We start from the raw sequence: 122,710 nt of genomic DNA, 5'->3' as shown, positions 1-122,710 counted from the left end.
CGCCACCACAGGTCAGGCCCCTTACTCTTTTTTAACGTTCACCTGCACAACAGCATATTCTAACCACCACAGGTGAAAAAAATTGCAAGTGAGGACACTAATCAAGAAGCAATACAGAAATATCTTAAAAAACAGTTTTATTGTTTTTGTCAGGTATTAATATTTTTTCATTAATATTTTAAAGCTTTATTATAACATGATCTAGTTTTGTGTATCTCTTTTATTGTTCTTATTTAAGTATTAAATGCATGAAATAAACTGTCTTTCATTATATCGGTTTTTTATACTTAAAATAGTCATTAGGGCAGAAAAACGGTTGTTAAATTATTTGAATCCCACCACTGGAGATAGGGAATTGCAAATGGAAATAGCAAGTGCAGAGGGCATCAGATAAGAGCCTGGTTGACATATTTGAAGAACATTTCAGTCAAATCAAGCACCATAGTCACCATGATTCTGTATTGCTAAAAGGATACTGCAATTTCATTCAAATACCAAATGACTAGAACTGCTCTAGTGTGAAATTATGGGATCTCAAAGTTGGCTTAGAGACCCTGATAGGTCCAGCACCTCCCAGAATTACAGTTATCTCTCAGATGAGAGGATCTAGATCAAATGTGTGTGTTCTCATAGGATGGCTTCCTTTTTCTAAGGGCTATCCATTCCAAAGACCTTTCCACTTAACATACCTGCAAGATTTGGGAGATTCTAGGGGTCCATAATCTTGCTTCCAGTAGCATTTCTCCAGCTGGAATCTTCAGAGAGCTTTATATTTTCTTGGCAAAGTAGGAGTCAGTATTCATTGGCATTAAACAACTGTACCCTCTCAACTGATACTAATGTGTCAGGCATTCTAGTTAGCAAAAAGGACCTAGCCAGAAACCTCAATCACAGCCAGAAATCAGAACCCTAGATTATAAGATTCATATAAAAACTAACTAAAAAATATAACAATATCAGAGAAGTAAGAGAAAACAAGGTGAACTTTCTTGGTTTGGGCTCCAGACTACTATATTAATGGCTTATATAATAGCTATTTAAATAATGTTCTGAATATTATATTCACAAGTACATACATACATCTTAAGAAAGCTATGAATGTTACAGGTTTTGATTCTAAAACCACTTCCTAACATGCTTACAAAACCATGAATTAGAATATATTTTATTTATTACATGAAAAATAAAAGACTGAGGAAACTGTCAAAATAACACAATTTTAGAAGCTGAAAGTCCCATCCCAAACTGTACTTAAAACATGAATTAGATATTTTTTGTTTAATTTACATATACCTGACCATATTTAATTTTACATAAACATTTAAGTTTTACAATATCATACATTTTAGTGCAATTTTTTGTTTCTTTTTCCTTTTGATTTGGCTCTTTCATGGAAAGCAATCATTGTGAGGAGGAATATTGCTTGCTCCTTATTGCATTATTATTATTATTATTTGTATTTTTCTGAAGTGAGAAGCGGGAAGACAGAGAGACAGAATCCCACATACACCCGACCGGGATCCATCCGGCAAACCTGCTAGGGGGCAACGCTCTGCCCATCTGGGGCATTGCTCTGTTGCAACCGGAGCCATTCCAGAACATGAGGCAGAGACCATAGGGTCATCCTCAGCGCCCGGGCCAACTTTGCTCCAATGGAACCTTGGCTGCGGGATGGGAAGAGAGAGATAGAGAGAAAGGAGAGAGGGAAGGGTGGAGCCCTGGGAGGGAACTGAAACCAGGACTTCTACACGCTGGGCCAATGCTCTACCACTGAGCCAACTGGCCAGGGTCTTATTGCATTATTCTTTTTTAAGAATTTTTTATCAATTTTAATTTATTGTGTTAATATGGATTCAAGTGTCCCACTGAATATAACACCCCCCAACCCCTGCCCCCACCCCCTTGTCCCTATTTACACCCCTTTTGCCCCCCTCCACCTAACTCCCTGCCTTCTTCCCTCTGGAATTTGCTGTCCTGTTATCTGTATCTCTGTGTGATGTATATATAATTTTACTTATCCCTTCACTTTCCCTGATCCCATCCCCTCATCCCCCTTCCCTCTGACAGCTGTCCCTCTGGTTCCTATGACCCCACCTCTGCCTTTATTTCATTCTTCAGTTCACTTTGTTCCTTAGATTCCACATATAAGTGAGATCATATGATATTTGTCTTTCTCTGCCTGGCTTATTTCACTTAGCATATTAGTCTCCAGGTCCATCCATGCTGTTGCAAAAGCTAAGATTTCCTTCTTTTACATGGCTGCATAGTATTCTATTGTGTATATGTACCACTGCTTTTTAATCCATTCATCCACTGCTGGACACTTGGGCAATTTCCAGATCTCGGCTATTGTAAACAATGCTTTACTGCATTATTCTTAAAGAAAATTGTTTTGTCTCTTCTCTATTATTTTTGTGAAAAGTTAACTTTTTAGACTTTTTTCACAAAATGCTAAATAATAACATGGGAAACACAAGTCTTTTAAATTAACAGGTACTAGCAAAAAAGTACTCAAAAAATTTAAAGATATCTCCTCATAAAATTAAACTAGTAGGTTATGAAGTTAATAAGGGCGATTAAAAGTACATTCATCAGGTGACAATGAGGATTGCATAGCTCATAATTACCTTTCATCAATTTTTTATGCACAGAAAAATGTGTCCTCTATTCTCAGGATATATGTTTCTGCGTACCTCTTTAATCAAGATTTTTAATTATACTATTCGATTTCTGTGTGGCCTTATTTTTTGTCATCTATACCTATTCTGACATAAATGTATTGAATTTTTCCACAGAACTGAATTTTTTATCAAGCTCTCAAATTTATACATTTTTGCTGTATGTATTTAGCAGGTTTTATACTATTATACTTCTTCATCAGTTCTGTTTTTATTAATATATAAAGTCCATTTCTGTCTTGATTCTTAAATTCTTTCGATTTTTTCTTTAATATTGAAATTCCTGCTTTTTATTTGCCTTGTAGGTTTTAATGACCTCACAGTCTCTGCCTTTAAATAATAAAATTCAGTCTATTCACCTTTAGTGCAATGACTATTGCATTACTTTATGTTTCTTATTTATCTTACATCATGGCTTCTTATTTCCTTTTCCAAAATTTTTCTGAGTAATTTCTGTTTTTAGTTTATTTCCTATTTATTTAGAGTCCTTTCTGAAATTGTTTCTTCAGATGGGACAGACTTATATGATGCAGACTGAATTTTTGCAAATCCTCAAATATTCATTTCACCGGGACAGGTGGCTATATTTTGGCTGACAGATTGCTGCCTCTTTATTTTACTAGTCTATAGCTGTTATTGAACTGTTTTCTAGCTTCCGATATTAACTTTATTTATAATTACTTGCCTTTTCTCCCTGAAAGTTTATGGGTTTTCTCTTCATCCTTAGTATGTAGGAATTATTCTGTATATGCCTAGTGTGAGTCTTTACTAATCAGTCCAGGCTGAAATGTCAGGATTTCTTTATATTTGTAGATTTGGGCTTTAAACTATTTTTTTCAACCTAGAGAAAGTTCTATTTTGTTTTTCATTTATTTCTTCACGTCTATCCCATCCTTTCTTTCTTCCTTCTGGAACTTTTGTGTTTGCCTATTAGGTCTCATTATTTTTTTCCTTCATGATCTCCTTTCTATCTTTCCCCCCTGTGCTTTGGGGCATTTTTTAAAAAATCATCTAGTTTTTGGGTCTCAAAAGTGACCATCTCCAATTCAATTGCTAAATTGCTTAATTAAAGGATACATGTAGATATAAATATAGATATCTTTTCAAATTTAAAGTTTTATTTAAATGTATAAATATATTTTTAAATTCCAAAATGTCTTTGTGCTATGTACTTGATGCTCTTTTTTGTTATTAATACTATAATCTGCTGTTCTAGCAGTTATATTTCCCTAGATGCACATTGTGTTTGTTTCTATCATCATTTTCAGTCTGGCAACTGAATCCCATAGTTGCTTTGTTTTTGTTAGGTCATTGAGGTTTATGTTGCTTAATGGAATGTTTTGTTTTGTTTTTTTAAATATTTTATTTATTGATTTTTTAGAGAGAGAGGAGTGAAAGAGAGAGACAGAGAGAGAGAGAGAAGGGGGAGGAGCAGGAAGCATCAACTCCCATATGTGCCTTGATCAGGCAAGCCCAAGGTTTCGAACCGGCGACCTCAGTGTTCCAGGTCGACGCTTTATCCCACTGCGCCACCACAGGTCAAGCTTAATGGAATGTTTTAAGTGGCAGCCGTCTCACAGTTAGGGGAAGACAAAGAGGCAAGGGGTCTTTACCACTGCTGGCTACTGAATAGAAGCACGAAACCTGCCATTTTCCAAATGAGGCACCTGAATGAAATTGTCTTCCTCCCTGGTCTCCTTATAATATCTCAGACTCAGCACAGAGAACAGTCAGCCTACATGTGCATCATCTTCTCAGCCTCTTGAGAGTCAAAGACACCCAATAAATGTATATAAATCTCCTAAGCATCCACAGACCTGAGAGCTAGGCTCTTTTCAAAAAGGCATTTCTTGAAGTAGCAACTTTCAAGTCCTCACACATAGGCTCTGATCAGCCCATAAGGATGGAGAGAGATCCAACATCAAGTCTCTAAAACAGTGCCCTAAGCTCAAATTTTCTCTTCATAAGCCCTAGTTTTCAGTTTGGGAGAAACAGACAGCTAGAGCAGGAAATAGGGCTCATTAGGCAGCCCTTTCTGAGAATTCCCTCATGATCCATATCTAACTTTAACAGAGAGCTACTACCCTCCTCTGTAATGACCTTATAAAATGGGAGACTGTGGGGAAAACGGCTGTTAGGCTTGCTGGCTTGTACTTTGCCTGATTAATGTGTGAGCACATGGCAGCACCACATGTGTATAGTCTATGTAAGGCTATGGGTGCTTGCCCTCAGGGTGGATGGTGGATTGCAGATAGCTTGCCAGCCACTCTGAGGGGCCGTTTTGGCTGTTCCTTCACCTGCTGCAGTGAGAAGTGTTTTTTTCCCCTGGCTGTTTACTCATCCGTTGTTGCAAGACTCTATTAAAGGGGAATGGTCCAATGCTTTCTGGCTCCACCGTTTCTCTACCATCTGCCAAAATCCAATGTGAACCTGCCTGACCTCGGCCACGGGCATTACAGAGACCCATTCATTTTCTTTTACAGGAAGAAGCCCCATTTTTTCCCAATATATCCCAACCTTGGCATGAAAACATCATGTCTGGGGTGAAAGTTCTCAAGGATTAGTGTTCTTAATTAATTAGCAAACAAACAGTTATTTGGAAAAAAAAAAAAAAAAAACACCCTGGGTTCCACTTCCATCTCAAAATAAGTTCACAAAAGCTCAAAGTCCAGGAGACTCAGTTATACCTCTGAGATCCTGATACACAACAGTTTAGTCTCAAAGCACACTTTTAAAATGAGACTATAAGGTAATTAATGACATCAACAGCTTAATATTCGATGTTTTTATATGCCAGGAATGCAGCAAAAGCAAATTACATGGATTATCTCACTTATTCTTTTAAAATCAGGACTGATATTCTACTGGTTGGTAGCAGCACGACAGTGCAGTTCTCCTCCAGTGCTTTTTCTTACTGGTCACTGTCTGTTGTGCATTAAAGGTTTTCTCAATTATAACTATTTAACCACATCGTACAAATGAGAAAACTATGGACAAAAGATTAAAAAACTTACCCAACATCACTTACTGGGTAACCATGATGGGTTTTAAAGTAAGTTCCCTTTGATAATAAAATCCAAACTCTTAAAAATAGCCTTGAACATTTAAGCCAGGTATGGGTCCGAGCAAGATGATTTTCAAATTGTGGTCTTGGAACTCATAAGAAATGTAGGGGTCTCATTTCGTGATGAGAGTGAGAAGGGAGGGCGCTGGACCATTGACTACCGCTACACATTGAACTGTAAATATAATTAATATTTATAGAGTACTTCCTGTGTGCCAGGGACTAGAGGAAGCATTTTGACTTCACTAACTCAGACTCAGTTAAATATAACAGCAAGCCTGTGAAATGATTATTATTGTTATTCCTCTTTTAAAGATGGGGCTGCTGACACCAAAAGGTTGTCATTCAGCCAAGATCACATCACTAGTGTGGTCAGATTCGAGTCCAAGAAGCCTCTCGTTTTTAAAGACTCACAAAATAAAGTTTCCTTGCCTACTATATCATTCATTACTATGGATCCAGCCCAAGTTTGAAGGCAAATACTTAAGGAAATGAAAACATTTTCCTGAGATAACACACTCAACCAGATAATAGAAGAGCAGACGCTTTGATCTCTTTCTGTGGTTCTCAGGACACGAGAAAGGGCTCTTTCCCGAGACTCCACCTCAGTCCCACCTTGCCCATCGTGTCTCTTCCCAGGGTCACCAGAGGAGACCCAGAATCGGCAGGAGGAGGGGAGGAAGGAAAGCTCCACGAGCACTGGAGTGAGGGGCTCCAGCGACCATAGACTGGAGCTTCGAAGGTCCTCTCGGGTGTTGCCAGAAAGCGGGGGAGGGAGAATATGGGCAGTGGTGGAATTAAAATAATTCAACAACCAGTTTTCTGTCCTAATGACTGTTTTAAGTATAAAAAAAGATGTACCGAAAGGTAGTTTATTATTTCATGCATTTAATACTTAAATAAGGACAATAAAAGAGTTATACAAAACTAGATTATATTATAAGAGTTTTAAAATATGAATGAGGCCCTGTCCTGTTGGCTCAGTGGTAGAGCATAGGCCAAGCATGTGGATGTCCTGGATTTGATTCCCTGTCAGGGCACACAGAAGAAGCACCCATCTGCTTCTTCACCCCTCCTCTCACTTCTCTCTCTTTCTCTCTCTTCTCTCCCCTCCTGCAGCTATGGCTCAATTAGAGCGAGTTGGCCCTGGAAGCTGAGGATGGCACCGTGGCCTCCATCTCAGGTGCTTAAAAAAAAAAAAAAAAGCTTCCCATTGCAACAGAGCAATGGCCCCAGATGGGTCAAGCATTGCCCTCTAGTGGACTTGCCCTGTGGATCCCAGTCAGAGCGCATATGGGAGCCTGTCTCTGCCTCCCCTTCTCTCAAGTAAAAAAATAAAAATAAAATATTAATTAAAAAACATTAAATAATACCTGACCAAAAACCAATAAAACTGTTATTTAAGATATTTCCAATGACAGCTTGTCACCTCCTGGTTGTTTGGAATGTTTTCTCTTTACATTATATGTTTGTTTTCTGAAGTAACAGACATGGGGGAATTAAAATGTAGTATTTTATCAAAGGTATGAGTTTTATGAAATGAATAAATAAATATTACAAGTATAGTTCTGTCAATTTTTTTTAACCTATGGACAGAATGAACATTACTATGGTGCTTAGAACACACTGTTGTGCAGATGAACGTTAAAAAAAAGAGTAAGAAATGTAAATTTGTAATTTCTACATTGGGCAGCTGCCCAGGTGCTCACCTTAGAGAACCCTGATCACAAGTGCCATTTAACAACCGGTTAATCGAACTCAACAAAAAATTAGATCTTGGTTCTGTTGAACCCGTGTAAACCAGCTGAATTCCGCCACTGGGTACCCGTCATGATGCATCTGTAGATGGTGTTATACTGAGTTGTACACTTGAAACATGCATGGTTTGGCAAACCATGTCAACCCATTAAAAAAGAAAAAGAAAAAAGAAAGATCCTCTTCATAGTTGCGTGACTCCAACCTCAAGTTTAGGGGTGTTGCTAGGGCCAGAGTTAATGGGGTGTCCATTTCCGCAAACACTAGACAGCGGGAGTTACCACCTCTCCGCCCCAAAAGCAACCTAACAAGGGTTTCCCTACGTTCCTGATGGGGGTTCCGCACTTGCGGGTTTTGAGGGTCTCACAATTCCCTGAGGCGGACCACATGTCCTACTTCCCAGGGATCCCAAAATCACCTAGCATAATCCTGCATTTTTACAATCTGAGGTGGTCAGACCCCAAACTGGGCTCAGAGCACCCGACTGCGCTCCTCCCCCCCCCCCCATCTTTCTGGCTAATCAGGAGGCACGTCTTGCTTTTCTCGCCCGCTCCCCGTTTCCATGGAAACGCCTTGGGTGTTTACTCCAAGGCAGGCGGCTTGGGTTCTGCTTAGCGGGGCTGCAGCCATTGTTTGTGTACTCGGAGTGATTTGGTCTGTCATCGTCCTTCTCAGACGTTTCGTAAGTGACTCTCGAGAGCATCGAGCCGGACGCGGACAAGGGCAGGGAGAGCCGTGGCTGGAGAACGAGTGGCAGAAAAGGGAGGATTCGGGCCGAGAGACAGCCCGGAGACACTTGAAGGTGGGGTCTTCATAGCCGCCCGCCCCGTGTTAAAACTGCATAAGGCTTAGGAGAGAGGAGGGCAGAGTCAGCTTGGGCCCTGGCCTGGGGTGCTCTGGGTTTAGGGATGTTGGGGCGCAGCTCGGGTCTGGACCCGGAACGGAGAGCACGCACGTCTTCACTGCGGGCGCTGAGGCCGCGTGGGTCGCGGCCCTGGGACAGGCAGACTTCGCTCTTGGAGAACCATTTGTGCGTCTGAATCCGAACCCTCGGGCAGCCAGGGGCGCGTAGGGGAGCCCAAACCTGCCCTGCTTTTAGGACACCCACAACTCGTTTTTCTCACCAAAGGAAGAGGACTCATAACTGTTTATCATTTTCCCCAGGGACCCGTGATCAGCAAGGCAGGACTGGGGTGGCGAGCAAGGCTCATGCCTCCATTTTACAGGTGAGGCCTTGGGAGGACCACCAGTTTGGTCCTTTGCAAAGTTCCACAAGACGTTGGTGCCAAGAGTTGAGACTATGATCAGGATCTGAGCTCTTTCTCTAAGACTCTGGTAGTAAAGCCAGTGTTTCTGTTGTAACAAGTAGGGGAAAGAAATGGAATAATCTATTTAACTGATGAACAAAATAAAAATAAAAAATAGAAACTATTTGACTACACTGCTATTATTTCTCTTACTTTTATCGTTCTTGTTAATAAACCAGGAAAGCCTTGAGGCTCAAGAGGTTAAATTAGATAGGGAGGATCTGCATCCCTGGAGGGACTAAACTGAGATCAAATTCTGTGTTTTCATGTTCAAACTAGAATTGTACCTTTGAAGTTTCTAGAGGGTTAGAAATAAGGTCCAGGGTGCTGACTGTCATAATTCTCCTGGTCCTTGAAACGTTCTTGGGTTGTTTCTGATTTCTTTGTAGGGGATTTGGGGAGTGTAGTGAAATTGGGAATTTCAAGTCATGCCTACTCTTTCATTTCTCCTTTCTTCTCGGCTCAGCCTTCTCACTCCACTCCTACACAAAAGAGGAACACAAAATAGGAATTAATGTTCACAATTTTCCTCATTGTCTGATCCCAGGTGAGTTGGATTGCCTCTTCTCATTTATAAAATGCCCCTGAATTCACCACGGATAGTGGGAGTAGTGGAAGTGGTCCATGGGAATGGATGGACCAGACAAAATAGAATGTTGTATGTTCCTTGTTTGCCTGGGAAGTCTCCTATGCCACAGCTCCTGCCTCCCACCCACTATCTTTTCCCAACATTTCCTTAGTCATTCAAGTTCATATTGTTCTTGCTGCTCTAATATAAATACGGGAATGTTTTTCCTTAACATTGGGAAATAAACTATATGAACTTAATAATTTCTAAAGTTATTGCACATTAAACAGTGCCAGAATGAGTGACACTTAAAAGACAGAAGTAGCAACTCAGATTTGGATAATCATTATATATAGGAAGATATCATTCCAGAAAGGAAGACTTTCATTTAATCTCAGGCAGAATTTGAGGGGCAACTAAGCAGTAGAGGTAAGTGTGAATGTATAAGGTGAGGCCATATTGTTGAGGGTTATTAATATTTAGTTGATTACTTATTCTTGTGGATCACTTAAGAGTCCTCTGAACATCAGCCAGAGGAAACCATTATTGATTTATAGTCATTTATCTGATATTTATTATACATACATACTAATCTGTACAAAAACTAAAATGTATGCACACATAGACATACACATATGTACAAATACATATACACATAGATTTTATCTAATATAAATGCACGAAGAGAAATTAGTATACATATATAATAATTTTGAAATTTAAACAATTTACATAAAGTGAAATCATTATTTTTATTTATATAGGTTAGCTTTGAAAGCTCTTCTTCATCCCCAAATTGAATATATAATCACTTTCATTTATTTCTATTTTTTTTTATAGTTTTGAGTACTTTAAAAGTTTAACTCAAACTTGAGCATTCTTTTTTCTTCCCACTTTTTTTTTCTTTGAAACATTTCCTTTCTCCATTGGTTGTGATTGCTACCTTTTCATATCCAAATTACTACATTCTTAACACAAACATACACATAACACAGATTACTTTTGAGACTGTGCTGTTACATGGACCCATTTATTAGTTCTTATACTGGTATCGCAATGTGTTTAATCTTGTTCCTGGATGTGTATTGCATTTACTGGATAATGAAGAGAAATTTTGCCTTTGTTTTTCACTGAGTTGGGGTAAGAAAAAGAAATGAAAATAGCTTACATATTGGCAATATTCCACAGAATAACATTATGATGATTTCTATTTTGAGTAGAAAGGAAGTAATAACTTTTAGATATTGAATATATTAACCTTTCAGTATGTTTTATTAGTATAGCATATTAGACAAACTATAGGTGCTGGACTCACTACCTAAACTTATTTCACACCTCCACAACTTTTTGATTACACAAACTAGATTCAGTTACTCAGTTTCTCATCTGAAGTGGGAAAATAGAACCTACTAAATAGAGTCATTAAGAAGGTTAAATGAGGTCATACATGTAAGAAAACAGTACAGTGCTTGACAAATACAACTAACAATTGGTTGCTATTATTATTATTGTTATTATTATTATTTGTATTTTTATGAAGTGAGAAGTGGGATGCAGAAAGACTCCTGCATGCCCCCCGACCAGGATTCACCTGGCAATGCCCACTAGGGGGCGATGCTCTGCCCATCTGGGGCATTGCTCTGTTGCAACTGAAGGCACTGTAGTGCCTGAGGCAGAGGCCATGGAGCAAGCCTCAGAGCTGGGGCCAACTTTGCTCCGGTGGAGACTTGGCTGCGGGAGGGGAAGAGAGAGACAGAGAGAAAGGAAAGGGGGAAGGGTGTAGAAGCGGATGGGCACTTCTCCTGTGTGCCCTGACTGAGAATGGAACCCGGGACATCCACACGCCAGGCCAATGCTCTACCACAGCCAATCGACCAGGGTGGTTGCTATTATTTTATTATTTAAAATATAATGTATATCTGATACAACTCTTTCTAGTCATTAAGACAGAGAATTGAGGCAGGGAATCTAGCTTAAATTATTTTTTGCCAGAGGGCTAATCAGTTGTCCCAGCATCATTAATTAAATAAACCATCTTTTCCCCCGTGCATTTGATATTACCTTTATCATGTTTAGAATTCATTGCTATATTTGAGTCCATTTCCAGCTCTTTAGTCTTTTTCATTGATCTTCTCTATTCTCATGGCAACCCCATGGTGTTATATAAAGGCCTTATTAATGTTTTAATATACCATTGCCTTAGTCCCCACCACCATTGTTCCTTTTTCAAATTTTTTCTCTTTTTTATGAAAGCATTTGAAATCAGTTTGTCAAATACCTCTTCACACTGCACCCAAACTTGTTAGTATCTTGATTGGGAGCCCATTAAAAATGCAGATAGGTTTATTGAGAACAACATTATATTTATTTCTCCTACCAAAGATTATAGAGTATTTCTAAATTCTGAAGCTACCTTTGCATAGATTTTAAGTGTTTTTGTTGGCCCTGGCTGGTTATCTCAGTGGTAGAGCGTTGGCCCAGTGTGTGGATGTCCTGGTTTCAATTCCCAGTCAGGGCACACAGGAGAAGCACCCATCTGTCGCTCTACCCCTTTCCCTCGCACTTTTCTCTCTCTTTCTCTTCTCCTCTTGTAGCCATGGCTCAATTAGAGTGAATTGGTCCCGGGCGCTGAGGATGGCTCCATGACCTCTGCCTCAGGTGCTAAGAAAAGCTTAGTTGCCGATCAATGGAGCTATGGCCCCAGATGGGCAGAGCATCGTCCCCTTGAGTGCTTGCTGGGTGGATCCTGGTCAGGGCATATGTGGAAGTCTGTCTCTTTGCCTCCCCTCCTCTCACTGAATAAAAAAAAAAAAAAAGAAAAAAACAAAGGTATTTGTTAAGCAATTTTTAAATATTTATATTTTTGAATTACTGTTATGAATGTTATTTTAAAAATAACTTTCAATGATTATTTATATACCTAAACTCTTTTCTCTAAATTATGTAATTGGATTTTAGATATTAATTTGAACTTTTACTGTGATGTATTATACAATACAAAATATATTAAAATGCATATGTACAATATAAAATACAGTAACATGGACACCCACCATCTAGATCAACAAATACTTTTAAAGATCCCATGATGACCCCACTATTTCATTCTCTCTCTCAAAGAGGCAACTGCTCTCTTAAATCTTATGTTCATTTTTTCTTAGCTTATTTTTTGTTGTGTTAACTACCTATATCTGCATCTCTAAACAAAATTGTTTAGTCTATTTTTGAACTATGGAATCAATGGCTTCTTTAGCATGATATTATATTTTTATTTTTCCATATCTTTACAAAGTACAGTAACTTACTGAAGGACTAGTAAATTCATTTGTTTTCTGCACTGACACCAGTTTTCAGTCTTGTAGTCTGGGTTTCTCAGCATCCCAATTTTCTTCTTTTATTTATATATATATATTGATGTTAAAGTAGACTTATCATATTTAAAAATTTTATCATTTAATAAAAATAAAGAGCACTGAATTTTCTCATTTTTGTGTTATTTGTTATTAATGTTTCATTGTTGAGGCATGGATCTTGGGAATTTACTTAAATCGTTTATAACCATTGTTTACTAATTTGTAAAATGGAGGTAATAATAGTAGCTATAAGATATGATCACTGTGAGGATTACTTGAAATATATGTGAAATACTTAGTAGACAAATGCTATATAAGTGTTTCTTAAGATGGTGATAGGCTTCAGTGACTAGATACATCATTTAGCCATTTGACTACTGTTATTATGTCTCCTCTTACCTTGCTTGTTTTACTTCATTATTGAAGTATTTTTCTATTTGATTTGCCACTTGTTATATGATATCTTTTTCTTTGTCCATCTTCTCATTTAGAATTTATCTTCGTGGAAAACCTGATTTTTGACCAGATGGCAGTAACATTTGAAGATGTGACTGTTATTTTTACTTGGGAAGAGTGGAAATGCCTGGATTTTTCTCAAAAAAATCTCTACAGAGAAGTCATGTGGGACAACTACACAAATGTCCTGTCAGTAGGTAAAGATCCCAGCTCTTAGGGAATAGTTTCTTCTGGGATCAGTTTTGTTGAGTATTTTGGTTATCTAAGTGTACTGTGTTGAGGTAGAAGAAATAGTCTTAAAATGGGTCTTAAATCAGATGACAACTAGAAGATAAAGCAAGACATCTTCCAAGACACCTAGGCTGTGTAATTAATAGGTACTTTTGATTGTTATTCTGATTTTCTGATCTCCCCATACAATCAGTTTCGTGTGGTCCTAAATTTGTTCTCATTTCATATTATTTGTATAAGTTAGCTCTTGCTGTATAACAAACTACCCCAAACTTAGTGACTTAGCAAAGTATTATTTTTTAATTTTTTATCTAAGTTTTTAGAGTGAGAGGAAGGGAGAGAGGAGGGAGAAAGGAAAGAAAGAAAGAGAGAAAGAAAGAAAAGAAAGAAAGATAGATTTATTATTCCACTTATTTATGCATTCATTGGTTGATTCTTGTATGTCCCTTGACTGGGGATGGAACCTGCAACCTTGCTGGGGATGATGCTCTAATCAAATGAGCTACCCAGGCAGGGCCACAGACTTATTTTTTATAATTCTAATCAGTTAGATGGCTCTCCTATCATAGAGTGACTTGGTTAAAGACAGATGGTCTAAGATTAGGTTACCTAGCCTGACTCACATGTCTGGCAGTAGGTCAGCATCAGTGGGGAGAGTGGGAATGGGTGGAACATATGTCCTTCATCATGCAGGCTAGCCCAAGCTCATTTACATTGTGGTGGTCACAGTATTTTCAAAACCAGCAAGATAGTGGGCAAGTGGCAATGCACAAACACTTTTCAAGTCTGCATATATCACTTTTGCTATTGTCCCAAGGACCAAAGGCAATTATATAGCCAAGCCTAAGTCAGTGTAGAAGGGAAACACCAAAAGCTCTAGTTAATGCAGCCTTTTATTTCTTTTAATACAATCTATGACACTATTCAAGAACAAAAGTAGAAACAGTACAGTGGCCCCTTGTCAATCATGCGGTTAGGTTCTAGAACCACCCGCGATAGGTGAAAATCCACGAAGTAGCAACCTTGTATTTATTTTATTATTTATATATATATTAAGGCTTTATAAACCCTCTCCACACTCTTATAAACCTTTCCCACACTATTATTAACCTTTCCCACACTCTTATAAACACTTCCTATGCTCTTAAATACTTTCTACACTCTTAAACCTATGTAATTTTAACAACATATAAAATTCTATATGGGTACTCACCAGTGAATATACGCTATGTATTTTATTTTAATTAATATTCTTTTAATATGTTTTAATTAATTTTATATTATTTTCACTATTTTAGGCTAGAAAATGCTTATTTTACCTCAAAAATAATTAAAATAACAAATATATAAAAATATGTATATACCGCAAAATCCCTTGATATAGTGAAAAATCCATGTTACAAAATTAGATATATACAATTTAAAAATCCATGGTACAGTGAGACCGTGAAAAGTGAACCGTGATATGGCAAGGGACGACTGTATTTCATTTCTTAAAATAATGCCCAAATAGAATAATCTATTAGGTCTCATCGTAAAGGCTATTTTCATGAAGCAGTTGACCTTACTCTCTTATTTCTAAGAGTGCCTGGTAAGTACTATATGATCAATATACATTTGTGAAATGAATAAGGAAGTGAATATGGTAATACATACATGAATGAACAAGCAAATTAATTTTTTTTGTTCAGTGAGAGGAGGGGAGGCAGAGAGATAGACTCCTGCATGCACCCTGACCAGGATCCACCGGCAAGCTCACTAGGGGATGATGCTCTGCCCATCTTGGGTGTCGCTCTATTGCTCAGCAACTGAGCTCTTAATGCCTGAGTCAGAGACCATGGAGCCATCCTCAATGCCCAGGGCCAACTCGCTCTAGTCAAGCCATGGCTTCAGGAGAGGAAGAGAGAGAGATAGAGAAGTGAGAGGGGGATGGGTGGAGAAGCAGATGGGTGTCTCTCCTGTGTGCCTTGATGGGGAATTGAACCCAGGATATCCACATGCTGGGCTGATGCTCTACCACTAAGCCAACCAGCCAGGGCTACAAATGAATTTTAAACCCAAATATGGAGTAGCCTATACTTCTTTCCCATTCTCACCCACACATGTATTCCCATAATTCTGAAGATCATTGAGATACTTAGAAATTTTAAAAAACAGCCTTCATCTCACTACTAAATTATTTATTTTTCTAGGAAACTGGAAAGAGAGCTGCAACCTTCCAGAAGAAAGATTCAGATTTTTGGAACTTGAAAATTTTTCCTGCTGGCAAAAATGGAGGAATACTAGCCCTCAGCCATATGAGAACAGAAACTATGTGGACACTATTCAAGGGATAGATTTCAAAGACCTAAAGCAACAAGACCTTTCCCAATACCAAGAATGGTTAATATTTTCCGCAAAAGTACCAGGTTATGGGAACTATGAACTGACTTTTGAAGGCAAAAGTTCCAGGAACTTAAAATATACAAAGTTAATACCGTGGCAGTCCTTAGAAACAAAGCACACTCAAGACGGTAGAGAAGTCTATGTGAGTGGTTCACATGGTTTTCAAGGACGCAGATACCACATTGGCATATCCAGGAAAAAGCTCTCCATTGAAAAAGAACAGAAGCTCATAGTTCAACATTCTTATGTCCCCATAGAGGAAAATCTTCCAGAGTCCATTGAGGACCTAGATCAAAATGACCTACTAAAAGAGAAATTCTGTGGATGTAATAAATGTAAGGAAATTTATCATTGGAACTCACAGTGTGTTCTTCACAAGAAAAATCAACTTGGAGAAAAGTTTTATCAGTGCTCCATCAGCACAGCATGTTTCTTTCAGAGAGCAGACCTTTACAGACATTCAAGAATACACATAGGTAAGAGGCTGTACAAATGTGGTGAAGTTGACATTAACTTCAGTCAGAGCCTAGGTGTTCAGTTTCTTCAGAGAGTCCACACAGGGAAGGTTCTTTATACATGTAATGTGTGTGATAAGAGCTTCAGTCGGACCTCTAGTCTTCACAATCATCGAAGAGTCCATAAAGAAGAGAAACTCTATAAACTTGACTGTGGTAAGGACCTCCGTAGAAATTCATTACTTCACATTCATCAGAGACTTCACATAGGAGAAAAGGTTTTTAAGTGTGATCAGTGCGGCAAGAGTTTTAGTCGGAGTTCAGTACTTCATGTTCATCAAAGAGTTCACACAGGAGAAAAACCATATAAATGTGATGAGTGTGGTAAGGCCTTCAGTCAGAGCTCAAATCTTCGAATTCACCAGTTAGTTCACACAGGAGAGAAGTCCTATAAATGTGATGACTGTGGTAAGGACTTTACCCAGCGCTCAAACCTTCAAATTCACCAGAGAGTGCATACAGGAGAAAAGCCTTATAAATGTGATGACTGTGGGAAGGATTTTAGTCACAGCTCAGATCTTCGCATTCATCAGAGGGTCCATACAGGGGAGAAACCCTATACTTGTCATGAATGTGGTAAAGGCTTCAGCAAAAGTTCAAAGCTTCACACTCATCAAAGAGTACACACTGGAGAGAAACCCTATAAATGTGAACAGTGTGGTAAGGGATTTAGTCAGCGTTCACATCTTCTCATTCATCAGAGAGTCCACACAGGAGAAAAACCCTATAAATGTGATGATTGTGGAAAGGGCTTTAGTCACAGGTCTAATCTGCACATTCATCATCGAGTCCACACAGGAGAGAAGCCTTATCAATGTGCTAAGTGTTCTAAGGGTTTCAGACATAGTTCAGCTCTTCGAATTCATCAAAAAGTCCACACAGGAGAGAAACCTCATAAATGCCATGAGTATTATAGGACATTTGATCAGAGCTCATATCTTCACAATAATCACAGAAAAGAAAACTTAAAATTCTGCTCATCCAGTTAACAGTTTTAATCAAAGCTTTAAGCTCAATAAATGCTGCTGGGAAGAGATTTCTATAAATAACCCAAGTAATTCCAAGCAACATTTATGGTATCTCTTAACACCCACTAAGAATCATTTGCTTCAAGAGATCCTTAGGAGGATTCCTATATATACATATTTTTTTCTACTATAAATATATACATAGTCATGAAATATATAAAAGATTGAAGGTGAAAAACATTCTGTTCCTTGTATTTTTTCTGCATTTTCTTGTGCATGAAACCATACTGTATGTTCAACTTTGTGTTTTTACTGACTTTAAAACACTTATATTTTGGTTTGAACTGAAATTGGCTAGCTAGCTAGCTATGAGATAGCATTTTGACTCTTGTAAAGTCCCTAGGAAGCCACAGAAAAAAATGAAAACACATAAAACTTGAAACTCAAACTGGTAGACAGCCTTTTTCTCAAATGTGGAAGAATTATAGTAATATAGGGTAAGTAAAATTCAACTGCTTATGACAACAGCTATGAAAATACTATATGACCCTTGATCTGAGAGAGGATGTGTTAGTGATGTTATTATCTGTCAACCTGGAAAGTCAGGAACCATCATTTTGTTGAAGGGATTTGCACAATGTACTCTTACCCATTACTTCCTCTGTTTTCCACACTTATTATAATAGGTTAAGACACTATGTAACAAATACAAGATTTAGACCTCTAAGGTGTGAAAGATGCAGACTAAAGCTGATAGAAGTGAATGTTTGAAACTGAAGATACTCCCATTGGTTCAGAATTAAGAGATCCAAGCAGTACAATTTGACTTAATCTCAGTAAAATAGTAAAAAATACCTGCTAGAAATGAAATGGAACTCAGAGCTATGGGGAAATAGGAACTCAAGCTAATTACATAAGAAGAGAGAATTTGGCCATTATAAAAATGGAGTAAACAGGAATACAAAAGTCCTAACAATATATATATATATATGTTTCAGTATTATTTCTCAAGAAAAAAATTAAGTATAACTGTTTAGGGGAATAAGAGAAAATTGCATTATCAAAGAAAGGAATACAATTGTAAAACTTAGAATCCCATTGCTTTAAAAATGAGCTATTTTGGTCCCTTAAAGAAATTTTCAAAAAGAGTCAGTAGCATGACAAAGACCCTGAAATCCAAACTAGAGCAGAAATCCATAAATACAGAACCTCTAAGATAAGAAGATATAAATTTGAAGGACTACAGAAAAATTTAAAATACTATATTAAAGTAAAGGCAATAAGGAGCACATATGACACTGCAGAAAATCAAATACTGTAATAAATGAGATGATCTTAAATATATAAATGATAATAAAATGGGAACAATGAGAGAAAAGATAAAGCACAGAGAATGGAGACTCCAATGTAAGAATTAAAGATGTTTCTAAGGAAGATAAAAGAACATTTGGAATGGAATCAATGATTAAAAAAATTGTTCCTGAGCTAAAAGTATATGAACACTAGATTTCTAGAGAAAACAAGTGTAAAAGCCATGCTTAGAAACAGCTTAGGGGAAAAAGGACAATGCAGAAAGAAAAATTTGGGTTACCTACAAAATCACAAAGGGAGGATGGAGAAAGGTCTGGCAGTAGTAAACATCAAAAGACAAGGAAACAACACCTTTGGAATTGAGATTAAATCTGTTATCACCTACAGTTTTTCTTTGTAAATCAACCTCATTGTTATTTATATGTGCAGGTAATCAGATAAGCAAGGAAACAGAAAACGGGCCAATTTAAAAGAGCTCAAGAATTTGAAGTCATGGTGTAAAAGGACTGGTGATGAGTACTAAAATTAGCTAAACATCACTAAGTCTGAATAATTGTTCATTTGTTTACAAAACTTCAAAAATATTAAATAGTTGTGCAAAACTAAAAACAATTTTTTATTCATTTTAGAGAAGGGAGGGAGAGAGAAAGAGAGAGAAGGGGGGGGAGGATCAGGAATCATCAACTCCCATATGTACCTTGAATGGGCAAGACCAGGGTTTCAAACTGGCGGACCGCAGTGTTCCAGGTCAACAGTTTATCCACTGTGCCACCACAGGTCAGGTGCAAAAAATAAACACACACACACACACACACACACACACACACACACGGTAAGTATAAAAGCAGATTATATAAAGTTTGGGTGGGAAAATAGACTGAAATAAACAGTTAAGTGACTTTCAGGTATACATGAATAGTTTTTTCTTTAATAAGTATGTTGCAAATATTGCGTGGAATTTAGAAATTACTTGTTTGTATGAAATTCGAATCTATTTAGGTATCCTGTGTTTTTACTTGCTAAATCTAGCTCTTATGAGGAAAGGGCAGCAAAAGAATATGTGCTAATATTTCTGATCTTAAATCACAGGGACTGATCACATTTTCTTCTTGACTTTCATAATTCAAGAAATAAAGGTATAATGTATGTATTTTTTACAACGTTAGAAATTGCAGCTAATAAAACTAAAAACAAATATACCCCAAAACAGAATAAAACAAAATCAAAGAATATTCAGTTCCTGCCTGATGGATAGAGCGTCGGACTGGGACGCGGAGGACCCAGGTTCAAAGCCCCGAGGTTGCTGGCTTAAGCACAGGCTCATCTGGTTTGAACACAGTTCTTCACCTTGAACCTACGGTCACTGGCTTGAGCAAGGGGTTGCTCGGTCTTCTGTAGACCCCCCCACCGCCCAGTCAGGGCCTGTGTGGGGAAGCAATCGGTGAACCACTGAGGTGCTGTAGCAAAGGGTTGATGCTTCTCATCTCTCTTCCTTCTTGTCTGTCTGTCCCTATCTGTCCCTCTGTCTCTCTCCCTGTCACAGAAAAAGAATATTCAGTTCCTATAGCAAATGACAGAAAAAGAAATTCCAAAAAACACAAGAAGATGGCCTAAAAAATTAAGAGAACGTGGATCAAGAGAGAGAAAACCAAATTTATTGAGATAAGTTAAATGCTCTATTAAAAAGTTTTGAAACCCTTGACTGGGTTAAAATTTTTATTTATATGCTATTACAAATGAAAAGATTAAAGCAAAATATCAATTATTGATCAATTGCTCAGTATTGATTTATTAGTATAATATAAAAGAACAGTCTAAGGTTCATCAGGCAAATGTAAAGGAGTGCCTACAATATGTCTTTATAAGTTAAACTAATTAAACCCATTGATGTAGGTAAAAATACAAAACCCAATAGTTTTAACTCTTGCAATCAAAATATAATGGCGGAAGAATTATGGTTTGTGGAAACACTAAAATGTCTTAACAAGAAACAGATAAAATGTAGAATGTAAATAATGAACAAAAACCACTAATTGAAATTAAGAAGACTTGAATATTGAAATCTTATTTTTTAAAGAGGGAATGTTTCTAAGTAAAGTTATAGATATATTTCGGAGTTCATCAATATTTCAATGGCATTTGCAATAAAACAAAGATTCTAAAATCTTTAAATAGACATTGGAAAATAGGAAGATTAATGAGATTGCCTTCATATATAAAAATAATGTATTGAAGTTAAAATAATGAGAACTTGGGCTGACCTGTGGTGGCGCAGTGGATAAAGCGTCGACCTGGAAATGCTGAGGTTGCCAGTTTGAAACCCTGGGCTTGCCTGGTCAAGGCACATACGGGAGTTGATGCTTCCAGCTCCTCCCCCCTTCTCTCTCTCTGTCTCTTTCTCTCCTCTCTCTCCCTCTCTCTCTTCTCTCTAAAAATGAATAAATTAAAAAAAATGAGAACTTGATTGTACATTTGAAAAAATGTTCAGTCACTAAATAAATTAGAAATAGACCAGTGTCTTGCATATGTATAGATAAAATATTTAGTACATATGCTTATATACTATATATATATGATAAAGATAAATGACTAAGAAAAGGGTTATTTGGTAAATAAAGCAGAGATAGTTATTTCGTGAAATATTAGGCTTTCATCTTATGACTTACATCACACACAGACACGCAGGTTTTCAAGCTGTGTTCCAAAAACCTCCATATGGTATCATGAAGGCTGGTGTATCAGAAACAAGAACCAGAAATTTAACCCCATTTTTATGATTCATATACAAGATTAGCACAAAATTTTATTTTTTTAAAAAAAAGTTTCTACCACTTTAGACAAAATGTTTAAAATTCCCCAAAGTTGGGTTTTTTATAATTGAAAATATACACACCTGCATTTTTTGAGATAGGTAAAATAAATGAACCCAGAAACAATACCTAGGAATTTGGCCATATAAATTTTTTAAACTGTAGGTTAAGAACATAAGGAAGTGAGACAACAGTTGGAAAAATATTTGTCTTGATAATGACAGTTACATATTTTTATAATTAAAATGGACATCTAGTAAAAAAAATATCAACAGATTAAAGCAATGAAATACCACTTTTATTAAAAATTGTAATAGCTGTTTTCTGTGAGTACAGAATGATGGATATTTAGACACCACTTATATTGAGGGTAAATTGATACAAACTTTTTTTGGTAAAGCTATTTGGCAAATCATGAGCCTTAAAATTGCTGATACTCTTTCTTACAGTGAGTTATCTCTACATATATCCTATAGAAATTGTTACATACTATTAGGGAACTTATATTTGCAAAGAACAGAGATCCACTTAGGTTATCTCATTATAAGATACATAGTTATGTAACATTGTTTTAAAATCACACACACACACACACACACACACACACACACACACTCCAAGGTCAGAAGCTTCAATATGGGGACTTGTTCTACAATAAGGCTACTCTTTCAAGACTTTTTTCTCTTTGAGTATTCTTTTTTCTCTCTTCAGATTGACCTCCTGTTTACTTACTCTATGTATGCTTGTAATTGCCATCACATGCCTGGATATCGTTTTTCAATCCTGTTGCCCACTGTTAACTTGTAACTTCCTTCTGGGTTGCTATCAGATGTCTGAATGGGAGGATAATTGACTTAATTACTATATCTGCACAAGCCTTTGAGGTCAGGCTAAACCACAGGTTACCAGTAAGCCTTTGGGTTGGTTATCTTTATATCAGATTGTTGCTCTGGTCCCTTAAGACATGCTCAGGGATGGAGTAATAAGACCTATAACATGGTAATTAAGGACTGATGTTCAAATAAGTTTTCTCACAAAGTTGTAGGTTTGGGCCAAGCACTCAACCATATTAGAATACACACAAAGATAAATGTTTGAGATATTTATTGTAGTGTTATCTTTTTATTTTATCTTATTTTATTCAGTGAGAGAAAGGGAGGCAGAGACAGACTGTCACATGTACCCCAACTGGGATCCACCCGGCAAGCCCACTAGGGGGCAATGCTCTGCCCATCTGGGGCTTTGCTTCATTGCTTAGCAACCAAGCTCTTCTTAACCTGAGGTGGAGGCCACGGAGCCATTATTAGCGCCTGGGGCCAACTCACTCCAATCAAGCCATGGCTACAGGAGGAGAAGAGAGAGAGAGAGAGAGAGAGAAGCGAGAGCAGGAGGGGTGGAGAAGCAGATGGGTGCTTTTCCTGTGTGCCCTGACTAGGACTCAAACCTGGGGCATCTGCATGTCAGGCCAATGCTCTACCATTGAGTCAACTGGTCAGGGCCTATTGCAGTATTTTTTATGTTTTCCTCTTCCCAAAATAGGAGAAAGGTCAAATTATGATGCATCTATGTGATGGTATGTTATGTAGTCATTAAAACATATTTTCCAAGAATAATGTAGTAATGGTTAAGACTGATGAGACTTACTTATGGTGTTAAAAGTACAAAATGCAGAACTGCATATGGGGTAATATTCTATTTATAGCACTTTATATATATTTATATGGCTATTTCTATGAGGAAAATATGTATATTAAAAATGTTAGTCTATCTCTTTAATAAGATGGATTGTGGTTATGTTTATTTTCCTAAAACTTTTCTGCTTTTTACATTTTTATTGGTGTCTTATTTTCATAAAAAACAATCACCTTTTAAAATATAAGTTGTTTAAAACATAATATTGCATTGTGTGGCTATACTATAATTATCTCTATTAGGGATTTAGACTTTCATTTTATATCATGGGTTGAACTGCCATAGTGTCATTATGTATGGAGTTTTCTATTAGGTAATTTTTATAATAATTTTCTATATGCAATTATTAGGTTAAAAGATAGGCAGAAGGTGTGACTTGAGCACAGAAATGGAATAATGAAAGTACATGATGTATACAGCTAGCTACAAGTAGCTTGACACTGTTGGAGTGTAAAATGTAAAAATACAATAGGAGAGGTTAGAGGATGGACAGATCACCAAGGACTGCCTAAAAATTTCTCTTGGTTATGGAGAAACATTAATGAAGCTTAAACGAAGGAGGAACACTATCACTTTAAAAAGATGACTAAAAACAATATAGACTGGATATGTTGGACAGTGAGGGGAAGAGAATGAGCAAGAGGAGATCACCAGACCATTTAGTACACAACTAACATGGTGTCAGTGGTAGGAATCTGCCAGTTCGCACTGCTTGGGCAGAAGGGATACCTCATTTTTGTTGAGTTCAGCAAACTGGTTGTTAAAATGGTGCTTGTAATCAGGGTTCTCTCTAAGGTGGGTGCCTGGGCAGCCGCCTAATGTGGAAATCACAAATTTACATTCCTTACTCTTTTTTAATGTTTACCTGTGCACAGTGTATTCTAAGCGCCCGTAGTAATGTTCACTCCATCCATAGGTGAAAAAAATCAAATGAAACCATGCTTGTAATATTTAGTCATGTCATAAAACTCATTATACCTTTGATGAAATACTACATTTTAATTCCTTCATGTTTGTTACTTCAGTGAACAAACATATAATGTAAAGAGAAAAAGTGCCAAACAACCAGAGGGTGACAAGCTGTCATTAAAATATCTTAAATAACAGTTTTATTGTTTTTTATCAGATATTATTTAATATTTTTTCATTACTATTTTAAAACTTGTAACATGATCTAGTTTTGTGTAGTTTTTTCAAGTATTAAATGACTAAAATAATAAACTAACTTTTGGTATAGCATTTTTCTATACTTAAAATGGTCATTAGGGCAGAGAACCTGTTGTTAAATTATTTGAATCCCATCACTGACCAAGTGGCAAGTGTTTTTTACAGTGCTAGGGACTAGAGGTCATGGTACACTTTCAACATCAACTGAGGAGAAGCCCCACAGACAGAAGGGTTACCCAATTGTCCTGGGAGAAACTTGTGCATTCCGGGTTCTGCAGAGCCCTCTGAAAGTTAGAATCCACAAAGCTACTTTGCTGGCGAACCCCACTGCGCTTGTGCATGAAGACAGTCTTAATTCAATACTACCACAGACTCCAAGGCACTCCACTTCAGGTAGCCAGGCCCGCCCCACCCCACGTGGGCGGTGATTTCCAGCGGGATGAAACTGGTGGAGTTCCTTAGGGGTGGACTCCAGGATTGTTCTTGCAATGGCAATCTTCCAGCCTGGCTTGCCCTCTCAGATTGAAGGGGCTCCCGAAGGTGATTGTAGGTGCACATCCTGATGATCTCTCTCCAGATTAGGAAAGAGACTGCCTCTAGACTCAGTCTTCCTTTCTCTTGCATTTTACCCTGCCCCAGGAGAGGCCTACGGAAGGGAGGGATAAACAAGGAGCCCCTCAAAGACAGCGCTTAGGTTTATAGGCGATTTTTCTCTATCCTGAAATGCAGTTACATAGTCATCTTGGATATTTTTAAACAAATTTTTTTTTTAATTTTACCAACTTTTTTTTTTAGATTTTATTTATTCATTTTAGAGAGAGGAGAGAGAGAGAGAGAGGAAGGGGGAGGAGCAGAAAGCATCAACTCCCATATGTGCCTTGACTAGGCAAGCCCAGGGTTTTGAACCGGCAACCTCAGTGTTCCAGGTCGACGCTTTACCCACTGTGCCACCACAGGTCAGGCTTAAACAAAAATTTTTTTAAGAAAATCGATTGATTTGGTAAGAGAGCACGCAGCATTCATTGTTCCATTTATTCATGCCATCATTGGCTGCTTCCTGTATGAGCTCTGACCAGGAATGGAACTCACAACCTTGGTTTATGGGGAGGATGCTCGAACCAACCGAACTACCTGCCCAGTACTCATCTCAGGATATCTTGCCCCAGGCTGGAGGCTTAAATTTTGCCGAATCTAGTCTCTGGAATCCTGTGTCCCCAAATCATCTGTCTAGTACCTGCTATCTTGTGAAATGTTATTATTAGGTCCTTACGGTCTCAGTTTATAGTGCAGTGTTGACATACTGTAAATGTTAAAAGATGGATGTTGAAAAGACAGCATCACCATAACTTGACACATCTGTAAATGGTTTCAACTGCATTAAGAGAATTTTTTTTTTAGAACTTTGGGGTTTAGGAGCAAAGAATTCATTAAAATTTTTACAGGTGTCCCAGTCACAAATATTTTCAGTTACTTTTATATTAAAACTGATTCACAGGAAAAGAAACCTGACTGAAAAATTCCCTCTTTAAATTACAGTACTCTATTTTAATAATTACTATGTTCATTATGAAAGTGACATGAAATAAAACTTTAAAACAGCATCAAGTTATATACATTCCTCAGGTGGTCCTCATGTCAGCTCTCTCTCCATTTCTGTATTATCCTCTAAATAGCGAACACGAATTATTTTGGAATCAAAGAGCCAAATAAATAGCTGATGCAGAATATTAGATTTTTAAAAATTTATTTTTATTGATTTCAGCGAGAGAGAAGGGGTGGGGGGGGGGGAGAGAGACAGGAACATTGAGCTGTTCTTGCACGTACCCTGATCAGAGATCAAACCAGCAACGTCTGTGCTTTGGGACGATGCTCTAACAACCAAGTTATCCGCCCAGCGCTAGATTTTCATTGACTCCAAAAATATTTTTCAGTTAGAAGTCAGTCCACACTGAGATGTTACCATTTTCCATCCACAAAGATGTGAAGAAAATCCTTATTCTTGGAAGCTTAATCTCCTGATAGCCTCTTCCTTTTCTTCCCTTAACAATTCTATCTCCTTTCCTTTTGTTACACAGTTTCCTCTATGATGAGCGTATATTATAGTATCAAACCAAAAATCTTTGATTTGGCTACCAGGGGTCTCAAACTCAACTCAGCATGTGGGCCGCAGAGCAAGATCACAGCCGTTCCGCGGGCCGCACTAGGTCTACAAAAGGCAACTGTTACGCAACACTTTTCTCACTGCAGTTGAAAACAAAAAAAAAATCAGTACAACAAGCATAATCCTACATGCAGTTTACTCAGTGTCACAAAACGACCAGAAACTGTAGGTCGCATCACAACTGCTGTTAACTAAGCTAATATCTAGCTAGGATGCTAGAGAAATGAAAAATACAAGTAGGCCCCTAGGCTTACTTAATTTTATCCAAAATATTTTGAACTTCGTGGATTAGTCTGCGGGCTGCACAAAATTGTTCGGCGGGCTGCATGCGGCCCGTGGGCCGCGAGTTTGAGACCCCTGGGCTAGACTAAAAATCTTCCAATAGGCAAAAGCCTACCCCCCTTTGCTTTCTTCTTGTTTCCCAGCAGGCACATGCCAATTAGTACTCATTTAGATTGTCAGGCAACTGGTGAATATACCCCAAGCGCTAGTTTTTGCTAGGTTTTGTTGTTTATGAAATAATTGCTTTAGTCTGATCACTATGTGCTTTACTTAGTAAGATTGTATTCACATACATAGACACAGACACTCACACACATCCAGATTTGAAAGTATTTATTACCATAGGGTTTTAAAATATTTTTCCAGTTTATATTTATCTTTAAATATGTCTCTAAGAATTGTTACCTTTTCTAGTTTAAGAATAAGACCATCTCCTTTAAGAAAAAAAAAATTCAAACCATTTCACAATTGAAATTACATTAATTTAAATGGTAGGGGTGGGGTGGAATCTGTATCTGATTAAGTGTTCACTGTATCAATAATGAATTCTGGTACTGAAATTTCTTTCACAGAATCCTAAATTTGACTCTTAGAAAACCTAATCAGCACGCATAGATGGGGAATCCTTCATCCCTAAAACTAGAATTTATTGCATTTGATGTTTTGGAGGTTTGTTTGTTGCTGAGCTAGCCTACTGCTTCTTTGGTAGATTATAATAATTGATGGCTGTGATTTTGGGGCATTTACTATGAGCCAAATATTGTCCTAAATCATTAAGTTCTAATAATATTAAAGTCATACATTTGCATTTAATTTGTAATTCCTGTACTTAAGTACAATGTTATCTCATTCAAGCTGTATAATAATCAAAATATAGGCCAGGTATCCCTATTCTCAGATGAAATATTAGAGTCCCAAGTTATAGGGCAAAATTACAGGCAAATCCAGGATTGAAATTTAGAAGTTTAACTTGCAGCCCTAGCCGGACAGCTCAGATGGTTATAGCATTGTTCCGAAGCGCAGAGGTTGCTAGTTTGATCCCGTCAGGGTACATACAGTAGCAGCTTTATGTTCCTCTCCCTCTCTCCTTCTAAGATCAATACAATAAATATTTTAAAAATTTTCCATGTATCTTAAGACTCTTTTAATAGACATAGGTGTTTTATAAGATGTATTTTCATAAAAAAATCAAGTTATATTTTTTTCTCAGAAACTTGGCTCTTTAGACATCAAACTCATTGTCATTATACATAGAGATATCTCCTAGAGTTTTCCTCACTAGAGTAGTACCTACAAAATAAAACTTTATATAATCAATTTGTGAAATAATCTCACTGAAATATTTGATTAGGATTTAAGTTTAATGTAGGAAGAGCCAACATCTCTACAAGTCTTCTCATCCAGAAACAACTTCCATTTATTCAAAAAAAATTTTTGAGGTTAGTGGGGTATATGTAGCATATCTGAATTTACTTATTAGATCTAAGCTTCTCATTTTTTTTTTTTTTTTAGGTTGTCCTGATTGGTCTAACAGGCGTCCCCAAACTACGGCATTTATCCAACCTTCCGCCGCACTTCTGGAAGGGTCACCTCTTTCATTGGTGGTCAGTGAGAGCACTGTATGTGGCGGCCCTCCAACGGTCTGAGGGACGGTGAACTGGCCCCCTGTGTAAAAAGTTTGGGGACCCCTAGTATCATCAGCAAATTTTCCCCTTTCCAGTTTCCATTTACTTTCCTTCTCTGGTTCTTTTTTTTTTTTTTTAATTTTTCCGAAGCTGGAAAAGGGGAGGCAGTCAGACAGACTCCTGCATGCGCCAGACTGGGATCCACCTGGCATGCCCACCAGGGGGCGATGCTCTGCCCATCTGGGGTGTCGCTCTGTTGCGTCCAGAGCCATTCTAGCGCCTGAGGCAGACGCCACAGAGCCATCCCAGCGCCCGGGCCATCCTTGCTCTAATGGAGCCTCGCTGCAGTAGGGGAAGAGAGAGAGAGGGAGGAAGGAGAGGAGGAGGGGTGGAGAAGCAAATGGGCGCCTCTCCTGTGTGCCCTGGCCGGGAATCGAACCCGGGACTCCTGCACGCCGGGCCAACGCTCTACCACTGAGCCAACCGGCCAGGGTCCTCTGGTTATTTCAATTAGCATTTTAAGAGCACTAAATGCCGTATTTCCCCATGTATGGGATGCACACTTTTGCAAAAAATTTGGGGGTTAAAAGCTGGGTGCATCTTATACAGTGGTTGTAGTATTTTTACTTGCATTTCCTGCTTTCTCATGTGAATGAGGAGTATGAATTTTATGATGAGTAAAACTTGAGTTCAATAACTTTATGTAATTCATTTTTTGGGCCCCAAAATTAGGATGCGTCTCATACATGGGGAAATACAGTAATTGTGAAGATTTTTTTTTTTTTTTGGCTGTCATCTTTATGATAAAGTTCAAATTTCTTAGGTGGCTTACAAGGCCTTTCATGATCTGCCCTCATCATGTAGCTCTGTACTCCTGTTTGTCCTTTATCATCTCTCCTAATATTTTCACCCTCCACCATACACAGTCTCTCTGATTTTTACTCTTCATGTTTCAGCCTGAATATATGCCCTTGATGCATACAGTAAAATTCAAATATATATTTGACAAACAGGTTTAAGGGAAAAGGTTGGGAAGTGTCAACTGGATGCAAATGTTCTCCAAAAATTAAGTTTTAAATGCCCTCTAATGAGGCATTCTTTGAAGCTGTGTATGTTTAATTTAGTAAGTAGTGAACAGATCTTTTTTTAGAAAGCATATTTAGAAGAAAAAAGATAAGCATTTTACTCACACCCAAAAAACTGTTAAAAGATAAAACATAGTACTTTTATCTTTCAACCAACCAAAAGAAAATCACAACTTATATTAAAAAAGTGAACTATTAGATTCAGATCACCTAAAATGAGTGTCAAGAATCCATTATATTCAACATGTATTGCTTTGATGAATGACTGAACTATCCTTAAGAATTTAAGTGGTTTTTTTTTCCATGTTAGGATCCTCTACAAGTTGCCTTATGTCTATATGAATTTCCTTATCAATAACTTGTATAAAGTTTTGTCTTAATACAACTCATGTTGTGATGTAAAGGATGAACAAATGAACATATATTTCTCCACACTTATTAACTCATCATAGCGGTTCATTCCAGTATACTTTTCTGCTTTTGAACCAGGTATGAACTCTGACACAAAGCAACCATCATCACTCCCTTGGAATGTCTACAGTATGAATCTTTCTGGGCAGATTAAAATGAACTTCTTAGCTCAGGAACTCTTTGGTATCCTGAAGTAGTTTATGGAACAAAGAGGCACAGAGAATTAGTACACTTTGACCTTTTAATGTTTAGGATAAATGATAAACCAAAGGCTATGGATGTCTCTCCATCCCAGGTCCCAAAGAGTACTTTAAAAACTTCAGACCTTAAAGAACACATGTATACTAACAATAACACATCCACCTACCACTGCAGTTGATAACCTTTTTCCAATTGTAGTCCCCACTGAGCACCAGGACAGCCAAGGATATTAATTAGGGTGGAGTATTTGGCTGTCACTGTCATCTTCATTAAGTCATAGTTTAGTTATTGGAAATGTCCTCCTATATTCTCATGAGCTCCTGGTTTCTTGTGACCTTCTTACAAGAACTGAAAGTTTGAGTTTTATTGAATATCAGCTTCCCTTGAAGCTTCTCCCTAATATGGATTGCTTGGCTTCTCCCTAATATGGATTTCCTCTAAAGACCAGGAAAATAGGTCCTATTTATGAAGTAGAGAAACATGATGATATAGAGTATCAGCATAATGATAGACAAACATTTATGTAAGGTTGCACCAAGAAGGAGGTCAGGACAAATGTGGGGATAAAGCCATTGATTGATTGTGGCAACTGCATACAGATGGGCTGAGACCTAAGCTGCATCAGCCCATGGAGGAAGAGAAGTCCTACCTGTGTAGGATGGAGTTTGGTGGTATTTCTCACTGCAGGGCGAAAACTTCTGTTACCTGTGGCAGTTAAACAATGAGAGAGGGTGGTGATACCAGAGGCCAGATTCCAAGGAAACAGGTATTGAAGTCAGAGGCCAGATTCCAATGCTGTGTGTGTGTGGGGGGGTCTGTTTTCTTCTGGCCTGACCAGCCTTACAGTATGGTGATGTTTAACTATAAACTCTGTGGATTAATCTCAAAGCCTAGAAAATCTCCTAGATTTCTATTCAATAACAGATTTCCCTCCAATATTAATTTTATCATTATCAATTAAAGAATTATCTTTGACAAAGTTTTTTCTCCATTATTTTCATAAGATTCTTTCCAGCATAAATTCATGGATATTGAATGAGTTCTGCACTCTGACTGAAGTTAATACCACATTTACTCATTATATGGCTTCTCTCAAGTATGAAGTTTTCGGTGTTTAATAAGGTTTGAATTCCTATTGAAGGTTTTCTCACATTTGTTACATTTAAATGGTTTCTCTCCTGTATGAATCATTTGATGTCGAGTAAGTGAGGAGCTCCGACTAAAAGATTTTCCACAGATAACACAATAGGCATTACCTCCAGGATGGACACTTGGACTTTTAGTACTGTCTTCACTCTTACTGAAGGCTGTTCCACATTTATTTCTTTCGTAGGCCTTTACTTCAAGATGAAGTTTTTGATGCTTAGTAAGGTTTGTCTGTCGGTTGAAGAATCTCCCACATTCACTGCATTTATAGGGTTTCTCTCCTGTGTGAATGATCTGATGTCGAACAAGGGATGAACTCCGGCTGAAGGCCTTCCCACACTGAAAACATTCATAGCAATGTATTGTGGTATGACTTTTTGGGTGCTGAGTATCTGTACTCAGGTTCAAGGCATTCCCACATTCATTAAATCCTGAACATTGCTTACCTACTGAGTCGAAATTAAAATTAAAGTTAGTTAGAAACTTATCGCACTTTGGAGACACCTTCCTCAAAGAAACTCCCTGTTGCATATCAAAAACTGAGTTAACTGACTTAACAAAGCTTTCCTTATTTTCACTACATTCAAAGTCTCTCTCTTCAGGATAGATTGTCTTATGAATAAAAGGTTCTTGTGACAAATTTATGTCCCGGTGCTTTTTGTTCCTATATAACCAATCATCAGTTTTCCAGGCATCTAAAAAAGGAAGTTCACGTTTGGTCACTTTTGTCATTATCTCTACATGGGATGATTCTTCCCCAGAAATCCTCTGCTTTGGAAATGAATCCTGGTTTTCTGAAATTGTCTGTATGTCTAAAATGAAACAGAAATTCTATGAACTAGAAGAAGGGAACTTGCTTAATTAGGAAAGGGAGGCTAAACCATATAAAAAGATATGCATATTTTATAGGTCTTAAGTACAGAATGGAAATGTGAGATGAGGCTAAAAAACGAGATTTACAGAATAAATGATTAAAAATAAATAATTAAAAATTTACAGGATAAAAATATTAAAAAGAAGATTTGGAGATCAACAAGGCAAAGAATAGGAGAAAGCATTTTATTGAAATGGGATCCAAAAGATAACTGAGGGAGAAAATTTACCTTAGAAAAGAAGAAACAGAGTCATTTGCCTATCAGATTAATAAAGATTTCCTGTAAAAAAATACCTAGTATTTGCTAGAGTGATAAAAACAGAGATAGTAATACTTTATTAGAGTCTGAACTGATATAATCTTTCCATAGACAATGTAGCCTTCTGTAACACAAAAGTTAAATATATTTATTCCCTTTGTAAAGAAGGTGTGGTACATATATACAATGAAATATTACTTAGCCATAAAAAATCATCAAATTTTACTATTTGCTATAACATGGATGAACCTGGGGAATATTACAGTAAGTGAAATAAGTCAATGAGAGAAAGACAAATACTATAAAATTTCACTTATATATGGAATCTAAAGAATATAAACAAACAAAAAACAGAAATAGACTCATAGAGAAAGAGAACAAACTGATGGTTGCCAGATGAGTGGGGTTTTGGGGAATAGATGAAAACAGTGAAGAAAGCAAGAAGTACATACTGGTAGTTACAAAATAGTCATGGGGATATAAAGTACAGCAAAGGGAATATAGTCAATATTGTAATAATTATGTACGGTGCTCGGTGGGTACTAGACTTATTGGGGTATCATTTCTTAAATTATATAAGTGTCTAATCACTATGCTGTAAACCTGAAACGTACAGAAAATATGTATAATATTGAATATCAACTGTAGTTGAAGATATTGAATAAAATGCATCTTTACACATCTTCCTAAATATATATATGTGAACACACACAAAGACGCACATGCCTTTGATGGTGAAGTTCCTCTTTCAATAGGGCATCCTACAGAAGTCATCAGATATGCCTGAAAAAACTGGGCAATAACCTAAATATCCAATAGTTGGGGGTGGGGAGGAGGAATGGTTGAATATATGATACATGTGTATGACAGAATGTTATTTATGATTTAGAAACCACATTTTCATAGACTAGTGAAACAGGGAATTGTGCATGGTATCATATTAGGTGAGAAAAGCAGAAAAAAATATATGTATGATATTCCATAACCCCCAATTTTTGAAAAAACAAATTATCAAAAGCCACAGAGATACATTATCACAAAGAAAATGGCTTAAAAAACAAACCAAATGTTAATACCACATAGCTCTGGGTGGTGAGGTAATGGGGTGAGTTATATTCCTACCTATACTTTTTATATTTACTAAAATGTATATTAAGCCCACAATAATTCATAATCTCTCACAAACTGTTAATAAGAATAAAGAGATTATGATGAGGGTAGGGATGTAAGGCATATAAATTAAGGAGTTCTATAGAAAAAAAATGGAAGAATACTGAAGCCACTCCAGAGTAAAGGAGAGTTTTCTTTGAAAGAAAAAATATCATTTAATGTTATGTTGGCTAATGTTTGCTTACATAGCACTTACCAGATGTCAGGCACTACTCTAAGTATATTACACATATAAACACATTTAATCCTCCCAGTAACATGGAGATAGATCTTATTATTGACTCCCTGTTACAGATAGGAAACTGGCAGGCCACACAGTTTTAGGCGTTATGTCTGTGTTTCTAATGCAGGGGTCGGGAACCTTTTTGGCTGAGAGAGCCATGAACGCCACATATTTTAAAATGTAATTCCATAAGAGCCATACAACGACCTGTGTACGTTATGCATTATCCAATTAAAATTTGGTGTTGTCCCGGAGGACAGCTGTGATTGGCTCCAGCCACCCGCAACCATGAACATGAGCGGTAGGAAATGAATGGATTGTAATACATGAGAATGTTTTATATTTTCAACGTTATTATTTTTTTTGATTAAAGATTTGTCTGTGAGCCGGATGCAGCCATCAAAAGAGTCACATCTGGCTCACGAGCCATAGGTTCTTGACCCCTGTTCTAACCCATAACACTGTTTTGCCTGTCCACATCAGAAAAAGAATCTGTGAATGCAAAGCAGTGATGACTTTCCTCTCTTCAAAGTTTAGATGGTTTTGTTGTCATCTCCTCAGCTATCAACTCAAAGGCTGTTTGTACATGGTAAGTTTAACAAAGAGAAACTTTTTACAAATGCCTCATATCTGCCCGGTTCTTACCAAAAACAGTTGTTCTTGGGATTTCTTGCTCCATTATTGATCTTTTGTTCTTACTTTCCAACGTGGGAACCTCAACTGGTTTGTAAAATAGAAGCTCTGGTCATGTGGACAATGAAAAAACAACAGACATGACACGTCAGACATTTTTATAGGGAAAAAGAATTCCATCCCAACATAGTATTCTAAGAGCTGTTGAAAGATAAGGCCAGAATCACCACAGACCAGTCAGTGTATTTCTAACTCTACATCACAAAGGACTTTCAACCAGATACCTCCAGAAAATCTGCTACTATGCCCAAAGGATATTAGAAAACCTGAACCTAAACCCAAATGCCCTGACTCACTTCAGCAGTCCTGTAGTTCTTAACAGCAAATGAAGAGATGACTAATGAGCAGATTAGAAATAAATACAAGCCACCTTCACGCAACGAAGTGAGGTTCCTATAGTTCTCCAGCATCACATCCCTGTACAGGTTCTTTACGGCAGGGTCCAATTGCCCCCACTCTTCCGCGCTGAATTCCACAACCACATCTTTGAATGTCACTGGTTCCTAAAACATTAAGTTCCTTTTTAATCAAAGGTTACTCCAAAAATATTACTGGAGGAGAAATGAATTTGGAAGGAATAAGGTAGGTGGCCAGAATATACAAGAAATTGATAGGACAATGTTTGTAGGTCTAAATGATGAAAATCAAGTTACATTAGGGGCTGTCAACTCGGAACTCTGTGAGAGGTGCAAAAGAAAAATTAATTATACTAGCTTACACTTTGCTGGAGGAGAAAAAGACAGTTGGAATAACTGTGGAACAAAAAATTATTATAGAGTATAAGGAATTTACATAAAAAGAGCCCAGAGTACAAAGAGTTTAAGGTAGATTTGAGGGAAATTTGTAATGAAGATGTATAGGCTGTGCTAGCAGAAAAGGCAGTGCATTTTCCCTAATTGAGAAATGCAGCCTGCTAACTCAGGTCCCACGGCCCAATGTCACCTTGTCACACGGGCCTTTCCTAATTACCCAAAGTAGCCATCCTCCTAATCAGTCTGTACTGCATTATATTTCTTTCTTTTCTTTGTAATAGTTATTACTGTCAGCAATTATCTTATTTGTTTGTGTTTGCCTGCCTGCTTGTAATAGAATATAACCTCCAGAAAGGCAGGGGTCATGTTTCATTCACCATCATATTCCCAGGCCAGAGAAAAAGTGTCTTGCAGATTAGGCACTGCATAGACATTTGTTAAAAGGGCCCTAAGACTATCAGTTGCTGCTCCTGTCTCCAACATTCTTAACCTTGTCATTGTTTTGACACCTTTAATCACATTGAAATACACAAATCCTTTGCCTTTCTCTACTTCAGAGCCGGTCTTTCTGAGTAATATTTGTTCTGCCTATTTCCTCACCTTCTCCTCTTCCCTCAACCCTCTGCAAAGTGGCTTCTATTCCCCTGCATGTTACTATCTCCATGGTGATAAGCAAATAGACACTACCCAGGCTGAATTTTCCTGAATTTTAAAAGATTTCTCCTTGAATATTCTCTTTTTTTTTTTTTTTGTATTGTTCTGAAGTGAGAAGCAGGGAGGCAGAGAAACAGACTCCTGCATATGCCCAACCGGGATCCACCTGGCATGCCCACCAGGGGGCGATGCTCTGCCCATCTGGGGCGTTGCTCTGTTGCAACTGGAGCCATTCTAGTGCCTGAGGCAGAGGCCATGGAGCCATCCTCAGCACCCGGGCCAACTTTGCTCCAGGGGAGCCTTGGCTGCGTGAGGGGAAAAGAGAGATTGAAACTAGAGGGGGAGGGGTGGAGAAGCAGATGGGTGCTTCTCCTGTGTGCCCTGGCTAGGAATCAAACCTGGGATATCTACACACTGGGCCAATGCTCTACCACTGAACCAACCAGCCAGGGATAAATATTCTCATCCTTTGCTTTCAGTAACATCATACACTGCTCACAGAAATTAGGGGATATTTTATTACTTCATATTCATTTTGAAATATAACCTAATTTTTGAGAGCAGTATATTTTCCTGTTTTTCCACTACCACTTTGGTCCTTTCATTTCAGGATTGTTTGAGGTTTCTTCTCCTGCACGTTAGGTGACACTGCCCAGAACTCTGCCCTTCGCTCCCTTCACTCTGAACTCTAAACATTCTCTGTACAGGCTCTATTTTCATAGCTGCAATTATCGTTTACAATCTTGAAGAAATAGCTGCACAAAGATTGTCTTTTCCAAAAAGTATATCACCAACTAAAATAGGTCCAATGTCCTAAGGAAGAACAAGTCTCATGTCCTCAGGTGCAACTATGTTTGGCAAAAGTTCAAAGGCCAAAAAAGAAAAGCAGATCATTTCTGTAAAGAGTGGAATCTTCATTCACCTGAGATTTGCCTGTTAGTGAGTCTGCTTCCATTTTCTCCTTCCTGATGCTCCCCTTCTGGAGAAAGACAGACTCCTTGCTGGGTGTATCTGAGGAAGATGAAGGAAAACATTAGGAAGAAAAGCTTGGCCCTGGAGAAATGTTTACTGATTACAGCAGTGATTTTAACGTGCCATTCATAGGAATCGGCCTGAAAGAACTTTGAAAAAATAATGATGCCAAGCTGTATCAACCACTAGAATCTACAAGGGTGAGGCCCAGATCTTATATTTTTAGAAAGCTCTGAAACTGAGTATGATAGTCTACCAGGAATTGAGACCCACTGGATCAGATGAAGAGGGGCAAAATAATATTTTGAGGTGTCATCATGGTTATACCAGATTAAAAAAAATAATCCTGTCAAAACTAAAACCTACCTAAAGCTTAGCCACCACACACTGTAATTTTACTGGGAGCTAAAAATACAGGGTGAGGCAAAAGTAGGTTTACAGTGGTGAGTACTCGACACAGTTTATTCTTGTATCACTAATTAATTATCCTATTATTTTCCATACAAACATCTATAAACCTCCTTTTGCCCCACCCTGTATTTTATCCAACCAATAGCTCAAACACATTGGGGAGAATTCTACTCAAGGATTCTTTTCCTTTAAGTAGATCTGTGTATCACAAACATAGTCTGTTCACCTTCAACTACTGACTCTCTCAAGGGCATAAAAATCTTAGTGGCAACCAATTCTCTTCTCCAGCCCATTGGTGAGAAGAACATCCAAGGGTCACTTTCCTAAAGTTTCTCCAAGATTCATTAGTTAAATCAATGACCCCTGAATGCCAGACTATAAACCAATACCGGTCTGTGAAAAGTTTTCATTGATTCAGGGTGAAATAAAAATAGAGACAATGTTGGAGATATTTTGAGACCCTTTTGTAAATAAAGGCAGAATTAAAAAAAAATCAAATTTCTCAGCAACATGCTATTTGAATGCTACCCAAAGATTACTGTTAACTTTATTCAGGCCTATACCACTTTGTGAAACCTCAGTCAGCTCAGTTTCCTAATCCCTAGGGCAGTCAATACAACATAGTTTATTTTTGTCATGCTTAGAAATAGATGAAATATCTTGAAAAGGTACAAAAACCTCCCATCAACTACTATCTTATTTGTTGCTCTCACTGAGAACTGTTTCCTTCTCTTAATTCCTTCCCCTGCTGACCTCCTTCTCCAACTTTTACAAGTATGTTCACAGAAACCCATCTCATTAAAAAAAAATCATATGCATTCTCAAGCTCTTTATAGAATATTCCTCTCCCTTCTAATCTAAACTAGATCTTTGCTATCACCACTTTTTTTCACCCTCCAGTACTAGGGTCTTGGAAATTTTGATATACCTCTCTATTCTACTTCCTCATAAAGGTTTTTCTACTCTCATACAAAACAGTTTTCTTAGCGGTTCATGCACTTAGCTACAGCCTCCTTGTTGATGTTTGTAATTGCTCATTTACTTAACACATATTTACTAAGTGTCTCCTATGTGAGAGGCAGACAAATGCCTGGCCTCAGGAAGCCTATAGTCTTTTGCAGTAATTTTCAACCTTTTTCCTCAGGGCACACATAAACTAATTACTAACATTTTGCAGCACACCAAAAAAAATATATTTTCTGATCTGACAAAAATAAAAGGCACAATTTTGATTCATTCGCAGTGGACAGCTACAGTTGCATGGGCTGTTACCATTTTTTAATTTAACAATCTAAGGCAGGTCTCAAACTTGCGGCCCACCGAACAATTTTGTGCGGCCCGCAGACTAATCCACGAAGTTCAAAATATTTTGGATAAAATTAAGTAAGCCTAGGGGCCTACTTGTATTTTTCATTTCTCTAGCATCCTAGCTAGATATTAGCTTAGTTAACAGCAGTTGTGATGCGAACTACAGTTTCTGGTCGTTTTGTGACACTGAGTAAACTGCATGTACGATTGTGCTTGATTTTTTTTTTTGTTTTCAACTGCAGTGAGAAAAGTGTTGCGTAACAGTTGCCTTTTGTAGACCTAGTGCGGTCCGCAGAACGGCTGTGATCTTGCTCTGCGGCCCACATGCTGAGTTGAGTTTGAGACCCCTGATCTAAGGGAAAAGAGTTCAGTGCCTGTAACTAAATGGTCAGGTATTGCATGTTTGAAAAATTCTTCTGGCACACCAGATCAAAATCTGGCCTATTGTGAATGACAGAAATTATGGTAAATAATTGTACAAGGTCAATAAACATGCTGGTTATTTAGCTCAGATTGTTGCCTTGCACCCTGAATCCTGCCAATATTACGATAGGGGCTTCATACCGGCATAGACCACGCAGCTCAGCCTGAAGACCCTTCATATCCTTTTTCTAATAACCATCAACTACTTCCTTTTTCCTACTTGGATCTTTACTACTTCTATTACGAGAACAAATTTGAATACATCAATCTTTACGTATATTTTCCTATCCTTCACAACTTTCACTTTCTTGCTCTTAGTCTATTCTCCAACTTTTATCAAGGTCCCACCACAGCACATTAATTCTTTAATTTTCTCTAAGTCTGTCTCCTCTTGTGAATTAACTTTCTTCTCTATGCCTTAATTTCATGGTAAATCACTTTCAGCACTCTTCACAGACTTCAAACTCCTTGAACACTTGCCCTTTACATCTAACACCCAATTTTAGTTCTATCTAATAATCTCTCCTTTCTACCCTTTTAAAAAATTGTGATGAAATTCACCATCTTAAGCCTTTTTTTATTCATCTTTTCCAAGTGAGAGGAGGGGAGATAGAGAGACAGACACTTGCATGTGTCCTGACCAAGATCCACCTGGCAACCCCAGTCTACAGCAGATGCTCTGCCCATCTGGGGCCATGCTCTCAAACAAGCTATTTTTAATGCCTGAGTCAGAGGCACCACAGAGCCATCCTCAGTGCCTGGGGCAATAAGCTCAAACCAATCGAGCCATGGCTGTGGGAGGGGTACAGAGAGAGAGAGAGAGAGAGAGAGAGAGAGAAGCAGGAGGGAGAGGGGTGGAGAAACAGATGGTTGCTTTTCCTATGTGCCCTGATTGGGATTCAAACCCGGGACATCCATACACTGGGCTTATGCTCCACCACTGAGCTAACCAGCCAAGGTCTCAGTACTTCATTTTTTTAATGGCTGAATATTATTCCATTGAATGGATATATTATAATTTCTTTATCCACTCATCAGTTGATGAGCACTTGAATTATTTCCACTTTTGGCTATTTTGAATAATTCTGCTATAAACATTCAAGGACAAATTTTTGTGTAAACATATTTTCAATTCTTGAGTATACAGTAATTCTATATTTAACTTTTTAAGGAGCTACCAAACTGTTTTCCACTGTGGCTGTACCATTTTATATTCCCAAAAGCAATGTATAAGGATTCAAATTGCTCTATCTTTGCCAATACTTGTTTTTTTATTTTCCTTTTATTAGTAATAACTCAGTAGTGGATGTCAAATGGTATATCATTCTTTGATATTCGATTCCCTAATGACTAATGATACTGAACAATTATTTCTATGCTTGTGGGCCATTTGTATAGCTTTGGAGAACCATCTATTTAAGTCCCTTGTCCATTTAAAAGTTGTGTTTATCTTTCTGTTGTTGAGGTGCAAGGGTTCTTTTTCTGTGGGCTTTTATCAGATATGAGTTTCAAATATATTCTCTCACTCTACAGGCTTCCTTTTCACTTTCTTTTTTTATTTAATGAGAGGAGGAGAGGTAGAGACAGACTCCTGCATACATCCTGACCAGAATCAACCCGGCTAGCCCACTAGGGGGCAATGCTTTGCCCATCTGGGGCTCTTGCTCTATTGCAATTGGAGCCATTTTTTAACACCTGATGTGGAGGCCATGGAACCATCCTCAGCACCTGCGGCCAACTCGTTCCAATAGAGCCATGGCTGCATGATGGGAGAAGAGAGAAATATAGAGAAGTGAGAGGAAGCTGGGTGGAGAAAAAGATGGGCATTTCTCCTGTGTGCCCTGACCGGGACATCACATGTCAGGCTGATGCTCTACCACTGAGCCAACCAGCCAGGGCCCTTTTCACTTTCTTGACTGTACCTTTTGATATACAAAAGTTTTTAATTTTGATGAAGTATAATTTTTCTTTTGTCTCTTGTGTTTCTGGTGTCATATCTAACTATCAGTTACCAAAGCCAAAGTAATAAAAATTTATTCCTTTGCTTTCTTCTAGGAATTTTATAGTTCTAGCTCTTATATTTACGTTTAGTCATCCATTTTGAGCTATAATTTTTACATATTATATGAAGTCCTACTTCAATCTTCTGCCTGCGGATATCAAGTTGATACAGTACTAGTTGTTAAAAACTTTTCTCATTTGATGGTCTTAGTACCCTTTTTGAAAATCAATACACCAATGAAGTTGAGTTTAATTCTGAACTCTCAATTCTATTCCACTGATCTATGTCTATCTTATTCTATTATCACATGGCTTTTATTATTTCAGCTTTGTAGTTATGTTTTAAAATTAGGAAGTGTGCATCCTCGAACTTTGTTCTTAATCAAGGCTGTTTTGGCTATTTGGAATTTTCTTTTTCTGTAATTCCATATAAATTTTAGGATCAGCTCATCCATTTCTGAAAAAAAGGTAACTGGAATCTTGATATAAATTGCATTTGAATTTGTAGAATGATTTGGGGAGTATTATAATTTTGACAATACTAATTCATAAGCATGAGATACCTTTCCATTTATTTAGGTTGTCTTTAATTCTTCCAACAATGTTTTGTAGTTTTCAGTGGGCAACTCTTACACCTCTTTAGTTAAATTTATGGTTAAGTATTTTATTCTCTTTGGTACTATTGTAAATAATTATTTTCCTAATTTCATTTTACTACTAATCATTGCTAGTGTACAGAAATACAATTGATTTTTGTGTGTTAGTCCTGTATCTTAAAACTTTGATCAGGTAGTCAATAAATCCTTTTGGTTCAAACTCCTGTTTTTCCAATGTTTCCTTCATTCTATAGCACCTAACTTAGTCTTTAAGCTAGTTTTTCTACTTCAGAGCTCTCAGGTTTATCCTTTACACAAGAAGTTGGCAACTTTTTCTGTAAAGATACATATAGTAAATATTTTAGGTTTGCTGGCAATACAGTCTCTGCTATAACTAATCAACTGTGTTCATAGCATGAAAGCAACTGAAGATAAATATAAATGAAAAGGATATGGCTATGTTCCAATAAAACTTTATTTCCAAAGTTATTTTGCCTGTAGGTCATAGTTTGCCAACTCCCACTCTACACTGACACAAACATATTTTAACAAGTGAACTTGACTCGAAGGAACTGCTGAATTAAAGCCAGCTCATGATACCAACATATTTTAAAAATGCATACCAAATTGTTATACTCCCCTACCCAACCTGTACAATTTCATTCTATTTCTATTGCCTATAGAATAAAACCCATGTTTTGGGATGGAGAAAAGTTCTTCATGATCTGGCCCTTGACTCCTTCTAGCTTCAAAAAAGATAATTTCTCATCATATAGAAAGGGTCAACTATTTTTAAGGTTTTTTTTTTAATTGAGGCATAATTGACATATAACATTATATTAGTTTCAGTATACAACATAATGATTCAGTATTTGTATATATTGTGAAATGATCACCATGGTAAATCCAGTTAACATTTGTCACTATATATGTTATAAAATATTTTTCTTGTGATGAGAACTTTTAAGATCTACTTTCTTAGCAACTTTCAAATATGCAATGCATTATTGTTGACCATGTCATTATGCTGTATATTATATCCCCATGACCCATTTATTTTATAACTGGACGTTTGTACCTTTTGACCCCCTGCACCTATTTTGCCCATTCCTCACTCCCCACCATTGGCAACCATCAATCTGTTCTCTGAATCTATGAGCTCAGTATTTTTTGTTTTTAGATCCCACATAAGGGTAAACTATTATACAGCCAGTTTTCTATATTCTCACCTCTGTCTTGAAGCATTTCAATCACATCCTCTATGAGGGTAAATGCTTCTTTGCCATTCTTTGGATGTTGTAAATTCACCCAAGTTCTGACCTCCTCAGGGAGAATTGCCAGGAATTGTTCCAGCACCAGCATTTCTAGGATCTGCTTCTTTGTATGAACCTCTGGTCTCAGCCATTGAAGACAAAGCTTCCAGAGTTGGCTCAGGGCATCATGAGGCCCAGACACTTCCAAGTACTGGAAATCTCTGAACTTTTGACGAGAAGCCTCAGAGTCATAGGTCTCCATGGTTTCCTGCTGCCAAGACACATCTGCTCCCAGGACTTCACTTTGTTCATACAGAGTCAGGTTTTGAGGTTCTGAAGTAGCCATCAACTTGTTCAGGGGCTGCATCATCCTAGAAAGAACTCTCACTTTGTTCACATTTATTTTATTAGAGAAGTCCAGTAATTCTTAGGCTTGGGTTAAGTACCTGTAATACTATATATATAGTGTGTGTGATTTTTAGCCAAGTTGTATCTCAAAAGAAAATTCCAGGAGTTCCAGGAGTTTCTGATATAAAGCCAACATTCAGATACCGGAGAGACTGAAAAAAGACACAAATATGACCTGTAGATATAATGAATATGTATTAGCATAGTGTTAAAAGATAAAATAGTACAAATACACACACACACACACATTTCATTAATGGGAAGAGGGAAGGCACAGAGACAGACTCCTGCATGCATTCCCACAGGGCAAGCCCACTATGGGGCAATGCTCAGCCTATGTGGGGTATTGCTCCATTGCTTGGCCACTGAGCTATTTTTAGGACCTGAGGCAGAGGCCATGAAGCCATCTTCTGCACAGGGGCCAACTCCTCAAACCAATCAAGCCATGGCTATGGGAGGTGAAGGGGGGGAGGGGTGAAAAAGCAAATAGTTGCTTCTCCTGTGTGCCCTGACTGGGAATCAAAGCTGGGACATCCACACACCAGGGCTGAAGCTCTACCATTGAGCCAGCAGGCCAGGGCCAATAATACTCTTAAAATTACTTGAGAAAATAAACATAATGCATTCTCCTTTCATTCCTATTTTCCTTTTTTAGAACAAGAAAATATGCTTTCCCTTCTGCCAACCATACCAAAAAGAGAAACAAACATAGATAGGCATCACACAAAAAAAGTGATATAAATATTCCTTTGATTAAATCAAACTTCATAATTTAATTGCAGTTAGATTTCTCCTGTACCAGGTAACGATTCATTTTTTGCTTTACAACTCATTTTTTGCTTTATAACAAATTTTCAGGAAGGATATTCAAGATATTAAGGTTTCATATTAGAGATGCCTACACAACTTCTTAAATTCCTATTAAAATACCAATAAGGTTATATAAAATGAGTACAATTAGCACTAGCACTAGAAATTAAAATAAGAAACTACTATTTAAAATATATAAGAATAAATGTCCATGAACTATTTCACTGTTAGAGATTAAATCAAAAAGTGAAATCCCAAACTACAATAATTAAAACTTTTCATTTGTTAGGGCTCACTAGGGACCAGTCGGCAATGTCCACCAGGAGGTGTTAGGCTCAACTAAACAGACTCACTACACTACCACACATCAGTTGGCAGCAGGTTATTCATTAGGCTACTGGACAGAAAACACAGATTGTTAGTAGACTGAATAACTGGCTTTTTTTTTTTTTCACAGAAGTCCTTACAGAATATAGCTCAAGTCAAGAAACCTACATAGGTTGTGCAGAAAGCATCTTGATTGAAAAGCCTATCCACAGGAGCAAACATCTCTTCTAAAAAGACTGAGCCCAGCACTCAGGGTTCCCCAAAGAGCTTGCTGGACTATACCAGTCATTACATTCAGGGAAGTTCAGATACAGCTTTCTATCCAATTTACAATATTCCCAGTCTGGAAGCAATTCATTCAAAGGCCTTTTTTTATTATATGCCTTAAGGCCAGTGTTTTTCAGGGGTGATTTTGCCACCAGAGCAATTTCTGGATACAGATTGCTTGTCACAGCTGGGGTTGTTACTGGCACTTAGTGGAAAGAGGCCTGAAATGCTGCTGAACACCCTACAATAGGCAGCCCTTTATAACAAAAATTTATCCAGCCCAAAATATCAATAATTCCAAGATTAAGAAACTCTGATATAGGCAATATATAGTGACTAAGAATACATACTTTGGAGTCTTACCTGATATCAGGCTAAATCCCAAATGAGTTACTGTATGTATGAAATTGAACAAGCTATTTAACAAAAGTTTAATTTTTCTCAACTGTCACATAGCTATAACAATACCTATCTGATTAAATTGAGGATTAAAAGAACTCTCATTTCACTTCTTGGCAGATAGTAAGCACTTAATACCTATATTGTTGAGAGCTTTTTCTTTTTTTATAACATACGAATGTTAAATTTAGTCAAATGATTTTTTTTGCATTTATTTAGATGATAAAATGATTTTTATCCTTCATTTAGTTAATGTGGTGAATCACATTGACTGATTTGTCAATATATTTGCAAATCATGTATCTGACAATGGGTTGATGGCCAAAATATGCAAAGAACTCACACAAAATAGCAAAACACCCAAATAATCCTTTTAAAAAATGCACAGATCGTAGGTTGGTCTTTTTTCCAATGAAGACATACAGATGGCCAACAAATATAGAAAAAGAATGCTCAACATCACTAATCATCAAAGAAATGCATCTAAACCAGTGGTCTCCAACCTTTTTTGGGCCACGGACCAGTTTAATGTCAGAAAATATTTTCACGGACCGACCTTTAGAGTGGGACGGATAAATGTATCACATGACCGAGACAAGCGTCAAGAGTGAGTCTTAGACGGATGTAACAGAGTAATCTGGTCATTTAAAAAAAATAAAACATCGTTCAGACTTAAATATAAATAAAACAGAAATAATGTAAGTTATTTATTCTCTCTCTGCGGACTGGTACCAAATGGCCCACAGACCGGTACTGGTCTGTGGCCCGGGGGTTGGGGACCACTGATCTAAACCACCATAAATACCACCTCACGACTATGAGAATTTTATGCTTTCATGAGAAACATAAATGAAAAGGTTTTTTCTAATAAAAAAGATGAGAGATAACAAGTGTTGGAGAGGATATGAGGATATGAAGAAAAGAGAACCCTTGTGTACTGTTGGTGGGAATGCAAATTGTTGCAGCCACTACAGGAAAGAAAATGGAGATTTTCTTTTTTTTTATTATTATTATTCTTTATCTCTTTTGCATTTTTTTCCTTCTTTCCAAGTGAGAGGATAGGAGATACAGAGACAGACTCTTGTATGTGCCTTGACCAGGATCCACCCGGCAACCTCCACTGGGGCTCATGCTCTGCCCATCTGGGGACATGCTCAAACTGAGCTATTTTTAGCTCCTGAGGTGGAGGCCATACAGCCATCCTCAGAGCCCTGGCTGATGCACTTGAACCAATTGAGGCATGACTGTGGGAGCAGAAGAGAGAGGAAAAGAGAAAAAGAAACAGAGAGAGAGAGAGAGAGAGAGAGAGAGAGAGAGAGAGAGAGAAGGGAGAGAGTAAGGGGAGAGAGTGAGGGGAGGAGAAGCAGATGTTTACTTCTCCTGTGTGCCCTGACTGGGAATCGAACCCGAGACATCTACACACCAGGCTGACGCTCTACCACTGAGCCAGGGCTGGATATTTTCAAAAAGTTAAAAACAGAACTATCATTTGATTCAGCAATTGCACTTCTGGATATTTATCCGAAGAAAATGAAAACACTAACTCAAAAAGATATATGCATTCCTATGTTCATTGCAGCACTGTTTACAAGAGGCAAGATATGGACAAAATCAAAGCGTTCATCAATAAGTGAATGGATAAAGAAAATGTGGCATATACACAAATTGCAATATTACTTAACCATAAAATAGAATAAAATTCTTCCATTTGTGACAACATGGATGGATATCAAGGGCATTATGCTAAGTGAAATAAATCCATCAGAGAGACAAATACTGTATGATCTCTCTTATATGTGAAATCTAAAAACAAAACAAAAGCCAATAAAACCAAGCTTATCGATTCAGAGAACAGATTGGTGGTTGTGAGAGAAAGGAGAGAATGGGAGAAATGAGTGAAGGGGTATAAAAGGTTTAAAAAAAAAGTTAGAAGCAAACAGAACATAATTTCTCAGTGTTTCCCATTGTGTCTTGTTGCAACCATATAATGTCCATTGAAAAATCAACAGATTATCATATATACATGTCTGCAATAGATCTTACAGATTGGTGAAAACTGTGCACAAAAGTTATTTCCTTACTCTTGAGATTCAACACAAATATCTAAAGCTTAAGAAAAGTCCAGGTTCATTTTTAAAAAAGAAAGTGACAGAGGTATCACTGAGTCCCACAAATTAACACAAAGGGAGAAGCAGTGGGGGAAAACTCACAGGCAGCATGTTAAGAAGAAAACAAGGAAGCGTAAATATTAAAAAATAAAATCTAGTTATAACAAGAACCTTTATTGTAAGGGTAATAATAAATGTATAAGGTAAAAGTTTAAACCCAACTAGATAAGCACTCAAGAGTTATCCAAAACAAATGAACTTGAAAGTTGAAAATAACGGGATGATAAAATATATAACAAGCAAGTATAAACACTAGAATATGCGTAGGTATATTGAATTAAAAGCACAAATGCATTAAAAGAGACGAAGAAGAAAGATGAAATGATTACAGGTACAACTCATAATGAAGTATAACTTATTAAATGTACCAAAAAAAAGAAATTGAAGTATATTTATGGCAAACTCTAAAAATGAGATAAAATCAACAATGACACAATGGAATTGGGAGACTAAAGCAACTTTCTCAGTCCTTAAAGGAAAAAAAATACCCTAAAATTAATTATCAATATAGCACATAATATGCTTAGTCTGATAAACCAGATAGAATATAGTCTATATTCAAGCACTGATGAGGAGGTTTACAAAAGCTACCAAAAAATTCCTCAATCAATATAAAAAGAATATAGAGTGGTACTAACTACATTTATTACCAGAATAAAAACCAGAACTTAGCCAAACACAGAAAACAAAACAACAAAACAAACAAACAAACAACCCCGCCCCAAATACTTTGGAATTTAAATGTTACTTCTGAAAACCAACTCAAATTAAAAACATTGCGCATTGTAATCTATACAGCACAGTTCAAGCTCCACTGTGAGGCAATGTCAAGCCTTACATTACATATATAATTAAACAAGGATGAGATGAATTAAACATTCAACTCAGTGGAATTAAGCAACAAAATATATCAGGAATTTATTGGTTAAAAATATAATAAATTACTCAGTATAAATAATTATATAGCTAGGAGAACAGGAAAGATGGTCAGGATGATATGGTTGCATTTAAGGATACAGAACAGTTAGGTTACAGAAGGGTCAGGGTGTGGCCCGGATTTCGAGGAGTTTAGGGAGTAAGTGATGAATACTGGAATAAACAAAGTCAAGAAGTGTTCGTTTAATCTGGACAGACACCTTTGATGATGACAGTGGGACTCAGGATGAAGAGTTTAGACAGCGAACCAGAGTCACTCGGGAAGGGCTCAGAAAGGCGGAGGTGGCAGAAATCTGGAGAGTTCAATTGAATAACCAGGTGATACAAATTCAAAGAATTTTACAGCTTCAAGAAACTCGAACAGGTGTTTATTACGGGGAAAAGTACAATAGTTGTCTGCGGAGAGGGCTGATTTTAATCAAATAGGTCATAGGTAGGGCAAAACGGTAAGGACATTCTTTCAGATTAGGTCAGATAAAAAGGGGCAGAGAACAGTTTAGAAGTGAATGTCTGGAATAAGAAAGATGCCTGGAGGTTTTAACGTTGGGGGGAGGGGGACTAAGAATGATTGGGAAAGCAAAGCAGGTCGGAATGAACTTTTCTCCATCTTCTTTTCCAGCTGATTGATCCAGTCACACTTGGTTTTTCCATGAGGAATCAATACCAGTCATTCCAAAACCAGCTGACCAAGATATATTCCCCAGGCTGAGCTCCTGGAGACTGCCCCATTACAGAATGGAAGAAGGGACAGCAGCGAAGCGAAATTCCCAGTTTTGAAGAACCGGATCTAGAACCCAGCCGCCCCGTTCCCCACCTCTAACCCTTTGAAGCCGGCTCTCACGCACTGACTTCCTTCCGCAGCCCTCGCTTCCACCCCGTCAGCTAGCGCCATCCTCCAGCTTCTCCCGCAGAGACTGGGGCGCAGTATTGGAATCCCGGTAACTGCGAACAAGACAAGGAGGAGCGCGCGTTCTGCGCAGACGACCCCTAGCGGGATTCTTAATTCCAGGCTCCGGCGTCCGCACCTCCCGCTGACCCCGGTGATACCTGCGAGCAAGGCTCCCCGCCCGGCTCTGTTCAGTCACCCCCAGGCGTCCGTGCCGAAGAGAGCCGCGGAAGTCGTCGTCCAGGCTGGCGAAGGGACCTGGAGATGGCAATCACACAACTGGAAAGTCCTGGCCAACCCTGGAGCTAGAACGCCAAATACGCGTCAGAATCTTATATATGTCAGTGCACACCCACCACGCAGTCTCGCGCAAGCGCGCCAGCCGTGGAAGGAGCGCCCAGAAGCCCCCGCGGCCCAGGTAGTAGTCCTTGGTGGGCCTCTTCAAGCCCCGCCCCTTTCTTTAGGCCCCACCCACTCCGAATTCTAACATCCAACCATAGGGCCATGATAGATGCAATCCTTGCTTAGGATGGGTGGGAGAAGGGCCGGTCAAATTTACGTCGATAACTGCGTTTCATTCATAATTGGCCAAATTCTTACCTTGTCCTCGCCATTCCCCACCCTCCTAATTTTCTTGGAACAAAAACATAGTGACATAATTTCTACAAAATACCATCTTAACATGGATTTTTGACTTAACATGACTTAACATGGTTTTCACTGATTTATTGATTCACTGATTCAGTTTTGCATCAAAGTAAAAGATGTATGTAGGTTTGCCTTACTGAGTATGAGATATGTTGTGACATCCCAGAAGAACTGACAAATAGACAAGTGGCACCTGGTTCTTAAAGTTGTGAGGGGCTAGACATGTAAAATTCATGTTATATCTGGATAGATGGTAATTGATGCTATGAGTAGAGGTGAAATTACAGACAGAGGTAGAGAAAATAGTAAAAGGAGTGTATTGAACTTCAGAGGAAAAACTCAAACTAGTCGGTCAGGGAAAGCCTCTAAGGAGGAAGCTGTAAATGTAGGCAATGAGTTTATTGAGGTAAAACAAAATGTAAAAGTAAGATTTTTTGTTTGATGCATCTTCCTCTGTACTCATTAATATATTAATTTTGTGTGTGTGTGTGTGTGTGTGTGTGTGTGTGTGTGACAGAGATAGAGACAGAGAGAGGGACAGATAGGTACAGGCAGGCAGGAAGGAAGAAAGATGAGAAGCATCAATTCTTTGTTGCGGCTTCTTAGTCTCCTCAGTTGTTCATTAATTGCTTTCTCATATGGATTTCAAGCCAGTGAGTGACCTTGGGCTCAAGCCAGTGACTATGGGGTCATGTCTATGATCCCACACTCAAGCCAGATGAGCCCACGCTCAAGCCAGCGACCTCGGGTTTCGAACCTGGGTCCTACGCGTCCCAGTCTGAAGCTCTACCTACAGTGCCACCGCCTGGTCAGGCTCATAAATTAATTATAAGTATCATCTCACTCAAATCATCAACACGATGCTACAAGGTAGAGGCTATTATCCCCCAATTATTAAAACTAAACGATGGCACAGCTAATCTTCAAGTTTAGATCTCTTCATACTTGTCCCACAGCTACTTACTCAATGCTACAAGATTGAGAGGACAATGGGTAAAATATAACAGAACGGAGGAATGATATTTTCTAAGATTGGCAGTAGGACATGTGCCATGAATTGTTTCTGAGGGGATTGCCCTTTTTAAAAGTCATATTTAACTAGCTAGTCAAAATAAAAATTTTAACCTGGAAGTATTGTCAGTATACATGCTCAAAATATAGCCTTCAGCCAATTGAAAGTGCAGGAAATGAAAAATGCACTAAATAAGAGGGAGCATGACCAGCCTTCCTTTCATACCTCTTGTAAATACGAAGTTTCTGACGATGTGTCTTCAAAGGTCCACTGAGACCAGATACCACTCTCTAATTGAACAACGGTCATTTTCAGGTTGCGGTCATCTCCCTGAAGGTCCAACTATTTTTATAACACAAGATTATAGTTTCTCTCTCTTTTTTTAGATAGACTTTATTATAATTTGAATGTCTGCGACTATTCTCTTTAGAAACCACAGAACCCAGAAAACAGTGAAAAATCATCTTTAACATGCTAATGGAAATAAATTCTTATCAACCCAGTATTGGTGTAACATTAGCTCTAACTAGCTTGGAAAAAGTTAAAGCTGTTTATTGTATTTCTTAGAGAACCACTAAAAAATATGACTTTCACTGTAAAGAATAAAGAACTATGAAGCTGTCTGAAATGAGATCCTTAAAATACAAAGAATTGTTTGTGACAATTTCCATTCCCTTCTTCTTTTTAAAATTTTTATTTAGAAAATTAAATTTAACAGGATGACATTGATCAATAAGAGTACATGGGTTTCAGGTAAACATTTCTATAGCATTTGAACTGTTGACTATATTGTATACCCATCACCCAAAGGCAAATCATTCTTCGTCACCTTATATTTGTCCCTCTTTACATCCTCCCCCTCACTCCCTCTCCAACATTCCCCTCCCTATGGCCCCCCTCCCCCTGGTAACCTCTGCACTTTTATCTATGTCCATGAGTCTTGGTTTTATATATCATCTATGTGTGAAATCATACAGTTCTTAGCTTTTTCTGAATTTACATATTACACTAAGTGTAATGTTCTCAAGGTCCATCCATGTCATCATAAATTGCACTATGTCATCATTTCTCATGGCTGAGTAGTATTCCATTGTACAAATGCACCGCATCTTCTTTATCCAAGGGACACTTTGGTTGTTTCCATGTCTTGGACACTGTGAATAATTCTGTGATGAACATGGGGGTGCATGTGTCTTTATGTACCAATGTTTTTGAGTTTTTGGAGTAGATAACCAGTAGAGAGATTGCTGGGTCATATGGTAGTGCTAGTCTTAGTTTTTTGAGAAACCACCATACTTTTTTCCATAATGTTATATTAATTTGCATTCCCACCAGCAGTGAATGAGGGTTCCTTTTTCTCCACAACCTCTCCAAAACTTGTGTTATTACCTGTCTTGTTGATAATAGCCAACCTAATAGGTATTATGAGGTGGTATCTCATGGTAGTTCTGATTTGCATTTCTTGAATAGCCAGTGAAAATGAGCGTCTTTTCATATATCTGTTGGCCATTTGTATGTCCTCTTGGGAGAAATGTCTGTTCAGGTCCTCTCCCCATTTTTAAATTGGATTATTTGCTTGTTTGTTGCTGAGCTTTGTGAGTTCTCTATATATTTTGGATATTAACGTCTTATCACAGCTGTTGTTTGAAAATATCATCTCCCATTTAGTTGATTGCCTATTTGTTTTGTTGTCAGTTTCTTCTGCTGTGCAGAAGCTTTTCAATTTGATATAGTCCTGTTCATTTATTTTTGCCTTTACTTCCCTTGACTTTGGGGCCAAATTCATAACATCTTCTCTAAGATAAAGGTCCATAACTTTAGTACCTGTTTTCTTCTATGAATTTATTGTGTCAGATCTTTTTTTTTTTTTTTTTTTTTTTCATTTTTCTGAAGCTGGAAACAGGGAGAGACAGTTAGACAGACTCCCGCATGCGCCCGACCGGGATCCACCCGGCACGCCCACCAGGGGCGACGCTCTGCCCACCAGGGGGCGATGCTCTGCCCATCCTGGGCGTCGCCATGTTGCGACCAGAGCCACTCTAGCGCCTGAGGCAGAGGCCACAGAGCCATCCCCAGCGCCCGGGCCATCTTTGCTCCAATGGAGCCTTGGCTGCGGGAGGGGAGGAGAGAGACAGAGAGGAAAGCGCGGCGGAGGGGTGGAGAAGCAAATGGGCGCTTCTCCTGTGTGCCCTGGCCAGAATCGAACCCGGGTCCTCCGCACGCTAGGCCGACGCTCTACCGCTGAGCCAACCGGCCAGGGATCTTTTTTTTTTTATTTTTTTTTATTTTTTATTTTTTTAAATAAATTTTTATTAATGGTAATGGGATGACATTAATAAATCAGGGTACATATATTCAAAGAAAACATGTCTAGGTTATTTTGTCATTAAATTATGTTGCATACTCCTCGCCCAAAGTCAGATTGTCCTCCGCCACCCTCTATCTAGTTCTCTGTGCCCCTCCCCCTCCCCCTAACTCTCTCCCTCCCTCCCTCCCTCCCATGTCCTCCCTCCCCCCCCACCCTTGGTAACCACCACACTCTTGTCCATGTCTCTTAGTCTCATTTTTATGTTCCACCAATGTATGGAATCATGTAGTTCTTGTTTTTTTCTGATTTACTTATTTCACTCCTTATAATGTTATCAAGATCCCACCATTTTGCTGTAAATGATCTGATGTCATCATTTCTTATGGCTGAGTAGTATTCCATAGTGTATATGTGCCACATCTTCTTTATCCAGTCTTCTATTGAAGGGCTTTTTGGTTGTTTCCATGTCTTGGCCACTGTGTACAGTGCTGCAATGAACATGGGGCTACATGTGTCTTCACGTATCAATGTTTCTGAGGTTTTGGGATATATACCCAGTAGAGGGATTGCTGGGTCATAAGGTAGTTCTATTTGCAGTTTTTTGAGGAACCACCATACTTTCCTCCATAATGGTTGTACTACTTTACAGTCCCACCAACAGTGAATGAGGGTTCCTTTTTCTCCACAGCCTCTCCAACATTTGCTATTACCCGTCTTGTTGATAATAGCTAATCTAACAGGGGTGAGGTGGTATCTCATTGTAGTTTTGATTTGCATTTCTCTAATAACTAATGAAGCTGAGCATCTTTTCATATATCTTTTGGCCATTTGTATCTCTTCCTGGGAGAAGTGTCTGTTCATGTCCTCTTCCCATTTTTTTATGGGATTGTTTGTTTGTTTGTTGTTGAGTTTTATGAGTTCTTTGTAAATTTTGGATATTAGGCCCTTATCTGAGCTGTTGTTTGAAAATATCATTTCCCATTTAGTTGGCTGTCTGTTTATTTTTATATCAGTTTCTCTTGCTGAGCAAAAACTTTTTATTCTGATGTAGTCCCATTCATTTATCTTTGCCTTCACTTCTCTTGCCATTGGAGTCAAGTTCATAAAATGTTCTTTAAAACCCAGGTCCATGATTTTAGTACCTATGTCTTCTTCAATGTACTTTATTGTTTCAGGTCTTATATTTAGGTCTTTGATCCATTTTGAATTAATTTTAGTACACAGGGACAGGCTGTAGTCGAGTTTCATTCTTTTGCATGTGGCTTTCCAGTTTTCCCAACACCATTTGTTGAAGAGGCTTTCTTTTCTCCATTGTATGTTGTTGGCCCCTTTATCAAAGATTATTTGACCATATATATGTGGTTTTATTTCTGGGCTTTCTATTCTGTTCCATTGGTCTGAGTGTCTATTTTTCTGCCAATACATGCTGTTTTGATTATCGTGGCCCTATAATATAGTTTAAAGTCAGGTATTGTAATGCCCCCAGCTTCATTCTTTTTCCTTAGGATTGTTTTGGCTATTCGGGGTTTTTTATAGTTCCATATAAATCTGATGATTTTTTGTTCCATTTCTTTAAAAAATCTCATAGGGATTTTGATGGGAATTGCTTTAAATTTGTATATTGCTTTGGGTAATATGGCCATTTTGATTATATTTATTCTTCCTATCCAAGAACAAGGAATATTTTTCCATCTCATTGTATCTTTTTCAATTTCCCTTAACAATGCTTTGTAATTTTCATTATATAGGTCCTTTACATTCTTTGTTATGTTTATTCCTAGGTATTTTATTTTTTTTGTTGCAATCGTGAAGGGGATTATTTTTTTGAGTTCGTTTTCTAATATTTCATTGTTGGCATATAGAAAGGCTATGGACTTTTGTATGTTAATTTTGTATCCTGCGACCTTACTGTATTGGTTTATTGTTTCTAATAATCTTTTTGTGGAGTCCTTCGGGTTTTCGATGTATAGGATCATATCATCAGCAAAAAGTGATACCTTTACTTCTTCTTTTCCGATATGGATGCCTTTTATTTCTCTGTCTTGTCTGATTGCTCTGGCCAGAACTTCTAGCACCACGTTAAATAAGAGTGGAGAGAGTGGACAACCCTGTCTTGTTCCTGATTTAAGGTAGAAAGTCCTCAGTTTTATGCCGTTTAATATGGTGTCAGATCTTATATTTAGGTCTTCGATCCATTTTGAATTAATTTTTGTGTAGGGGGACAAACTGTAGTCAAGTTTCATTTTTGCATGTGGCTTTCCAGTTTCCCCAGCACCATTTATTGAAGAGGCTTTTTTTTCTCCATTGTGTGTTTTTGGTTCCTTTGTTGAAGATGATTTGTCCATATATGTGTTTTATTTCTGGGCTCCTGGTTCTGCTCCATTGGACTCTATGTCTGTTTTTCATCCAATACCATGCTGTTTTGATTATTGTGGCTCTACAGTATAATCTGAAGTCAGGTAGTGTGATACCTCTGGCTTCATTCTTTTTCCTCAGGATCGTTTTGGTTATTCAGGTTTTTTTTATGGTTCCATACAAAACTGGTGATTTTTTTTGCTCTATTTCTTTAAAAAATGACATTGGGATTTTGATAGGGATTGTATTAAATTTGTATATTGCTTTGGGTATCATGACCATTTTAACTATGTTGATTCTTCCAATCCATCAACATGGAATATTTTTTCATTTCATTGAGTTTTTTTCCATTTCTTTCAATAATGCTATGTAGTTTTCAGTATATAGGTGTTTCATATCCTTTGTTAAGTTTATATTTTTGATGCAATTGTAAAAAGAATTGTTTTCTTGAGTTCATTTCCCAATTTTTCATTGTTGGAGTATAGCAAAGCAATAGACTTTTGTATATTGATTTTGTATCCTCTGACTTTATTGTATTGGTTTATTGTTTCTGATAGTTTTTTGGTGGAGTCTTTGGGTTTTATATATACAGGATCATGCCATCTGCAGAAAGTTATACCTTTCTCTCCTTTTTCCTGATATGGATGCCTTCTATTTCTTTCTCTTGCCTGATCACTCTGGCTAAATCTTGCAGAACTATGTTGAATAAGAGTGGAGAGAGTGGGCAGCCTTGTCTTGTTCCTGATTTTAGAGTAAAAGCCTTCATTTTTTCACCATTTAATATGATATTAGCTGATGATTTGTCATATATGGCCTTTAATATGTTGACGTACTTTCCTTCTGTTCTGATTCTATTGAATGTTTTAAACATAAAAGGATGTTGTATCGTATTGAATGCTTTTTCTGCATTATTGATAGGATCATATGTTTTCTGTTCTTTTTTTTGTTGATGTGATGCATTACATTAATTTCAGTATGTTGAACCATCCTTGTACTCCTGGAATGAATCCCATTTGATTGTGATGTATTCTTTTTTTAATGTGTTGTTGTATTTGACTTGCTAGTATTTTGTTTCAGATTTTTGATTTGTATTCATTAAAAATATTGGTCAGTAGTTTTCTTTTTTTATGTTGTCCTTGCTAAGTTTTGGTACCAGGGTTATATTGGCCTCATAAAATGTATTAGGGAGCTTTTTGTTTGTCTGTTTGTTTGTATTTTTCAGAAGTTAGAAGCAGTCAGACAGACTCCCACATGTGCCCAACCGGGATCCACCCAGCATACCCACCATGAGGCGATGTTCTGCCCATCTGGAGCATTGCTCCATTGCAGCTGGAGCCATTCTGGCACCCGAGACAGAGGCCAGAGAGTTGTCCTCAGCACCAGGGCCACCTTTGCTCCCATGGAGCCTTGGCTGTGAGAGGGGAAGAGAGAGATAGAGAGGAAGGAGAGGGAGAGGAGTGGAGAAGCAGATGGGCACTTCTCCTGTGTACCCTAACTGGGAATTGAACTGGGGACTTCCACACACCATGCCAATGCTCTACTGCTGAGTCAACTGGCCAAGGCTGTATTAGGGAGTTTTTCTTCTTCTCTTATTTTCTGAAAGACTTTGAGAAGAATAGGTACCAAATCTTCTTTGGATGTTTGGTAGAATTCTCTAGGGTAGCCAACTGGTCTTGGACTTCTATTTTTGGGAAAGTTTTTGATAGTTGTTTCTATTTCCTTTGTACCTATAGGTCTATTTAGGTTTTCTACTTCTTCATGGCTCAGTGTAGGAGGGCCAGTGCTACTCTTTAAGAAATAACTAAAACCTTTGTTAAAACCTTCTTGACTAGTTTACATGTGAGGATACTATAGTTTATAAGAATTTTATGGCCCTGACCCTTGCTCAGTGGTAGAACATCAGCCTGGCATGTGGATGTTCATGGTTCAATTTCCAGTCAGTGCACACAGGAGAAACACTCATCTGCTTATCAATTCTTCTCTTTCTCACTTCTCTCTCTCTCTCTTTCTCTCTCTCTTTCCCTTATGCAGCCATGGCTTGATAGGAGAGAATTAGCACAGCACTGAGGATGGCTACATGACCTCATACTCAGGTGCTAAGAAGAGCTGAGTTGGTAAGCAATGGAACAATGCCCAAGATGGGAAGGGCATCGCTCCCTAGTAAGCTTGTTGGGAGGATCTCAGTCAGGGTGCATGTGGGAGTCTGTCTCTCTGCCTCCTCTCCTCTCACTGAATAAAAAAAATTTTTTTACTTAATGTTTATACACATATTTTTAGGAATTACTATGCATACTGTTAGGATAATTAACAATCATAAAACTACGTACTAACTGTTAAAATAATACTACATATATAATTATAACATGTCCTTGAGAAACATGAGTTTTCAGGCATCAAATTTAATTTAACCTCTTTAAAAAACAACAAATTTTACGTGGATTTAAAAATAAAGCCTTAGCATGTCATACACGGAGAACCATTCTATTTGGATAAAAGAGTAAAATATTAAAAATAAAACAAGAATATAAGTTAAAATTTTTATGATATATGTATAGGATCAGATTGAAAAACACAAAAGTCTTTTGTGAAATTAAGAAAGAAAATATGTGGAATTTAAAACATAAATTGAAGGATTTCAGTGAGATAATATCATAGACAAAATTAAAAGATAACTATAAGCTGAGGAAAATATTTAAGGGAGATGCCAGACAAAAGTTAAAATACTTCAGCCCTGGCTGGGTAGCTCAGTTGGTTAAAGCATCATCCAATATGCCAAGGTTTCAGGTTTAAACCCTGGTCAGGCAACATGTATGAATTAATCAGTGAATGCATAAGTGAGTGGAACAACAAATAGGTGTTTTTCTCTCTTGTTTTTTTTTTTTTTTTCATTTTTCTGAAGCTGGAAACAGGGAGAGACAGTCAGACAGACTCCCACATGCGCCCGACCGGGATCCACCCGGCACGCCCACCATGGGGCGATGCTCTGCCCACCAGGGGGCGATGCTCTGCCCATCCTGGCCGTTGCCATGTTGCGACCAGAGCCACTCTAGCGCCTGAGGCAGAGGCCACAGAGCCATCCCCAGCGCCCGGGCCATCTTTGCTCCAATGGAGCCTTGGCTGTAGGTGGGGAAGAGAGAGACAGAGAGGAAAGTGCAGCAGAGGGGTGGAGAAGCAAATGGGCGCTTCTCCTGTGTGCCCTAGCCGGGAATCGAACCCGGGTCCTCTGCACGCTAGGCCGAAGCTCTATTCTCTCTTGTTTTTGATTGGTGTCTTGGTGCACTCCTCATCTCTTTTGTACCATGTTGCCAGCCAGAGCTAATATGATGGTACAATATGGGTTTAAACTGTAAAGGAAGTTGAGGTCCTGAAGGATATTGGACTGGACTAGATATCCAAACCCAGACTTATCAAAGTAATTTATTGAATGGCATTAGGGACTAGTTCAGTTAATACAAAAGTGGTGTATTAGTTTTTCATTTTTCTTGTTTCTTTTGTAGAACTCTGAGGGAAAAAATGACCAGGACTAAACTAGTATTAGTAGTACCTGAGTCCCCTAGGCCTAATATTATCTAATATTCCCAAATGTTATCCCAATTTCTAAATCTAATTCTAGGAGTACATTCTAAATAAATATTATAAGTTGCAGAAAATAGTCACAAGAAAATATGTTTATCACATTATATAATAAAATTATGGCTTAAACCAGAATCATAGACCAATGAAAGATAACAGACTGCCCCAAAATAAGCCACACACATAATGGTCAGCTAATCTTTTCAGAAGGGTGCTAAGAATACACAATAAGGAAAGAATAGTCTCTTCAATAAGTGGTTTTGGGCCCTGGCCGGTTGGCTCAGCGGTAGAGCGTCGGTCTGGCGTGCGGGGGAACCGGGTTTGATTCCTGGCCAGGGCACATAGGAGAGGCGCTCATTTGCTTCTCCACTCTGTCTCTCCTTCCCCTCCTGCAGCCAAGGCTCCATTGGAGCAAGGATGGCCCGGGCGCTGGGGATGGCTCCTTGGCCTCTGCCCCAGGCGCTAGAGTGGCTCTGGTCGCGGCAGAGTGACGCCTCGGAGGGGCAGAGCATCGCCCCCTGGTGGGCAGAGCGTTGCCCCTGGTGGGCGTGCCGGGTGGATCCCGGTCGGGTGCATGCGGGAGTCTGTCTGACTGTCTCTCCCGGTTTCCAGCTTCAGGAAAAAAAAAAAAAAGGTTTTGGAAAAACTGGATATCTGCATGCAAAAGAATGAAGTTGGACTTTTATCTCAACTGTATACAAAAATCAACTCAATATGGATTAAAGAGTCAAATATAAAACCTGAAATAATAGAATTCCTAGAAGACAATATACAGGAAAACTTCTGGACGTTAGTCTTAGCAGTGATTTCTTGGCTATAACACATAAAACACAAGCAACAAAAGCAAAAATAGGCAAGTGAGACTACATCAAACTAAAGAGCTTCTGCACAGCAAATAGAATAATAAATGAAATTAAAAAACAACCTACAGAATTGGAAAAATATTTGCAAACCATATACCTGATAAAGAGTTAATATCTGAAATATATAAGGAACTCATACAACTCAATGGCTAATAATCCAATTTAAAAATGGACAAAGGAGTGGATTAAATATTTCTTTAGAGAAGATATACAAATGACCAAGAGATACATGGGAGTGGGGGTGGAGGTGGAGGGGTGGGCAGGGAATGGTGCTCAACATCACTAATCATTATGGAAATGTAAATTAAAACCACAAGAAGTTAACCTTCACCCCTGTTAGAATGGCAATTATTAAACAAACACATATCCCAGAAGATACCAAGTGTTGACAAGAATGTGAAAAAAAGAGAATGCTTGTACATTGTTGATAGGAATGTAAATTGGTGCAGTCACTATGCAAAATAGTATGGAGGTTCCTCAAAAAATTATAAATAGAGCTATCATATAATCCAACAATTTTACTTCTGGGTATACAACCAAAGCAACTGAAATCAAGGTCTTGAGATATTTATGTTCTTGTATTTATTGCAGCATTATTCACAATAGCTAAGACTACTAATAAATGGATAAAGAAAATGTTGAATATACATACAATGAAATATTAATTACCTTTTAAAGAGAAGGAAATCCTGGCATTTGTGACAGGATCCTGGAGGACATTATGCTAAGTGAAATAAGCCAGATACAGAAGGACTATATGATATCACTTACATGAGGAATCTAAAATGGTTAAACTCATAGAAGCAGGGAGTGATGTGGTGGTTTCTAGATTCTGGAGATGGACAAAACAGGAAGGCATTATTCAACGAGTACTAAACTTTAGTTATGCAACATAAAAAAATCCAAGAGATGTACTGTACAGAATAGTGACTATAGTTATTCAAAGAATGACTTCCTCTCCCACAATTATTTCTGAAATTCCACTGGGAATAAATTACCTGTTCTCATCAGTGTCATCCCCACAGTAATGTCTGTTATTTTCATTTCTTTTCTGCATCTCTTGTTGTCTAGGTGATACCTGAGTACTACTGTTTCCTCTGTATCCTACAGATAATAATTAATATCATTAATAATAATAAAAAAACAACTACCTTTCATTAGTATTTATCAAAAGTATTTTTGCTAATGCCTTAGGGACCAATGCTATTATGTATTTTAAAAGTGCACAGGAAAGACTGAAAGTAAAAATTTCCAAAATGTTGAGAATGGTTGACTCTGGGTACTGAATTTATGGATGAGTTATTTTTCTTCTTTTCTAATGTTTTGGTTCTTTAAAGTTGTTCTTTAAAAGGTCATATATTGCTGCAATAGAAAAATAGGAAATTCTTAACAGCATTTAATTGAGGATGCCCTAAACTAAAATTACTTAATTGCTTTTACTTTCAGCCTTGATAAAGTAACTGGTATAGTATTAGCCCTCTTGCTGGGAGCAAATATAAAACAAAATCTGAAACAATCATTTTCAGACACTGAACAATAGCCAGCTACAAAAATCCACAGCTCTGAAAAAAACAAGAAAAAAAAATCCACAGCTCAATGGCATAAAGCAGAAATTTAGAATTAAACTCAAGTATATTAGAGAATTGATGATAAAGATGTCATATAATTCAAGCAGTGGTTCTCAACCTTTCTAATGCCGTGACCCCGCAATACAGTTCCTCATGTTGCGGTGACCCCAAACCAAAAAATAATTTTGGTGGCTACTTCATAACTGTAATTTTGCTACAGTTATGATTCGGAATGTAAATACCTGATATGCATTATGTATTTTCCGATGGCTTTAGGCGACCCCGCTGGGGTCGCTACCCACAGGTTGAGAACCGCTGCGGGAAATGTGCATTATTTTTAAATGATGTTAGGGTATATGGCTATCTGTTGGGACACAAAGCAATCTCATTCTCCTCACAAATCCAGATGGATTAAATATCTCAAGGTAAAACAAAACAAAATGAAAAGATACCATAATATAAGTAGGGGAAAAAGTAGGTGAATATTTTCTGCTGTATTTACATGGGAAAGGACCTCCTAAAGATACCATAGAAACCATAACCATTAACTTAAGCTTGGTATAGTTTATTATAAAAAATTAAAATAAATGGTTAAATAAAGAACACATACATTTATAATATGAAAAGAAATAGGAAAATTATTTACCATATCAAAATGCTTTTACAAATCAAAAATAAAATGGAAATAATGGAAACAAGGATGTTAAATGGGCAGTTTACAAAAGAGGTACACACAAATGCTTAAAAACTGCCCATGTAAAGAATGTTCATTGTTACTTGGAATCAGAGAAATATAAAATAAAATAAGGTATTATTTTTCTCACATTAGATTAGCAAAAGATTGAAATCACTATATTTTTTAGAGCAAAGCGAACAAATATGAAAAATGTAGGCATATTCATTTATAAAATTTCTCTGGAAGGCAACCTGAAAATATACTTAAAATTACAAATTGAACTAATATTTTTTTTCTGAACAATGCTCTTTTTAGGTTTTTATATTTTGGAAATAATAGCTTTGTTTTAAAGGATATATACATATAGAATTGTTTCTAGAAAAGAGCAACCTATAGTCCAACAGGTGATATGTTGAATAAGTTGCAGTTTTCTTAATAATATAATCACACAGTAGAGAGAAAGGAATAAAAGTGGAGATGTCTGAGTCACAGACATAGGTTGGATTCTTGTTCCCCAGTTTCTTGACTCTGATCCTAGACAATTTATTTACTTTCATTATGCCTCAATTTCCTGACATAATCTGAACATAACATCATGACTTCATAGGACAGATGTAAAGAACTTAATGAAAAATAGTCCATACAACATTTAGCAACTGCATTAAAGAAATGGCTGCTATTATGATGCAATAACCTTAAGCCATTAAAAGGTAAGTAGATCTATATTTTCCATAGAAAGATGTCTAGCATACTGTTGAGTTACAAAAGAGGGTTGCAAAATAACATGCATGGATATGATTTATATATAAGTGGTGTGTGTGTGTGTGTTTTGTTTCTTTCTCTAACACACACACAAGACCTAGAATTCAGGAACAAATTGTATAGTAAATATAAAGAACAGTTGTCTATCTCTTAGAAGTAGTATTTGCACATTTATGTACTCATGTGTGTATATGTGGAATGGGTAAGAATATGATTTAATCTCAAAAAGGAAAGGAGAGTAATAAATTAGTGAAAAAGGAGGTAAAAAGGTAAACTGTTGCATCATTTACATTCCCGGAAAGGCTGAGAATAATTATTCTTTCACACCCTAAAGATTTCATATAATTTTAACTTTACTAATTAATTCAACAATGATATCTCTTTCTCTAATGTGGACAGAAGAAGAGAAAGAAAAAGTTGAGAGTGGTTAAAAGAGAATAAAGGAAATAGAAGTTAGAAGAAAGCAGGAAGGGGAAGTTGAACATAGAGAACAGGATCCAGGATGTGGAGAGAAGCTGAAGGAAGAGGGACACAGGAAGAGATATGTAAGTCTGACTGTATCTCCCAGACCAAAAGGTGGTTAATGAGCCTTTTATCCCTCTAAGGCCCCAACAACTTTGTAACTAATATGGCCTTTCCCGAAATTACCTCATAGAGACTGTGATGCACCAACTACATACATGTGGATCATTATACACACACAGCACATATTACATATACCTATTCAGTCAGCTCCACAAACTATATCTCACATAAACACATACACATCCACACATCACAGATATACTCACATAGTGTTTTATATTCTTATGTATGAGCCCTCATGGTCACCAAATATGTCACCATAAGGGAGTTACAGAGTAGGTAAATGGCTACTGAGCAAATTGGATACCAACCAAGGCTGGGCCGTATGGGAACTCTCCATGCCTGGCTTGTATGAGGAGGATATTGGAATATGGGGGGGTTAGGTGTGATGGCTCCAACAGTGGGTGTCAGTATCTTCTTTGGACTAGATGGATGGTGCTGATTGTAATTGTACCCACTCTCCTCCATCTACTCATACTCACCAAAGAGATTAGTAGCTACCATGCCAGCATTCCTTGAACAGTGTACCATGTAGTCCTGACTCCTTCACATCTCCAAGGCCCAGAGCATGCTCCAGATCAAGAGGCTCTTGATAGGGTTCCTCAAAGCAAAATTTCTTGTTTCCTTCAGGTTCTCTGCCTGTTCAGTGGGAAACAGGGGAACAAATAAAAACTAAAGGGCTGACAGGAGAGGGAACGGGAGGGAGAAACAGGCAGAGTAGATTTTCAACAGCCAAGAGGAAAGTGATGTGGGAGGGTGCAGCCTCTGTGATCTCTCTGGAAACAACTTCATCTCTGAAGAAGAAAGTCTGGAGAGAGTTTTGGAGTTGGGTTTATAAAGAAGAAGAATGGGAATAGAACTCTTGTCTTTGAGTCTAGCCAAGAAAAAGTTGATGTGTAAGAGGATAAATGACCAAGTCCTTCTTTCCCAGCACAATGCCCACCCCACCCCCCAACCCCTCAACTAACACCACAAAATTCTGCAGATCAAGGCTCAGTAGTGGCTCTTCCACTTTGACAGACAGAGACCAGGCAGAAATAGGACTGAGGAGTCATTGGTTTAGGAATCCAGGTCAAGTGTGGGAGGGATTGATTTTTGTAGCCTGCAGTTCCACTCTTGATAAACAGCGCCAGCTTTTGATTGGCTCTGCGAAGTGCCTCCCAAGGCCTGCACCAAAGTCAGCCTATGAGTGTGACTGCATCCCAAGCCTTCCTGCCTCATTTGATTCAAGGTACAAACTCCAGCCCTGGCTGTTTGGCTTAGTGGTAGAGCATTGGCCCAGCATGTGAATGTCCTTGGTTCAATTCCCTGGTCAGGGCACACAGGACACATGACCATCTGCGTCTCCACCTCTCCCCCTCCTCTTTCTCTCTATCTTTCTCTATTCCCCTCCCAGAGCCATGGTTGTTGGTTCAAATGCTTCACCCTGGTGTATCACCTCAGGTGCTAAAAATAGCTCGGTTGTGAGCATGGCTCCAGATGGGCAGATCATCCACCCTAGACAAGGGTTGCCCAGTGGATCTCAGTTGGGGCACATGCAGAAGTCTGTGTCTCTGCTTCCCCTCCTCTCACTTGGAAAAGAAGGGGGAAAAAAGGTATAAACTCCAATTCTCCAAGGTCCCAGTTCTGAACAGAGAATTTTCCTTCATGGAAATATTTAAAGGTGGAGTCCTGAGAGTGATATAAATAAGGCATTCTCTGGAGCTTTAAGAACCCTCAACCTCATTATCTTTCCATCCTCTGAGATACCGAGGGCTCTTAGTGTTATATTTGGATCACAGATGAATGCCTTCAAATCATGCTCACTCCTCTTTCAATCCTCACAGGAATGTCATTCAAATGGCATCAGCAGATATATTCTCAAAGGTTTTTAAGTTATCAGACTTGTGTTTTCATTTGTATGTGATTGAATAGAAAGGACAATGAGCAGATATTGGATTATCTGGATGCCAACTTTCTATTTGAGTAATGAGACATGATTGAAGGGCTTGCACTTTCTTTTCGGTTTATGGTTGTTTTGGTGCCATGTGATCACCTTAAAGGGTGGGCTTTAATTTGTTAGTACTTTCCTAATATTAAGGTGACCAACTGTCCTCCTTTAGGGAGGACAGTCCTTTTGTAATTTTCGTCCTCCCTCAAAAAGTGTCCTCCTATATGTCCTCCTTTTTGATATTGGAAGAATAATCTGTAAATATCCGTATTTGATCTATGCAGAGACTATCCATTGTGTCTAATGTGCCATGTTTGTATTTGACATGATGATTCATCAAGGATCAGTACAGTGCAGCAAGACGCGATTATGAGACACATGCACTCTGCATAGAAGACCTTGAGAGAGCATGTGATATACCGAGCATGCAAATGGCTTTGTGTACTTCTTACTGAAACATGACACGGCACATATGACATTGTAGACTCACGATTATTTTATTCTCAGTGAATATTCAATCAAAGACAGGTAAGCACAATTCATGTTTTATTAATTCATTATCTATTTAATAACTTCCAAATACATATAATTTTATTTACAAGTATTTTCCCAAAATTTGAGTTTTAAAGTTGAAATCTAACCTCAAATCATATCTATTAATAATGCACTTTGATTAAATAGTTGCAGAAAACAGACTTTTTTAATTAGAAAGTGATAAATATACCCTAATATCACTCCAAATTAGTGGTTTTGTTTGATATTTAGTGTTGTTAATTTAGCTTCCAGAAAATTCACGTACCATGATGTAATGTTTTCAGTTCCCAATGTGCTTGCATCGTTTGTGTAGCTCTATATTTTATTTTTAATTTAAAATTTTATTTAAGAGATGGAAAAATCAAAAAAGAGAAAATGGCATTTCAATGATAATTGAAAAAGGAATTTCCATTCCTCATGTCAAAGAAAGATACCATTGTTTCCTGCAATATTTTCTTTTTTTTTTTTTTTTTTTTTCTTTTTCATTTTTCTGAAGCTGGAAACAGGGAGAGACAGACAGACTCCCGCATGCGCCCGACCGGGATCCACCCGGCACGCCCACCAGGGGCGACGCTCTGCCCACCAGGGGGCGATGCTCTGCCCATCCTGGGCGTCGCCATGTTGCAACCAGAGCCACTCTAGCGCCTGGGGCAGAGGCCACAGAGCCATCCCCAGCGCCCGGGCCATCTTTGCTCCAATGGAGCCTCGGCTGCGGGAGGGGAAGAGAGAGGCAGAGAGGAAAGCGCGGCGGAGGGGTGGAGAAGCAAATGGGCGCTTCTCCTGTGTGCCCTGGCCGGGAATCAAACCCGGGTCCTCCGCACGCTAGGCCGATGCTCTACCGCTGAGCCACTGGCCAGGGCTCCTGCAATATTTTCAGCGGAGAATTTTGTATTGCAGTTGGGGGCAGAGCAGCAATAACGAAATACTTGACCACCAATAAACATAAGCAATCATTAGATGCAACAGCTTCCAGTTGTAAAGTAACAAGTTACTTTAAAACTTCAAATTATTCTGAAGATGAAAAACTGGCTGCAATGGAGGAAACATTTGCACTTTATACAATAATTCACAAAGTTTTTGTAGTATGGATTTTACAACTAAACTATTGAAAAAGTTTCACAGTGCAAAATTTTCATGTGCCAGGACAAAATGAAAGGCTATTTTGATATCGGTATTTAAAAGTTACTGTGACAAAATACTTACAGAGGACTTGGAAACTGTAGGATTTGTAACAATTTTATCTGATGCATCAAATCATAATGAAATTAAATTGTATTCAGTAATAGTAAGATATTTTAATGTTACCAAGGACACTCAAGTAAAAAATTTAAATTTAGAATCCACTGAGGGTAAAACTTCTGAAATTTTGTGAAACCATCTATACAGAGTAATAAATGGAAACAATTTGAAATCCAAAGTTGTTGCACTAATGGCTGAGAATACAAATACAAATTTTGGTGGACAAAGATGCAAAGGGTGAATAATGTATATGTAATATTATAGGAATTACTCCAAAAGAAACTACTAGGAATAGGTTTCAATGTACATATTTTGTCAAATGCAATCAACACAGCATCATGTGCCAAGCCAATTGATGTAGAAGTAATAATAACTACAATTTATTTGCATTTTAGTCGTTTTACCATTCGTGTTGCTATGTTAAAACAATTTTGTGAAGAAGCAAATGTTGAATACAAAAAAAATTTAGGATAGTCCAAAGTTAGATGACTTGCTCTAACACCTGTTATAGAGCATGTTTTACAATTACTTGAGCCTCTCTGTTCATATTTTTTAAGTTTAGACAAATGTCCTAAAATCCTGGAATCATTTTCAATAATAAAATATCTGATATGTTAATGTATTTTTCACATAATCAAGCATCTATTTTTCACAAAACGATTCAAAAGATTGAAGGTGAACACATTTCAGCTATGGCAGTTAGTCTTATTTTGAATGACTTTATCCTTCAATGTAAATCTTGTTTTGAAGAAAAAATTCTTCCTTTAATTATAAAAAGGAAATTGTCAGACTTAAAGGAATCAGATCTGAGCATAACAGAAAAATTTATCAAAGAAGTGCAGAATTTTTACCAGACACGTTTTCAATATATTGAAGAATGGTCTGAAACAAACATCATGGGAAATAACAGTTTTGAATGGTGTTATTTTACTTCATTGCAAGTATATTGGACAGATATTGAATCTTGTCTTGAGTTTTTATCTAAAGAAATGCCAGACATCAAAATAGACAATTGTCTCTTTGAAGAAATTAGAAGACTGAATGTATATTTAAATTCTGAAAAATTAATACAATGGGAAAGTGAACACGTCGAAATTGATAAAAGATGGCTGGAAATATTCAGCCATTTCAAAAATGAACATATTCCATGTTGTAAAGCCAGAAGCCAGGGCCACTATCAAAGCAGCGAGGTCCATGCAGGTCCGCATTGGATTCGGACAGTATGTAAAGAAACAACGGAGCCAAAAACTGATGGGCCATAGTCTTTAATCCTAGCTTGCACCCGGCGGGCAAGTAAAAACACAGACTGGGTTCCAAAACCCACTCACATTCAGTGCTCACAAAGCCACTGATTTATCCGAGTTTCCTAGAATCAAAGGTTTCTAGTTTACCAGCCTTATTCTCCTCAGTTCCCCATCTCCTTCCTTCTCCCTGTACAAACTCTGCACCAACTCTCTTCTCACTCAGCACTCCGCCATCTTGGCTGCTTCTCCTGGCCTACTCCACGTGGCCTCCTTCTGCTCTCTGCTCTGCTCTCTCCTGTAATGTTAATCTCAGGAGCCAAGCGCTCAAACTCCTGTTCTGCCCCTATTTTATAGTGTAGAAATCCAAACCTTTAATCCAATATACAAAATAGGGAAGTCTCTAATACAAAGTCACTTCTCTGAGGCATGATTGGATTGTACCACCCCACATCAAAAAGGGTGGGAAAGGCTTAATCCCAAAACCAAGCCCCAGGTTACAATGATCCCCAACACACATTAATATCACCTGGGTGACGGCCTCACGTGGGCAGCACCATCTTTAACAAAGTGAGCATAATACATTTTATCTGCCCAACACATGTGAAAAATTATTTATTCTTTTTTAAAAATTTATTTATTTATTGTGTTTACATAGATTATAGTGTCTCCCCAAAAGCATCCCCTCTCCCCTGTATTCCCCTCAACATCTCCCTTACTCCCTCCCAAGAGCTCCCTTCCCCCTTCCCTTCAGGTTTAATTCCATTCCTCAGTTCACATTGTTCCTTGGATTCCTCAAATGAGTGAGGTCATATGATATTTTTCTTTCTCTGCTTGGCTTATTTCACTCAACATAATAGTTTCCAGTTGTTGGGCAGATAAAATATATTATGCTCACTTTGTTAAAAATGGCGCTTCCCATGTGGAAGCCATTGCCCAGGTGATATTAATGTTTGTCTCTGTGGGCTAAAGGCAGGCAGAATCCTTGTAGCCTGGGGCTTGGTTTTGGGATCAAGCCTTTCCCACCCTTTTTGATGTGGGGTGGTACAATCCAATCATGCCTCAGAGAAGTGACTTTGTATTAGAGACTTCCCTATTTTGTATATTGGATTAAAGGTTTTGAATCTACACTATAAAATAGGGGCAGAACGAGAGCTTGCTCTCTTGGTTCCTTAGATTATCATTAGGGGAGAGAGCAGAGAGGAGAGCAGAAAGAGGCCATGTGGCCAGGAGAAGCAGCCAAGATGGCGGAGTGTTGAGTAAGGAGCCAGCTAGTACAGAGTTTGTGCGGGGAGAAGGAAGGAGATGGGGAACAGAGGTGAATAAGTCTGGTGAGCTAGAAACCTTTGATTCTAGGAAACTCAGATAAGTCAGTAGCTTTGTGAGCACTGAATGTGAGTAGGTTTTGGAGCCCAGTCTGTATTTTTACTTGCCCACCGGGTGCAAGCTAGAATGAAAGATGACAGCCCATCAGTTTTTGGCTCCGTTGTTTCTTTACCGACTGTCTGAATCCAATGAGAACCTGCATGGGCTGGGCTGCTGTGATGGTGGCCATGGCTACTGGCTTTACACCAGTACATCCATATTGTTGCAAAATGTAATATTTTCTTCATTTTTATGGCCCCATAGTATTCCATTATATCTATGTACCACAGCTTTTTAATACACTTGTTCACTGTTGAATTTATTCTTGTTCAATTTACATTGTGCTGCTCTGGAACTAATGCAGCAGTTGAAAGAGTTTTTTCAATTGCTAATGATTTTTGGACAAGTGAGAAATCAAGATTGCATGTTGATACTCTAGCTACAGCACTTGCTGTAAAATTCAATCTGAAGGATATTTTTTGTTCAGATATTTTCAATATATTGTTACAAGATGATACATTGACAAAAAATATTCATTCAATAGAAAAGTACTCATTTAGATATTACCTAAATGAGTATTTTTTCTTACAATTATTATTAAAAATCAATAGACATGTAAGCATAATTACAATATAAAATATTACAAATGTTTTTATTATGCATTTATCATATTATAATGTATTATTATTGCAATGAATAAAATGTTTCTTTTATTTATGATATTGTTTTTCTCAATTATTTTTTACCTCCTTTTCATTGTAAAAAAGTTGGTCACCTTACTAATATCAACATGACAACAGAAGCTTTGAGTATGCTGTTTATTAAAGTTGTATATTTTTACTGGTGATAAAACTTTTGTGGTGATAGCTCACAGTCAAAAGACCATTTTGTATCTTACTGTGTCTTAAACTATTCGTTTCTTAAACTATTAAATTGAGTCTTAGGTTTGGCCACATGAAAATGAAACCCCTATAGTTCTCCCAAGCAAATGAAATGAATTTAAAGATTAGTTTTATATCTAAGTGATGCATTCATATCATCTGAAGGCTAAATGATGTAAGAGAAAAATGATAGAAAAATCAAATTATCATATGGTTAGAACAGGGATGTAGGATTTAAAAAATGCCCTGAAGCTGTTACTCCCCCAAGCATATTTCATGAGTCAGTTTACATTCAGCAAAACACTAATCTATGACATTAAGGAATTGCTATTAACTCGAATTATGTTGTTTTATTGGTTTTATGGTTTGGCTTACACATTACTTGTAGTTTAGTTTTGTTTTCATACATATATAAACCTAACTCATTAAAAATAAATGGATCATGCTCTGTGGTATAAATATGCCATGATTTATTTAACCATATACATATTAATGAACATTTGGGTTATTTTCAATCTATAGACGTTAAAACAGTGCCACAGTAAATATCTTTACACATATATTTTTCTGTCCTTGTCAAATGTGATTGAAGAGTAAATTTCCTGAGGCTTAATTGCTGGGTCTAATGGTATATTACTTTAAAATGTCAATAGATATTGTCAGTTGCATTAATTTACATTCCCTTCAGAATTTCACAAAAGTTCCTGTTTAGTTACACTCTTACTAGTAAAGGTGTAACTAATAGCAGGTGTTGCACTCTTCATTTTGTTAATCAGGTAAAAAAAATCTCATTTTTATTTTATTACACATAATACTTTTATTTTTGTGAGAGAAACAGAGACAGAGAGAAGGGCAGACAGACAGGAAGGAGAGAGATAAGAAGCATTAAGTCTTTGTTGTGGCATCTCTGTTGTTCATTGATTGCTTCCTCATATGTGCCTTGATTGGGAAGCTACAGCAGAGTGAGTGACTCCCTGCTCAAGCCAGCGACCTTGGGCTTCAAGCCAGCGATCTTTGTGCTCAAGCCAGTGACCATGGATCAGGTCTATCATCTCACACTAAAGCCAACGACCCTGAGCTCAAGCCGGTGACCCCAAGGTTTCAAACCTGGGTCCTCTGCATTCCAGTCCAATGCTCTATCCGCTGCGCCACTGCCTCGTCAGGCTCCATATTGTTTCTTGATTGGTTGTTTGGCATTTTTTCTCTTTATGTTATATGTTTTTTTACTGAAATAACAAAAGTGAGTACATTAAAATGTATTTCATCAAAGGTATAATGAGTTTTATGAAATGAATAAATAAATATTACAAGCATAGTTCCATCATTTTTTTTTTTTTACCTGTGGACAGAATGTACATTACTACGGGTGTTTAGAATACGCTGTTGTGGGGATGAATGTTTAAAAGGAGTAAGAAATGTAAATTTGTGATTTCCACATTGGATGGCTGCCGAGTGCCCACCTTAGAGAGAACCCTGATTACAAGTGTCATTTTAACAGCCAGTTCACCGAACTCAACAAATAATTAGGTATTGGTTCTGCCAAACTGGTGTGTACTAGCTGAATCCCACTACTGGTTTTTCTATGCCTCTCAATTCTGCTCCATTTGTTTATTAGTCCTTTTTTTCACCAGTACCACCTGACTTCGCAATATGTCTTAATAACTGGTAGGGCATTTCTATATCACCTCTTTCAATATTCTGACCAATTGTGGATTGTTATTTCTCTAAATGTAAGAGTAAATATCTTGGGTTATTAAAAAAAACCCAGCTGGAACTTATTGGCATTACTCTAAATTTATATATCAATTTGGGGAGATATGGTATGTTTATAATATTAAATCCATCTAATCTAAGACATGAACTATCTCTCCATATTTTCAAATTATCTTCTACTTTACTAGAGCTATTTTTTTTTACCCCCATGGAGATCTTGTATATTCTTGATTCATTTCTATATACTTTTTAATATTTGTTGCTAATGTGCAGTTGTGCCTTGTTTTTAAAATTACATTTTCCAATCAGTTATTGCTTGTAGACAGGTAGAGAAAATGGTTTTAATTGTTTTTGTTTGTTTGTTTGAACTCTGGTACAAGAAACTTGCACATCTTTATTACTTCTAATGGTTTGTTCATTGAAATTTATTTTTGTCTTTTCTAGATTGGTAATTATGTGATTAACAAATAGTACAGTTTTATTTCTCCCCTTCCATTTCTTATATCTTATATCTTTTGTTCTTTTTGACTTTCAGTACTATGCTAAACATCAATGGTGATAGCAGCAATTTTGTCTGCACTAAAAATTTCTCTATTAAATATGAGCTGTGTTGGGTTTTTTCATAATCAACCAGGTTTTACAAAATCTTTATCTTATTTTTGATTTATAAAGATTAAAAAATAAATACATGTTTTTCTTTAATACATGTTTTTCCTACATTGCTGAGATTATCTAAGTTTATTTTTCAATGTAATAATTTATAAATTTCTTTGTTGAGTTTCTGAGGTTGAAACATATTTGCATCCAGAAAAAAAATCATATTTGATCATGTTGTATTATTTTTAAATAAACTTTTGGATTTAGTTCTTATTTTAGTTGGGAATTTTGCATCAACAATTCTCCCACAAACAGAGATATAACTGCTAATTTTATGCTACTTTCTGTCCTCACAACCATTTGAAAACCTTCTAATAAAAAAATGCAACTCAGGATCTACCCTAATGATTTAGAATTCTCCCGAGCACTTTAACTGCTCCAGAGACTGCTCATGTATTCCTCCGTTTGCCTCATTTAAATGAAACTATTGTTGCACAGTGTGCCCTGAAGTCGATGATAGGACCTCTGAACATGGGAGATGTGGGGATTTCTCTTCTGTCTTGTCCTTGATTTTATTGAATCCTTTGCATTTACATTAAGATGCTGCTACTCCCATTCTGTAGCCAGTACACCTGCAGAAGTTTCTTTCTCAATAGTGAGATGTCTTTACTGATTTTGACATGCTAGTTTGAACTTTTTTCTCCACCATAAGAGAAAGATATTGATAAGATTATTAAAGGAAGAGAATGAGAAAGCACGAGTTGAACAAAGGGGGTAACTTGGTATATACTGAGAGTGAACTGGTTTCAATCTATTTACAGATTTGATTTTTTAAAACTTAACTAATTTTGTCCAAACAATATAATTCTTCTGTAAGAGATCTAGCCAAGGTTTTTTTCCACAGTGGATCTACCTTATCAAACCACAATTACAATATTGAATTCCCCGTGAAGAAGAATCACGGTCCTCACCTAATGGAGACATAAGCAGAGCTTCTGTGGAGTCATTATTGATTCTCTGGTGGTATTCTTATGCCTCTGGGAAGACAGTAAGTGGGTGTGTAGGGGAAGGAATAGGTGATTTTGAGGAAGAAAGATACTGGAATCAGAAAAGAAATTTGATATATTCTCTTGGTTCCTATAGATTTCTTCAGTATGTTCTTACTAAAACAAATGTCAAATTAGACAGTGAATGGCTTTGTGACCCTGTCATCCTTTTCTACATCAGGTAATACATGTCATTTTTAGAGAAATGAACTTCCAAGTTGATGTGAAATCTGGAAAAAGGACAGAATAACATGAAATGTTGACAGCAGACATGAGTTTTTACAGGAAGTTTCTAACCCTGAGGTCTCCTGGGGGAGCATTTTCTCCTCCAGATTTTCATGAGAGAATAACATGCCTAAAAAACAGGCTGGGAGAAGTCATGGATGTAACCTTCCAATATTGCACTCCAAGGGTCAGTGAGCGTTCCTACTATTAGACATGTCACAAGTCACACTCATTTCTGACTCACTCACCTGTCTCCTGCTACTTTAGCTCAGGTCAAGTCAGCTCAAAAGCATGAGCTGTACATTTATTCTGTGCCATAATTTACCTTATTTTCTATGAATAAAGATGAGTCAGATGTGGTTGCTGCTCTTGAATGTCTTACAGCAACAGAGAAAGAAAACAATTTCAACATAATGTGTTAAGAGCTCTAATGGTGGTGAGTACATCATGCTGTAAGTACTTGTATGTATCTAGGATATACTACATGTTTGTGAATGTGTGTACTTGTCTGCATCTATATTTATGTGCGTTGGAACTAGGTGAGAGTGGGGACTGGGTCAAAGGCATAGGAATCAGCACCATCCTGTAGCTGCCCTTTCATCCAGTTAACCACTGATGTAAACCTCACTTAGAACTTTGCGACAAGTGTTTAGTTTTATCTTCTCTATCTTTTTTATCAAAACTGAGAAATATTATTTGCTTACCATTTAATTTTCTCTGAGTGTCTAGACACGTGGTTGATACTACTGCATTAATTTCTACTCTGGGAAGGGTGTGAACTGTGGCAAAGGAGGTAATTCTAAAGGACCTGAGTTGAACCATTAGCTGGAGACTTTAAGACCTAACCAGGTAGTACCTTCCACTAGATGGATGGTACTTCCAAAGTACCTATCTTAAAATAGAAGTTTGTGTTCTCAAAACTCATTTTTATATCAGCTGTTTAACAGTAGGCTATATGTCCCATTAGAAGCAATTCTATATTAGTTTGATTTAAACAAGTTTTAGATCAGACAGACTCACTTGGTCCAATGCATTCATTCACTAAACCAATATTTGCTTGTATCTGCGATGTTTCAGAGAACACTGGTACTGGAGATAAAACATGACTATAGTTTGTTCCCTCCTAACTGAAAGTTGTTGGCCTCAAGCTATGTCTAATAAAGTACACAAAATAAAAAGGACATAGACACAATTTTCAGAGGAGTTTGTACTCTCTGGGAGATGCCACGAGGGAGGGAGAGATGATGGGCAGGAGGTGGAAGGTTAGTGCTGTCCAGTCTGAACACAGGAAACTAGCCATGCTGGTGGCTTAAAATGGAAATGAAAATTATGTCCTGGTGATGTGTCTGCTATTTTGGAGTTCACTGACAGTTAAGATTGATATTTGGGAGTTCCAGCTGATGGTGAGGATAGAATTTCCAAAGAGATTGTGGCACATTATCCGTGTTAACTCTTGGTTTTGCAGCTCCTTTAAAACAGGTAAAGTCAGTTCTACAGGGTATTTTGACTCTTTTCGATTTCTTATACCTTACTGATACCCTTTTGAGAAAGAGACAATAGAAACAGTTGTATGTCCAAATACTTGAAAAGATGTACATGATCATGAGATAGGGAGAGCAGCTTAAGACTTAAAGGTTTTAGTTAATAATAAAGTGAAATTAAATGGCATGACTTTTACATGGATTAAATCTACCTTTTTATTATTAGATATGTGATATTAAGAATAAAGAAGATAATTTTTTATCTACTCTTCACTTGCCAGATAAATGTACTAAAAATTAATGTACCATATTATAAAGTATTAAACTTTGCAGAATTAAAAATGTTTCAATGAAAGCAGCATGATCAACTTGTAAAGACCTTATAAGTGGGATTCTTAAAATGGTTGGTAGTGATTAGGGGCATTTCCTAAGCCCTCCAACTCTGAATTATATAATTTTATAAGTTATACACACTTATGTTTAATGTGCAGTGACTTCACACTGAAAAAGGAGACAAACCATGAGAGACAAATCAGACATAGGTGACAGAATTTTTCCTTCTGGACTCTGACAATCCACACACTCAGCAGCTGCTATTCATCTTATTCCTTGTTGTCTATTTGGTCACTGTGCTTGGAAATCTGCTTCTCATGTCCCTTGTTCAGGTTGACTCCCTACTTCACACAGCCATGTATTTTTTCCTTTGCAATTTATCTTTGGCTGACCTCTGTTTCTTTACCAACATCGCTAGTGCACCTGCTTTCCAGGAAGAAAGTCATTTCATTCACACATTGTGCAGCTCAGCTTCTACTCTTCTTTATTTTTGGGTCTGCACAGTGTGCCTTTCTGGCAGTGATGTCCTATGATTGGTATGTGGCTATCTGCAACCCTTTGCATTACCCCAGCATCATGACTTGGAGGGTGTGTGGCCAGCTGGCTCTGGGATCATGGACCAGTGGTATACTGGTGTCTGGGGTGGACACCACCTTCACATTCAGGCTACACTACAGAGGCAGCAATAGTGTTGCTCATTTCTTTTGTGAGGCACCTGCACTGTTGATCCTGGCACCCACAGACACCTGGACTTCAAAGATGGTGATTTTCCTTATGGGGTTGTGATTCTCCTCATACCTGTTTCCTTAATTCTAGTATTTTATGGCCACATTGGAGTGACTGTGGTCAGGATGAAATCAGATGAGGGGTGGCTTAAGGCTTTTTTTACCTGTGGCTCCCACCTCATGGTAGTCATTCCTTTTTATAGATCAGCAATTGTCACTTACATGACACCAAAGTTTTCTAAAGAACAGGAAAAGCTGGTGTCTGTGTTCTACACAATGGTGACCTCCATGCTTAATCCCCTCATCTATAGCCTGAGGAACAAGGATGTAAAGGAAGCTCTGAGAAAAGTGGCCACAAGAAATTTGCTATGCAGGCTGCGAGTTTTCCATGGTCAGTGAGACGCTGCTAGCTTCTTACTTGTAAGAATTACTGAGTAGTTTTATAGCAAGACTAGACTGTGGTAGGAGTCCCATCCATGGGCCTTGCTGGTAGACCCACCTTCCATCCTTTATCCAACATTTCCTCTCTACAAGAAGAACAACAAGAATGCTTTATGGAGCACTAAAAAGGAGAGTCTTCCTTCTGGTTGGTCTTTTAGCAACTAAGAGTTAGGAAATCCCTTCAGAAACATTCTTATTTTATAAACCTTAGAATTTATAAAATCTCATATTAAAAATCATGCTATATATTATATCTGTTTATCTCAGATCCTACTCCAACTCCTTTCTCTTTTGGTATTTCTGAATCTCTTTGCATTATCAGATAATAAATTAACAAACATAACTTAATCACTTACTACTTAGGTGCTACATGTATGTGTGCAAGCACATGCACATTCATGTGTATTGAGGTGGGTTGTGAAGAGGATAGGTATGATATAGAAGAATTTATGAGCTTTTCTTTACTTTTCACATTGTTATTAGAGACATGAATACTGTATGTATCAGGACACATCTTTATAAGTTTTTGGAAAGACAAGGTTTTGGAAACCAACAAGAAATACTGACATCCCAGGACAGGAAGAATGAAGAATGATTATAAACCTTGGGTCTGAAGGACCAAGGAGAGGCAACTAGAACCTGGATTGGGTAGCTGTGTATAGAAGGCCACCAGGCTAGAGTTGTGGACATAGGCATATGAAGGTGAGAAAAACCTTCCCATCTGAAGATCCTTTATTTAATCACATCTACAAAGTCCTTTTTATTTTATAAGATAACATATGTACAGGTTTTGGGAAGTAGTATGTGAATAACTTTGTGGGCTCATTATTCTGCCTACCATACCAAGGTCAAGTATAATGAATGTGAGATAATGATTAAAGCTTGACTAAAGCTGGAGACGGTAAATGTACATTGATGCCAATATGTTTATTTGTGTGGTTGTCATCATGCAAACAGAACATTGTGATCTGCTTCTTATTTGCAGTTTCCTATAGTGATAGTTCAGAATGTGATACCCTCCTGGAGCCCTTGGTACATGAGAGCTATGAGATACCTTGTGTGGAAGATTGGGACCAATCTCTGAGGTCCTGGCAACTCAGACTCAGAGTTGTTTATAAAGTTTGTGGAGAGGACATGTCTATGCAGTCAATGTTATTTTACTTTGTTAATTATCAATACAGTCTTATAAATAGTTTACACAAAGCTATGGTGCCCAGGTCTCAAGTTTGTTATTTTCCAAAGGTCTAGAGTTGCACAATGTTCATGGGAAAAACAATCATAAAGAGGGGTTGATACATTGAGTGATATTCAAACTTAAAAGCAACAGTTGACTTCATCCAATCCTGATAAGATTACTCAAAAAATCTAGTAAACAAAGAAACTTTGGGTTATTCACAGCATTTCCCTATAATTTGTACACTTATACTAAAAATTCCTTTAATCCTTTAACCCCTTCTGTCAAGCAATTCTCATATCCAAGATCGATAATTTGAGATTGAGGCAGTTTTCATTGGTGTGGCATTGTGTTTCTTCAGATGAGGCACAGACCAATTGCAGTAGCAGAGGAAGAACTGCTCATTTGTTAGCACTCTAAACGTTTACTTTACAATCCCATGGAGTTTTTATGTATCTTTTTATTCTTTCTCTTTCCCACTTAGAATATAATTTTCATGAGGCAAGAAATTTATCTGTTTTATTCATCAATATATCTTCTGGGCCTAAACAATATTGAACGCATGCTGACTACTGAATAAAAACTTGTCAAAATTTTAGGTTCAAACTCAAAATTTGTTGAAAAAAAAAGAGTGAAAGAATGAAATAAGACTCTACTATTTATTATCATTACTTTACCTTGTAAACAAAAGATCCTTAAACATTGCAGGTAGAGTTTTTGGATAAATAGAAGAAAGTAAAGCAAAAGACTATGAAGTGACACAAATGAAGAAGTTCAAGAAAAGTTAAAAGAAAACAAAAAGTTAAAATAAATAAAAACTGGCAAATTGTAGTGAAGTTGTCAACCTTCAAATGGGTAGCTAGTCTGTGTAAACTGGTGGCATCTTCAGAGACATTGAGATCACAGTTCCATGGGACCCTGGCCACTGCTTTTCTTTCTTTCACCACTCATGTTCTTTTCAGAAATGGATCCCAGTGGAAGGTCCAAAAACCCATTTGAGGAATTTGTTGCTCTTTCCTTTGTCCTTGCATTCTACCTGTTTAGTTTCCGCCTAAGTCAGTCATAGTGTCTGTGGGCCCAGGGCCTTGCGGATGACCTGCCTCAGTGCAGCCTTCACTTCACTATTCCTCAAGCTGTAGATGATGGGGTTCAACATGGGAGTTACCACCGAGTAGGAGAGGGACAGCAGTTTCTTGTTTTCAGGAGAGGTGCTGGAGCGGGGTCGGAAGTATGTGAGGATAGCCGTGCTGTAGAAAAGGGAGACGACCAGGAGGTGGGAAGAACAGGTGGAGAAGGCCTTCTGTTTCCCCTCAGCTGAGGGCATCCTGGAGATGGTGGAGATGATGCGAACATAAGACCCCAGGATCAGCAAGAAAGGGAAGAGGATGAACAGGACAGTGGCTGTCAGAGCCTCCAGTTCAAACAGAGAAGTATCAGCACAGACCAGTGCAATGACAGGGGGACTGTCACAGAAGAAGTGGTTCACCCTGTTGGGGCCACAAAAAGGGAAACTAAAAATCCATGTGGTTTGCACTGTGGCCACTGGAAACCCTGAGAACCAAGAAGCAGCTGCTAGCTGGGCACACACCCTGCGGCCCATGATGACTGGGTAGCGTAAAGGGTCACAGATGGCCACATAGCGGTCATACGCCATTGTGGCTAGGAGGCAGCACTCAGCAGCCCCAAAGAAGAAGAAGAAATACATTTGAGTGGCACAGCCAAGGAAGGAGATGGTTGTGTCTCGGGTGATCAGGGTACCCAGCAGCTTGGGCACAATGACCAGGTTGAAACCTATTTCCAGGAAGGACAAGTTCCTAAGGAAGAAGTACATAGGACTTTGTAGGGCAGAGTCAGCTGTAGTGACCAGGATGATGAGGACATTGCCCATTAGGGTAATCAGGTAAATGGTCAAAAAAAGGAGAAAGAGTAGAGCTTGTAGTTCAGAAGACAAAGCTGTAAAGCTCACAAGAACAAACTCACTGACAATTGTCCAGTTTCTCCACATCATTCTTCTGCCCAGGAGTTCATTTAGCATTCACACTTTGGGAAGACGTCTCCATATGTGATATAGACCTTTACCACACCCTTGGGAAGGGAACCTCCTATGGCCTCATTCTCTACTTCTCTTGTTATAGTTGTTGAGATCAAACTGCTGTACTTTTAAAAATGTAAAAAAACAAGTCTGACTATGGGAGTCACAATTTTTTTGGGAAGAATACTAATTATTTTTTCAGCCTTAACTGAGGCACACAATATATATTTATACATCTTCTGATTTTTGTCTGTTGTTCTCTTTTCGTTAGCACCAGTCTGTGATCACTAAAAAGGAGTCAGGCCAGGCCAAACATTCCTGAAGAGAAAGGTCTTGAGGCACAATCAAAAGTGTCAGGATATGTATTCTACAAAATAAAAGGATGGGAAGGAGAAAAGTGAAGTGAGCCAACAGTTACTAATGATCCCTGAGGAGGGAAGTGAATATGTCCAATCTCCAGAAGCCCACACTTAGAAAGATTTCAGCATATTGGAGGAATCTTCATGTTTAAATACAGACAATGGCATTTTAAACAAGAAGACACACAATATAGAAACTGTGATTTATTTTGTTCTCCGGACTAAATATTTTTCATGTAGTTATATGTGACGGGGGGGGGGGGGGAGACAAACCAAAGATAGCATCAGACCATAGAGAGAATCTGGGTGTGTTACATGTAACCCCTTTCATATTTTGTATTGATTGACTTGTGTCTTCACTCTCAAGGAATATAAAGCTCAAGTGTTACATGTTAGTAACGACCAACTTAAAATATGCAGGTATGTTTAATAATATTAAATCCTATGAAAAAGAAACAAGTTTTCATCATAGTATTAATAACTAAGCTTAAAATTGGGACTCTAAGCCCTGACTGGCAGCTCAGTGGAGAGAGTGTAAGCTGGCGTATGGATGTCCCAGTTTGATTCCAGGTCAGGGCACACAAGAGAAGTGACCTTCTGCTTCTCTCCCCCACCATTTACCCCTTCTCTCCCTCTTCCCCTCCTTCAGCCAGTGGCTCGATTGATTTGAGCATGGCCCCAGGTGCTGAGGATGGCTTCGTTGGTTCAAGTACATATACCTCAGGCACTTAAAATATCTCGGTTCTCAGCATTGGCTCTAGATGGAGTTGCTTGGTGGATCCCAGTCAGGGTGCATGTGGGAGTCTGTGTCTTTATCTCCCCTCCTCTCACTTAAAAAAAACATTGGGACTCTGCAATTCTTTCTGATAACTATACACTTACATAAAGGAATAAGTCTAAAGCACTTTGTGTGGTAAGTGGTACATAATAAATATACAATAAATGCAAGCCATTATAATTATTATATATTATAATATGATCTACCTTTCAAAGTCCACTTCATATCTAACTTATTGCCCAAACTCAACATAGCCTTTGTTTTTATTATTATTATTATTATTATTTTAATTTTTCCAAAGCAGGATGAGGAGAGGAGGCAGACAGACAGAGTCAGACTTTCAGTCTCCTACCAGGATCCACCTGGCATGCCCACCAGGGGGTGAAGCTCAGCCCCTCAAGGGCATTGCTCTGCTGCAATCGAAGCCATTCTAGTGTCTGAGGCAGAGACCATGGAGCCATCCTCGGCACCTGGGCCAATCCTGTTCCAATGAAGCCTTGGCTGCGGGAGGGGAAGAGAGAGACAGAGAGGAAGGAGAGGGGGAAGGGTAGAGAAGCAGATGGGCTCTTCTCCTGTGTGCCCTGGCTGGTAATCGAACCCGGAACTTCTACATGCCAGGCTGACACTCTACGCTGAGCCAACTGGCCAAGGCAGCCCTTGTTTGTGTTTTTTTTTAATCTCTGATAAAAGAATACTTTATTTTCACCCCAATAAATTCAATAAAATTAAAAAAAAAACTATTACATGTTGCCTATGAAAAGAAATAGTCTAACATCAAGCTACTAAAAACTATAAAGCTAAATATTGGAAATCGAAGCCAACACTTATCTCCCTAGAATTTTTTTTTCTTTTCCAAGTGATAGGAGGAGAGATAGAGATACAGACTCCCACATGCACCCTAGCTCAAATTCACCCAGCAACCCCTGACTTGGGCCAATGCTCTGCCCATCTAGGACTCATACTGCAATGGAGCTATGTTTAGTGCCTGAGATGGAGGATCCACAGAGCCATCCACAGTACCTGGGGCCAATGCCCTAGAACCAATCAAACCATGGCTATGAGAGAGCAAAAGAGAAAGGGGGATGGGGGCCAGGTAAAGAAGCAGATGGTCACTTCTCCTGTGTGCCCTGACTGGGAATTGAACCTGGGACTTCCACACCCTAGGTTGATGCTCTATCACTGAGCCAATGGGCTAGGGCCATCTCCCTAGAATTTGAACAGGTCAGGGAACCTTTTAGAGGTGATGCGAAGGAGATGAAGGAGGAAGGTGAACGTGCAAACACCTTCTCATCACACAGAGCTCAGAGGAGGCTCTGCAGCAATTTCCACAAACCCCTTCATGACCCCACTGAGCAATGTGCTTCTCCAAAGGAGAGTTATGGACTGGCAAGGAATGATGAAAACAACACATCCAAAGAAGCTGTGGGGCCTTGGCCCCCCTCTCCCTCCCAGTCACCATGCCCTTTCCTCCCTACACTGTGCTTCAGCAAACAACTAACTTTATGCATGAACAGGACTAAAAATAAATGAACAGGACTTCAGCATAGATGCTGAGGAAGAAAAGAAGAAATACCAAAGCTGAAAAGTTGAAAGATATATATATATATATCACATCACAAGGAAACAGGAAATGATCAGATAAATACTGCTTTATGGCCTCAAGAATTATATAAATAACCTCTTTTTAAAAAGGAGCCCGACCCCAAGATATCATGAAAGAATGGAATAAGATGCAAAAGAAGCTAGCAAAGCTCACAAGGGGGGGGGGGCACAAACATTACAAGAATGCAAATCAAGTTGAAAAAGAAAAAACAGTTATGAATAAATGATAGAAATGATAGAGAAGATAGCATATACACGTTGTTGATATTCCTGAAGGGTAGAATAAAACACATGGAAGAGAAAAAAAACAGGCAAAAATAGAACATAAGTTTTTTAAAATCAAAGAAAGTTTTGAATTTGCAACTCTGAAAGACAAACCATGTTCCTGGAAAACTTTATAAAACACCATTAACACTAAATAGTGTTATTAATCTTGGGGAAGTTACTGATGAGGAAAAATCATATAATCATGAATGGCAGAAAAAAGAAAGGTCTCTAAAGTGGGAAAACTAGGTTGCCTCAACCTTGTTCACAAAAATTCTCAAAGCCCAGAGACGATGGAGCCATCCCCATAATTCATGGGCAATGGATGATTCAAAAATTTCATATTCAGCCAGGAATATACTCTTTGAGTATAGGAGTGCTAAACAAACGCTTTTAAGCATTCAAGAACTCATGAAATGCAATACCTTAAAAATCAATCTAGAACAATAGACTTTTCAATTAATTCCAGTCAAGCAAAATACACATAATCCAGGAAGAATGAAGAGACCATGGTAAAAGGACACATGGTGGGTGCTAACTCCCTTAGGTAAGGAACAAATACTCATTGTGGGAGTTGGGGTTACTGAACAAAACGCAAATGTAAACCTTGACAGTGTAAAAACAGCATTATAACCCAGGTGAGAAAAAAAGTGGAAGAAGTACGAGGGTACTTCACTCAAATATACAGTTTAGTTAATGATTCTAAACAATGTTCTTCACAACTTTGTTGGGACTTTATTTTTAAAAAACTAACAACTTTTATTATGAAGAAATAATCATCTGACCTTCATCTATTCCTTTAATTTCACTTTTTTCATTCTGTTAGATTTGCTATTTGTTAAATTTAATCATTTATACTTAAAGTATGATTATAGAATAACCTTATTTTTGTAAACCATCTATCAAGCCTTGCATCTGTATGCACAGAGGTCTCTAAATTAATTTTACAAATAGGAGTATTTACTTCTGAATTGTAATTTTTAACTTTTTCTTTGCACTTTTTGTATTGATTTAAAATTTTATAATGAGCACTATCATTTTTATAAAAACAAATAATTCTTTTAAAAAATTTATTCAATAGACATTGATTGTCTTCTAGAAACTGTTCTAGATACTGAAGGTAATATATCTGCAAGTAAAGCAAACAAAAATCTCTACCCTCATAAGACCACACCTTTTAGTAGGAAAGAGATTATAAACAAATTATGTAAGTGGAAAGTCTAGTGTGTTAGATAGTAAACAAAAACAACAGGACAGAATAAAGCGACGGAGAAGGAAATAGGCATTTGGAGGTGTGGGGTGTCACAGAAAACTTCACTGAAAAGTTGAGACTGGAATAAAGTCCTGAGAAGGTGCGAGATGTGAAGTCAGGGTGATGAAAGAAGGATGGAGGTAAAAAGCAAAACAATGAGAAAATACTGTTTGAAAATTTTTGCTGAATCTTAATCATTTTAAAAATGTCAAGCTGGGCATCACTTCTATGAAAACTTTTTTGATACCGTTACATTTTCACAGTAAGGACGAGCATTCATTGAGTACCAAATAAGTGCCAGGCACTAATCCAAATGTTTTGCAGGTGTAATTGGTCTCAGAACTGCCTAAAGATATAAAAATTTTTATTAGTTCCACATTACAGCCAAGGAATGTGAGGTACAGAGAAGTTGCATAATTTCTAAGGTTAGGCAGCCAGCAAGTGTTGACAGCCAGATATGCATGCTGGGCTGTCGGACTCAAAGTCCTGGATTTAACCATCAGGCAACACTTTCACTCTCTCTCTCTGAAATCAAGAACAAATTTGAGCTCACAGGTGAGGACAACCTGGAGAGTTTGGAATTAAATGGTAGTAAGAGAGCAAAGAGTAAGACGAATTTCTAGAGAGGAGGAGGAAGTTTCTAGATATTTGTAACACTGGAGACCTGGAATACCACTTTGATAGTCTTTATCTTAGAATAATCATTAATTTATGTCTTCATGTCATATTCAAGATGGTATATTCCTTGAGATTAGAAATTATGCTATTGAATTTTTTATTCCAATTCCTAGCAAGGTAGATGTCAAGTAAATTGTTATTGAATAAATGGATAAAAAATAAAGAAAATGTGTAAAATATCAGGAATATCTGTATAAATGGAATGTAGGCACATTGAGCTCCAGGCATAAGGAATTTAGATACAAAAGACTACATATATCAACAATACAACCTCACACAATATACACAAGATTTAAACAGTGAAGAGTTGTAAATTATACTCATTTTCCTTCTTTGCCCCAAGACTTCTTCTTCCATCTACCCCATTTCAGAAATAATAATACCACTGTATACTCAGGAATGGGATAAAAATTCTTAATCCATCTCCTACACTTAATTCGTTTTCCATACTACCTTTAGCTTCTGGCTCTTACTGTCTCTGGCCTGGAATATTGTAGGAACCTGATTCCAGTTTGTTCTTTTCAAACCATCCGTGACCTGTGCGTGATCCAACACCAATTTTGATTAAGTTGTACACTTGTTTAAGAGTAGGGACACTCTTTACTGTCTACTGTCCCTGGGATAAGAGCAAACCCTTTAACAAGGTCTTTTTCTCTGATATCTGTTTATTTTTCCAGTTTCAAACCCCTTATATGGCTGATGCTCTGATCACAGAAAAATATTTTCTGTTCTATGCACACATCATGTTCTTTCATGCCTCCTCGTGTTTGTCCATGTGTTTGTCCACGTGACTGTTTAATCTTGGAAACCTCTTCTTGCAATTATGTACAACTTTCTGCACATCTTGCAATTATTAGCTGAAACATAATTTTATTTGTGAATTTTCCCTGTCTTCCCTTGGTCTAACCAAGGGATTATTTTTTTATTCTCTTATAATACTTTGTGTCAACCTGAATTAGAACACTTTTAAAATTGTGTATGTGTACATCCATTTATGTTATCTCATATTAAAGCGATGAGGACAAATCTACTCATCTGCCATTGTACTTTCTGCACCTAGTGGATTGCTTAACTCCAAGGGTTTAGTAATTAACATAGCCTAAGGCTACATTATTTTTATAGAAGTTTAATGACACTATTGGATTTTTAGTTGAACTAAAATCCAATAGTCAAGTAAGAGCTTTGAGTGTCTGTGTGTGTGTGTTTTATAGGTTGTACATTGTTTCATCTTTCAAGGTATACTTATGTTGTTTAAATTTTTTGCTATGCTCTTAGAAGATACTTTTAAAAGTTTTAGTCTATTATAAGACCTTTGCATCATTCAGTGTGCCACAGATGTCCACTCTACTCAAACATGCAATCAAAATATATCCTAGGACAAAGACAAGACTCTGGGGCACATCACTTTAGCCATATTCCAAAATTAGTTGACACTAATTTTTTAATCTCTAATTTTTGGGCAAATAGCAAAGTTATTCATTATTGTTAACAGTGGCTTTAAATCATTTCAGATATAAGTTAGGTATAAATAGACAGAGTTTATGTCCTGTTATCTGAAACGTATCTCTTTAATGTAGTAACAAAGACCTCATGAGTTTATCAAATGCTTTAGAAAAAGGCAGGTAAACCATATCAATACTCACTGTTGAATCCAAGATCTAATGTCAACTTTTTTTGTAATATCTCTTCTGACCATGCCCATCCTCCGACTGGGTATAATTAATTACTCTCTTTCTCTTGTATTCCTCATAGCATCTTAAAATGCCTTTACTATAAAATGGCTTTTTATTATAATTATTTTATATATATCCTTTCCTGAAAACTATGTAATCCGTGAAGACACAAACCAAATGATATCCACTACTGTATCTATTGATACATTGCCTTGCCTTGTACCTATATATATAGTAAAAATACATGCATGCTGAATTACTAATTAACATTTATATTAACAAGAATTAATTGGCTTATCATACTAGTCTCTTAAAAAGCAAATGGGGTTTTTTGTCATGAGTCCACAATAAATTAAAATAATCACTATTATTTTTAAGTGCTTATGAAAAATTCTTTTAACAATGTTTTAAATTATTGTCTTGTAAGAGATATGGAAATATAGGTAGAATTATAAAACTACACAAATTTAAATTATTATTGTTATTATTATTGATATTACTATAATTTCAATAGTTCAGACAGATTCTAAATTAAACCTTATAGTCAAGCAATATTGGATAGATAGGAAATCTAATGAAATGTAGCCAGGACCTATGACTGTTAAAACTGGAGAAAAATTTCAGCACAGCATAGTTTGAGACTTTCTAAATGACACACAATCAGATGATACTACTTAGACACTAGACAACATGTGAGCAATGTCTAGTGAGTAAAACGGAGGGAACTTGCACATACCTAACAGTAGGTTTTCGACTTTTAAAGCAGAGGTGCCCCCTCTCCCACTTTTTTCCCCCAAATAAATCTTCCAGGGAATTTCAATACTTAAATCCAATGAAGATGAAAAAGGGCAGGGGCTCAGAGCCCTGCTTACTTGGCTTTTTCCTTTTTTCTCATCCCCTGAAATGGCCATGGATCTTCCTGGGACTTTAGATCTGCACAAAACACAATATAAAAGCATGATTCATGACTTCGCAGCTGCCTCCTTCCTGTAGTGGCAATTTCGTATTTTCCTTCATTTGCCATGATCCTTCTTAACCCTTCCCTTTATATGTCCTTCCTTGATCTAGATTTACATCTCTTTCATATCTTTCACCTTCCTTTTCTTAAAAAAAATTTTTTTTTCCTGCACCCAGAGAGATAGAAACAGAGAGATAGAAAGGGAGAGAGATTAGAGGTATCAACTTATAGTTGTGGCACCTTAGTTGTTCATTGATTACTTTCTAATATGTGCCTTGACCAGGGGGCTCCAATGAGTCAGTGACCCCTTGCTGAAGCCAGCAACCTTGGGCTCAAGCCAGCGATCCCACACTCAAGCTGGTGACCTCGGGGTTTCAAACCTGGGTCTTCATCCTCCCAGGCCAATGCTCTAGCCACTGCATCACCACCTACTCAGGCATGTTTTTAAAAAGATTTTTAAAAATCTGTTTTCCCCTACTAAGTAGCAGAGAGATAGTAGGGGGCAAGTTTCTGGGAAGACTAAACAGACTTCCTGTAACAGTATGACTGCAGTCATTGTTGTAAGGTTGTCGGTACAATGTAATTCAGGTACTATTTCATTGCTGGTTTTGCAAGCACAGAGCCATGGATAACTGCAGTTGTAGTTGCAGCCATGAGAGCAAGGGAGCGAGAACCCTAAGCAGGAGGGGAAGTTATGGGGAAATAGTTGAGGTTACCTGGCCAACTATGTCTCTATCCAGAGTTTTTCCTTTCATGGATAACACCATGGAGATTTAACATTTTGTTTCACCAGGGAACAACTGGACCTGGACAACATATATAAGAGACCTCTATGATACTACCATATAAATGATAGTCCGATTCCACATGGCAAGGGCTTTCGAGTCATAAATTCAGAGTCATAGTTCTGTTTATTATTATTTTTTAGCTGTGAGATACAGAGCTACTGATATGATGTTTTCTGCACTACATTTTTCTCAGCTATAAAATGATGATTATTATACATGTCCTGCCCACCTGACAAGGTGCTTCTGGATGTGAAATGAGATGATATTTTTGCAGAAACTTTGAACATTCCAAAGCACAACAGATATATTATCATTGTTTTCTATCCTTTCCCAGGTTCCCTAATTTGTCAAGTCTTATAAAACTCTATGTTCTTTACTTGAGACCTCTGATCTCCTATCTTGTCTCTCAGAAATGTGTCAAAGAAGACACATATTTTTTTTTTGGTGGTAAGCCTCTATCCTCTTTACAAGAGATTTCAAACCTGTGCCCTATCCTCTCACACTTTACTTACCTCCCATCAGTGAGACTTGTCTGTATCACAATGCCAGAGAAGTCCTGGTTCATGTCAGTTGCTCTGGGTCAGTCTTAGACTATGAATGGTTAACTCCAAGGGAGTTCCTAAATTATGACTGTGTCTGTGCAAGTTATGTCAGGAAAGCCCTGGACTGCGTCTATGCCAGGCATCGCAAAGACTCTCTTGGTTCTGCTTATCTTGGTCCACATTGCTAGTGAATCCTGAAGTTGTGCCTTGTCACATTCTCAATGAAGCTTTGTCCCACGGTTCTTTCAGACATCCCAGGTAAACCCTGGACTGTGGCTGGACCAGTTTTTGTAAAGTTGCTCTGAGTGGCATAGCATGAGTCACACCAGAGAAGCTCTGGGCTGGGCCAGTGTCAATCGCTCTAGAGAATTCCATGCTGGGTCTCAGGATTATTTTGGTCCCTACTGTTTACTGTAGGGAAGCAATTTCCCCTAATGCTTCTTCTTTCTCAAGTTAAGTCACAAGTTTACTTTCTGACATGTGTGAGTTTTGAGGAGTTCTTAGGAGTGCAAAAAATCATGAAGATTCTGCAACCCCATAATTGGAGGAAGATTTACTGTGGTTCCAGTTTTTTCTGCACCTGTGAGGCTACAGAGCAAAGGGACAAAACTCAGAGGTCCATCCTCCAAGGTTTCCTACTGACAAAAATTAGAGGAGCAAGCCAGTTTTCTTTTTTTTTAACTTATTGATTTTTTCCAGTTTTGTTATAATTGACTTGTAAAACTTCGTATATTTAAGGTGTACAAAGTAATGATTTGATACATGTATGTATGCAAAATGGTTGTTACAATAGAGTTAGTTAACACCTCTATCGTTTTGCATAATTCATTCAGAGATAAACAATTCAGAGATATTCTTTGTTAACTATAGTCACCATGCTGTACATTTGATCCAAGAACTTATTTATTTTATTACTGAGTCTGTATCCTCTGGCCAACATCTCCCTATTTCCCCTACCCTACGTAGCCACTGGCAACTATCATTCTACTCTGTTCCTAAAAGTTTGTGAGTTTTGTTTTCAGATTCCACATATAAGTGAGATCATACAGTATTTGTCTTTTTCTGCCTTCAAAGTCAATCCATGTTGTAGCAAATGGCAGGATTTCTTTTTTAATGGCTAATAAATATTCCTTTGTGTGTGCATTTGTGTGTATGTGTGTTTCTCAGTTTCCTTATTTATTCATTTGTCAGTGGACACTTAGTTTTGTTTCTGTTTTTTCATGTCTTGGCTATTGTAAATAGTGATTCAAGAAACATGGCCATAAAGAGATCTCTTTAAAATAGTGATTTCATTTCCTTTGTGTTAGTATTCTTTTACATCTCCCCTCACTTTTGATTCTCACTGAACTGATTCTCAGGAGAATTTCTGACCTGGACTCAAGAGAAGTTTTCAGACATAAGGAAGAAAATTCACTAATCATTATTTAAACAAAGTGGAAAATGTCAATGAAAATTATAAGCACTTGGTTGGGGATGTTGATGGTAAGAGGGGCTATTAACTCTTGATTAAGATGAGAAGAAAGTCTGACTAACAGTTTCAAAATTCTAACCCTTCTGGAATAAGAATTGAAGGTGAATTAGTAAGATGAAGTCCATGCTTTTAGAAAAAAACTTCCTTAAGCTGATCAGTGTCTTATCCAAAGACTCTAATGCATACGTATCTGATAATTTCTTAATGTGCTTCTGAAAAAGACATTTGATTACACATTTCTTACTGAAAGCAGCCACCATATCTCACTTGTTTACTATTATTTGCTTAGTATCTAGCATAGTGCCTGTGCATATGTCCCAGCAATCCCAAAGAGACCCCCTGTAAAAGTGGGAGATAAAGAATAAAAACCATCACTGTTCTATATAATGATATGTTGTTCTGAGTCTATTATGAAAAACAAAGATACTTTGAAAATGATGAATTAAATAAAAAAATATTTATTTCATAGTTATGTGTTTGACTCTATTGTTTCTGATAATTATTAAATATCCTTGGGATATGAACTTGAATATTGATGTGTTAAGTTATAGTAGTCGTCCGTTATCCATGGGAGAAACCAAGACCCCCAGTGGATGTCAGAAACTGAGAAGAGTAACAAACTCTCCATAGGCTATGTTTTTTCTTAGACATTCATACATTTTATGGCTTCTATATGGCATACCTAAATTGCCAACATCAAAATTCTTGGACTTTGGGGCTGTTATTAAGTAAAAAGAAATGGTTACTTACACATAAAAACTGCAATACCATGACAGTTGATCTGATAACCAACACAACCAGTAAGTGGGTGAGTAGTGTATACAGTGTGGCTTCACTGGACAAAGGGATGATTCATATCCCAAGGGTAGTGGGATGGTGCAAGGTTTCATCATGCTACTCAGAATGACATGCACTTTAAAACTTATAAATTGTTGATATTGTAATTTTCCATTTAATATTTTCAGTTGACTATGGGTAACTAACACTATGGAAGGCAAAACCATAGATAAAAGGGAACCTATTGTACTTATCTGGAAAAAACTAAATGTAATAGCATCTCAGACTGGTGGGTAGATGTTGAACTTGAAAAGGACACAATATGTTGACTTGAGTTCTATTTTTTAGAGTTTTGCTGGTCACTTTTTTTTATCTCTTCTTTTTTTACTGTAGGTTTTTTTAAAAGTTTATTTTATTTTATTTACTCATTTTTAGAGAGGAGAGAGAGACAGAGAGGGAGAGAGAGGAGAGAGAGACAGAGAGAGAGAGAGAGAAGGGGGGAGGAGCTGGAAGCATCAACTCCCATATGTGCTTTGACCAGGCAAGCCCAGGGTTTCGAACTGGCTACCTCAGCATTTCCAGGTCGACACTTTATCCACTGTGCCACAGTCTGCTGGTCACTTTTTAATGGTGCTTTTATAATGTTCTGACCTCCAGAAGAATGCCCCTGGCCCTGGGAATGCTCTCCAAGAGACAGAGATTCCTGGGAGTTTTAATTCTCTCTCTTCCCTACCCCATGGCTCACCAGTAGCCAATGGGTGGCTGGACTGGGAGTACAAAAGCCTACTTCCCTTCACCTGAATTAGAAGAAACTCTGTGCTTTATTTATGCTCTGGAGTTCCCTGCTGGATCAGGCTGAATCTCCAATTTCTTTTTTTGTTTTATTTTCTTTTTCTTCATCTTCTCCTTCTTTTTCTCCTTCTTTCTCTTCTTCTTCTTCTTCTTCTTCTTCTTCTTCTTCTTCTTCTTCTTCTTCTTCTTCTTCTTCTTCTTTCTCCTTTTTCTTCTTTCTTCTTCTCTTCCTACTCCTTTCCCCCCCTTCCTCTTCTTCTTCCTCTTTGTTTAGTTTCTTCTATTATGCATTCCCTACTCATTGAATGGTTTCTTTTCAATACCTCAGTTGCACTTGAATCTTTGGCTTGATATCTGATTCTGGGACAGCTTGGTTATAATAAATGCCTTTGGTCCCAAGGAATGATCAGTTACTGCAGGTTTATGGTAGATGTTTCTAAAAGGTGAAAGGGGATTCATAACAGGGATATAAAAGAAAAGGTTTTAGGCTTGACCTTTCTGGAAAAGGTCAAAAAAGATATCTCTTTCATAACCTTTTCTATCCTGGTTCTCCTCCAGACTTTCAGCACATCTATTCTATCTCACAGGAATTGGTCTTTTTCTAGAATCAACTCACTTCTCTTCATCAGTGCTTTTCCCACATGCAATCCCCCATCAAGTAAAGTCAATTCTTCCTCTGAAAACAGTTTAGACTCACTTGCTGCTGATACCACTCTACTCCAAGTCACCATCATTTTTTAGCTGTATTTCTCATTTTTTCATTTTTCATGTACTGCTAAAAAGACTAGAGAATAATTTTATTGTAAAATGAAAGTTTCAGTTGGGCAAAGCAAACCAGACTGGAATAAAGTAATAAACTTCAACACTGAAGTAAATGTCTTTGAGCCTTAGCCAGGAGCGATCTTAACTGTTTTAAGAAAATGTTAAAAGACTGCTTGTAGCTAAGGCACTATCCCCAAAGAGAGGCACCCCTTGCTTTGTGCAGCTTTTGGCTCCTGTGACTCCCATGACATGACTATATAAGGGCCGTTCCACTGGTTCAGAATATTACATCATTCTGCATTGTCTCAGCACCATATATCCTTGTTTTAAGTAAAGCATTTGTTGTTATTTTCTCTCTACTGCTATTGTGCATGTTAAATGCCTACTATGAAAACCTCTAGCCCCACTGAGCTGCAATCCTGGGCAATCTATGTTGTCTCTCTAGGTACCAACTATTGTTTCTCCTAACACTCTGCCTTCAAAGTTGCATATATTTTGAGTGGTCTTTCTTAACCCTACTTACCATAGAATTTTTGGTACAGAGTTTTGCAGAACATATGGTTCTTAGGGATGCCTATGTCATATTAAAACAAAAAATTTGTGCTACTCTTTCTTTCCCAAAGAGTTACAGGTACATTGAGGGAAGACAGACATAAAAAGTACAGCATGGTGTATACAAAATTTAACTTATATACTTATTAATTTAGAATAGATCCATATAGGAGAGCATAACTTATGCTGCATGATGGATTATAGAAGGATCTTGAAAGGTGAGATGGATTTGGCTAAAATAAAGGTGTAAATAATCCTTAAAGTAGAGAAAATAGAATACCAAGGCATCACCAACTGCTGCTAATCATCTACATTACAAACTCAGAAGTCTAAATGAAATGCATGCCTTTTCTCTAATTTACTTATCTAGTGTTTCATACTCTTTAAATTTATCTCATTCCAATTAAAATTTGAGGTTTTTCAATCTATTATATAACCAAAATTCAAATGTGTGGTCACAAATATTATTGATGGAGCTGTGAGGAAATGAACTGGTCGGAGCATAAAATAGTTAAATAATTTTGGAAGAGAATTTGCCAATATATAAAAACATTACATATATATTTATCTTTTGCCCAATAAATCCAATTTCTAGATTTTCATCTGTCAGATATACCAGCACTAAAAAAGGAAAATGAAGCCCAGGGAAAAGAGAAACTAATGAGATCTTTCCAGTGTGGGCTTAAGAATAGAATTAAGTGCCCCACCAATGCTGCTCAAACTTTGTTCAGTCTAGCAACTAAGCATAAAGAAAGACCCTTGGCTGATTGGGCCCATGGTAAGGAGCCTTACCTATAACAAATAGGGAGATCTTCTTTGTTCTGGCTGCCAGACGCCCATGTTTCATGTGTGTCCTTGAGTATTTGAAGAGCTCCAGCTCTGTTGTCAGAAGAACCAGAAAGGAACAAAGGAAGTCTTACTCTCTGTCTTATATGAACCATTAATGGCTAGACCTGAAACTAGGTCACTGCTGCCATCTCTCAGGTGTGAGTAGATTACATAGGTTGGCCATATTCCCAGCCCTGATTAGGAGAGTTATTTCCAGCATTCCTTCTTTTGCTCAGGGGCCAGTTAAGAGCTGGCACTTGTATTTTCCCCCTGATGTTATTGAGTTCACCTAAGCTCCTCTTCCTTCCCTTCTTCATGGGGACTTGATCTTTCCTGAATCTATTGTCCTTTGAGACCATGATAAATTTCAGATGTCAATAAGATGATATTCAGAAAAAAAGAGAACCAAATTCAAGGGTAGAGGAAGTAGCACTGTGTATAATAAAGCACTAAATTTGAAGTCAGAATGATGTAAATTTAATCCCAGGACTGGATCTCTCTAGTTTGTGATGTTTAACAATTTTAAAGTTTATTTTTAAATATCAAGATGAAGAATACTATATACACATCAGACAACATAAGCTGCATATATTTTATAAGATAATTATATATATTATACATATGTATATTTATATATACATAAAATTTATTATTAAAACATTTCTGTAAGACTATATAAAGAATTGGTAATAGTTGCTTTTAGGCAAAGAAAGGGGTACAGAGGCCAATCTGGAGAGGGAAATCTACATTTTTTTATTTAAAAAATTTTTTTAATTTTAATTTATTGTGTTAACATGGATTTAAGTGTCCCACTCAATATAACACCCTCAACCCCACCACAGTGTCCCCCATTACACTTCCTTTTCCTACTCTCCCTAACTCCCTCTTCCCTTCTCTCTGGGATTTGCTGTCCTGTTATCTGTATCTATGTGTTATGTATATATAATTTCACTATGAGGAGCCACTGAGCCATTTCACCTGCAGATGTTGTAAAGTACCAAAAGGCTACAGAATTAATATTAATATTTTAGGAGGCTTGGAGAACATTTTATTAATTTGGGTTAAGGTGTGCAGAGAAATTGTGAGAATAGTCTCTGTACTGTGTGATTGGCATAACCAGGATGGCTCTTGCCATTGTATTGTAAGTGAAAAGGGAAGGAAAGCATAGATTCCCTGACATTCCACCACACCTGTAGAGAAAGGAGTGAATGGCTAGCCAGGTGCAGGAAGGGAAAAGCCAAAATAAACCTTTTCTTATAACTATGAGCCATTTACGGGCATTTGTCCCCATGGAAACTATCTCTCTTATGTAAATGCATGTGGTTAATATGTCTGACTCTGGACAGAGAGATGGTGGATGAACACTAGAAAATATAGGAAGGCCTTTTAATATGTAAAGAGATCTTTCTACCATTGTGTTGACTTGTAAATTTTGTTTTCTCCAAAATGATGTATGGTTTGCAAATTGAACGTGGTCCTATCATGTTAAAGGACATATGACTATAACCAATAGCGGTAAGGGGCTCTTAATTGCAATTTTTGCTTCTGTACTTCCCACTTACAAAACTATAAAAACTAAGTAGAACAAAGGGCCAGCGCACTCTCTGTCAGATTTCTGTTGGAGTTCCTGCCGCTTGGCCAAGCTAGACAATAAAGCTTTAATGTGTAAACGACGGACCTTGCTCCTGTCTTCCATATTTTGGGTCCCTCCGAATTTGGATTAACAACTAATCCCTTCACCTTCTCTGATTCCATCCCCTTCCCTCTGACAGCTGTTCCTCTGCTCCCTGTGACCCTACCTCTGCCTCTATTTTGTTCCTTAGTTCACTTTGTTCATTAGATTCCACATATAAGTGAGATCATATGATTTTTTATTTTGCTGCCTGGCTTATTTCATTTAGCATAATAATCTCTAGGTCCATCCATGCCATTACAAAAGGTAAAATTTCCTTCTTTTCCATGGCCATGTAGCATCCCATTGTGTATATGTACCATAGTTTTTGAATTCACTTGTCTACTGACAGACACTTAGGCTGTTTCCAGATCTTGGCTATTGTAAACAATGCTGCAATAAATATGGGGGTGCATATTTTCTTCTGAATCAGTGATTTGGTATTCTTAGGATATATTCCTAAAAGTGGGATAGCTGGGTATAAAGCTAGCAGCCTGGGCCATGGCCACCATCAGAGCAGCCTCCTGGCCCATGCAGGTTCGCATTGGATTCGGACAGTCGGTAAAGAAACAACGGAGCCACAAACTGATGGACTATCATCTTTAATTCTAGCTTGCACCTGGCGGGCAAGTAAAAATACACACTGGGCTCCAAAACCCACTCACATTCAGTGCTCACAAAGCTACTGACTTATCCGAGTTTCCTAGTATCAAAGGTTTCTAGCTCACCAGCCTTATTCTCCTCAGTTCCCCATCTCCTTCCTTATCCCAGATACAAACTCTACACAAACTGGCATCTCACTCAGCACTCCGCCATCTTGGCTGCTTCTCCTGGCCTACTCCACGTGGCCTCCTTCTGCTCTCTGCTCTGCTCTCTCCTCTAATGATAATCTCAGGAACCAAGAGCGCAAGCTCCTGTTCTGCCCCTATTTTATATTGTAGCTTCACAACCTCTAATCCAATATACAAAATAGGGAAGTCTCTAATACAAAGTCACTTCTCTGAGGCATGATTGGATTGTACCACCCCACATCAAAAAGGGTGGGAAAGGCTTAATCCCAAAACCAAGCCCCAGGCTACAAGGATGCTCAACACACATTAATATCACCTGGGCACGGCCTCACGTGGGCAGCGCCATTTTTAACAAAGTGAGCATAATACATTTTATCTGCCCAACACTGGGTCAAAAGGCAGTTCCATTTTTATTTTTTAAAGGAAATGCCATACTGTTTTCCACAGTGGCTGTATAAGTCTGCATTCCCACCAACAGTGCAGGAGGGTTCCCTTTTCTCTACACCCTCACCAGCACTTAGTGTGTGTTGATTTGTTAATGAGCGCCATTCTAAGAGGTGTAAGGTGGCATCTCATTGTGGTTTTAATTTGCATTTCTCTGTTGATTAGTAATGTTGAGCATTTTTTTATATGCCTATTGGCCATCTGTATGTCCTTTTTGTAGAAGAGTCTATTCAGCTCTTTTGCCCATTTTTTTTTTTTTGTATTTTTCTGAAGTTGGAAATGGGGAGGCAGTCAGACAGACTCCCGCATGCGCCTGACCGGGATCCACCCGACACGCCCACCAGGGGGCGATGCTTTGCCCATCTGGGGCGTCGCTCTGCCACAATCAGAGCCATTCTAGCACCTGAGGCAGAGGCCACAGAGCCATCCTCAGCGCCGGGGCAAACCTTGCTCCAATGGAGCCTTGGCTGCGGGAGGGGAAGAGAGAGACAGAGAGGAAGGAGAGGGAGAGGGGTGGAGAAGCAGATGGGCGCTTCTCCTGTGTGCCCTGGCCGGGAATCAAACCCGGGACTCCCGCACGCCAGGCCGACACTCTACCACTGAGCCAACCGGCCAGGGCCTTGCCCATTTTTTAATTGGACTGTTTACTTTTCCGGTGTTGAGTTCTGGAAGTTCTTTATGAATTTTGGTTATTAAGCCCTTATCAGACATATTGGCGGATAACTTCTCCCATGTGTGGGTTGTCTTTTTATTTTGTTCATGGTGTCTTTTGCTGTGTAAAAGCTTTTTAGTTTAATAATAGTTTAATTTGTTTATCTTGCCCTTCATTTCACTTGCCTGTGGAGATAAATCGGCAAAAATATTGCTATGAGAGATACTGGAGAGTTTACTGCCTTTGTTTTCTTCCGAAATGTTTATGATTTCATGAGTTACATTAAGTTTTTTATCCAATTGAGTTTATTTTGTGAATGGTATAAGTTGGTGGTCTAGTTTCATTTTTTTGCATGTACCTGTACAATTTTCCCAACACCATTTATTAAAGAGACTGTCTTTACTACACTATACGCTCTTACCTCCTTTGTCAAATATCAAGTGACCATAAAGGTGTGGGTTTACATCTGGGTTCTCTGTTCTGTTCCATTGATCTTATATGCCTGTTCTTATGCCAGTACCAAGCTGTTTTGATTACAATGGCCTTGTAGGATAACTTGATATCAGAAAGTGTGATATCTCTCACTTTATTCTTCATTTTTAAGATTGCTGAGGCTATTTGTGTTCTTTTTTGGTTCCATATACAGTTTTTGAAATATTAGTTTTATATCTTTAAAGTATGCCATTGGTATTTTAATAAGAATTGGATTGAATTTATAAATTGCTTTGGGTAATATAGACATTTTAATGATGTTTATTCTTTCTATCCATAAATATGGTATATGATTCCACTTGTTTGTATCTTCCTTGATTTCTTATTTCAATGTCTTATAATTTTCCAAGTACAAGTCTTTTACCTATTTGGTTAAATTTACTCTTAGGTACTTTTATTTGTTTATTTATTTTTTTGCAATAGTGACAGGAATTGTTTCCTTATTTTCTCATTCAGGCAGTTTATTGGTGTATAAAAATGTCATTGATTTCTGAATATTAATTTTATATCCTACCACCTTGCCAAACTCATTTATCAGGTCTAGCAGTTTTTTGACGTTAGCATTTTTTATGTACAGTATCATGTCATCAGCAAATAATGATAGTTTTACTTCTTATTTTCCAATTGGGATGTCTTTTATTTCTTCTTGTCTGATTGCTGTGGCTAGGACTTCCAGAACTATGTTGAAAAAGAGTGGTGAAAAGGGGCACCCCTGCCTTGTTCCTGATCTCAATGGCATTGCTTTTAATTTTTGTTCATTGAGTATGATGTTGGCTGTGTGTTTGTCATAAATGGCCTTTATTATTTTGAGTTATGTTTCCTTTATTCACACTTTGCTGAGAGATTTAATCATAAATGGGTGCTGGATTTTATCAAATGCTTCTTCTGCATCTATTGAGATAATCATGTGACTTTTATCCTTCCTTTTGTTTATGTGATGAATCATATTTATCAATTTGCAAATATTGTACCAGCCTTGCCTCCTCAGAATGAATCCCACTTGATCATGATGTATTGTTGAATCTGGTTTGCTAATATTCTGTTTAGAATTTTAGTATCTATGTCCACCTGGGATATTGGCCTATAGTTTTCTTTTTTTGTAGTGTCTTTACCTGGTTTTGGAATGAGAATTATGCTTGCCTCATAAAACAAGCTTGGAAGACCTCCATTCTCTTGAATTTTTTGAAATAACTTGAGAGGGATAGTTATCATTTGTTCTTTGAATGTTTGGTAAAATTCACCTGTGAAGCAATCTGGTCCAGGACTTTTATTTCCTGGTAGTTTTTTAATAACTGTTTCAATTTCATTTGTTGTAATCAGTCTATATAGGTTTTCTGATTCTTCCAGATTGAGTTTGGGAAGATTGTATGTTTCTAGGAATTTATACATTTCAACTAGGTTGTCCAATTTTTTGGCATACAGATCTTCATAGTATTTTCTTACAATCCTTTGAATTTCTGCTGTGTCAGTTGTTACTTCTCTACTCTCATTTTTAATTTTATTTATTTGAGCCCTCTCTCTTTTTTTCTTGGTGAGTCTAATTAAAGGTTCATCAATTTTGTTTACCTTTTCAGAGAACCAGCTCTTGGTTTCATTGACCCTGTATTTCTTTGTTGTTTATTTGTTTATTTTTGTTTGTTTGTTTTAGCCTCTATGTCATTTATTTCCACTCTGATCTTTATTATTTCCTTCCTTCTACTTTCTCTGGGCTTTACTTGCTCTTCTGTTTCTAATTCTTCTAGTTGTATGGTTAAATTGTTAATTTGAGCTTTTTCTCGCTTCTTAAGGTATGCGTGTAATGCTATGAACTTCTCTCTCAGGACTGCTTTTGCTGTGTCCCATAAATTTTGAGTTGTTGTATGTTCATTTTTATTTGTTTCAAGGAAATTTTTTATTTCCTCCTTGATCTCATTGCTAATTCATTCACTATTTAATAACATGCTATTTAGCCTCCAAATGTTTATATGTTTTTCAGTTTTTCTAATATAGTTGATTTCTAGTTTCATGCCATTGTAATCAGAGAAGATGCTTGATATAATTTCAATCTTCTTAAATTTATTGTTTTGTGTCCTAACATGTGGTCTAGCCTAGAGAATGTACCATGAGCACTTGAAAAGAATGTATATTCTGCTTTGGGGTGAAAGGTTCTGAAGATGTCCATTAAATCCAGTTGATCTAGTGTGTCATTTAAGGCTACTGTTTCTTTGTTAATTTTCTGTCTGGAGGATCTATCCATTGATGTTAGTGGGGCATTAAAATCCTCTACTATTATAGTATTGTTATTGATCTCACCCTTTATATTCATCAAAATCTGGTTTATATATTTAGGTGCTCTTATATCATATTAAGTGCATAAATATTTACAATGGTTATATCTTCCTGTTGGATTTGTTTCCTTTATTATTATAGTAACCTTCTTTATTCTTTACTATAGCCTTTAAAACAAAGGCTATTTTGTCAGATATAAGTATTGCTACTTAATCTTTTCTTTTAAAATTTCCATTTGCATGAAATACTTTTTTCCATCCCTTCACTTTCAGTCTATGTGAATCTTTTGTTTTGAGGTGGGTCTCTTGTAGATAGCATATATACGGGATCTGTTTTCTTATCCTTGCAGCTACCCTGTCTTTTAATTGGAGCATTTAATACATTTACATTTAAGGTTATTATTAATATGTACTTATTTATTGCCATTTTATTTTTTAAATCTACAATCCTTTCTCTTACTTTCTTTTTTTCCTTTGCTCTTCTTACAGCAGGCCTCTTAACATTTCTTGCAGTACTGGTTTGATTGTAATGAATTCTTTGAATTTTGTTTTCTTGTCTGGGAAGCTTTTTATTTCTTCTTCATTTTTAAACAATAACCTTGCTTGATAAAATAGTCTTGGTTGTAGTTTCTTGTTTTGCATCACTTTGAATATTTCTTGCAAATCCCTCCTGGCTTCAAATATTTATGTTGAGAAGTCAGATGTTCTCCTTATGAGGGCTCTTTTGTAGATAATTAACTGCTTTTCTTTCACAGCTTTTAGTATTCTTACTTTGTTTCTTAACTTTAGCATTTTAATTATGATGTTTCTTGATGTAGGCCTCCTTGGGCTCCTCTTTAATGGGACTTCTCTGCTTCTTAAACTTGTGTGCCTTTTTCCTTCATCAATGTAATGAAGTTTTCAGCTATAGAGTCTTCAGTTTCTCTATTCCTTGTTCTTTCTCTTCTCCTCGGGAACCCCTATGATACAGATGTTGTTTCTCTTCAGATTGTCACAGAGGTCTGTTAGGTTTTCCTCAGTCTTTTTGATCCTTCTTTTTTTTTTGCTGCTCTACTTCTGTGCTTTTGTTTATCTTGTCTTCTAAATTGCTGATTTGATCTTCTGCTTCATCCAGTCTGCTGTTGATTCCTTCTAGTGCATTCTTCATTTCTGATATTGTATTTGTCATTTCTGACTGTTTTTTTATTATTTCTATGTCTTTTTTGATGCTTGCTATCTCTTTATTTAGATGCTTATTATGATCATCCATTGTTGCTTTAAGATTTTTGAGAATCCTAATAACCACTATTTTAAACTCTACATCTGGTTGTTTGGTTACTTCCATTTCATTGAGTTCTTTTTCTGGGGATTTCTCTTGTTGATTCATTTGGGTCACATTTCTCTGTCTGCCTATTATGTGTGTGTATTAGGTAGCACTCTCTGACTTTGAAATTTTTGTGGTGTCTTTATGAAGAAGATGGGCTCAGTGGTATTGACCTCCAGGCTACCTGTTTCCCTTTTACTAAGAATGTTTTTTGAGGTTACTATTTTCCCTTCTATTGTATGTAAGTATTGAATGCAGTTGGTCCTTTCATGGGTATGATTATTCCTTCAGTCTGGCTGGCTCTAAGTGTCAACTTTGATCATGTGTATTACACACTGTGCAATGTCTTTCCTATTGGGCATACTTATTCTCCACAGTGTCTGTTGTCTGCTAGACTTCTTTTTTGGGCATGCTGCTTGTGTAGCTAGCTGAGTCTGGGGTTGGTGCTGTCTTCCACCCACTACTAGTTGTGCTGGTTCTAAATCTTCTTGGTTTGGTGTCAGCTGTTGTTCATAACTTGCTGTGGGTTACCTGTCTGTAGTTATTGGTCTTTTTCACTGCTTGTGTCTGCTTTTCCTGTGCTTGAGTAATGTGGGAAGGGCTAACCTGTATATAAGGATCAGTTTCCTCCTGTTCAGAGATGACAGCAGCTCTGTAAAAACCCTAAGCCCCTTAAGATTTGCCTTCACTTTTCAGCTGCTCCATCTCCTTTTAGATACCTGGTTTTCCCACAGAGTCTTCAGTCTCTGTGTGGTTTCTTCAGTGATCCTTGGTTATAGACTCCTCTTTGTTTAGTCCAAAGTTAGTTTTTCAAGATTATTGTTTGTAAATTAAGTTGTAACCCAATTTGCCCTTGGATGTTGCAGTTGAAATGTCTACCTACTTCATTGCCATCTTGAAATCCTCAAATCTACTTTTGACTGTATAAAATTTTATACTGATTGAAGTTTTTACTTAGAGCATTTTTAATTTTGAATTCATTTTAGATTTATAAAAGTTGCAAAGATGGTAAGAATTTATTTTAACTCTCTTTCCAAGTTCCCTTAACATTAACATCTTACATAAACATTGTTCATTTGTCAGAACTAAAAAGTTAGCATTAGTACAACACTATTTACTGAACTATAGGCCTTATTTTAATGTAATGAGTTTTCCCAGACATGTCTGTACATCCTGGTATAGAAGTACCAGGATTCAATCCAGGATATTATATTGCATTTGGCTGTTACATATCCTTACTTTTCTCCAATCTATAATTTTTTTTTTACTGTTTACTTATTCTAAGTGGTACTTTTAAAGATTAATTGGTCAGGTACTTTGTAGATTGTCTCTCAATTAAGGTTTGTATGTTTTGTTTTGTTTTTTTTTTCATGATTAGAGATTTTTTTTTTTGAGATGGAACAATAATACCAGTGGGGTGAAAAGAACTTCTTATCACATCAGATTAGACTTGTGCATGATATTAACATGATATCAGTATTCCTTTCACATACTTTATTTCTTGGGAGCAACTTACCAAACCCAACTCACATACAAGAAGGGGAATTAATCTCTACATACAGGAAGAAGGAGTGGAGTCTAGTTGAATTTTTATCATGTGCAAGTATTTGGTTTTTTTAATTAAAAAATATTTTAGATAAATCAAAATTTATCTTCTGGTTTCCACCACTGATTCCTAACATCATGACCTGGAGAAAATTATTGGATGTTTCTGTTTCTCATGTATAAAATGTTCAATACCTGTTGTGAGAAAGAAATAAGATATAAAGTGTAGAAAACATGCCAAGCCCTGGCAAATGTCCTATATGATAAGGTTCTATAATGATACTATTTGACCTAGTACTTGAATGTTGCCATCAAGGAAGGGAAGGGGCATTCCAGTTGACTATAGAATGATCAGCATCACTACTATTAATGCCACCAACATCATTTTTTTTAAATAACTGACTTAGTATCTTTGTATATACTAATCTTTTTGCTTTGTATATTAATATTATTCCTCTTTGTTATTACCTGGTTAACTCTTATGCATTCTTCTGATAGCACTTTATATGTGTTGTGAAAGACAGAGAAAGAAGAAGGGAGAGAGATAAGAAGGATTAACTTGTAGTTGCATCACTTTAATTTTCATTGACTGATTCTTATACTTACCTTGATGAGGTGTGAGGGCTCTAGCTGAGCCAGTGATCCCTTGTTCAAGCTAGTAATCTTTGGGCTTAAGCCAGCCACCATGGGATCATGTTGCTGATCCTATGCTCAAGATGGAGAGACTGAGCTCAAACTGGATGAGCTTGCACTCAGCTGGAGACCTTGGGGTTTCAAACCTGGGAACTCAGTATCCTAGGTTGATGCTTTAGATACTACTTTAAAAGTCTCTTCCTCAGTGAGGTCTTTTCTGATCTGAATGCAAATTAAGACTTTCTCCTTTTATTCTTTCTCAGAACACTATGTTATTTAAAAATTTATTTTTATTTATTGATTTGAGAGAGAGAGATTAATTCATTTTTGTATATGCCCTGACTGGGGACTGAAAGATCCCCATGTTCTTTTGCTTCACAGTTACAATATAAATTTATAATTATGTATTTGTTTGTGCAGTTCTTTGATTGATATCTCTCCTTTCCTTTGAGTTGGAATGTCCCTAAGGGCAAGGACTCTGTTTTTCTCACACCTGTAAATCTAATAGTAGTAAATATAAAAAAAGATTGGGAAATGAATATGGAAGCAATGAGAACACTGAGGAAGTTCTATAATAATAATTTAGAAATAACTATTTGGGCACTGTCTTATACTGGTGTGTAATGGCAGTGGCAATAAAAATGGGATTTGAGCCAAGTTTAGAGTAAGAATAATTTTACCAAGGAAGAATGAACAGGATTAGGATATGGTTGAATACTTCTATGAGAGCATTTATCAAAGTGTAGAATTTTAACATAATACAGCAGTTTTCATGGCACTGTCTTTTTGTTCTATAGCTGTTTGTGCTCTTTTTTGTCTCACTCACAGAAATAGAAGCTTCTTTTGAGCAGCACCTTGCCCATTGTTGTACCTTCAAGATTCAGTATGTAAATATCTGCTGGTTAAATGAAAAAGAATATGTCAGTGAATAGTGGGAGCAAAAAGAGGAATAAGTAACAGGAAATTTGTTTTTCAAGATTGTTCAGAAACATGGTGCTAGACATTTGTGTTGACATCTAAGCAGAAATGTCTTGGTGGCAATTGGAAATATGAAACTCCCATTGCAGTGAAAGGACAGGGATAGGGAAACAATTTGTGGACTATGCATTCAGTTATTGAACAATTACTCTACACCAGGCACTGTACTAGGTCTCAGAAATATAAACATGAATGATCAACTCTCCTTGCTATGTCTTTTATACATATAAAATACCATGATAATATCTTTAATGCTTAACACTGATAAATACATAATGAGTACAAGGATAGTAAACTTGGAACTAGAAGAATCAGGGAGAAATTAATAGAAGAAGAACTTTAGAGTTTAATCTTAAGTAATATGTAGAAGTTAACTTGGTATGGTGAGTATGAAGTGAGAGGCAAGAATTGTAGACAGAGGAAATAAGTAAAGATATAAATATTTAATAATAATGATTATCTTTTGTTAAAAATTTATTCTGTTTTATGTTGCCTTATTTTGAGCATAAATTAACTTTATTAGTATTTTCAATTACTGTAAAGAAATAGTTCACCATATATAGATATATACATATATACACACACATATATATATATATATCACCATGTAATATATAGATCCTCTATCCATATTGGTCTCAAAGTTCTTTTTCTCTTATGATCCTCTTGAAGCCTCTCGGCTTCCATGTTGCATATTATTTTTTTCCTCCTAAGTTTATAGTTTCTGCCTTCATGTTTTAGTGAAAGCATGTTATACTGAAAGGACATGATATTTTGGGGTCAGGTAGACCTGGATTCAGATATAAGCACTGACAGTGATTGTTCCATTGTCCTGTTCAGTACTTCCTGATAATACTCGTGATGAGTAAATGATACTTTATGTACAAACTGTTAACACATATTTGACTGTAAATATATGTTAATTCCTTTCTTTACCTTGCTCTCTAGAAAAAAGAGGGAACCTAATAATTTACCTATGTTATTATTAGTAACAAACTAATTGGGAATTCTGCATAACTTTTGTCATACTTTATATTGCAAGAAATATTAAAGAATAGAAAAAAATCATAAAGTCATCAATCTATGAGGCAGGTATTACTACCTCATTCACAGATGAGGAAACTGTGGGGTAGAGATTTAGAGTAATTTGCAAAAACTTGCATAGCTGATAAATATCAGGCACAGGATTTGAACCCAGGTTTTTCAGACTCCAAATTGCTGAGGGTAATAAAAAAGACTATAATTAGACAAAGTAGGAATTCATGGTATAAGGGGAAAGCAAATAATTCTCATGATAATAGTTGAATATTCATATATGGCTGAATATGGTAAGAACTGAAATTGGAAGGAGGCCTGTGTGACATGCTATAAACAATAGTTTCGTTTGTGAAGATGAAGGTGATTGTAAGGATTTTAAGCATGACAAAAGTAGATTATCGGATGTGTATTTAGAAAGAACTCTGGAGAGACTAAGGGGATTTTACTGGATTAAGGAGTATATGAGAGTCTATAGTATGCCTGCAAGATGGGAGTCCAATTAGGAGACTTTAGCAATAATCCTGTGGTATATAAGTCAATACCTGTATCTCCATGGGGTAATTTGTTAAAACCCTGACAATAGATGGAATCTCTAAGATAGTACACCAGGAGGAGAGAAGAGTGTCAACCAATGAACCCCCAAGACAAGTATAGTTTAAAAAGACTTGAAAAAAAATTCTAAATTTGGACATGTAGGGGGACTAACAAGGGAATTTAAGGTTATAAAAGGCAAGGTGACAAAAAGCTCCTAGAGCAATATTCCATTTACAAAAGCATTAAAGAAAGCATTAAAGAACATTAGATTTCCTCAAGAATCTCTCTTGACCAAGAGATGGCCCAAGCCTGAAATTGATTGTTGTAATTCCTCCTACCTATGGCCCTGGTTCCTCCAGATCTCCATCTGCAGAATTATAGTCTCTGAGATCTGATAGGACCCTGGAGACCTAAGAGGAAAAGTTTAGGAGTCTCTGTGATGGGAATTAATTCACCCCACCTTTGATGCAGCTATACATAGGCTGAACTCTTCTCACTGACTTCTATCCTCAGTGTCCTCCATCCCTGGGGTTGCAGACTAACTAGCTTACTAATGAGCAGTCACAGGCTGTGATCTCATTAAAAAGTTGTTAATGAGGCACACTGTTGTTCAGGGAACACAGCTGACTGAGGTTTCCAGTGGCCTACTCTGAGGCCTGGAGGGAAAATACACAGAATCAGATCTGGGGAGAAAACCAATGAATGCAGGCTTCAGAACCATGCCTCTAAATGAACTCATCTTGGCAAGCAGGCCAGCTTTGAAGCTTGAGTCCCTGCTGGCCTGCAGGCTTACAGAACTGGGTGCAGTCTAGAGCAGCAACAATTTTCTTCTGAGTTCTTAACTCAGCTTAACCCCTGCTATTCCAACCCATTTTGATGGAGGACTTCAGATTCTGAGATTAAGAAGTAATGCTATGTTGCACTGTTTGTGGCTCATGAGCAACTGGATAAGCCTTTTGACTGGTCTCTAACCCACAGAGTTTGCTCCTTTATTACCCATTCTCCCCTCATATAGTTGACTGTTACTTCATGCTGAGGGGTGCAGAGTTTGTCACCCCAAAATATGCCTTAAATGATTTTTTTTAGGAAACAAAAGACTCAGAACCTCTGACATTCCTCCTAACTGCCTAAAACAATTTAGCTAGAAGACCTAATCCATGAAGTGATGAACTAAGTGATAAATAGGAAGGAACCTAGCAAGATTCATTTGATCAAATCCTCTCTGTGTCCTATTGTTAGTGATGGCCAGCAAATATTTATTCAGAAAACATTTGTTTTCCCATTTCCATGTGAATTGCCTTTCTGTCCTTTGAACTTCCAAACTACCACCCTTTTCCTTAGCTCAAGATGGCATATAACCCTTATGCACCATATCTGTCCAGGTGTCTCATATTCTTGTGGAAACTGTATGTGCATATATAATAAATTTGGTCATTTTCTCTTATTAATGTCTCATGTTAATTTATTAGTCCAACCAAAAAGGTAGAAGAAAAATGAATAGTTCTCCCCTAAAACCTTTTAATAGAAATAGTTGACAACATAAGATTCAAGTCTTTAGCATAGAAGGCCCTTGACTATTTTTGACTCCTGCCTATCTCTCTTGTCTCCTCAAGACTTCTCTCCCATGTTATCATTTCATCATTATAACCATTACTATCACCATCATCATCATCATCATTAACATTTCTATAGCATTTCTTATGTATCTGGTGGTGAATTATATTAATTCATTTAAATCTTACATCAGCACAGTGTATTAGGTACTGTAATTAGCTTCATTCTATAGATGACACTGTGTCAAGATATGGTAAAACTTGTCCAATATTTTTCAGCTATTCAGAAAGACAGAGCCAGAGTTACAACATAGGCATTTTGGCTTCAGAGTCTATGCTCCTACAAATTATAAAGATTTAAGCTTCTGCACTTTTTGCATTTACTCCTTGCTTGTCTTGGAATTCCTCTCTCATACCCAATCATTAATTTTGACTCCCATTCCTTCTTACATTTATTGATTTGCTACTAATTCTAATCATTATGCATATATTATTACCTAGGATCTAATTTTTTTTTTTCTGAAGTGAGAAGTGGGAGGCAGGGAGACAGATTCCCACAAGCGCCTGACTGGGATCCACCTGGCATGCCCACTAGGGGGTGATGCTTTGCCCATCTGAGGCAATGCTCTGTTGCAAACGGCACCATTCTAGCACCTGAGGCTGAGGTTATGGAGCCATCCTTGTGCCCGGGCCAACTTTGCTCCACTGGAGCTTTGGCTGCAGAAGGGGAAGAAAGAGACAGAGAGAAAGGGGAGGGGGTGAGGGGGGAGAAGCAGATGGGCGCTTCTCCTATGTGCCCTGACCGGGAATCAAACCTGGGACTTCCATATTCTGGGCCAACGCTCTACCACTGACCCCAGGGCTAGGGTCTTAAACTTTTTATGTCAAAAATATCTCCCCACTGGATGAACACTTCAATGGTTGTCCATACATTTAGGTTAATATCTAAAATTTATACCATGGTCAAAAAGAAATTCTGAATGGTCTTTCTCTTTTTTACTTACATAATCAGTTTTTTACTTCTCTTGTCCTTATTCACAACATTTTAACCAAATAATTGCTTTTATCATTTTGGTATTGGAGTAATACTGACATCACAGAGTGAGTTGAGATGTGTCCCTCCTATTCAATTTTTTGAAATAGTTTTTGAAAGAAAATATGATAGCATTGACCAATGAAGCCCTCTAGTTCAGAGTTTTTGTTTGTGGGAAGGTTTTCATATTCCAGTTTTTTACTTCTTATAGGTCTAATGAGAATTTCTATTTTTCTTAGGCCAGTTTTGGTTTGTAGATTTCCACAAAATTTTCCATCTCAGCTAAGTTATATAGTTTGTTGGTATGTAGCTATTCATAACATCCCTTATAGTTCTTTTTATTTTGATAAGGTTGGTTCTGATTTTAGTAATTTGAGTCTTTTCTTTTTTTCTTTATTAATCTAGCTAAATATTTGTAAATTTTGTGGATGTTTTCCAAGAAACAACTCTGATTACATTGGTTTTCTTTTTTATTATCCTATATTTAATTAATGTTTGCTATGAAATTTTATTTTATAAAAATCTTTATCATTTCTTTCCTTCTGCTTTCCTTGTGTTTATTTTGCTCTTTTACTTCTAATTTCTTTCTTTTTTAAAATATTTTTCTGAAGTGAGAAGTGAGGAGGCAGACAGACAGATTCCTGCATATGCCCGACCGGGATCCACCCAGCATGCCTACCAGGGGGCAATACTAAATCCATCTGAGGTGTTGGCTCCATTGTAACCAGAATCATTCTAGCACTTGAGGTGGAGGTCATGGAGCCATCCTCAGCATCTGGACCAACTTTGCTCCAATAGAGCCTTGGCTGTGGGAGGAGAAGAGAGAGATAGAGAAAAAAGAGAGGAGGGAAGAGTGTAGAACCAGATGGGTACCTCTCCTTTGTGCCCTGGCCAGAAATTGAACCCAGGTTTTTTACACACCAGGCTGACGCTCTACCACTGAGCCAACCAGCCAGGGCTTAATTCTTAAGGTGGAATATTAAGATATTTATTTTGGATCTTTTTTTTCCCTACCTGAACAATCAATTTTTACCTCTTTTGTCTTTATCCACAACATTTCAACTAAATAGATTTTTCTCCGGCTTTGGTATCAGGGTAATATTGACCTCACAGAGTAAGTTTGAAAGTGTTCCTCTTTACATTTTTTGGAAGGGTTTGAGAATTGGTATTCATTGCTTTTTAAATGTTTAGTAGAATTTACAGGAAGTAATTTGGTCCTGGATTTTTGAAGGTGGAGAGGTTTTCAATTACTTTTTTTTTTTTTTTGCATTTTTCTGAAGCTGGAAACGGGGAGAGACAGTCAGACAGACTCCCGCATGCGCCCAACTGGGATCCACCTGGCATGCCCACCAGGGGCAACGCTCTGCCCACCAGGGGGCGATGCTCTGCCCCTCCGGGGCGTTGCTCTGCCGTGACCAGAGCCACTCTAGCGCCTGGGGCAGAGACCAAGAAGCCATCCCCAGCGCCCGAACCATCTTTGCTCCAATGGAGCCTTGGCTGTGGGAGGGGAAGAGAGAGACAGAGAGGAAGGAGGGGGGGTGGAGAAGCAAATGGGTGCTTCTCCTATGTGCCCTGGCCGGGAATTGAACCCGGGTCCCCCACACGCCAGGCCGACGCTCTACCACTGAGCCAACCGGCCAGGGCGAGGTTTTCAATTACTGATTCACTCTCCTTACTAGTAACTGGTTTGTTCATATTTTCTATTTCTTCATGATTAAGTCTTGGTAGATTCATAGTGATAGAAAGCCAGACTTTTGGATAGTTGCTTTTTAAGTACAGAGGGTCCTCGGGTAATGACACACTTCTGTTCCTACAATAGTGACGTAACTTGAATTTTGGTGTAAGGTGAAACATACCCAAGACTAACACAAACAGAACACTTACATTTTTAACAGTTCAAAATGGTGTAGGTAAGTTGTAAAGCCAGGAGCCAAGGCCAGGGCCACTATCACAGCCGCCTGGCCCATGCAGGTTCGCATTGGATTCAGACAGTCGGTAAAGAAACCATGGAGCCAAAAACTGGTGGGCCATAGTCTTTAATCTAGCTTGCACCCGGCGGGCAAGTAAAAATACACACTGGGCTCCAAAACCCAGTCACATTCAGTGCTCACAAAGCCACTGAATTATCGGAGTTTCCTAGAATCAAAGGTTTCTAGCTCACCAGCCCTATTCTCCTCAGTTCCCCATCTCCTTCCTTATCCCAGATACAAACTCTACACAAACTGGCATCTCACTCAGCACTCCGCCATCTTGGCTGCTTCTCCTGGCCTCCTCCACGTGGCCTTTCTCTGCTCTCCTCTGCTCTCTCTTCTAATGATAGTCTCAGGAACCAAGAGACCAAACTCCCGCTCCGACCCCATTTTATAGTGTAGAAATCCAATCCCTTAATCCAATATACATAATAGGGAAGTCTCTAATACAAAGTCACTTCTCTGAGGCATGATAGGATTGTACCACCTCACACCAAAAAGGGTGGGACAGGCTTAATCCCAAAACCAAGGCTACAAGGATACAATTCTCAACACACATTAATATCACCTGGGCAACGGCCTCTTTAACAAAGTGAGCATAATACATTTTATCTGCCCAACATAAGTGTACTGGGGGACACCAGCTCCCTCACTCATATGTTGTGTTACGGCATATTCTTCCACCGCACAAAACCAAACTAGTTCACCAATGCAGTCCATAAGCATGACGTTAACAGCATAAGCTGAAACACTCATGTTTCAATTTTTTAAAGTTTTTATGGGAGTAAGCAACATATGTTGAGACTTATGTAATCAGAGGACTCCCTGTATGCAAATACAGATTTTTCAGGGGAAGAGGGGAGATGAGTATTTTGTACTGTTCCTTCTGCATTGAGCCGTGGAATGATAGCCAGTCGAGAACCATTTCTTTGTTTGCTACCATGATGTTGAGTTCATGACCACAAAGCCCACTGGCCACAAGAGTCAGGTTACTGAGAGATGTGTCCTCTGAAAGCAGTCACAAAAACTGGTGTACCAAACATGTACTCAAGTTCTTTTATCAGAAACACTGATGACCTGGGGTGGAGCGGAGAGAGAAAGGGCAAAAATGACACCCACCAGCCTCCCTGAATTCTTGAGAGGACTATAGTTGTAGATGTGCATTTAATTAAAAACCTGCCCCTCAGGCCATAGCTATAAAAATAAGCAATTAGGCTTATCTTTTTATTTACAGAAAGACTGGAGGCCTTGTCTGTGTCTGTTGCCTTTCTGCTGCACTCTGGAGTATAAGAAGTTCAGAACTGTTTCTCTGTGATAGTGCTGTGGGATCCACCAGACTCACTGGCCACCAGGTCTGAGTGATCAGATGTGTCTCCTGGGTGGCAGCCACACAAATTGCAGTGCCAGTTGAGTATACATGATCTCTTCTGAAAAACACCTGTGACCTTTTTTTTTTTTTTTTTTGAGAGAGAGTGAGAGAGAGAGAGAGAGAGAGAAACATCAAGCTTCTCCTCTATGTGCCTTAACCAGGAAATTGAATCAGCAACATCTGTGCTCTGGGATGATGCTCCAACCAACTAAGCTACCCAGCTAGGGTTTAATTTTTATTGATTTTCAGAGAGACAGAGAAAGGAAGGAAGAGAGTGGAGGGGAAGGGAAGCATTCGTTGTTTCACTTAGTTGTGCATTTTTTTTTTATTGATTCCCATGTGTGCCCTGACCAGGCTTCAAATCCGCAACCTTGTTTCAGGACAATACTCTTAACTGACTGAGCTAAGTGGCCAGGGCCCACACCTGTGACCTTGAGCAAGGTAGAGGAGGAGGAAAAAGATGGTGACTGCCGTTCTGTCTTTGGATAGTATTTCAGCCAGTTGCTAGATGTGTATTAAATTAGATGACTGTCCCTCCAGGCTGATGCTTTAAGATAAGCAAATTGGCCTATTTAAAAAAAAAAACAAAACCTGAGCACTGTACAGTTGGTTACCTCTGTGCTGGGACCTGGGGTGGGTCAGGAGACCTTTAAGAACTGTTTCTCCAATTGTAATGGGTTTTTTGGACACAAGGACCATTGGCTTTAAATGTTAGATGTTTTTGAGAGGGTAGGCTTGTCTCTCTCAAAGTAGGCGCAGATTCTAAAATTGGAATGCCAGATGTGGGGTTTAAACCCTTCACTTCTCAGAGAGAAATTTGGGGTTGTGAATTTCCCCTCAGTTATAGCTTGTCATGCCAAAGGTGAGGTTTATGGTAAAATTTATCTCAGCCTTTCCAATCCATTTTGATGTGAATTTTTCCTTACTCCTCCATTGAATAAGAGTTGCTCATTTAGTTTTGGCTTATTTTCCAGAGGAAATTCTTTCATATGTAGCTACAGTTTTGGTGTGTCTGTGGGAAAAGATGAATTCAAAATTTTCTCATGTTGCCATCTTGAACTGAAATGCCCATGTTTCTTTTTCCTTACATTCAATTGGAAGTATTGCTTATGTTGATTGACCAAAGAGCAGGATCTTTGTTATTTTCTCTCTAAAGTATTTTGTCTAAATAAAAGGATTTTGAGGGTATTTGTTACAGAACTATCCCACATCTAGCAGTCAGTTAAGACTGTACAGATTGTGATGAAGTAAAAAGTCACACTAAATTCTCAGTGACTTTCATCTACAATGGTTTCTATTTTACTTATGCTACATTTTTGGTGTATGTGTACTGCAATGTTCCGTGTTTTCTTCACTGGATGATCTAGGCAGTTGAAGCAGCTGCTGTATGGAACACTGTGTTTTGGCTGAGGAAAAATCAAGTGGTAGCTGTCATCTGAAAATTAATATCCACTAAGTTTTTGCCACCGAAAAGGATTTATTCAAGAAAAATAAGAGGTTGCAACCCTGCATGAGCAAACTGGCAAGCCACATGCACAGTCTTCTCAGTGAGTAAAGATGGGATGGTATTTAACCAGGAGAAGAGGAAGTTAAGGGAAGGGAAAGTTAGGACCTAAAGCTTTATTATGAGCATATAGTTCTTAGAGAATTCTCACATACTCTAATATGATTTCATATGAGACTTCCATAAGCCCTAGCTCCTCTCAAAGACCCTCAGATGGATTTTGTTTTCTTAAAATTCATTAGTCTTTATTGTGGGGAACTACAGATAGCTGTTAAAGCTTCAACTCAAAGAGGACACATACTTCTGCCCATAGTTCATGGACCAAAGAAAGTTACATGGGCAAATCTGAATTTATCAAGATGAGATGTAAAATTTTTGCATAGAGGAGAGCTACAGTAAGTCATGCAGTCAAATTAGACCTTAGCAGTGCAGAAATATGTCATTGCTCTGGAAAGAGAAGAACTGTATATGGTAATGTAATATGTTCCACTGTTTGTATTGATTTTAGGAAAAGTTAAATTTTCTTAATTGAAATAAATATTTTTCAACAAATATCTTATTATCTAATTTTCAAATAATTCAGCTATATAGATAGATTGGTAGAAAATACATTCATTTGTAACATATTCTTTTTTTTGATTAATTTTAATGGGGTGACATTGATAAATCAGGGTACATATGTTCAGAGAAAACAGCTCTAGGTTATTTTGCCATTTGCTTATGCTGCATTCCCATCACCCAAAGTCCAATTGTCTTTTGTCACCTTCTAACTGGTTTTCTTTGTACCCCTCCCCTTCCCCCTTCCCCTCCCTCTCCTCCCCCCCCCGTAACCCCCACACTCTTGTCCATGTCTCTAAGTCTCATTTTTATGTCCCACCTATGTATGGAATCATATAGTTCTTAGTTTTTTCTGATTTACTTATTTCACTCCGTATAATGTTATCAAGTTTCATCCATGTTGTTGTAAATGATGCGATGTCATTTCTTATGGCTGAGTAGTATTCCATAGTATATATGTACCAAAGCTTTTTAATCCACTTGTACTCTGACGGACACTTGGTCTGTTTCCAGATCTTTGCTATTGTGAACAATGCTGCCATAAACATGGGGGTGCATTTCTTCTATTGAAACAGTGCTATGGTGTTCTTGGGGTATATTCCTAACAGTGGGATAGCTGGGTCAAAAGGCAGTTCGATTTTTAATTTTTGAGGAATCTCCATACTGTTTTCCACAGTGGCTGCACCAGTCTGCATTCCCACCAGCAGTGCAGGAGGGTTCCCTTTTCTCCACATCCTCACCAGCACTTATTCTGTGTTGTTTTGTTGATGAGCGCCATTCTGACTGGTGTGAGATGATATCTCATTGTGGAATTTGCATTTCTCTAATGATTAGTGATGTTGAGCATTTTTTCATATGCCTATTGGCCATCTGTATGTCCTCTTTGGAGAAGTGTCTATTCATTTCTTTTGCCCATTTTTTGATTGGATTGTTTGTCTTCCTGGTGTTGAGTTTTACAAGTTCTTTATAAATTTTGATTATTAACCCCTTATCAGACGCATTGTCAAATATATTCTCCCATTGTGTAGTTTGTCTTTTTATTCTGTTCTTACTGTCTTTAGCTCTGCAGAAGCTTTTTAGTTTGATATAGTCCCATTTGTTTACCCTGCCTTTTATTTTACTTGCCTGTGGAGACAAACCGGCAAATATATTGCTGCGAGAAATGTCAGAGAGCTTACTGCCTATGTTTTCTTCTAAGATGCTTATGGTTTCACGGCTTACATTTAAGTCTTTTATCCATTTTGAGTTGATTTTTGTGAATGGTGTAAGTTGGTGGTCTAGTTTCATTTTTTTGCAGGTAGCTGTCCAATTTTCCCAACACCATTTGTTGAAGAGGCTGTCTTTACTCCAATGTATGCTCTTACCTCCTTTGTCAAATATCAGTTGTCCATAAAGGTGTGTGTTTATTTCTGGGTTCTCAGTTCTGTTCCATTGATCTATATGCCTGTTCTTATGCCAGTAGCAGGCTGTTTTGAGTACAATGGCCTTATAGTATAACTTGATATCCGGAAGTGTGATACCTTCCACTTTATTCTTCCTTTACAGGATTGCTGAGGCTATTCGTGTTTTCTTTTGGTTCCATATAAATTTTTGGAATATGTGTTCTATATCTTTGAAGTAAGTCATTGGTATTTTAATCGGTATTGCATTGAATTTATAAATTGCTTTGGGTAATGTAGACATTTTAATGATGTTTATTCTCCCTAACCATGAGCACGGTATATGCTTCCACTTGTTTGTATCTTCCTTGATTTCTTTTATCAATGTTTTATAATTTTCCAAGTACAAATCTTTAATATCCCTGGTTAAATTTATTCCTAGGTACTTTATTATTTTGGTTGCAATGGTAAAAGGGATTGATTCCTTAATTTCTCTTTCTGACAGTTTATTGTTAGTATATAAAAATGCCTCCGATTTCTGAGTATTAATTTTATATCCTGCAGATAATTTTATATCTTGCCAAATTCATTTATCAGGTCTATTAGTTTTTTGACCAAGGCTTTAGGGTTTTCTATATACAATATCATATCATCTGCAAATAATGATAGTTTTACTACTTCTTTTCCAATTTGGATGCCTTTTATTTCTTTTTCTTGTCTGATTGCTGTGGTTAGGACTTCCAGAACTATGTTTAATAAGAGTGGTGAAAGGGGGCACCCCTGCCTTGTTCCTGATCTTAAAGGTATTGCTTTTAATTTTTGGCCATTGAGTATGATGTTGGCTGTGGGTTTGTCATAGATGGCCTTTATCATGTTGAGGTATGTTCCCTGCATTCCCACTTTGCTGAGAGTTTGATCATGAATGGGTACTGGATTTTATCAAATGCTTTTTCTGCATCTATTGAAATTATCTTGTGGTTTTTCTCCTTCCTTTTGTTTACGTGATGAACCACATTGATTGATTTGAGAATATTGTACCAGCCTTGCCTCCCAAGAATAAATCCCACTTAATCCTGGTGTATGATTTTTTTCATATATTGCTGGATCCGGTTTGCTAATATTTTGTTGAGAATTTTAGCATCTAAATTCATCAGGGATATTGGCCTATAATTTTCTTTCTTTGTGTTGTCTTTGTCTGGTTTTGGAATCAGAATTATGCTCGCCTCATAAAAGGAGCTTGGAAGTCTTCCTTCCTCTTGAATTTTTTGAAATAGTTTGAGAAGGATAGGAGTTAGTTCTTCTTTGAATATTTGGTAGAATCTACTTGTGAAGCCATCAGGCCCAGGACTTTTTTTGGGGGGGAGCTTTTTGATAACTGTTTCAATCTCATTTGTTGTAATTGTTCTGTTTAGGTTTTCTGATTCTTCCAGATTAATTTTTGGAATTTTATATATTTTCAAGGAATTTGTCCATTTCATGTAGGTTGTTTAGTTTTTTGGCGTACAGTTCTTCATAGTATTTTCTTACAATATTTTGTATTTCTGCTGTGTCAGTTTTTATTTCTCCACTCTTGTTTCTAATTTTATTTATTTGAGTCCTCTCTCTTTTTTTCTTGGTGAGTCTGGTTAAAGATTCATCGATCTTGTTTACCTTTTCAAAGAACCAGCTCCTGGTTTCATTGATCCTCTGTATTGTTTCTTTAGCCTCTAAGTCATTTATTTCTGCTCTGATCCTTATTATTTCCTTTCTTCTACTAGCTCTGGGCTTTACTTGCTGTTCTTTTTCTAGTTCTTTTAGATGTAAGGTCAAGTTGTTTATTTGAGCTCTTTCTAGCTTCTTGAAGTATGCCTGTAATGCTATGAACTTCCCTCTCAAGACTGCTTTTGCTGTGTCCCATAAATTTTGAGTTGATGTATGCTCATTATCGTTCGTTTCTAGGATTTTTTAAATTTCTTCTTTGATCTCATTGTTTACCCATTTGTTATTTAATAACATGCTATTTAGTTTCCAAGTGTTTGAGTATTTTTCAGTTTTTCTGTTGTGGTTGATTTCTAGTTTTATGCCATTGTGATCAGAGAAAGTGCTCAATATGATTTCAATCTTCTTAAATTTGTTGAGCCCGCTTTTGTGCCCTAACATGTGGTCTATTCTAGAGAATGTACCATGAGCCCTTGAAAAGAATGTATATTCTGCTGCTTTAGGGTGAAAGGTTCTGAAGATATTTATTAAATTGAGTTGCTCTAGTAGGTCCTTTAAGTCTGCTGTTTCTTTGTTAATTTTCTTTCTTGAGGATCTATCTAGTGATGTTAGTAGGGTATTGAAATCCCCTACTATTATAGTATTGCTGTTGATCTCACTCTTTAAATCCATCAAAGTCTGCTTTATATATTTAGGTGCTCCTATATTAGGTGTGTAGATATTTATAATGGTTATATCTTCCTGTTGGATTGCTCCCTTTATCATTATGTAGTGATCTTCTCTATCTCTTACTATAGTCTTTGTTTTAAAGTCCATTTTGTCTGATATAAGTATTGCTACCCCAGCTTTTTTTTCATTTCCATTTGTGTGAAGTATTTTTTTCCATCATTTTACCTTCAGTCTATGTGCATCTTTTCTTTTAAGGTTTGTCTCTTGTAGACAGCATATGTATGGGTCCTGTTTTCTTATCCATGCAGCCACCCTATGTCTTTTGATCGGATCATTTAATCCATTTACATTTAAGGTTATTATTGATATGTAATTGTTTATTGCCATTTTATTTTTTAAAATTGTATTCCTCTTTTGCTATATTCTTTTTCCCCTTTGATCTGTTTACAACAGGCCCCTTAGCATTTCTTGCAGCCTTGATTTGGTTGTGGTGAATTCCTTGAGGTTTTTTTTGTCTGGAAAGCTTTTTATTTCTTTTTTGATTTTAAACAATAGCCTTGCTGGATAAAGTAGTCTTGGTTGTAGGTTCTTGTTCTGCATTACTTTGAATATTTCTTGCCATTCCCTTCTGGCCTCAAGTGTTTCTGTTGAGAAGTCGGAAGTCATCCTATGGAGGCTCCTTTGTAGGTGATAGTCTTTTTATCTCTTGCAGCTTTTAATATTTTCACTTTATCACTTAGCTTTGGTATTTTAATTATGATGTGTCTTGGTGTTGATTTTTTTGGGTTTCTCTTTAATGCAGTTCTCTGTGCTTCCTGAACATGCAAGATGTTTTCCTGCCTTAATTGAGGGAAGTTTTCAGCTATAATATGCTTGAACAAAGTCTCTATCTCTTGTTCTTTCTCTTCTTCTTCAGGAACCCCTATGATGCGGATGTTATTTCTCTTCATGTTGTCACAGAGCTCTCTTAGAGTTTCCTCAGACTTTTTGAGTCTCTTTTCTTTTTTTCTGCTCTGCTTCTTTGGCTTTATTTATCTTGTCCTCTAACTCGCTGATTCAATTCTCAGCTTCATCCATCCTGCTTTTAATTCTTTCCATTGTGTTCTTCATTTCTGATATTGTATTTGTCATTTCTGACAGATTCTTTTTTATTATTTCAATGTCTGTTTTTATATCTGTTATCTCTTTATTTAGGTGTTTGTAATGACCATCTATTATTGTTCTAATATCTTTGAGCATCCTAATAATCATTATTTTAAACTCTGCATCTGGTAATTTGGTTATATCTGTTTCATTCAGGTCCTTTTCTGGGGATTTCTCTGGACTCATTTGTGTTGTATTTCTCTGCCTTCTCATCTTCTCTGTGTAAAAGAAGGTCTTGGCCACTGGAGTCCACTGGGTGTGGTCTCTGTTCCCTAGGTATGGTCTGTCTGCAGGTCCGCCACCCCTTCTGCTGTTGCTGTGTAGGGCGTTTGGGTATGGGCACTGCTGGTGCCTTCCCACTGGGGCTGTTGCTGTTGTTTCCACCTTTCCTTCATGGGGTGTCTGTGATCATGTGCTTGGGTGTACAAGCCTTGGTGGCCTTGGCCTTCGCCCGCCCCTGTGGGTGGTGTTATGCTGAGCCCTTAGGTCAGTGGCAGCACCTTTGCTCAGCTACGGCTCTTCGCCTGTTTCCGGGCTTCCGCCTCGCCCTTGTAGGAGGAGCCCGCTCGTGGGAGGGCTGCAAGCCTTGGCTCCACAGGCCAGGCGGGACTGCGTGCCCACACTCAATATCGGGTCTCCGCCTGTTCTGGGCTTTTGGCTCCACCCCTGCGGGAGGAGCTGGCTCCCAAGTCAGGCCACAAGCCTCGGTTCCATGGGCGGGGCAAGGTTGTGCTCCTGTGTCCTTGCTCAAGGGCTTGTCTCCACCCCTTCCGGGGTAACCACCCTTCTCCCGCAGGCTGGATTACAGGTGGCCCACAGCTGTACTTGACTACTTTTGCATGCCCCCTCCTCCCCAGCCGGGCAAGACTGAGCTCACACCTGGGCCCAGTGGTGGCCACCCGGCTTCCACCCTTGCTGACAGAACTGCACTTCCGTGTCCCCCCGTCGCCCATCCTCTGGTGAGCCCTCAACTGTGTGGGTGGGGGCGCTGCAGCTCAGACCCTAAGCCTCACTACTGTAATCCCGGAAGCTCCCTCCCTCTAAGCGACTGTGCTCTGAGTGCTGCGGGAAAGCTTGTTTGGCTGGTGTCCTGCTTCCTTTTGCTGGTATTGCTGTTTCCAGGGGAAATATTCACTTCAGATTTGGGGAGTGACTCGTCCCAGAGGTTAGGGTGGCTGTTTCCCAAAAATGTTTCTCCCTGTGCCTCCTAGATTACACTCTCTTCCTACTACTCCAGTCCTCTCCTCTCTCCCTGTCCCCTGGAGCACCAAGTGAGTGGTTGTGAGAGAAGTTTTCTGCGCGGTCCCTTTAAGAGGTATCCTGGGTCTGAGAATTCAGTCTCTTTCTCACAAACAGTATCCTGTCTTGTTTCCAGCTAAATACTGTCCATATGCCTCTTCTATGCTCTGAAGCTGCAGGCTGGGGCTTTGTTCCTGGGACTCAGGACCCTCCCCTCTTTGCTAAACTCACTTCCCACTACGCGAGTCTCTCCCAGCTACCGTTCGCTCTGAGGAGCTGGGCAGCCCTCTCCGCGTTTCTGCTTTTCCTACTAGTCTCAGTGTGGCTTCCTCAGTGTTCCTTGGTTGAAGAGTCCTCTTAGTTTAGTCCAAAGTTGGTTTTTCCAGATGATAGTTCTTAAAATTAGTTTATAATCCACTTTGGTTCTGGGAGGTGGGAGTTGGTATGTCTGCCTACACCAGCGACATCTTGTTTTCCCAGATTCTTTTATATATATATATATATATATATATATATATATATATATTAATTTTAATGGGGTGACATCAATAAATCAGGGTACATATGTTCAAAGAAAACATGTCCAGGTTATCTTGTCATTCAATTATGTTGCATATCCATTACCCAAAGTCAGATTGCCCTTCATCACCTTCTTTGTGTCCCTCCCCTCCCCCAACCCCATCTCTCATACCCCCCTGTAACCACCATACTCTTGTCCATGTCTTTTAGTCTCGTTCTTATGTCCCACCTATGTATGGAATCATGCAGTTCTTTTTTTTTTTCTGATTTACTTATTTCACTCCATATAATGTTATCAAGATCCCACCATTTTGTTGTAAGTAATCCAATGTCATCATTTCTTATGGCTGAGTAGTATTCCATAGTGTATATGTACCACATCTTCTTTATCCAGTCATCTATTGAAGGGCTTTTTGGTTGTTTTCATGTCTTGGCCACTGTGAACAATGCTGCAATAAACATGGGGCTAGATGTATCTTTACGTATCAATGTTTCTGAGTTTTTGGGGTATATACCCAGTAGAAAGATTGTTGGGTCATAAGGTAGTTCTATTTTCAGTATTTTGAGGAACCACCAAACTTTCTTCCATAATGGTTGTACTACTTTACATTCCCACCAACAGTGAATGAGGGTTTTTTTTCTCCACAGTCCCTCCAACATTTGCTATTATCTGTCTTGTTGATAATAGCTAATCTAACAGGTGTGAGGTGGTATCTCATTGTAGTTTTGATTTGCATTTATCTAATAATTAATGAAGATGAGCATCTTTTCATATATCTGTTGGCCACTTGTATTTCTTCCTGGGAGAAGTGTCTGTTCATGTCCTCTTCCCATTTTGTTATTGGATTGTTTGTTTGTTGTTGAGTTTTATGAGTTCTTTGTATATTTTGGATATTAGGCCCTTATCTGAACTGTTGTTTGCAACAAAAAATTAAAATACCTAGAAATAAACATAACAAAGAATGTAAAGGGCCTATATAATGAAAACTACAAAGCATTGTTAAGGGAAATAAAAAAAGATACAATGAGATGGAAAAATATTCCTTGTTCTTGGATAGGAAGAATAAATATAATCAAAATGGTCATATTGTCCAAAGCAATAAACAAATTTAATGTAATTTCCATAAACATTCCAATGACATTTTTTAAAGAAATGGAACAAAAATCATCAGATTTATATGGAACTATAAAAAACCCCGAATAGCCAAAGCAATCCTAAAAAAAAAGAATGAAGCTGGGGGCATTACAATACCTGACTTGAAACTATATTATAGAGCCACAATAATCAAAACAGCATGGTATTGGCAGAAAAATAGACACTCAGACCAATGGAACAGAATAGAAAGTCCAGAAATAAAACCACATATATATGGTCAAATAATT

The 122,710-nt window shown here is 37.7% G+C and overlaps 4 protein-coding genes across 6 annotated transcripts; 2 read left to right on the top strand and 2 right to left on the bottom strand.

The window, feature by feature from the left end:
* Positions 1-8,113: 8,113 nt before the first annotated feature.
* On the top strand, positions 8,114-18,043 carry ZNF214 (zinc finger protein 214). Its single transcript, XM_066253821.1, has 5 exons — positions 8,114-8,299; positions 8,662-8,723; positions 9,194-9,351; positions 13,217-13,378; positions 15,605-18,043. The coding sequence occupies exons 2-5, from the start codon at positions 8,707-8,709 to the stop codon at positions 17,299-17,301; spliced, it is 2,034 nt and encodes a 677-aa protein (XP_066109918.1). The 5' UTR covers positions 8,114-8,299; positions 8,662-8,706; the 3' UTR covers positions 17,302-18,043.
* Positions 18,044-30,474: 12,431 nt separating this feature from the next.
* ZNF215 (zinc finger protein 215) lies at positions 30,475-49,209 on the bottom strand. The gene is made up of 6 exons (XM_066253820.1): positions 49,123-49,209; positions 42,737-43,343; positions 36,719-36,807; positions 34,761-34,893; positions 34,343-34,438; positions 30,475-31,983 (listed from the first exon to the last, which is right to left on the bottom strand). Exons 2-6 carry the CDS (start codon positions 43,128-43,130, stop codon positions 31,118-31,120), a joined length of 1,578 nt encoding a protein of 525 aa, XP_066109917.1. The 5' UTR covers positions 43,131-43,343; positions 49,123-49,209; the 3' UTR covers positions 30,475-31,117.
* Positions 47,399-77,020, top strand: OR2D2 (olfactory receptor family 2 subfamily D member 2). The gene is given in 6 exon segments (XM_066252799.1): positions 47,399-47,402; positions 48,272-48,439; positions 48,937-49,379; positions 76,100-76,308; positions 76,310-76,665; positions 76,668-77,020. Coding segments are annotated over 6 exon segments (1,533 nt in total).
* A 1,759-nt stretch (positions 77,021-78,779) lies between these two features.
* Positions 78,780-94,392, bottom strand: OR10A4 (olfactory receptor family 10 subfamily A member 4). 3 transcript variants are annotated; one of them, XM_066253818.1, is made up of 3 exons: positions 94,309-94,392; positions 88,549-88,638; positions 78,780-80,635 (listed from the first exon to the last, which is right to left on the bottom strand). In XM_066253818.1, exon 3 carries the CDS (start codon positions 80,269-80,271, stop codon positions 79,297-79,299), a length of 975 nt encoding a protein of 324 aa, XP_066109915.1. In that variant the 5' UTR covers positions 80,272-80,635; positions 88,549-88,638; positions 94,309-94,392; the 3' UTR covers positions 78,780-79,296. The 3 variants fall into 3 exon arrangements, with proteins under 3 accessions (XP_066109915.1, XP_066109914.1, XP_066109916.1); XM_066253817.1 differs by lacking the exon at positions 88,549-88,638 and having other exon boundaries at positions 94,309-94,390; XM_066253819.1 differs by lacking the exons at positions 88,549-88,638; positions 94,309-94,392 and adding an exon at positions 89,133-89,447 and having other exon boundaries at positions 78,780-79,723.
* Positions 94,393-122,710: the final 28,318 nt, after the last annotated feature.

Source organism: Saccopteryx bilineata, chromosome 1 (genome assembly GCF_036850765.1).
Source record: "Saccopteryx bilineata isolate mSacBil1 chromosome 1, mSacBil1_pri_phased_curated, whole genome shotgun sequence".
Taxonomy (NCBI): Eukaryota; Metazoa; Chordata; class Mammalia; order Chiroptera; family Emballonuridae; genus Saccopteryx; species Saccopteryx bilineata.
This window is presented reverse-complemented; position numbering and strand designations above follow the sequence as displayed.

What these genes read in the sequence shown, in the direction of transcription:
- ZNF214 (XM_066253821.1), top strand. An exon ending in TCCTCATTGTCTGATCCCAG is followed by an intron (nt 9,352 to 13,216) that starts GTGAGTTGGATT and finishes CTTCTCATTTAG; the next exon opens with AATTTATCTTCGTGGAAAAC. An exon ending in CACAAATGTCCTGTCAGTAG is followed by an intron (nt 13,379 to 15,604) that starts GTAAAGATCCCA and finishes TTATTTTTCTAG; the next exon opens with GAAACTGGAAAGAGAGCTGC.
- ZNF215 (XM_066253820.1), bottom strand. Translation starts at nt 43,130, where the DNA reads ATGATGCAGCCCCTGAACAAGTTGATGGCTACTTCAGAACCTCAAAAC. An exon ending in CCTCACTTCGTTGCGTGAAG is followed by an intron (nt 34,439 to 34,760) that starts GTGGCTTGTATT and finishes CCACATGACCAG; the next exon opens with AGCTTCTATTTTACAAACCA. An exon ending in CCCAAGAACAACTGTTTTTG is followed by an intron (nt 31,984 to 34,342) that starts GTAAGAACCGGG and finishes GTTTCATTTTAG; the next exon opens with ACATACAGACAATTTCAGAA.
- OR10A4 (XM_066253818.1), bottom strand. Translation starts at nt 80,271, where the DNA reads ATGCTAAATGAACTCCTGGGCAGAAGAATGATGTGGAGAAACTGGACA.